Raw genomic sequence first — 121,945 nt, 5'->3', positions numbered from 1 at the left:
TCCAATGCCTTCATTTTACAGATGAGGAAATTGGAGTGATGAAGTAATTTGCTGTTGTCATCTAACTAGTAAAGGCCAGAGGCAGGATTTAAACCTCAGCCTTCTTGATTTTAAGGCCAGCACATTTATCACTATATCTTCAGAAGATTGATGATGACAATGACAATGATGACAATGACTATGATATCTTTATTGTCATTTTTTGATGGAGATAAAATAGAAATGATCTTGAGACCTCTCTTTCTTGCTATTATTCTTTTACATTTTAATATTCTGTGGATTACTGTACAAAGAGGGATAAAATAACTGTTTTTTGTAGTTGTTTTGTAGTTTTGTAGTTGAAGAACAGCATTAGGCTGTAAGCCCATTCATTATCTAGAAACTCACTGTAAACTCACTACTAGGGCAGACAGGATAACAATGAGCCATTGGCTCATTGATCATTTGTTGACATATGGCTGATTGGGTTAATGTGGATATTGCCCAGGGAGGGCCTTTTGATTCTGATTTTGAATTGTAACTCTTATTGTAATCTCATTCTTCTATTTTTTTTTCAACTGGATTCCAGTAGAAATGATCTTGGAACTGGTAACAAATAAATGTTTTTCTAACTAAATAAAAGTACATGAATTTAAGCTCGGCTACTTTAGGCTCAATAAAAGCATCTTGACTGCATTGCCAGTGGCAGACAGGACAACAAAATTATATCATCAAGTTCCCATGTTAATTTATTCTCCTTGGCTAGTTTTGTAGACTTTGAAAGCTTTTCATTCCATGTTGCTTCGCGTTTATGAATATTTTGGATGGCAACACCACATATTGAGACTATTTTCCCCAAGTTTTTAGGAATCAATGGTATGTCTGAGTGATTGTTAGCAATGAGTGTAGCTGTGATAATAATGGAGTTCTAGCATAGTTTTTTGGTTGAATTCATTACCATATTTTGATATCTGTATGGGTATTTTTAAAAAATGATCTTCTGTCTTAGAAACAATAATATGTATTGGTTCTAAGGCAGAAGCTTGGTAAGGGCTAGGCAATGTTGGTTAAATGACTTGCCCAGGTTTACATAGCTAGGAAGTGTCTGAGGTCAGGTTTAAACCCAGGACCTCCCAATCTCTGGGCCTGGCTCTCAATCCACTGAACAACCCAGCTGCCCAGCTTTCCCCCTCTATGGGTATTTCTTATCTATAAAATCTATAAAACATAGCAAACTTCTAATACATAATTCTGGCTACCAGATTAATTTCTTTCCAGGTATTCAGTAGGTACTAAATATTTTTATCTTATGGCTATATGTTGCAATATTTCCACCATTTCCTTGCTTAATCTACTTTGATTTCTTAAGTCCAGGATTCTTAAGTATAATTCTCCAATTTCTGGGGCTGATGAACTGATACTGAAATGCCATCATTAATCGTGCCTCCATTTTCTCAAACAAATCTTCATGGCAGTCATTTATTCAATGCTTCTTTGTCAATATATTTTTGACTGAGTTCATGTGGATGTTGATTATGGAGGACCTTTTGAGTCTACTCTTGGATTTCAGTAATTTCATAGGCTCCATCTATAGAGAAACCAATTTCATTTACAGTCAACAAATCTAGCATGCATTTTCTAACTAGCCTTTCTTATTTGTTTGGTAAACTGATGCATGCATTTTTCCAAAAGAGTATTTCTATGGCTTTTTAACCTATTTACCAACTATACTAAGAGTGAATGTCTGTCAGTCTTCTGCCTCCTTCTTAGATGAGGTAGGACTTATCTCTCTACTGCTGACTTAGTGTAATGAACTGTTTCACTAATTTTGTGTGGGTTTCTTATAGGATATTTTTGGAATACTGTTTATTATTTTACAATTCTGAAAGTGTTCTTTCATTTCTAGTCCTAAATTAAATTTTAATGCTATTTTTTTAAACCTTCTGTCTTAGAATTAATACAGTATATTGGTTTCAAGGCAGAAGAACAATAAGGGCTAGGTAATGGGGTTAAATGACCTGCCCAGGGTTACCCACCTAGGAAATATCTGAGGCCAGATTTGAATCTAGGACTTGCCATCTCTAGGCCTTGGTCTCAATCCACTGAGCCACCTACTAGCTGCTGCTACCCCTACTCTCAAATTAATTTCTAATCCTAAATTCATTTCTTTTTAAAATTAGTTTGTAACCCTAACATTAAATTTGTTTCTAACCCTTTTATTCTTTGCATTGGCGATGATTGTTTTAAATGTGTTCTTCCCATTCAGCTTTGATTTTAGGAGACTAGTAAGTATGTTACGTATTTAGCCACAACTTTTTCTCTTGTTTTACCTAGAGGAGACCACAGATTTTGTAAATAATGCTTTCATTCCTTGTTTTATCTGATCCTCCAAATTCAAACTTGAAGTCTTTTCAGTACAGCTCTGTCTTTCCTTGGTGTATATTATATTTTTTACATTTATCTATTCCAAATGATATTTCAACATAATTGGAGAAAGATCCCGTGAGATAAGGGAATTGCCTAATATATTTTTCAGTTAAACTTTATAGCTTGATATCATACACATAAATCAAATGATTAATAACATGCTTTTGTTTGACTCACTATAACTTAGAAGCCATACTTAGTTCTATTTATGAAGAAATGATAATGAATTTAAGGCTAACATAGAAACAGAGGTTTAATTTACTTCCTTTAAAAATGATATGTCTTATATCAATTGTCCTTATTATGTTGGTGACATTTTGAGTAAAGAACAATTTTCCCTGAATATATCAACTACTCTACTTGGTTCTGTTTGCAACATACGAATGTGCCATGAGTTCCAGACTGAGTCAAAGGTTTTCTGATTATCAATAAAGGCAGTGCATGTTATCCAACCTTTAGGCAACTTTTTCAAGGACAAGCAAATTGATAAGAAGTTGCTTTTTTAAAAATACTCTGAGATGTTTTGGAACACCTCTTTTTCTCATTAGTCAATATGGGATTTTTTGGTATTTATAATTTTTTTTTTTGTGCTTCAAGCTATGAATGCTTAAAAGTACATAAACAAATAAGTAGCTTGTATTGGGATGAACCACTAGTATTCACATTCTTTATAAATCTATATACAAAGACTTCCTTCAAGAAAGGTGAGATCAAGAGAGGAAGCTGGCAAAATTCACCAGGTACTATGAAGCATTTCAGGCAACACTTATGAATCTTTAATGAAGACTCATGGTTTACCCACTTTACCATTCAGTGCCATTTGAATTAAGCATTTCCAGTAGGTGGGTGATGAGTATTTTTTATTTTGTATGATGTACCTTGTTTTCTTGGGTTTACAGAACATGGAGGAGTACCATTTGCTGTCTTTGTGTCTTGCTGCTCATCATGACAATTTCAAGTAATACTACCCAGCAGTTAACCATATGCCTCTCCCTCTATTTTTTAGATTCATAGGAACAATTTTATCACACTGCCTGGGTATTAGACCAATCTAAGGTACTGACAACACCCATCTGGCCTGCATTTCAGGATTCTTCCCAAATTTTGACAGCTATTAGAGTACTCTCAGGGTACTTCAGGTCCCCATTATACATTCCACTGGTTGGTATTCCATTACTTTTCAGTCCTCTCATCCAACCCTTGACCCCATCCCAGGACATGGATAATACATTGATTTTTGAGGGTGTTACTGTTATTATTAATATTCTAATAATAATAATAATTGTTTAGAACAAGGATTGTATAGCAGTGAAAGGACTTCCACTGTGGAAACTCTCTCTACCAATGTAGAAAGGAGACATCTTGATTTACAGACTTAGATACTTGCTTAGGCTACTGGGAAATTAATTTGCTTACTCTTCCAGAGCAAGTATGGGCCAGTAGAGGGTCTTGAATCTGGGTCTTCCTGATTTTAAGACCCACTGATTCTCTGTCACATTCTTATCATCATTATTGTTGTAGCTACTTTTTAAAATAGCAAAACTGGAGTTAGAAGCAAATTCCTTTAGTTCAGTTTTTTTCTATTTTTGTTTTGTTGTTGAGTTCTTTCTGTCCTGTCTCATTCCTCATGATCCCATTTGGAGTTTTCTTGGCAAAGATAATGGAGTGGTTTGCCATGTCCTTTTCCAGCTCATTTTCCAGGTGAAGAAACTGAGGTCAATGGGGTTAAATGACTTGCCCTGGGTCACATAGTTAAGTGTCTGAATTTCAAATTTGGATTCAGGAAGATGAGTCTTCTCCACTCCTGACCTGGTGCTCTATCTATTGTGTCTTGTTTTTGTTCAGTGTTCGATAAAAGATGGAAGGGACACTGATAAATCAGTGGTTTTTCAGGGCCTTAGATCAAGTGAAATAAAATCACATGCCCTCAAGACAGTAGGAGAAAAACAAGTTAAAAACAGTAATTCTAGTTAATTTAAAAGAATTTTTAATTTAAATAATTAATTTAAAAGAAGCAAACATGCCACTTCCATAGATCACTGCTGCTTGTTCTGGCACTTCATGCTTATCATGGCCCCCTTTTCTCACCAAGGCAAATTGTAACAACTCTTTCTTTTAACAGATGACTTTTTTTTGGTGATTTTTATTTTTTGAAAATTTTATTTAATTAGTCAATTTAGAACATTTTTCCTTGGTTACAAAAACCATATTCTTTCCCTCCCCTCCCCTCACTCCCTCCTGCAGCAATTCCACTGGGTTTTACATGTGTCCTTGATCAAAACCTATTTCCATGTTGTTGATGTTTGCACTAGGCTGATCATTTAGAGTCTACATCCCCAATCATATCCCCATCAACCTATGTGATCAAGGAGTTGTTTTTCTTCTGTGTTTCTACTCCCACAGTTTTTCGACTGAATGTGGATAGTGTTCTTTCTTCTAAATCCTTTAGAGTTGTTCTGGATCACTGCATTGCCACTAATGGAGAAGTCCATTACATTTGATTTTACCACAGTGTGTATCTTCTCTCTATATTATGGTCTCTTGGTTCTGTTCCTTTCACTCTGCATCAATTCCTGGAGGTCATTCCAGCTCACATGGAATTTCTCCAGTTCATTATTCCATTCAGCACAATAGTATTCCATCACCAACAGATACCACAATTTGTTCAGCTATTCCCCAATTGAAGGGCATCCCCTCATTTTCCAATGTTTTACCACCACAAAGAGCGCAGCTATGAATATTCTTGTACAAGTCTTTTTTTCTTATTATCTCTTTGGGGTACAAACCCAGGATTTGTGATAGAGGTTTCAAACCCAAGAACTGGAGTTACAGTCTGGGAAATTGCTGGAGCCTTACCCACAATGGGGGAGGGGGCCCCAGGAGAGATTCTGGAATCTTAAGAGAGCAGGAGATTCTGTGGGAGAGGCAGTTTGCTCTCTCAATCCTGAGACAGTCTGAGGAAAAGGTCTGGTCAAGACTTGCTCCTGAGAAAAGACTTACATCTTTTTTTCTGGTGACTGGACACCTTTCTCACCCTTCTGCCCCCTCCCCCAATTCCAAACTGAAGTAGCTTAAGAAGACATAAAGCAGCTGACAAAATCACCTCACAGTTCCTGGTGCCCTGGGACTGAAATGTGCCCAGTGGAGCCAAGACCAGCGCCATCCAAGCCTGAATCTCTTAGGGGCCCAAGGATGCCAAGGCCTGGGTTCCATAACTTGAGGAGGGAGGAAGGGATAACTAGAATAGGGAGACTTTTTCCCCCTCTTTCCTCACAACCCCTCCTGCAGCCATTTCCCTGTGTTATCCCCAATTGATCAGTTAGAGTAAAGTTTGTTGTCTACCCCAACTGATTCTCGTGTGAGTGGAGAAACAGTTCTAGCTTGAGAGGGAGAGTAACTTCTCTCTCTCTGAGGATGGAAGCTCTATATATCATAGTATTAGAGGGAAGTCAAGAGGCAGTTTGGGTGAGCAGACATAACTGAGGGGAGTCTGAAGGGGGGAACTACAGACTCATTCCCCCTCTCCTCTCCCTTGGCTAAGTTAAACAGCAGCTATCTCTCCTGGACCCTGCCTTAAGAGGGGAGGTCTCCAGTCTTTCTCTCTCTTTTTACCAACAGACTAACTCTCTATTACACAGTGTTATGGCTGGATCAAAGGGAAGACAGTCTTTTAGCACTCTTTGGGCATAGATACAAATTGCCCACCAGAATGGTTGGATCAGTTCACAACTCCACCAGCAATGAATTAATGTCCCTACTTTGCCACATCCCCTCCAACATTCATTACTTTCCTTTGCTGTCATATTAGCCAATCTGCTAGATGTGAGGTGATACCTCAGAGTTGTTTTGATTTGCATCTCTCTGATTATGAGATTTAGAACACTTTTTCATGTGCTTATTAATAGTTTTGATTTCTTTATCTGAGAACTGCCTATTCATATCCCTTATCCAGTTATCAATTGGGGAATGGCTTGATTTTTTTGTACAATTGATTTAGCTCCTTATAAATTTGACAAATTAGACCTTTGTCAGAGATTTTTGTTATGAAGATTTTCTCCCAATTTGTTGTTTCCCTTCTGATTTTGGTTGCATTGGTTTTGTTTGTAAAAAAACCTTTTTAATTTAATGTAATAAAAAAAATATTTATTTTACATTTTGTAATTTTTTCTAACTCTTGCTTGGTCTTAAAATCTTTCCTTTCCCAAAGATTTGACATGCATACCATTCTGTGTTCAACTAATTTACTTATAGTTTCCTTCTTTATATTCAGGTCATTCACCCATTCTGAGTTTATCTTAGTGTAGGGTGTGAGATGTTGATCCAAACCCAATTTCTTCTATACTGTGTTCCCAGCAGTTTTTATCAAATAGTGGATTTTTGTCCCAAAAGCTGGGATCTTTGGGCTTATCATAGATTGTCTTGCTAAGGTCACTTAGCCCAAGTCTATTCCACTGGTCCTCCTCTCTGACTCTTAGCCAGTACCATATTGCTTTGATGACCACTGCTTTATAGTATAGCTTTGAGATCACCTTCCTTCACATTTATTTTTCATTATTTCCCTGGACATCCTTGATCTTTTGTTCTTCCAAATGAACTTTGTTATGTTTTTTTTCTAATTCAGTAAAAATGTTTTTTGGTAGTTCAATAGGTATGACACTAAATAAGTAAACAAGTTTGGGTAGGATTGTCATTTTTATTATGTTAGCTCATCCTACCCATGAGCAATTAATGTTTTTCCAATTATTCAGATCTAGTTTTAATTGTGTGGAGAGTGTTTTGTAGTTGTGTTCATACAGTTCTTGTGTCTGTCTCAGCAGATAGATTCCTAAGTATTTTATATTGTCTAGGGTGATTTTAAATGGAAATTCTCTTTCTAATTCTTGCTGCTGAAATGTGTTGGAGATACATAGAAATGCTGATGACGTATGTGGGTTTATTTTGTATCCTGCAACTTTGCTAAAGTTGTTGATTATTTCTACTAGCTTTTTAATTTATTCTCTAGGATTCTTTAAGTAGACCATCATATCATCTGAAAAGAGTGATAGCTTGGTCTCCTCATTGCCTATTTTAATACCTTCAATTTCTTTTTTCTTCTCTAATACCTAATGTTAGGGTTTCTAGTACAATGTTAAATAATAGGGTGATAATGGGCATCTTTGTTTCACTCCTGATCTTATTGGGAAGGCTTCTAGTTTATCCCCATTGCAGATGATGTTTGCTGATATATATCAGCAAAGTTAGATATATACTGTTTATTATTTTTAGGAAAGACCCTTCTATTCCTATGCTTTCTAGTGTTTTCAATAGAAATGAGAGTTGTATTTTGTCAAAGGCTTTTTCTTTATCTATTGAGATAATCATGTGATTTTTGTTGGTGTGCTTGTTGATATGGTCAATTATGTGGATGATTTTCCTAATATTGAACCATCCTTGCATTCCTGGTATAAATCCCACCTGATCATCATAGATAACCCTCATGATCACTTGCTTAAATCTTTTTGCTTGTATCCTATTTAAGATTTTTGTATCTATGTTCATTAAGGAGATTGGTCTATAGTTTTCTTTCTCTGTTTTTGACCTGCCTGGCTTTGGAATCAGTATCATATTTGTGTCATAAAAGGAATTTGGTAGTGTGGAAAGGAAACAAGACTAACAGTTGGTGGGGGAAGGGGAAACTGGGAGTGGCAGTTGGGTCTTGTGACTAGCATTTCCTTCCTGCTGGGAGTGGCAGTTGGGTCTGGTGACTAGCACTTCCTTCCTGCGGGGTTGGTCTTCCTTCCTGATGTTGGAGGAGAGAGGAGCTTATTCATCCCAGTCTGGAGTGGCATGCACTTCTTGGTTCAGCCTGAATACACAGGCTTCTGAAAGTTAGAACTGTTCTTGTTTGCTTTCTGTCTACTGCTAAGATTCTGAATTAGACTAAGCAGAACTGATATAAAGTAGACGGGAGTGGGAGAACCCTCCGCCAGCCTCTGGGCCTGGACTCAACTCTGAAGCTAAGGAAAATACTCCAATCCCAACTGGTTATTAAACTTTATATTATTTGAATTCGCAGTCAGATAAGTGGACTATCTTTTCTGGTCATAGAGGGAGCTGAACTTCAGTTCAGTCATTCCAGGACAAACAGTCCTTATCAGACCCCTCCTGCTTCCTCTCAGCAGGGGGCATCTCTCTCCTTTGCTTCATCGAGCAATATTCCCTCTCTCCCCTTAAAATCCTCTAAACCCTATACAAATCTCCCATTATCCCCTTGTTTTCCAATCCTCCATTTCCTTTCATAATAAATATTACAGTAGAACTCCTTCTTTGCTATTCTATCAAATAGTTTTTATAGTATTGGGATTAGTAGTTCTTTGAATGTTTGATAGAATTCATTTGTGAATCCATCTGGTCTTGGGGATTTTTTCTTAGGGAGTTTTTTAATGATTTATTCAATTTCTTTTTCTAATATGGGGTTAGTTAGGTATTCTATTTCTTCTTCTGTTAATCTAAGCAATTTATATTTTTGTAAATATTTATCCATATCACCTAGATTGCCATATAATTGGACATAATAGCTTTTAATGATTGCCTTGATTTCCTCTTGATTACAGGTGAGATCTCCTTTTTCATCTTTGATACTGTTAATTTGGTTTTCTTCTTTCCATTTCTAAATTAGATTGACTAGTTCTTTGTTTTGTTTTTTCAAAGTACCAGCTTCTAGTCTTATTTATTAAATTAATAATTCTTTGAGTTTCAATTTTAATAATTTTTCCTTTATTTTTTAGGATCTCTAATTTAGTTTTCATCTGAGGATTTTTAATTTGTTCACTTTCTACTTTTTTAATTTGCATGCCCAATTCATTGACCACTGCCCTCTCTAATTTGTTAATATATGAACTCAAGGATATAAATTTCCCCCTAATTACTGCTTTGGCAGCATCCCATAGATTTTGAAAGGATGTCTCATCATTGTCATTTTCTTCATTGAAATGATTAATTGTTTCTATATTTGTTCTTTAACTGATTTTGGAGAATTGCATTATTTAATTTCCAATTAATTTTTTATTTTACTCTCAATCTGCCCTTACTAATGATTATTTTTATTGCATTTGGATCTGAAAAGGTTGCATTTATTTTTTCTGCTCTTTTGCACTTGTTTACAATATTTTTATGCCCTAATATATGGTCAATCTTTGTGAATGTACCATGTGCTGCTGAAAATGTGTGTTCCTTTCTGTCCCTATTTAGTTTTCTCCAATATTTACTAACTCTAACTCTTCTAAGACTTCATTCATTTCTCTTGCCTCTTTATTTATTTTTTGGTTTGATTTAACTAGTTCTGATAGAGGAAGGTTCAGGTCTCCCACTAGTATAGTTTTTCTATCTATTTCATCCTTGAGCTCTGCTAGTTTCTCCTTTAGAAATTTGGATGTTATGCCATTTGGTGCATACATGTTGAGTACTGATATTTCCTCATTGTCTAGACTGCCTTTTATCAGGATGTAATTACTTTCCCTATCTGTTTTGACTAGATATATTTTTTCTTTGGCTTTGTCAGATATTATGATTGGGACTTCTGCCTTTTTCCCCCCTCAGTTGATGCCCAATAGATTTTGCTCCATATGCTTACCTTTACCCTATGTGTGTCTACCTTCCTTATGTGTGTTTCTTATAGACAACATATGGTAGGATTTTGGTTTATAATCCACTCTGCTATTTGCTTCTGTTTTATGGGTGAGTTCATTCCATTCACATTGAGTTAGGATTGCCAGCTGTGTATTTCCCAATATTTTGGTTTCCACTCCTAGACCTGCCCTTTCTTCTTCCACTATTTCCTTCTTTACCAGTGTTTTGTTTTTAATTAGTCCCCCTAATTCCCACCCTTATTTTACTTCCCTTTAACCCCCCCTTCTTATTCCCCTCTTATTTTCTTTATGGTCTTTTTAAACTACCCCACTCCACCCTCTCCCTCCCTTATATTGCTTCCCTCCTCACCAGTCCATTTGTTACTCTTCTACTTCTCTATAGGTCATGAATCAATTCTATGCCCCAATGGATTTGATTGTTTTTCCCTCTTTGAGTTAATTTCAATGCAAGTAAGAATTAAGTATTTCCTGTCTCCAACCTCTTTACCCTTCCAGTGTATTGGTATTTCCTCCCACTCCTGTCATGTGCTTCTTTATGATATATAAATTTACCCCCATTTTGTTTCTTTTCCCATTTCTCTTAGTAGTAACCACTTTTTTTTTTACCTCTAGTTTTATATATCAACACACACACACACATATTTATATCTTGGCATTTCATCCTACACAGTTTGTCACTGTTCCCTCTAAGTGTAATTTTTCCAGCTACCCAGGTGAAAATAGCGATTTTTAAGAGTTACCAATATCATCTTTTCTTGTAGCAATACATATCATTTTAACTTATTGGGTCCCTTAAAAAAGTTTTTGTTTTTCTGCCTTTCATAATTACCTTTTGGTGATTCTCTTGAGTTCTGTGTTTAAGCATAACATTTTCTGTTCAAGTCTGGTCTTTTCTTTATGAATGCTTGGCAGTCTTCCATTTTTTTAAATGACCATACTTTCCCCTGTAAGAATATAGTCAGTTTTGCTGGGTAGTTGATTCTTGGTTGCAGACCTAGTTCCCTTGCTTTCTGGAATGTAATAAATATTCCATGCCTTTTGGTCCTTCACTGTAGATGCAGCTAGATCCTGTGTTATCCTAACTGTAGTTCCATGGTATCTGAATGACTTCTTCTTAGCAGCTTGTAATATTTTTTCTTTGGTCAGTTAGTTCTTGAATTTGGCTATAACATTCCTGGGTGTTGTCAGTTGGGGAATAAGTACAGGAGGTGATCTGTGGATTCTTTTAATCTCCACTTTTCCCTCTTTCTCTAGAATTCTGTGGCAGTTTTCTTGGATAATTTCCTGTAGAATGATGTCTAGGCATTTTCTTTTGTCATGATCTTTTGGTAGTTCAATGATTCTTAATTTGTCTCTCCTAGACCTGTTTTCTAAATCTTCCATTTTGTGGATGAGATGTTTCATATTTTCCTGAATTTTTTTCATTCTTTTGATTTTGTTTTAAAGCTTCCTGTTGCCTTGTGAAGTTGTTTGCTTCTAGTTGTTGGATTCTGGTTTTTAAAGACTGAATTTCATCCCTGGCTTTTTGGTCATTTTTCTCCTTCTGATCTTTCATCTCCTTTACCTCATTTTCAAGCTGATTAATTTTGGCTTTCAAGATACTATTTTCTGTTTCCAGATGATTTATTCTGCTTTTTAAGTTCTTTTCCCAGTTGTCTTCAGCCTCTCTTAATTAATTTAGGATTGTATTTTGAATTCCTTCCAAAGCCTGTGTCCAATTCGCTGGAATTTCTGTGTTTTTGCTTGGTGTTCCTTGATCTTTCTCTGTTTCATTTGCTCTTTGCTCATTGCCTGGATAGAAGCTGTCGATTGTAATTTTTTTTTCCTTTTTCTGGTGTTTACTCATATTTCCCTCTTCTTTCCCCCCTGTATTTGCCTATAGTCTTGCTCCTCTCATTATGTTCTGGAGCTGTGGTTTTGGGCTGTTCTGAACTGAAGGGGCTTCTTCTCTGTTCTGCTGATTGATCAGGTTAGTCAAATCTTTCCAGGTTGACAGCAGAAGCTGAGAAGGAGCTGGAGTTCCCGCCCTGTTGTCAAGGTTGTTTCCTGTAGTTTGTTGTAGCTTTTGTCCTTGGGTCTTAGTCAGCAAGGCTCTCAGATCAGTCTGTGGGGGAGGGGTGTTGGAGCTTGAGCTTCCCTGCCCTCAAAAGGCTTCTTATCTGCTGTATTGATGGGAATGAGGAAGGGTGGAGGAGTTGAACTGCAAAGCTGGATGTGCTCTGAAGCCAAAAACTCCAGAAAGGGGTGGGGTCAAGAAGGAACATCTTGGCTGCAATTGGGCTGCCTGCTCTTAGCTTTTCCTCCAGCTGACTCTAAGCCACCTGTGTTCTATGCCCTGAGACTGGCACAGCTTTGCTGGTAAGGTACTCCCTCTGAACTAGTGCCCTTGCCTGTACAGAGATTCCAGCCACCGCTGGAGGCTTAGTGCTGTAGGTAGGGGAAGGGTCCTGGGATCTTCCTTCTTCCTCCCCTTAAACTCGCATGTTCTAAAGTTCAGGCTTTTGAGGGGGGCATATCTTTTAAGTTGGGTCTAGGAGGAGGGTTCCTTAGCTCTGTCTTGTTGTTAGATTTGGTTTTTAGTCCCCTCAAAGCATTGTGGATTTGATTGGTGAGGAAGGGTTTACGGAGGTCTTAGCTGTTGCTGTCTTTAAGTCGCCATCTTGACTGCCTCCCATACTCTGTCTTAACAGATAATATTTGAGAGAAGACATGCATGCCTGAAAATAATTACCACTATAGCATAGTGGAAGGAGTTCTAGATTCAGTCTGGAAACCCAGGCTGAAATTGGCTTTAGACATTCACTAGCTTCATGACCCTAAGCAAATTGCTCAGTCTTGATTTCCTCATCTATAAAATGGGAAGAACATTTCTTTTCTTCCTTCCTTCCTTTCTGTTTCTCTTGTTTCCTTCCTTCCTCCCTCTCTCTGTTTTTCTCTTTTTTGTCTTTCTGTCTTTCTTCCTTTCTTTCTTTCTTTCTCTCTCTCTCTCTCTCTTTCTCTCTCTCTCTCTCTCTCTCTCTCTCTCTCTCTCTCTCTCTCTCTCTTCTTTCTTTCTTTCTTTCTTTCTTTCTTTCTTTCTTTCTTTCTTTCTTTCTTTCTTTCTTTCTTTCTTTCTTCCTTCCTTCCTTCCTTCCTTCCTTCTTTCCTTCCTTCCTGCCTTCCTGCCTTTCTTCTAGCTTTCCTTCCATCTTAATATCAATTCCAAGTCAGAAGAATGGCAAGAGCTAGGCATTTGGGTTTAAGTAACTTGCCCAGGGTCCCACAGCTAGGATGAGTCTGAGACCTGATTTGAATTGAGGTCCTCTTGACTCCAGGCCTGGTGTGCTATCCACTGTGCTACCTAGCTGTCTGGAGACCGTTCCTTATACTGCCTACCTCACAAGGTGGTTGTAAGGAAAGTGCTTTGCAAACTTTAAAGTGCTCCTTGGATCATCAATATCCATTGTGCTTATGGGTCATACTCCAAGCTTTTCTCCAGTTTGGTAGGACCTGTGGAATCCTGTATCTCTGACCTTTGTGCCTACTTAGTTGCTTAACAATGCTCCTAGATTGATCAGCTTGATTTAAATGCTAGTGAAAGTAAAAAAGCACTTCAAGTAATCCCCCAGAGCTGCAGAAAACTCAGCCTAGGGCAGGGGTTAAAAAATTAGAACCTGAACTCTACTCTTCTTCATCCTTCCATTTCACTAAATTCCAGTCCTCTGCCATACTTTATCTTCTTCTAGAAACAATCCTCTGAGCTGAAATTGGTTTTCTTTGATTCGCCTGACACATTTTTGCCTAGAATTCTCTTTGGGGCAAAAGGATGATCATTCTTGCCAAAAGTTATACTCATGTTGGGGCAAACTTTTTACTGGGTAGTCTGCTTAGAGCAGGTGGACACAAGCCTGCCCAGTATGGATTTCCTTCTGTTGACTTAGAATTCTCCTGGCCTGTGATAATGTTATGCAGTGACATTGGTATTAGGTATTTCTCCAGAATACTTTTGCCATCTTTTCAAGGGTATATGAGCTACTAGAAGGGTATATATACTAAAAGAAAAAATCATTCCACATACATTTATTAAGTGCCTATGTGACAGAAATTATAAACTCGGGTGATTCTGAAGAAGTAGTCAGACTTCATTTTAAAAACTTCAAATCCAGGGGGCAGCTGGGTAGCTCAGTGGATTAAGAGCCAGTCCTAGAGACGGGAGGTCCTAGGTTCAAATCTGGCCTCAGACACTTCCTAGCTGTGTGACCCTGGGCAAGTCACTTGACCCCCATTGCCTAGCCCTTACCACTCTTCTGCCTTGGAGCCAATAGACAGTATTGACTCCAAGATGGAAGGTAAGGGTTAAAAAAAAAACAAAACTTCAAATCCAATCATCTACCTCTCAACAAGAGCAACAAAAGAAGAAAAAACCACTACTGAACAGATTTCACAAAATATTTGAATAGCTGGCTGACAGCAAATATCTACCTAGTTCAAGGGATTTTAATTTTGAATCCACAGGTCTTTCCCTATCCTTGATTTACAAGTCCTTTTATTTTTTCCTCAGTATTGGTTATCTAAAGTTGGGTAATTGGTGGCTCACTGGATAGAGCTAGCACTAGAGTCTAAAAGACTCATTTTCCTGAGTTAAAATTTGGCCTTGAACACTGGCTGTGTGACCCTGGGCAAGTCACTTAACCCTGTTTGCTTCCATTTCCTCAATTGGAAAATGAGCTGGAGAAGAAAATGGAAAGTGACTCCAGTATCTTTTCCAAAAAAACCCCAAATGGGGTCATAATGAGTTAGACATAACTGAAAATGATTGAACAATAATAGTCTATTTGCTGTCAGTCATGCTTTCAAGTATTTACTGTCATCATTAAGTAGACTATGTGATGTTTCTTTACTGATATTCATTCCTGTCTCTTTTTTCGGTTCTGACTTTCCTCTACCCCAACCTCCCCCAAAACTCAGTGCCTGAAAAGTGAGGCTTTCTCAGAGGTTTCTTGAGCTTTCAAAAAATTCCATTTTCCCCAATTACATGTACTAACAATTTTCTACATATCTTTTCCAAAATTACAAGATTCAAATTATCTCTCTCCCTCTCCTCTCTGCCTCCCTCCCCATAGTAAGCAATTTAGTATGGATTATAGCTGTATGATCATGCAAAATATTTCTGTGTTGGTCATTGTTGTGATAGAATACCCATAAAATAAAACAAATAAAAAAGTGAAAAATAATATGCTTTGATCTTCATTTATATTCCAACTGTTCTTTCTCTGGAGGGTAGATAACCTTTTTTTCTTTTATCATAAATCTTTCAGAATTGTCCTGGATCAAATTGCTGAGAATAGTCAAGTCTTTCACAGTTGATCATCAAGCAAGATTGTTGTTACAGTGTACAAAGTTCTATCAGATCTGCTTACTTGATTTTGCATCATTTCATGCATGCTTTCCCAGGTTTTACTAAAATTATCTTGCTCATTATTTGTCATAGTGAAATAATATTCCATCACAGTCATATATGACAATTTATTCAGCCATTCCCCAATCGACAGGCATCTCCTCAATTTCCAGTTCTTTGCCACCACAAAAAGCTGCTATAAATATTTTTGGAAAATAAGTCCTTTTTTATTTAAATTTTTTTTTCCTTTGGGATATACAGACTCAGTAGCTTTACTATTGGATCAAAGGGAATGCAAAGTTTTATAGCTCTTTGGGCAGAGTTCCAAATTGTCTTCTAGAGTGGATCAGTTCATAACTCCACCAGCAATGTATTAGTGTCCCAATTTTGCCACATCCCCTCAAACGTTTATCACTTTACTGCCATATTACCCAAACTGATAGGTGTGAGATGGTACCTTAGAGTCATATTAATTTTCATTTCTCTAATAAATAGTGATTTATTTTTTCATGTGATTATTGATAGCTTTGATTTTTTAAATCTGAAAACTCTATCATATCTTTTGATCATTTGCCTACTGGAGAATGACTTGCATTTTTATAAATTTGACTCAGTTCTCAGTATTTGAGAAATGAGGCTTTTATAAAATCATCCCCCCTCCACTTAGTTTTTGTGGTTTCCCTTGGTTAGATTGGTTTTGTTTGTACAAAACCTTTTGAAATTTAATATAAATGAAAAAATTCATTTTATTTCTCTTAATGTCTATTTCTTGTTTGGTCAGTTTTTTCAGCTTTTTTTTTTTTGTGGATCATGGTCCCCTTTATCATTCTGATGAAGCCTATAGAATTCTAAGAATAATGTTAACAAATTAACAGAATAAATATTATAAAGGAAACCAATGATATTGAAATCTAGTTATAAAAATGTTTGAAAGTATTGCACTAAGTATTTGATATGATTGCATATGTAAATCTTATAACAGATTGCTTGCCTTCTCAAAGAGGAAGGAGAGGTAGAGAATGAGGGAAGGGGGGAAGAAAGGAATTTGGAGAGTTTGGAACTCAAAATTTTTAAAAAATGAATCTTAAAAAATAGTTTTCACATGCAACTGGGGAAAAATAAAATATTATTATGGGAATAATAGGAAAGAAAGAAAAGAATTTTCCTAGATCTCTACCTAGAAACGAAAACACTTCATTACTTTTTAAAGATCTGGGTGAGGATGACTCAGAAACAAAATTAGTTTACAAAGAAAGAGTATGTCTGTGGATTAGGATGTTGTAGACAGGGATCCAAGCCTTTCCAGTTTCCAGAGATCCTTCAGAGTGGGGCTTCGTTTATTTTATTTGATGTGGCATGTATTCTTGGGACATGAGGAACTCTATGTACAAAAACAAATTTCAAAGCCAAGTAGAAATAATGTCCAGCTGGTTGCCTTTTGCAGTTCTCTTTACTCTCTACTGGTGTGGTTGAGAGTTGACTAGATAGTGCAATAAACTGGAAACTAGTAGAAGTTCACACCAATTTGTAGCCTTGAGCACCTTTCCCCTAGCTGGGCTCAAAGAGCTGTCTGTGCTGGAAGGTTAATCTATGGAACTCTATGCTACTGTTTAGTCCTGGGTAAAACCCATGGATGTCAGTGAGATACTAATTTGAGGAGATTTGAAATATTTCAGAGGAATAAGGAGAGCTGGTTTCAACTCTACTACCTGTGTGTCTTTGAGCAAGTCACTTCCCTTCTTTGGACACCATTCTCTTTCTCTATGAAAAGGCTGGATTTGATGGCCATGACTATCCCTCTCAGAGGTAAATCTATGTTCTTATGATCTACAAACTGGCATTGTGAGGTGAGTAGAACTCAACCTCTCATGCTCTAGGCAACACATTAGGCCATCAGTTGCTAGATTTGTAGTCTAAGATCCTGAGTTCAAATTGAGAGTGTCACTTATTCCCTATGTGATCTTGGGCAAGTTTCTTCCACTCTGGGTCTCAGTTTCCTCTTTTGTAATGTGAGGGGAGGGGGCTATACAAGTTGGGTTCCAAGGTCCCTTTTAGCCTCAAATCTGTGGTCCTGTGATCAGTTCTAACCAAAACGATCATGTTTCTAGTTCCCTTTCCATGTCATTCCCTCTTGGGCCTGACACTGGATTAGCTCACAAAGAATTAATTGTGTCTGAGTTTGAGCATGTGTTTTTCCCTAAAGAGAAAGAGAGGGGGAAAAAAACCCAAGTGAGTATTCATTACATGTAATTGAAAGCTAATCATTCTCCCATAGATAACTATTCCCAGCAAAACCCTGGCAAACTGCTTAGAATTGTCCACAGATTTAGCCAGTTCAGAGTATGACATTGAAAAATATTTTCTGGGCATAATTTATTTTGATATATCTTTTTTTGCAAAACTGTTTCAGTGTGGGAGGCCATAAGTGGAAAGAGAGCTAGGCCTAGAGATAGGAGGCCTTAGATTCAAATTTGGCCTGACACTTTCTAGCTGTGTGATCCTGGGCAAGTCACTTTACCTCTATTATTTAGCTTTTGTTGCTCTTCTGCCTTGGATCTATTACACAATATTGATTCTAAGATGGAAGGTAAGGGTTTTTAGTAACAAAACAAAACAAAAACTGTCCCAAATTGGCCATTTCTAATCTGGGGCAGATTTTTTCTGAATAAAATGTGGTCCACTGTGACTTTAAGGAAAGTTATAAAAGGGAAGGGAATATGTTTTTATATAGCACCAATTATGTGCCAGGCACTATGCTGTCATTATCCATATTTTACAATTAAGGAAACTGAGGTAAAAGTTCAGTAACTTGTCCAGATTCTCCTAAGAGTCTGAGGCTGCAGTTGAACTCATCTTTCTGAATTTAGGTTCAAATCTTTATTGTACCACCTAACTGCCCTTATGACATACATGCTCGTGGATAAATAAAGCAAGTACTTACATGTGACCTCTCAAGGATAGCCTTTTCTTAAGCTATTTAGTTAGTCCTATCAATCTCCCCAAATTATCCTCATCATACTTTTTTGATTGTTTATTCCATCTTCCTTCTCTGCTTCCCTAGTAGAATGTAAATTCTTTAAGAATAGAGATTTCTTCCCTCCTTCCCTTTTTCCTTCTTTCCTTCCTTCCATGATTAGTGGATTGAATGCCAGGCTCTGAAGAACTTAGCTTAAAATTGGGTTAAACTCTGACTACTTGAGTGACTCTAGAAAAATGAATTGATTTCTCTTAGCTTTAGTTTCCTCATCTGAAAAACTGAGAATAGTACCTACCTCCAGAATTGTGAGGATAAAATGGATAATATCTGTAAAATATTTCTTAAATCTTTAAACACATCATCATCATTGTTATTGTCAGAGACAATGTCTAGAAATTTGGACTGTAGGTGGTTGGACCTCCCAGATGTAGATGCACAAGAGAACAGGAATAAGAGGTCTCTGGACCCCAAGGCCAGTTATCCTTTCATTATATGGCTACTGCCTTTTGCATGTTCCTGCCACATGTTTGGAACCTTGAGAAATGCTTATTGGATTGATCTGGTGTGACAGCCAGTTACAAATGCCATTTTCCTTTTTATTAGTTAATTAGAGCCAGGTCTGGTGATGAAAATTTTGTAGGTCAACAGACCTGAAGTCAGGAAGACTTATTTATTTTCCTGAGATAAAAACTGACCTCAGATACTTCTTGTGTGACCCTGGGCAAAACATGTAAACCTGTGTGCCTCAGTTTCCTTATCTATAAAATGGAGTAGAAAATGACAAATCACTCCAGTATCTTTGTCAGGAAGACTTATTTATTTTCCTGAGATAAAAACTGACCTCAGACACTTACTACTTATGTGACCCTGGGCAAGATATGTAACCCTGTGTGCCTCAGTTTCCTTATCTATAAAATGGAGTAGAAAATGACAAATTACTCCAGTATCTTTGTCAGCAAAATCCCAAATGGGGGTCTCAAGGGGTTGGGACATGACTGAAACTACTGAACAACATGGTAGCCAACAGGCAAGCTACTTTCCGTCTAGTCTCTTTTCTCCTTTTCCATTTCTGTCTTTCCATATTCTCTGTGATTCACCTTTAAGATTTTATGAGATTGCTCTAGAACTTAAATTAAAAAAAATTAAAATATTCAATGACCATTCTTGATTCCTGATGAATCAATTTTGACATTAACACTAGACAATTTCTCTCTGATCCTTGTGGTTGCATGTTTTGATTTCCTCTGCCCTTTAAGGTTTGTACAATGTCTAGAAATTTCTCCTTAAGATGATTGGAAACCTAGATGTGAATGTACCAAAGAACAGGAATGAGTCTGAAAGGAAGATCAGACATAGCTGGTCTTTGTTCCAACTCAGTGGAAGGAGTGCCCACATCAAATTACAGATCCATCAAATTACACATGCCAATTCTCTTGAATTTTAGGTAGTTTTGTCTCTGGAGTTGATTAGACATGAGTGACTAGATTTGATAGATGTTCTCCGAGGTCCTTCTTCTAATGCTAATATTCCATGATCCTGTGTCTTTAGCAATCCCCAGGGACTTTGACAGGCTTATGAGCATCACAAAAAAATGGGCTCTCCAATCATTATTATGACTTAATGTTACACACATGAGCCTATCCATTTCAAATAATGAAATGCAAAATTAATTTTATTTTTGTTAAAGGCTCTTCTTCCCTTTGCCTTTCCCTTCCTTCCTTTTTCTTAAAAATTAAAAAAAAAAAGGACGTATAAACGTTCTGTATTACCACCGAAAAAATGAGCTGGGTTTCTGCCTCTTGGATGACCAAGTTTGGTAAATCACTAGAACGGGTTCTTACCTTAACGCTAACAAAGAACCTTAGTTTCCCTTTCACAAAAGGGTTGGTTCACTGGCAGTCTGATCTTTCCAGGCTGGCTGATATAACAGGTACTTGAGTATGAAAAGCTTCGAGCCCGGTGAGTCAGAGGGAAAGGGAAAAAGAGGGGGAAGACATGAGCTCACAATAGTGAGGCTGGCACAGGTAAGATGAGAGGAGAGAAGAAGGGAAAGGAGGGACTTTCTCTTTGGACTCCAAGAAGAATGCGCGCGCGCGCCTGAGTGCACGTGCATCTGTACGTCCGCGTGCGTGGTCACGTACGCTCTCCGCTCACCCTAGGCAGAACTGCTCTGTAGAGTAAAGTTAGCGCTAACCACTTATGAAAACAACCCCCGCCTTTCTTTTCCTTCTCTCTGCCAGGAAGTTTTCGCCTCCAAGAGGAAGCCTCACCTTTTCTCGATTCACTTAAAGTGTTAGGTGAGATCACCGGGCTGAACTCATTCAGTTTCATAAACCAGAGCATCAACAAACAAATTTTTTCTCCTACACGACCGTGGGCTTGTGGGTACCCGGCATTCCTGGACCTCAGGTGGAGTATTGAAGTTGGCTCTGAGATAGCTTTCCATTATCTAGGTAGGACAGGGACTCAATCTTTTTTGTGTCCGAGTCCCTTTTGGCAGTGACTGGTGTAACCCTGTAGGCTCCTTAGAATCACCATTTTAAATGCATAAAATATAATGTATAGGCTAAGAAAGGAAGCAATTACATTAAAATAAAGATGTATTCCCCGCCCCCCCCCCCCCCCCCCCCATTCACGTTCACAGAGCCCAGATTAAAAAACTGCTGTCTAGGGGTATTAGCATTTCAGAGCTCATCGTCACCGTGTTCCTTTGTCTATAGCTCGGGCTCTTTCCTAAACTTTGTCAGGATGGCCATCGAGTAACAAAGTAGACTCGGGTGTCCTTTTACCCCTTGGGTCCCTGGCAGCTCCCTGAGGAGGTGGGATGAGAGACTTTAGGCAGTCTCCAGGAAGGAAGTAGAGGAGGTAAAGCCAGTGGGGGAGGTATGTGGCTAAGAATGGGTGCCTGGATAATCCCACAGACTATACAATCAACCTTTGAATAACAGAGAATGGAGTGGTTTGCTGCCTCCCTTCCTGCCTTCCTACTCATTCCTCAGTCTCTTGTAGACTGCCTCCTGGGTCCACCACAGCCACCGAGACAGCTCTTAGAGGTGGTGATGGATGAGTTTTGAATTGCCACATGTCATGATTTTTTCCCATTTCCGGTCTTTCTTGATCTTCTTAACTTTTGTCGGCAGCAGATAAGAAGGGTGTGTAGCCTAACTTTGACTACCTCAGTGATCTCTGGGCAGTAAACTTCATTTTCTTCACCTGTTAAATGAGAGGGGTTGGAGAGGTCATCTCCGAAGTCTTTCTGATCTGTGATCCTATAATTACTCACTCCTTCCATGACTTCCCTAATACTAATTTTGCCTGCATCTCCTCCAAACTCTGACCACTTCTTCATTTCTTTTGGTTGCCCATTATTCCATTTGTTCCCTAGCATGGACATCTCTTCTGAGTCCTTTTCTTTGTCCTCTACAATTACTTCTCTGCTGATCTCATCTGGTTCTAGGGGTTCAGTTATTTCTACAAGTGACCCCCAAATCTATTTAATCCAGTTCTAACCTCTTTCTTAAACTCTACATCTTTACCTCTATTTGTTGGCTGTCTGTCTGGTTCTTCTATTAGCATGTCAAACTCAATATGTTCAAATGCTCTCTGAACCTGCCCCTCTGTCCAACTTTCTAATTAAGGTTCCAAGATTAACTTTCTCTTGAAGGTACTAATAGCCCAACTCATAACCCTAGTCATCCTTGGCCCTTAAACCTTTCCCTCACCTCATTTTGCATTAGCTACTAAGTCTTCTTGAATTTATCTTCACAGCATCTTTCCCAAACATCCTTTGGATTCCACTTTTTGCCTGGACCATTTTTTTTGTTATTTTTTTCCTCCAAATTCTATGTAGAAACAATTTTTTACAATTGTTCTCTGACATTATGTGATTCAGATTCTCTCCAACCCTCTTTAAGGTGGTAAATAGTCGATTATAGGATTTACCAGTGCTATCATGCAATATGTATTTCCACATTCTTCATGGTGAAGACACATATACATACAATAAAAAACTCACAAAGGAACTAAAATGAAAGATGGTGTGCCTTGATCTGCAGTCAGAGTCTAACATTTCTTTTTGTCTGGACTATTATCATTACCTTCTAACTGGTTTTTCTGATTCCACTCATTCATCCTTCATATAACTTTCAAAAGCATGGATAAAGCCACATCACTTGTTTGCTCAAAGACCTTCGAAGAGATCCTTCTTGTCTTTAGGAACAAATACATATTTTTCAGTATGGCATTGTAGACCATCTGCAATCTGACTCCAGACTACTTTTCCAGTCATTTACTATTTCTCCCTTTTGTAATCTATTGTGGTTATTGTTGTCATGACCCTATTTGAGGTTTTCTTGGCAGGGATGCTTTATAAGTATTATCTCATATGACATGCATGACAACCTTATAATATTGATGCTATTATTGCCTTGATTTTACAGTTGAAGAAACTGAGGCAAAGAGAAATTAAGTGACTTGCTTAGGTCACATAGCTAGACTCTATACTTAATAGTCTACTGCACTAATAACATTTCACTTACTATGTGTCAGGCATTGTGCTAAATACTTTGCAATTGTTATTAAATTAAATTAGATGAGAATTTGATTCTCACAATAGCCCTCAGAGATAGGTGCTGCTGTTTTCTCCATTTACACATAAGGAAACCAAGGTAAATAGAGGTTAAGTGATTTGTCCAGTGTCATACAATAATAAGTGTCTGAAACTGTATTTGAACTCAGGTTTTCCTGATTCCAGGCTCAATATTATATCTACCACACTACTAGCTGTCCCTAGAATTGTTGTTGTTCGTCAATTCAATTGTGTCCAACTTTTCACGACCCCATTTAGATATTCTTTTGGTAATGATACTGACGTGTTCTGCCATTTTTGTTTTCTTCAGTTCATTTTACAGATGAGAAAATTGAGGCCAATGGGTTAAGGGACTTGCCCAGGATCATACAGCTAGAAAGTATCTGAGATCAGATTTGAACCCAGGACCTCCTATCTCCAGGCCTGACTCTCTATCCAATGAGACACCTAAATGCCTCTATATTTTTTGTCAATTTCTATGAAGGTAAGGAATGCATTGGGCTAGATCTTCTCTGGACTGTCTGTCTGTCTATCTCTATCTCTTTATCTATATGCCTCTTCTTCTCTGGATGATATCTCCCAGAAGACTAGGTTCCAGACCCACATTTGGGCAGGCAAAAATTCTCACTACACTTTCTAGTCTCAATTTTTTGAGCATGACAGATTGATCAGGGGGCCTGGTCCTACCTCCTCAAGGTTTATGTGGGTAGCTGAAGGATTCCTGTCACCAGGGCTTTAAAAAGGAATGCTGAAAGAAATATTTTTGGAAGAATGATTTGTGTATGTCTGCCTCTAGAGAAAGAACTGATAAACAGATACTAGAGAGATATAATTTTATATATACATATATCTTTTTGTTAAATGATGCCTTCCATAGTGCAGGGAAGAAGGAGTTAATTGGGTATTTAAAAAAATAAACAAATTAAAAAAAAGGAATGCTTGTAAGAAGATGAGGGAGAGAAGGAAATAAAAATGGCATGGCATGTCTCATCTTGTGGAATGTATGGACATTTGAGATTCCCCCACCCCTCCTGACAAACTCAGAACTACATACTGACTTAGATGGCAGTGATGCACCTTTAGGAGGGTTCTTTAAAAAGATGTATGTGTAGGAGGCAGCTAGGTAGCTCAGTGGATAGAATGACAGACCTAGAGAGAAGAGGGCCTGGGTTCAAATCTGGCTTGAGACATTTCCCAGCTGTGTGTCCTTGGGCAAGTCTCTTAATCCCATTTGCCTAGCTGTTACTGCTCTTCTGGCTTGGAACCAATACACAGTATTAATTCTAAGAAGGCAAGAGTTTAAAAAAAATGCATATTCTGGAGGATAGAATGCCAGAATTAGAGTTGGGAAGATCTAGCCTCTGACAATTACTAGCTGGGTGACAACAGACAAAGCATTTCATTACTCTAAGCTTTAGTTTCTTTATCTGTAAAATGCATTGCACAGGGTTATTGTTTACACTTGGATTAATAATGTGTATAAAATGCTTACAAATTTAAAGTGCTGTATTATTTTTAGTTATTAGAAATCAATTATTAGGTATTAGAAGGACATCCAGGCCAATGCCTTCATTTTACTGAAGAAGAAACAGAGGATAAATGACTTCATTGTGAGAAGGAAAGGAGTGTTTATTAAATGTTCACTATTAGGTGCCTTGAAGAAGGTAGATGGCTCAATGGATAGAGTGCTGGGCTTGCAATCAAGAAGACCTGAGTTCAAATTTGGTTTCAAACACTTAATTGCTGTATGACTTTGGGCAACTCACTTAACAGTAGTTGTATGACCTTGGGCAAGTCACTTAATCTCTATTTGCCTTAGGCCATTGGAAGAGGAAACAACAAACCACTGCAGGATCTTTGCCAAAAAAAAAAAATCCCAGACAGGGTCATGAAGGGTTAGACATGATTGAACAACAATGACATTATGTGCCAGGGATTGTGCTGAGCCTTTTACAAATATTATCTCATTTTTTCTTTACCTCACAACAACTCTCAGACATAAGTACTATTATTATTCCTGTTTTACTGCTGAAGAAAGTGAAATAGCTTGACAAATATTATATCATTTGATTTGTAACAAATAGAGCTGTTAGGTAGCTCAATGGATAGAGTGCAGGACCTGGAGTCAGGAAGACTCATCTTTCTGAGTACAAAAACTGTCCTCTGACACTTATAGTTGTTTGACCCTGGACAAGTCACTTTACCATGTTGGTCTCAGTTTCCTCATCTGTAAAATGAGCTGAAGAAGGAAATGAAGAACAACTCCAGTATCTCTGCCAAGAAATTCTAAAAGGGATTATGAAGAACTGAATAATACTAAAAAAATGACTTCACAACAAACTATTATTATCCTCAATTTACAACTGAGGAAGCAGAGGCAGAAATTACGTGACCTGCCCAAGTCTGTGCAGCAACTAAGCATTTGAGGCTGGATTTGAATTCAGCTCTTAAAGTTCAGGCTTGGTGCTCTATCCACTGTGATTCCTAATTGCCCTTTATTGCACTGAATTTCAGCAATGTTCTTTTCTACCTTTTGTGAATGATTTACCTGGTCCCTCTCTCCCCGTAAGGGGATGCTGAAGAGTTAATAAGTCGGTTCCCCAACTGCTTAGATCCTTCTATCTCCCAGAAGCAGCCAGAGTAGCATGGAGAGACTGGACTCCAAGTTGGGGGCCAGAGGAAGTGTTTTGGAGTGATGTCAAAATGAAGCCTGTGTTTTATGTCTCTTGCTTGATGCCTCTGGGTATTACAGTGCTTTCTATTTTAAGTAAATTGTTCTTTTGCAGGAGATGTGGTCATGGGATTCAGTAATGATTGGGCCAGGAAGAGAGAACAACTTAGGGGAATTGGGAGCTTTTTGAGCATTGTTGAGAATAATTTTGATCCCAAAGCTCAAAAGATTTTGGGGGTAGCAATACAGATATGACATATGAACATCCTTATTATCTGGGTCTCAGTTTCCCTATTTTAAAAATAAGTGGGATGGACTAAATGACCTTTGAGGTTCCTTCCAGCTATAGATCTATGACCTTGTAAACCTATTTAAAAATATATATGTGATTTGCATTATGAGCTTAGTTTTTCAAACTACATTTTTCCAAAAATCAACTGTGATAATATTTATAAAACTCAACACAGTGCCTACCACATGGTAGGTAGGTGCTTAATAAATGCTTGTTCCCTGCCTTTCAATTCCATGGAAAATCATTAAACGGATGATAAAGTGGGAAGATCAACATGGCTTCAGCTCTCTGCTACTAATGAGTAGTGTGACTTTGAGAAAATCAACTCGCTTTCTAGGCTTTTTGCTTCATGTCTAAAATGAGGAGTTGGGGCTAAGGTGGCCTCTGAGGTCTCAGCATCTTTGATTCTGTGTTTGACCTTGGGTAAGACACTAACTTTCCTGGACCTCAGTTGCTATCTATAAAATGAGAGCATTGAACTAGATGCCTTCTGAGGTCCCTTCCATCTTAATAGTGATGATCTAGTGTGCAACCTCAGCAGTCTTATATGAGAAACACAAGTTTGCCATGTGTGGTCAGTAGGTAGGAAGGCAGCCTCTCAGAGGTTAGCTGCATCAAACAGCTTGGTCTTGGGTACCAAAGGCCCAGGAAGAGACTGGCTATCTGGGGAGCATGCCCCTTTAACTTGATTGTTTTCATTTGCTCCCATTTCCTCTCCTCTGACAATGGAGCCACTTTCCCACTCAGAGCTGCCCTCTTCTCACTGCCAGTCACCCACCAAACTCTCCCAGTCTCCCCCGATCCACCCTCATTAAGAAGGGGGGCATTGCGTCTCACAGTACTCAATTCCCTATCCTTCTTTCTGATTACAAAAACAATGTGCTCTCTGTCTATTTTTTTTTTTTTTTGGTTCACTTTTAAGTCATGCTCTCATTGGCAGCTTGAAAGAACACTGCTCACTGTCATACAAGGCCCCGATTTATCTCTGGGCTGCCATTTCAAGTGGGGGACTGGTTGTTCAGCTGAGACCCAGCAGGCTGTGGTATATATGAGGTCTTGGAGATCTGACAAGTTGGTTAGCACCATCTGTTAAAACTTTACACTCGTGGGACTAGAAAAACTGAGATGGAGAGGGTTTTTTTTTTTAACTGTAAGGTTTTTTGTTTTTGTTTTTTTAATTCCCAAGAGAACATCTGTGCTGTGATACCTTGTATTCACTTTGCTATAAACAATGTAGTGAGATAACTCATGCTATTTACCTGAGATGGAGCTAGTGTAGTATCTGGGTACATGAATGTATATGTGTAGATCCCTGTCCGTGTGCCTGGTGTGTGGCTTGTGTCATTCAGCACCAAAGGATCCTGTAGTCAGTCTTCTGCCATGGAGAGAGGTTGAATTGTTATGAAGGAGGTGACAGAATCTCCAAGATGTTCTGATGTTAACTTTCATCTGTTCCCACTCTTGGTGTGTGCGTGGGGTGGGATGGAGGAAAGAAAACTCCTGTTAAGAGTCAGACATATTTTGGGTATTTGGATGTGAAATGTGGAGTGAGATGAGCAGACCTTTATACTTCCTTCCAATGAAAACCCAGGATTTGGGCCAAAATTTGCTATTTGCAGTGTCTGGTCCATTTGGCATTTCCAAATGGGGCTTGCCCCAAACATCTTACACATTCCTGGCCTAATGAATAAAGGGGAAGACTGGGATTCAGGAAGACTTGTATTAAAGTCCTTCCCTAGATACATATTGACTGTGAGCTGGGGCAAGTCACCTGTATGGGCCTCAGTTTCCTCATATGTAAAGTGAGGAGGTTGGATTTTAAGATTTTAAAAGCCCCTTCTAGTACTAATTCTATGATTTATTTTTGATTCTCTGAGTGCCAGGCTGATGATTTCTTTCCCAAGAATTCACTGCTCGCCATATTTTTCCTTGAACCTCAGAGCCAGGATTTTGACTGATGTTTCTGGGCATCTTCATGTTGGCATTTCTGTTAGGAGATAACCAGTGGCTTCTCTCTATTTTTACTTTGCCCTCTTGTTCTGATAGATCTGGTCAATTTTTACTTATGATTTCTTGAAAGATCCAAGACTATTTTTTTTGACTATGGCTTTTGACTGTGGCTTTAACAACTATTCAGAATTCCAGTTTGAGTCTGCTTGTAGATGTTCAGTTATCTTTTTTTTTCTGGGTTTGTGTCTTGAGAACACCAGGATTAACAGAATACTTTACTGGCTTGTCTTACAATATCTTGAAATATAGTGTGACAACCTTTTATAAATAATGGTTTTCAAAGAGTACATTGACTCTTAAATGGCCTCTTCCTTGCCTATTTTATAAACCTTTTTTGGGGTTTGTTTTTAAATCCTTACCTTTTTTCCTAAGGCAGAAGAGTGGTAAGGGCTAAGTAAAGAATGTGGGTAAAGTGACTTGCCCAAGGTCACAAAATCTAGGAAGGATCTGAGGTCTAATTTGAACCTAGGACCTCCCATCTCCAGCTACCAAACCACCTAACTGACTCTTGGCCAGTTGTTTTTGATACTAGATATTTTATATTTTCTTCTTTTTTTTTTACTCAATCATTTAATTTCCTTGTAATTTGTCTTCCTGTCTCAAGAAGTCATTGATTTCTGTTTGGTTTGTACTAGTTTTCAGGGATTATAATATATTTAGCAAATTTTACCACTTTCTTCTCTACATTTCATTTTTGGGTTCCACTTATCATTGAACAGTAGTGACCCTCCAAGATACATGTTATAATCAACTTATTCCAAGGAATCTTTGTTTCCCAACCAGGGCAGTATTTTTTTCTCTGTGTCTCTTATTAGGTTAGTTTCCTTGGAATAATTGGGAAGATCTCTTCCATCTTTTGGGTTCAGAAAGATTTAATTGAGAATGTAGCATTTAACTGGCACAGATGACAGATGGAGAAGTAGAGAGGAGAAAGAGAGGGCATACCAGATGTAGGGAACATAATAAGCAAAATCTCAGAGGTGGGGAAGCATGGGTGGTGAGGTAAATTAAGTGCTGGAGCTGAAAGCTGTAGACTTGAGTGCAAATCCATTCTCAAAACATTTACTAGTTGTGTGATCTGGGACAAGTCACTTAAGCTTTCTCAGCCTTAGTTTCCTCATCCGCAAAATGAGGATAATAATATTACCTACCTTCCAAGGTTGTTGTGAGGATCAAATGAGATATTTTCAAAGTGTGTTGCAAATCTGTAATCTATATAAATGAGATTGATGATGATGATGATGATGATGATTTTCCCGGTGTGGTTGGATTATAGAGTACAAAAAGGAGAAAAATGCAAGATAAGATTGGGAAGGTGGTATGGAGTTGGGCTGTGGTTTGAACTCTAGACTAGAATATTTAAATCTTAGAGTTGAAGGGATCTCAAAGTTCATTTAGCCACGCCTCAACTAAAACCAAGAATCCTGCCTACAACATTATGAAGCTGCATAGTAGAGAAACATTGTTGGAATTAAAGTCTGAGGATTTGGGTCTGAACCTTGACTCTCCTACTTATCTGTGTGACCTTGGGTAAGTCATTTAGTCCTCTATGTCTTAGTTTCCTCTTCTGAAAAAATATGTGGGAGTTCAGCTAGCTCTAATCTTTGACTTTGATAAATATTTATCTACTGTTTCTTTGAATCCTTCTATTAATGGTGAGGGCAGTTAGGTGGTACAATGGATAGAGTTCCAGGCCTGGGGTCAGGAAGGTCTTAATTCAAATCCAGCCTCAGATACTATTACATGTGGGACCCTGGACAAGTCGTTTAACCCTGTTTGTCTCAGTCTCCCCATCTGTCAAATGATCTAGAAAAAGAAGTGGCAAACTCCTATACAATCTTTGCCAAGAACACCTTTAAATGGGGTCATGAAGAGTTGAACATGACTGAAAATTAATGGGGAATTCACAACTCATCAAAACAATAAATGTTAGAAGCTCTTTACACCAGGAGTTCCCTTCCCTTAGATCTCCATCACCTCATTTCTCCTTGTTAACATCAAATCCTTCCAGGCTCCCTGGATCCCATTTCATTTTTGAACAGCTCTTATGCTTAGGAAGTTTTTCCGTATGTTAAACTGAAATCTCCCTCCCTGTAGGCGTTTGGGCTTTATTTGGTAGTCAGTGCCTACTGAAATGCCTTCTATTTATATCTACTCTATCTCCCAGGAGGAAGTGGAGCAAAGATAGTTTAAGTGACTTGCCTAAAGTCACACAGGAAGTCAGTGGAGAAGCTAAGCTTTTGACTATCTCCTTTAAAGTCCCAGCCACTAGATAAACTGCTCTCTATCCTTCCTTGTTCTCTTGCTGGGATTGTATTCTTTTGATCTCTGAAATCTAAGGGGGGAAAATCTAATCCCAGAAATCAGTCTAGCCTTTGAACTCCATAGACAGTCTTCCAAATTGATCATATGCTGTGGGGTGGGGGGGAGGAAAGGGGGGGAATTCCCCAGAGCAGAATGAATATAGTTATCAAATCTTTAAAGTCTCAAAGCATGATTTTCTACTGTGAAATCTGAGTCATTGGTCCCATTCCAGTTTCCATGTGAGTGGATGAAAGTGATTTTAATAAGGGCAATGACTTCTAAATGGCATTTTGGTCTTAGAAATTTAGAGTATATTTTGCCTTTTTTATCAAACTTGCCATAGTATTTAACTCAGTGGAAGGACCTGTAGATACCATCCCTGGGAGCTTCCATGTTCTTTTCTTTTAACAGTGGTCCTAAGAAGTGGAACCTTCTGAGATTTTTGCATTATTATCATGAAATCTAAGAAATAAGGTAATTTTGTAGTTTTGTGCCTTCAGTGTGTATTCCAATTCCTCCAAATGCCTCCCTCCCAATCATTGTCATAGGAGACAAATATCTATGTATAGCAGCTTGGATCAGTGAAGGTACAGAGAGAACTCAAAAAGAGTTTTATTGTTTATTTTTATTGTAATTTTCAATTCCCCCTTCCCACAATTTAATTATAGTCTAATTTTTGTCAGACTCTGGGACTGTGGGCTTGTGACAGTTTTTATGTCTAGTTTAGGATTCATATCTTGAATAATCAGTAACATTAAGCCTTATCTTTCTCCCCCTTATCTAGACTTCCTATGACTGTCCTTCCTGTTTTTCAGGACTAAACAGCACATTCATTGTCTTCTCATCTTTTTTCCTTAGACCTGATATCTAAATCATTTGTGAAATCTATTGATTCTTTAAAAAAAAAAAGGCAAAAGCAACAACAAACCAAAGCCAAACAGTTATATTGCTGTCTTTTTTTTCATGCTCAAATAATTTCTTGTTATTTCTCCTTTTCTGAAAGTCCTGTACCCTAGGGTCAGAGGCTAAGCACTGGAAGAGACCTCAGAGGTCATTTAGGTCATCCTACTTTTCCATTTTACAAGTGAGAAAACGTTTGGAGAAATTGTGACTCATCCACATTCTTGTTCACTCTATCAGACACCTCACACTGTAGGATTTAACCCTTTTAGCCCTTCAACTCTCACCTTGGACGTTTCTGACTGCTTGGCCAATGTTTTATGTAAAGCCCATTTTATCAGTTTGGCTCCTTCTCCTTACTCCCCTGCCATAGTTTTGCCAGGTACTTTGCCACCTTTTCTATCTGTATCCCTCCTCCCCTTTCCAGTTTTGGAACCATAATAAAATAAATTCTTTCCTTGCTCCTAGAGATGTTATGTCAACCTATTGTTCCATGGCATCAAAGATGCCAGGGTCTTCTACTGCATCCTGGACCACCATCACCAGTCATTTTGACTTTTATCTTGCCACTGGACTTGGATGACTCTGGAAGAAAAAGTGATGCTGATGAACTTTGCACAACTCTGTCTCATTTAAATCAAGTTCATAAGCAGGTCAAGACATCACCTATCCCTGAACATCAAGATGCCATTGGTCCTCCTCAAAAATGAATTACCACTACCATCCCCACTACCACCCAACAACAAGGACCATGACCACTGCTCCCTTGTGTCTGTTCTTTCTATCCCTGTTAGAATGTAAACTCTACCAGGCCTCAAGTTGGGAGGACCTGGGTTCAAATGTGACCTCAGACACTTCTTAGCTATGTGATTCTGGGCAAGTCACTTAATCCTAATTGCCTGGCCCTTGCAGCTCTTCTATTTTAGAAGTGATACTAAGACAGATGATGTTAAGGGTTTGGAAAAAAAAGGAAGTAAACTCTTTGAGGGCAGGGGCTATCTCTCTTTTTATTTAAATACTTTATTTATTTAAATACTCAACACTTAATACAATGCTTGGCAAATAGCATTAATACTTTTTTATTCATTCATTCATTCAATTGTTAGAACTAGGATTAAAATCCAGATACTCTGATTCCAAATTCAGCACAATTTTATTTTTTAATAATATATCATTTTTCTCCTATTAATTTTTAACAACCTTAAAAAAGTTTTGAGTTCCAAATTTTATCACTTCTTCTGTATTCCTTCCCTTCCTCGCCTGCCTGCTTTTCTCCCCTCCCTGAGATAGTAAGTAATCTGATATAGAATTTATATGTGCAATCATGTAAAAAATCATTCCATATTAGTCATTTTGTGGAAGAGATCTCAAATTTGTGAAAAGAGGGAAGAAAATGAAATATATGTTTCAGTGTGCATTCAGACTCTTATCAGTTCTTTCTCAGAGAGCAGATGGCATTTTTCATCATGAGTCTCCAGAATTGTCTTGGATCACTGCATTGCTGAGAATAACTAGGTCATTCTCAATTGTTCATCAAGAAATATTGATTTCAATGTGTACAATATTCTTCTTGTTTGGCTTACTTCACTTTGCATCAGTTCAAGTAAATCTTTCCAGATTTTTCTGAAATCATCCTACTTGTCATTTCTTCTAGTACAATAGTATTCCATCACTGTTCTATACCACAACTTGTTCAGTCTTTTCCCAATTGATGGACAACTCTTCAATTTCCAATTCTTTGTTACCACAAAAAGAGCTACTATAAACAGTTTTATACAAATTAGTTATCCCTCTTCTTTTTAAAAACCTCTTTAGGACATAGACCTAGTAACAGTATTGATGGATCAAAGAGTATACAGCTTTAGAGTCTTTTGAGCATAGATCCAAATTGTTCTACAGAATGGTTGGATCAGATTACAACACCACCAATAGTGTATTAGTGTCCCAATTTTCCTGAATCCCTTCCAACATTTGTTGTTTTCTTTTTCTATGGTATTAGTCAATCTGATAGGTGTGAGCTATGGTACTTCAGATATATTTTAATTTGCATTTCTCTAATCAAGAATGACTTAGAGCATTTTTTTATATGACTATAAATGACTTTGATTTTTCCATCTGAAAAATGGGTTCATTTTTTTAGCACTCTTAAAAACCTCAGATCATCTCATTTTTACAGGCAAAAGCAATTAACCATAACCAAATGACAAAATGATGGAGTCTGACAGTGCATAGCACATAGTAAGCTTTAATAGTAAGTAAACTTAATAAATATTTGTTGATTGACTGACCGTTAATCATTCCCCAATTGTAATCCTCCTTCTTTCTCTCTTTATTTTTAACACTTACTTTGTCTTAGAATCAATACTAAGTATCTGTTCCAAAGCAGAAGAGTGACAAAGACTAGGCAATTGGGATAAAGTGACTTGCCCAGGATCTCACAGCTTAGGATCTCATAGCTGTCAGATCAAATTTGAACACAGGACCTCCTTGGTTCTCTATATCCAGATCTGGCTCCCTATATCCACTGACCCATCTATTTGCCCCAATGCCCCTTTTCTTTACCATGGGAAAGAAAGTATATTTCTTTTTTTATTCTACAAGCCCAAGATTTTTTTAATTTTTATTTGGTCATTTCCAAACACTATTCATTGGAAACAAAGATCATTTTCTTTTCTTCCCTCCCCCCTCCCACCACCTCTCCCATAGCCCACGCGTGATTCCACTGGGTATCACATGTGTTCTTGATTCAAACCCATTTCCATGTTGTTGCTACTTGCATTAGAGTGTTCATTTAGAGTCTCTACTCAGTCATATCCCCTCCACCCCTGTAGTCAAGCAGCTGCTTTTCATCGGTGTTTTTACTCCCACATTTTATCCTCTGCTTGTGGATAGTGTTTTTTAGATCCCTGCAGATTGTTCAGAGACATTGCATTGCCACTAATGGAGAAGTCCATCACCTTCGATTGTACCACAATGTATCAGTCTCTGTGTACAATGTTTTCCTGGTTCTGCTCCTCTCGCTCTGCATCACTTCCTGGAGGTCGTTCCAGTCTCCATGGAATTCCTCCACTTTATTATTCCTTTTAGCACAATAGTATTCCATCACCAACATAGACCACAATTTGTTCAGCCATTCCCCAATTGAAGGGCATCCCCTCATTTTCCAATTTTTGGCCACCACAAAGAGCACAGCTATGAATATTCTTGTACAAGTCTTTATCCTTATTATCTCTTTGGGATACAAACCCAGTAGTGCTATGGCTGGATCAAAGGGCAGACAGTCTTTTATCACCCTTTGTGCATAGTTCCAAATTGCCCTCCAGAATGGTTGGATCAATTCACAACTCCACCAGCAATGAATTAGTGTCCCTACTTTGCCACATCCCCTCCAGCATTCATTACTTTCCTTTGCTGTTATGTTAGCCAATCTGCTAGGTGTGAAGTGATACCTCAGAGTTGTTTTGATTTGCATCTCTCTGATTATAAGAGATGTAGAGCACTTATTAATAGTTTTGATTTCTTTGGCTGAGAACTGCCTGTTAATGTCCCTTGCCCATTTATCAATTGGAGAATGGCTTGATTTTTTTGTACAATTGATTTAGTTCTTTGTAAATTTGAATAATTAAACCTTTGTCAGAGGTTTTTATGAAGATTGTTTCCCAATTTGTTTCTACCCTTCTGATTTTAGTTACATTGGTTTTGTTTGTACAAAAACTTTTTAATTTGATGTAGTCAAAATTATTTATTTTACATTTTGTGACTCTTTCTAAGTCTTGCTTGGTTTTAAAATCTTTCCCTTCCCAAAGGTCTGACATATATACTCTTCTTTGCTCATCTAATTTACTTATAGTTTCCTTCTTTATGTTCAAGTCATTCACCCATTCTGAATTTATCTTGGTGAAGGGTGTGAGGTGTTGATCCAAACCTAATCTCTCCCACACTGTCTTCCAGTTTACCCAGCACTTTTTATTAAATAATGGATTTTTGTCCCAAAAGCTGGGGTCTTTGGGTTTGTCATAAACTGTCTTGTTGAGATCATTTATGCCAAGTCTATTTATTCCACTGATCATCCTTTCTGTCTCTTAGCCAGTACCAAATTATTTTGATAACCACCGCTTTATAGTATAGTTTGAGATCTGGGACTGCAAGTCCTCCTTCCTTTGCATTTTTTTTTTATGATTTCCCTGGATATCCTTGATCTTTTGTTCTTCCAAATGAACTTAGTTATGGTTTTTTCTAATTCAGTAAAGAAGTTTTTTGATAGTTCAATGGGTATGGCACTAAATAAGTAAATTAATTTGGGTAGGATTGTCATTTTTATTATGTTAGCTCGTCCCACCCATGAGCAATCAATGTTTTTCCAATTGTTTAGATCTAGTTTTAGCTGTGTGGAAAGTGTTTTGTAGTTGTGTTCATATAGTTCCTGTGTTTGTCTCGGCAGATAGATTCCTAAGTATTTTATATTGTCTAGGGAGACAAGCCCAAGATTAATCATTGAAATTCATTTGATTAACTCTTGGTGTTAGTTTCAATTATAGAACTTGAAGTATTTTGTATATTCTCTCTTGATTTTTCTTACTTAACTGTATATAAGTTCAAATAGGCCTCGTGTTTCCCTGAAAGTCTTATATTCATCATTTCTTATGGTAAATTGTGTTCTACTATTCCTGTTTTCACCTCCTCTAGGGTGCCTGACAGAGAACGAATGCTTCATAAATGTTTGTTGACTGACATCTCTACCTGTTGGAACCCCCCTTTTCCTTCAAAATCAAGGCTAAATACCACTTTATCCAAGAAATCTTTTTTCTAATACTGAAAGTGATCTCTTGTCAAATATTTTACTCCACTTAAGTCTCTATTGTCCGTATTATGACGGTTTGCTTTGTGTCATTTTATTTATGTGTTTCTGTCATCTTTTCCTTAAAAGACCTGAAAAGCTCCTTGAGGTCAGGTAGTAGATAGTGTTTGGAATTCCCAGTTCTCAGCACAGTACTTAGTGATCAGGAAATCTTGCATTGAATTTTCAACTTGTTCATGAGCAATTATAGTCCTTGTTGAAATCAAATCATGGTGATTTCCTTCAGAGATCCCATTTATAAAAACAGGGTATAGTTGCTGAATATGCATTTCCTAAATAAAATTCATGTATGTCTTTGATCGCAATAAACTCCTGCCTATTCTGCTGCCAAGTCCCATGGCAAGACACCTTTGTAATGCCATTGTTCACATTCGACTTTCATATCATGTATGTACATCCGGTGATTCTGTTTTCAGTCTCCAAGGAGCCTTGGAGGCTAGATCTCCACATATAGTTTGGCAGCAAATGAAATGTTTTCAGTAGAAATGAAAAAAAAAAATCCTGGTATGTAACCTATCAACTCAAGGAAGAAGCACAGCCTGTTCCAAGGGAGTGGCCTCCAAGCCAGCCAGGAGTTTACTGTGACGTTGGATGTATGACTCAGGCAGAAGGTTTGGATGAGGTTAGGGAAAGGTTTGTTATGTGACACCATGGTAAGGGCAGTGTGAAAAGAAGTAAAAACAAAACACTTCACTTTAGAAGCTTTTGAAACCATCACACCCAGGAACATTCCACACAGAATATAGAGGGAAGTTGAGAGAGCTGGGATATATACACACAACTGAAAAATGGCCGAACAATTGTATGGATATCCATATCCATATCTGTATCCAGATATATATATATATATATATATATATATATATATATATATATATATAGAGAGAGAGAGAGAGAGAGAGAGAGAGAGAGAAAGAGAGAGTGAGAGAGAGAGAGAAAGAGAGAGAGAGCGTGAGCTAGAGCAAAGATGCTTTCTTTGGCTCATGTGTTTTCATCTCACTGGAAAATTCCCCACTTCCTTTTAGAGCTTGCATATTGTTCTCAAATTGTCTCACCCTGAAGTCCACAGGTAAATAATTAATTTAATTAAGTTAGCAAATGCATGATAAGACCAAAGGAATATATCAGCAGCAAAACTCCCATTATTTGTGGCTCAAGTATTTTATCTTCTTCCATCTTTCCCAGAATGGAAGTTTTTGAGTCCAATTTTTTTCTGTACACCTTTGGCTTATTGATAAAGTAGTTGGGAAAGAAGGCAATCACTTCTGTCTACCAATGGAAAAGGACAAGGGATATTCTTATTCACTTAGAGTAGTGACTTTGTGTTGGGCTTTGTTGTTGTTGAGTAGTGTCTGTCTGACTCTTCATGACCCTCTTTGACTTGGAATATTATAGGAAGGTTAACTATTGCACATGACTCTGGCTCTGTCTGTCAGTAGAGCAGGAGCTTTCCACCATCTGACTCCATCTGTCACCTTTTAGGAGCTAGTGAGGTGGCTCAGTAGAGTGCTAGGATTGGAGTCAGTAGGATTTAGGGGATTATTGTCTCCCTAGTTCCAAGATTGAGAAAAAGTATTGAAGGCTAACTATGGAAATTAGTTTCTCCATTTTGTCACCATGTCTATTATTTTCTCCTTTAGAGTTTACACCAATCCTGTGTGTCTACCAGTCAATCTATCCAATCTGAATCTATTCAGTCCTTGGTATTAAGCTTCTAGGGAAGAAAATAAAGGTAAAGTTAGGCCAAAAGCATTAAAATGTCTCAAAAATATTGAAATATCCTTCTGTATATTTGGTAAAAATGACCATATTCTTATGTTGATTTTTACAGATGAAGGGACCATGCCACTAAATAGTGTGGTAGGAGAGCTTATTGGATTTGAAATCAGAGGATTTGGGTTTGAATTCCAAATTGGCTACTTTCTATCAGTGTGCCCTTGACTGAAATAGCCCATTTCTTTTGGTCTCAGTTTCTTCATCCATAAATAAGGATGGTTGTAGGAAAAATGTATATTATACTAAACTTGCTGCCATATTGACTTAGGTTGGTTTTTCCCAGAAAGGTAGAGAAACTGTCCTTCAGACTCAATTGGTCTAGGACATTAAGGCTTGGGTCATGGATTTGGCTTTTGGTGGCTTAATACATAAGATAGCACTTGAACGATAGGGTCTTTTCCCTTAGAACTGACACACGCTTTGAATGGTACACTAGCATGGTGGGCAAAGAGAGTAAAACCATACTCAACTGAATCAATGCTGTATCCTTGCTAAATATTCTTTCCATGATATGGCTATGTACATTCCTTTTTGTCCATTGCTGGATGGTCTAGAGTACCTCCTTTCATTGTAATTTGGAAACCAAAACATGGAACTAGCCCGAGTCAGACCTGGCCTCCCACACTTGACAATAGTCAGTAAGAATAGGTTGTTCTTGTTGAGGTATGGCAATGGTCATGAAGAAGGGGAACCCAGTGTGATTGGTTATCCTGATGGGGAGCCTTCTGGCTTCTGTAATTGTTAGTTATACTTCTAACTATAACTGAGACTGTTAAGTGGCTCTCACTGACCCCATGAAATTAGAAAGTCAATTGTTTATGGCCAGTCAGACAGATGTGAATATGCTGGTTATCTTTATGGCCTGTGCCCTGAAGATGATAAATGTCATAAATGGCTTGTTGAATTTACATAGCATTTATATTTGTGGATGATATTGCTCTTTGGGCCCACCGGTACATCTGGATCCTCACTAATGCCTGGAGTTTTATGTTTCCTAAAAAGGTACTGAATAAAGTTTTTATGACTCTTTTTGTGACATTTGGGAAATCATATGTACTTAGATTTTCTAGGAACTCTTACTGCCATACATGAGGAGAGGTACTTGAAAGGACTGTGGTCAATCCTTCCTAGGAACTCAGAGATCTTTCTGAATTGGAGACATGGAAACATATCCTGGTTTATTTTCTGGGGTTGGGGGGGGTATCAGTTTAAAAGGTGATAGCTTTCCTTTTTATACCTGTAAATCATAATTGTATTTCTTGTCGAGATTTCCAGTGAAGGTTCCCTGCAGTGTGGGCTCTAGCACAGGCTCTGGGTATTCTCCTCAATCTGGCAGAAAAGGTGACCTTTTCCAGATGGCAGCTAGAAAACAAATAATAGCCTAGAAAAGTCTCTTGCCACTTTTTTTTTTTGGTCTTACATCTCTTTCCTTGATCAGGAGTGAGTACTCCTGTGATGCACATTTTGAAGAAGTCAAAAGCTAATTGATTCCTAAGTTGGAGTTGATTAGCTCAGGAAGATTTTTATGTCACCCATAAGTTAACTATTGAGAGAAGGAATCCAAGCTTTGTATTGGCTGGCTAGAACTTTTTGGAGTTGCCTGAGCTGTCATATGTGGTTTTTCCTGACTTCACCAGTCAGGGATAGTGATGCTTTGGGCTCCAGTTTTGGCAGAGGGATGTATAGCTTTAGTACAAGAGTTGGTGGTAGCACCCACACTCTTTGGAATGGTGGCACAATAGGCTACCTGTGGCAACCTTCACCCCAGTCTCCTATCCCAGGGTTGTACTTGACTGATCCACCCTCTCAGTAAAATAAAGGAAGACACATATAGTAACTCAGGCAACTTCTAGGAATTCTGGCCAGCCAGTATAAGACTTGGATTCTTTCAGTCAGGAGGCATACGGCATAGGCAGGCAATGCTCATGCTCTGGCACAGGTGGAATAGCACGTTGAAGCTTCAACCTGGTATAGCAATCCCGTATGGCCAGTGAAAGTACCTAGGCTTTGGCATAGGGCAACAGCAGCATTGTCCCCAGGAGCAACAGTCTTCACTCAGGCTCTGACCTGGATAAGCAATGCTCTGCTCTAGTACCAAGGGGCAAGACTCAGGTCTCATCATAGGGTGGCATCAGACTGCTGCAAAGATCAAAGTCTTCCAAAACAGGTAACAGCAGCATCCATAACTAGGCACAAGAAGATGGTGCTTAACTCTAACATGATGGGTAGTGGCATGGGTCTCAATGGTGGCAGAGTGGACCCTGGCATAGGCAGGTATCCAGGATGGCTCCCTGTAACCCCTTGTAAAGTAATCTGGAAACAATAAGGCCTATCCAGATTATTACCAGCATATTACCCAGTGGTCAGTGGACAATTCCTTTTTAAGACTTGAATGACCAAAGTTGAAATTGTTGGGAGGAGCTGGCTTACTTTTTGACAGTAGGGGAGATATGAAATTGTCTACTCAATTGATGCAAAATAAGGGGATGGAGTGGGGCTCCTTCATCAGAGGTCACTAACCTATATATAAGGATTGCTGAGGGCTATATATTGACAATTTAAAAAATGTAATGTTGTCCATTTTTTATTGTATTTACTTTGTTAAATATCTTCCTATTCACTTAGATCTGCTTCAAGCTGCACTCAGGAATCTTGCAGGGTGGTCTGTTTGGCACTTTTGTTCTAAAAGAGCAGATTTTATATCCCTTCTCCCTATCTAGTATAGCCCATACCAGAGCAGAAATACCTTCTACAACAGCTCTATCAAGAGATTCTCTGTGCTTCTCTTGAAAAACTTCATCGATAACTCTCAATCCAAAGAGATGGGCCATTCCATTTTGGAAAAGTCCTTACTGTTAGGACTTTATTACTGGTAGGTCCTTGTACTGAGCTGAAATGTGCCTCTCTGTAAATCGCCATCAGATCTAATTCTGCCTTCTGAGGACAATTCAAGATCCAAGGAATCCCTCTTCAGCACAAAGCCAGTCAGATCACTGAAGGCAGCAATCAGATTCTCCCCAGCCTTCTTTTCTCTGGGTTAAACATCCCTCAGATGGTGTTCCAATAGCTTGGCCTCCAGTCTTCTCACCATTCTGGCTACCTTTTTCTGGGCACACTCCACCTTATCCAGATATTTCTTAAAATGTAGCATCCTGAACTTCCTGAAATACACCGCTTCCATGGTGGAGACCATCATTACTTGCTGTTCCTTTGCCTCCAACAAATGGGTGCAACCCAGAACCTGCTTCAAGGATGTAGGGATACTGTAGGCAGCATACATAGGAATTTTAGTTCAGCTTTTGTCTTACCCAGGATTTTTTTCTAAGCCATTATAAACTGTAAAATAATGCATTTCCCCCCTTTTGTCCTTGGCTCCTAAAGTAGTTTAAAATCAATCATTAAACATTTTTCAAGATTGTGGCTTTTCATGTTTTGTTTATTTCATTATTTTTTTTCCTTTGGAATCAATGGCAAGCATATTTTTAGGGAAAATATGTGTTATGTAGAATTATTTATGAATGTGGGGACCCCAAGAGGAGGTAAACACAAACAGTTAAGTTGAAGAAGAATAAGACAAAATGGCAAACAGAGTACCTTCAGGGAGCCAAAGCTTGCTGAACACCTGCCTCCATGTCCCTAAAGACTTTTTTTGGCTCAGAGATGAGCCCAAAGTACAGAAGGAAAATTCTAGTTATTCATCTTGTTCTAACAGAGATTTTGTACAAAGGATAAAATCCCAAAATGCTACTTCTTGCTTCAATGAGTGTGCCAGTTTTTGGGTGCCTGGCCTATTTCTCTTCAGATTGTTATTTCCATTCTTCTTGGGCAAATTTTTTCAATACCACTCCTAACTTGTTTAGTCCTTTCCTATCACCACCACCATTACTACTATTGCTATTACTATGAATGACTACTACTATATCTCAAACTTTTGGGTCTTAGTATCCATTTTTACTCTTAAAAGTTATTGAGGCCCCCAAAAAGCTTTTGTTCATGTGGGTTTCAGGTATTGATATTTAGCATATTAGAAATGAAAATATCTTAGTATTATTCTGAAAATCATTTTGTACTCATGAACCACGTGAATGAGTCTCAAGGATCCCCAAAAGAAAGCTCACCAAGATATTGGAAGGATAAGATGAAATCATGCATATGAAAGAACATTGGAGATAATGGCACTGTATAATTGGGAGATAGTGAGTAATCAACATTTATGTCTCATGTATATCCCTGGACCACAGTTTGAAAGTCTTTGCTTGATTGCTTTCTTTTTAATGTGCCCCACCCCCAAAAAAACAAAAACAGAAACAGGCAAAATCCTTACCTTCTATCTTAGAATCAATACTAAATATCAGTTCTAAGGCAGAAGAGTGGTAAGAGCTAGGCAATGGTGTAAAAGTGATTTACCTAGGGTCATACAACTAGGAAGTATCTGAGGTGAGATTTGAACTCATAACCTTCCATCCCCAGGTCTGGTTCTTTTTCCACTAAGCCACCTGACTGCCACTTTCCATGCTAAATTCTATATCATACTATGATAGTATGCTCCTTGAAACTTGTTAAACTATTTCCCTTTTTATATTAGAATCTTTCCAAAGGCCCATCACCTTCCTGAGAGAGGCAGTGCTCCATTAAGCTAGAATAAGAAACCAGCTACTCTATCAGTCAAAAAGTATTAATTAAGCACTTAATTTATATCAGGCAGAGTGCTAAGTACTGGGAGATACAAAGAAAGTCAAATAAAATAGTACCTGCCTTCAGAGACTTATGTTCTTTTTATTTAAAGCAGAAGAGCAATAAGGGCAAAGCAATTGAGGTTAAGTGACTTTCCCAGGGTCACATAGCTAGGAGGTGTCTGAGGACAGATTTGAACCCAGGACCTTCTAATTCTAGACTTGGCTGTCTAGCCACTGAGGCACTCAGCTACCCCAAGGAGCTTATATTCTAATGGAGGAGATGACATGTAAATAACTAGGAACCTATGTGACAGAGACAGCATAAATGGCAGGTTGTCTCAAAAAGCAAGGCTAAATTAGCAGCTAGAGCAACCAACTTTCCTGCAGAAGGAGGCATGTGAGCAAAGAAAGAGAAATACATCCTATTTCCTTGGTGCCATTATCTCCAATGTGTGTGCATAGGCATGGCATAATATAATGGGGAAAGGGGAGAATGGAAATGGAGACTCTTCCTTTTAAAGCAGGGACAGAGTGAGAGGAGGTGTTGGTTAGCCAGAGGAGAGAAAGAGGATGGATTTTGTCTTTTCCCCTCAGCCCTCTCTGACTAGACCCCATTCACTATGGCTGCCTTCAACTCCTATTAGCAGGCTCTCTGAGATCTTTGTTGGAAGAGGCTGCAGGTGGTAAGCCTCTTTCTTCTGGGGAGAGAGAAACCTCTTCTCCTCCCCCCTCAATTCAGGCTGTCTTCTAATAAAGCTGGAGTCAGTTCTGGGTCCTAATGACCGAGTTTATTCAAGGGAAGCAGGAAAGGGACAGGGCTGATGAGTGGTAAAGATTGAGATTCAGGAGGGAAAGAGAGAGAGGGGGTCCCTATCTAATTAGCACCCTTCCCCTCAAAGTTAGGTAGCTTAGGTCTGATAATGGGCTCAGAGAGTAGAGAAACCCTGGTTTCTTGGCTGGTACAGCAAGTGTCCCCGAGTTCCGGGTTCAAAAGGAGTTGTAGAGGTCTTCTTTGTGGACTGCTTGTCTCTCAAAGGCCTTGTCCACTGGCTGGAGTTGAGGATCTGGGATCAGGAATTCAGGGAGAGAAAGATCACTAGATCACTGACTTTGAGATTCAGTCAGAGTCCAAAAAAAATCTCTGCCCAGGTACTCTCCACCAGGAGTTCATTTCAACTGCCTGGATCAGCTTTTTCTCTCCCTCCAGGGTTCCAAGTTCCTTTTTGCCCATCCCCTCCTCACTGCTTGCAGGATTCTTGCAGCTCTTCCCGGCTTATTCCCGAAGTTTCCAGATTTCTCTCTCTTACAATGGTCTCATGCTATCCTTCTAGTATCTTAGCCAGTTTCTTCTTGGGGGTCTCTGAGACCCTTTCAAGTGGTACACAAGTTCAAAACTATTTTCAGAACAATACTAAGAGGCTTAGGTGGGGAAGGAGAGCCTTTCAGGGATGAGTTTAGACTTGGATCCAAGTGTCACCTTTGCCATACATACCCCAACTCTATGACTGTCTGCAAATTGTCTCATCTTTCCAAGCAGTCAGATTACAGTAGAATGCAAGTTTCCTGAGGACAGGACTGCCCTGGGGTTTTGATTTTTATTGTTTTGGTAGCCTTATTACCTCATACAATGCCCTGCAAATGGCAACTGTTTCGTAAATGCTTGTGAAACCAAAGCAAATGCGTAGCTAGATATTTCATGATGCTTTCAGAGGAAGATTATGATCCATTCTCATTAATTATGAATTAGTTTTGTTTGGATTGGAACAGCTTTCCTCTCACTTTGGTGTGCTTTTGTTGTGATAGAGTGGCTCTACTGGGGCTGGCTTTGATAATTAGATCTTTTTTCCCCTTCCATTTGAGCCCTTAGATGGGATATTCATGGGACACATTTCTAAATGTAACCTTGATTATTTAATCCATCCTATTTATATGGTGCCATTATCTCTAAAATGCTTTTATATGCATGATCTCATCTTATTCTTCCAGTATCCTAGTGAGTTTTCTCTGCTTGGGGTCAGGCTTATTTGGTCCTGGCAATATGTTTTAGGCTCTTATCTGCTTAGCTGCTGACACAACTGGAGCTTTATAAACAAGACGACTAAATAGAATTCATAAATTGCCCCCAAGGTGATTTTGCTGTCAGTGGATGCCTTTTCATGGGCATCCACTCTGTGAAGTTTTGGGTTAATTGGGGGGCATGATCCATTGTGAGGAATAATGTGTGTATGTGTGTGTGTGTGTGTGTATGTATATGTAGTGGAAGGATGTAGAATGTGAAGGCACATGAGCATTATCCCTCTCTCAAATTAACCATAACTTTGGTTGGAAGAACATACATAAGCAGAGGAAAAGTTAAATGACAATATATGAGAATCCCAAGGCAACATGTAGGTAGATTGAGTGCTAGACTTTGGAGTCAGAAGATAGGAGTTCAAATATTGCCTTAGATAATACCAAATGATCATAGAAAAATAACAACGTAACTGATGTCTGCCTTAGTTTCCACATCTGTAAAATGAGGATAATAATAGCAACTACCTGTCAAGTTTGTGAGGATCAAACCCAGATAATATATTCACAAGATAACTCTTTGCAAACTTTAAAGCATTATATAAATGATAGCTATTGTTATAGTACTATTTTTGGGGAGGACTAGATATGTGATTTCATAAATATAGGGAAGTTTTTATAAGGAAACTCCTTTTTATCAAAGCAGAGTCCCAATTTCTCTGCAATTTATATTCTCAGAGTTGCCTAGGACATTGATGGATTAAGTGACTTGTACAAGGTCACACATTTAGCATGTATCAGAGGTGGGACTTGAACTCAGGCTCTTCTTGACTCTGAGGCTAGCATTCTACCCACAAAATCATGGCTCTTTCTCAACAATATGACCCTAATGATTGTGAAATGAGTGTCTAGGTAATGCTATAGATTCAAAGGCTCAAGAGAGCAACAAAGGTTGGAGTAGTTTTGGAAAGTTAATCTGGAGTGTATGAACTCTCAAGAAGTACACAGACATATTTCAGCAGGTCTGTGAACTTGGGTAGAAAAAAATCAAGTTTATTTTCATCTCTTTCCCCCAAACAGCATTTCCTTCCATTATTTAAAAACAAAATTCTGAGAAGGCATTCTTAAGCTTCAATGGACTGCCTAAGGGGTCCATGACTAACCAAATTAAGATGCTCTGTAGTAGGAGGTAGCTGTGTGAACCTTAGGGAAATCACTCAACCTCTTTATGTCTCAGTTTCCCCATCTTTATAAGGAAGGAATGCTATGGCTTCCAAGGTCCCATCTTAGTTTTAAATCTATGATTTTATGGCTCAAGTAGTACCTTGAAGATGGACAAGATTTGTATAGATAGAGAGGTAGGGGTGAGAATAAAGTGGGAGAATAAAGTATGAGTAAAGGTACAAAAGAAAGAATTCCAGGCTATCCCATCCCAATCCAATCTGGTCATAGGCAATGATGAATAAAAATGACAAAAAATTCTCATAATCTCTAAATGTATACATATTGAAATGATGAATAATTTAGAACAGATTGAGTTATTGTTTATTGGTAACCCCTCATTTTATCTTTCTCATTATACTTTGGGGGGGTACTTATTTAACTGAGTTACTGGTCATTTGGATCCTCCACCTTGATTTTCTGATTTTTCAGAAGGTGATCTATTGCTAGCCAATTTCTACTGGCACCAGACTGGGATAAATGTCAGTAGCCTAGTCTCATCAGGAATGGACATGTTACATGCTGGCATGATAGTTATCTTAACATTGGAGAAATTGTCTTTTGGAAGATGAATTATATGTATCCTGTGTATCTCAAAAGTATAGAGCTAATGTTCTTGCATGGAAATTATAGCAATGCAAATGTCAACTCAGTAAAAAAAAAGTCCATAAATGGAATGGATTTTCTTATAAATTACTTAACTCGTCATTGGAAGTGATAGAGCAAGAGCTGGCTGGCCAATTAACTATGGAATTTATTATAAAGGTTGTAGGCAATAGTCACCGAGGATGGAAAGTCATGATTCAGCTGGGAACTGCATGGGGAAATATATGTACAATGGGGAAATCACAGATCCATTTGTCTTTAGAGGTTTTAGAAGGGTGATTAGATTCAATCTCTGATTCAGTTCAGATTTTCTTATATTCTATTAGAATTGGGAAAGCAGCTGGGGGAAGTAGGAGAGTTCTCAGTGGTAAGTCAGGAAAGGTAACTCAGTGCCAATTTTTTAATCCCATAGCCCAGTGATGGTGAACCTATGCCACAAGTGCCAAAGATAGCACACAGAGTACTCTCTGTGAGCACCTGCCTCTCCTCTTCCCTCACTCCCAGAGTTCATTACTAGAAAGGCAGAGGGACTTGTGCAGAGCTGCTTCCCTCCCCCTCTTCACTGTACCTGATGATATTTTTTCACACCATCAGCCCTTCTGCTAAGCAGCCCAATGGGAGCACACAGTGGGTTAGGTGGGTGGCTCATAGGCATCAGAGCTGAAGGGGAGTAGAGCACTTGGACCACTCCTCTCTACCTCTCTCCACTTGCTGAGGATATTTTTCATTTCACCTACTTCCCTGCCCAGCAGCCCAATGGGAGTGCTTTTTACATCTGTGTAGGGTAAGGGAATGCAGGGTGTTCCCAGCATTGGGTGTGTGTGTGTGTGTGTGTGTAAGGGCATAGCACTTGGTCTAGGGGGTGGGGAATGGCACTTAGTTTTGGTGGGGTGAGGTGGAGGTAGGGCCTGGCACTCCATCTCTAAAAGGTTTGCCATCACTTGCATACCCATCTAAATGTGATTTTTAGAAGAATTTTTTTTTCAATTTGTTAATTTATTTAGTCAATTTAGAACATTATTCCTTGGTTACAAGAATTATATTATTTCCCTCCCTCCCCTTCCCCAACCCTTCCTGCAGCTGACCCGGAATTTCATTGGGTATTATATGTGTCCTCGATCAAAGCCTATTTCCATGTTGGTGTTTACTTTAGGATGTTTATTTAGAGTCTACATCCCTAACCATATCCCCTTGAACCCATGTATTGAAGCAGTTGTTTTTTCTTCTGTGTTTCTCTTCCCACAGTTTTTCCTCTGAATGTGGATAGTGTTTTTTCTTGTAGATCGCGCCAAGTTGTTCAGGATCACTGCATTGCCACTAAAAAAGTCCATTACATTCGATTGTACCTCAGTGTATTGGTCTCTGTGTACAATGTTCTCCTGGTTCTGTTCCTTTCATTCTGCATCACTCCTTGGAGATTGTTCCAGTTCCCATGGAATTCCTCCACTTTATTATTCCTTTGAGCACAATACTATTCTATCACCAACATATACCACAATTTGTTCAGCCATTTCCCAATTGAAGGGCATCCCCTCATTTTCCAACTTTTTTGCCAACACAAAGAGTGCAGCTAGTACAAGTCCTTTTCCTTATTATCTCTTTGGGGTACAAACCCAGCAGTGCTATGGCTGGATCAAAAGATAGGCAGTATTTTAGCACCCTTTGGGCATAGTAATTGCCCTCCAGAATGGTTGGATTAATTCACAACTCCACCAGCAATGAATTAATATCCCAACTTTGTCACATCCCCTCCAGCATTCATTACTTTCCCTTGCTGTCATGTTAGTCAATCTGCTAGATGTTTTGATTTGCATTTCTCTGATTATAAGAGATTTAGAACACTTTTTTCATGTGCTTATTAATAGTTTTGATTTCTTTAATTGAAAATTGCCTATTCATGTCCCTTGCCCATTTATCAATTGGAGAATGGCTTGATTTTTTGTACAATTGGTTTAGCTCTTTATAAATTTGAGCAATAGACCTTTGTCAGAGGTTTTTGTTATGAAGATTGTTACCCAATTGGTTGTTTCCCTTCTAATGTTGGTTGTATTGGTTTTGTTTGTACAAAAACTTTTTAAATTTGATGTAATCAAAATTATTGATTTTACATTTTATGATTTTTTTCTAGCTCTTGCTTGGTTTTAAAATCTTTCCTTTCCCAAAGATCTGACATGTATACTCTTCTGTATTCACCTAATTTGCTTATAGTTTCCTTCTTTATATTCAGGTCATTCACCCATTCTGAGTTTATCTTGGTGTAGGGTGTGAGGTGTTGATCCAAACCTAATCTCTCCCATAATGTCTTCTAATTTTCCCAGCAGTTTTTATCAAATAGTGGATTTTTGTCCCAAAAGCTGGGATTTTTGGGCTTATCATAGACTGTCTTGCTGAGGTCACTTACCCCAAGTCTATTCCATTGATCCTCATTTCTGTCTCTTAGCCAGTACCAAATTGTTTTGATGACCATTGCTTAATAGTATAGTTTGAGATGTGGTACTTTCATGATTTCCCTGGACATCCTTGATCTTTTGTTCTTCTATATGAACTTTGTTATGGTTTTCTCTAATTCAGTAAAAAAGTTTTTTGGTAGTTCAATGGGTATGGCACTGAATAAGTAAATGAGTTTGGGTAGGATTGCAATTTTTATTATGTTAGCTCATCCTACTGTAAAGGTGAAAATCACCTTTAAAGGTTGTTAAAATATTAATTTATGGTCACCAGGGAATTCAGCTATGTAATTCCCTAAATGAAACACTCAAGTCCGAACAGAGTTTATGGTGGTTTAATCACAATGGGAGTAAGAAAAGGGGAGAAGGAGAGAAGGAGAGAGGAGAAAAGGGAAAGGGGTTAACTCAACCTCTGGCTAAGCCAGAGGGAGATTAGGCCCAAAGGGCAAGGTGTGAGTGAATTCCAGAGGCTGTTCCTTACCTCACTTCCTGTGCCTCACAAGTGCCAATGGTGGCTTAAGCTTGGCTTAGGACAGCCCAGGTGGGCAGTTAGTTATTTCTGATTTGTCATTGACTAGCACATGCCAGTGTAGTGTGGGTGTGCACAATTTTGGGTGCTAGACCAAGCAAGATGGAGATTTTAAAATTCACACTACCCAAGAGCAATCAATGTTTTTCCAATCATGTAGATCTAGTTTTAATTGTGTGGAGAGTGTTTTGTAGTTGTGTTCATACAATTCTTGTGTTTGTCTTGGCAGATAGATTCCTAACTATTTTATATTGTCTAGGGTGATTTTAAATGGAATTTTTCTTTCTAATTCCTTCTGCTGAAATGTGTTGGAGATATATAAAAATGCTGATGACTTGTATGGGTTTATTTTTGTATCCTGCCACTTTGCTAAAGTTGTTGATTATTTCCACTAGCTTTTTGATTGATTCTCTAGGACCTTTTAAGTAGACCATCATATCATCCGCAAAGAGTGATAGCTTGGTCTCCTCATTGCCTATTTTAATACCTTCAATTTTTTTTCTTCTCTAATAGCTATTGCTAGTGTTTCTAGTACAATGTTAAATAATAGAGGTGATAATGGGCATACTTGTTTAACTCCTGATCTTATTGGGAAGGCTTCTAGTTTATCCCCATTGCAGATGATATTTGCTGATGGTTTTAGATATATACTGTTTATTATTTTTAGGCCCTTCTATTCCTATGCTTTCCAGTGTTTTCAATAGGAATGGGTATTGTGTTTTGTCAAAGGCTTTTTCTTTATCTATTGAGATAATCATGTGATTTTTGTCAGTTTGCTTGTTAATATGGTCAATTATGTGGATGGTTTTACTAATACTGAACTATCCTTGCTTTCCTGGTATGAATTCTACCTGGTCATAGTGAATAACCCTTGGGATCACTTGCTGGAGTCTTTTTGCTAGTATCCTATTTGAGATTTTTGCATCTATATTCATTAAGGAGATTGGTCTATAGTTTTCTTTCTCTGTTTTTGACCTGCCTGGCTTTGGAATCAGTACCATATTTGTGTCATAAAAGGAGTTTGGCAGAAATAGTTTGTATAATATTGGGATTAGCTGTTCTTTGAATGTTTGATAGAATTCATTTGTGAATCCATCTGGACCTGGGGATTTTTTCTTAGGGAGTTCTTTGATGGCTTGTTCAATTTCTTTTTCTGATATGGGGTTGTTTAGATAATCTATTTCTTCCTCTGTTAGTCTAAGCAATTTATATTTTTGTAAATATTCATCCATATCACCTAGATTGCCATGTTTGTTGCCATATAATTGGGCATAAAAGTTTTTAATGATAGCCTTAATTTCCTCTTCATTAGAGGTGAGGTCTCCCTTTTCATCTTAGATATTATCAATTTGGTTTTCTTCTTTCCTTTTTTAAATTAGATTGGCCAGTTCTTTGTCTATTTTATTTGTTTTTTTTTTCAAAGTACCAGCTTCTAGTCTTATTTATTAAATCAATAGCTCTTTGACTTTCAATTTTATTAATTTCTCCTTTAGTTTTTAGTATCTCTAATTTAGTCTTCATCTGAGGATTTTTAATTTGTTCACTTTCTAGTTTTTCAATTTGCATGCCCAATTCATTGACCTCTGTCCTCTCTAATTTGTTAATATATGAACTCAAGGATATAAATTTCCCCCTGAGTACTGCTTTGGCTGCATCCCATAGGCTTTGAAAGGATGTCTCATCATTGTCATTTTCTTCAATGAAATTATTGTTTCTATGATTTGTTCTTTAATTGATTTTGGAGAATTAATTTTTTATTTGCCTCTCCATATACTCTTACTAATTATTATTTTCATTGTATTGTGATCTGAGAAGGTTGCATTTATTATTTCTGCCCTTTTGCACTTGTTTGCAATATTTTTATGCCCTAATATATGGTCAGTCTTTGTGAATGTACCATGTGCTGCTGAAAAGAAGGTGTATTTCTTTTTGGCCCTATTTATTTTTCTCCACATATCTACTAACTCTAATTTTTCTAAGATTTCATTCACTTCTCTTATGTCTTTCTTGTTTATTTTTTGGTTTGATTTATCTAGTTCAGATAGGGGAAGGTTCAGATCTCCCACTAGTATAGTTTTTCTATCTATTTCATCCTTGAGCTCCACCAGTTTCTCCTTTAGAAATTTGGATGTAATGCCATTTGGTGCATACATGTTGAGCACTTATATTTCCTCATTATCTATACTGCCTTTTATCAGGATGTAATTACCTTCCCTATCCCTTTTAATCATATCTATTTTTACTTTGGCTTTGTCAGATATCACGATTGAGACTCCTGCCTTCTTTTTATCAGTTGATGCCCAATAGATTTGGCTCCATCCTCTTACTTTCACCCTATGTGTATCTACCTTCCTCATGTGTGTTTCTTGTAGACAGCATATGGTAGGGTTTTGGATTCTAATCCACTCTGCTATTTGCTTGTGTTTTATGGGTGAATTCATTCCATTCACATTCAGAGTTATGATTACCAGCTGTGTATTTCCCAGAGTTTTGATTTCTACTCCTAGTCCTCCCTTTTCTTCTTTCACTATTTTCTTCTACAACAATGTTTTGTTTTTAATCAGTTCTCCTACTTCCCACCCTTATTTTACTTCCCTTTCTACCCCCTCCCTTCTTATTCTCCCCTAATTTTCTTTACAGTCCTTTTAAACTACTCCCCCCCAACCCTCACCCTCCCTTGTACTGTATCCCTCCCCAACTGTCTGTTTGTTACCCTTCTACTTCCCTATAAGGCACAAATCAATTCTATGCCCTAATGGATTGGATTGTTTTTCTCTCTTTGGGTCAATTTCAACGCGTACGAGTTGAGTATTTCCTATCTCCAACCTCTTTACCCTTCCAATGTATTGATGTTCTCTACCCTTCTGCCATATGCTTCTTTGTGACATATAAATGTACTCCCTTCAGTTTCTTTTCTCATTTCTTTTAGTATTAACCTCTTTTTTTAGCTCTAGTTGTGTATATATATATATATACACACACATATAGATGTATTTATGCATCCATATATCTATATACATAGTTATGTCTTGTCATTTCATCCTATACAGTTTGTCACTGTTCCCTCTAAGTGTACTTCTTCTAGCTGCCCAGGTGATAATAACAATTTTTAAGAGTTACCAATGACCTCTTTTCTTATAGGGATGCATATCATTTTAACTTATTGGGTCTCTTAAAAAAGTTTTTTTTTTAATTTTTTTTCTTTTTCCCTCTTTTTTAATTACCTTTTGATGATTCTCTTGAATTCTGTGCTTGGGCATCAAATTTTCTGTTCAGGTCTGTTCTTTTCTTTACAAATGTTTAGAATTCTTCTATTTTGTTAAATGACCATACTTTCCCCTGTAAGAATATAGTCAGTTTTGCTGGGTAGTTGATTCTTGGTTGTAGACCTAGTTCCCTTGCTTTCTGGAATGTAATATTCTATGCCTTTCGGTCCTTCAGTGTAGATGCAGCCAGGTCCTATGTTATCCTCACTGTGGTTCCATGGTATCTGAATGACTTCCTCTTAGCAGCTTGTAATATTTTTTCTTTGGTCAGGTAGTTCTTAAATTTGGGTATAACATTCCTGGGTATTGTCAGTTGGGGATTAAGTACAGGAGGTGATCTGTGGATTCTTTTAATTTCCGCTATTCTCTCTTTCTCTAGAATGCTGGGGAGGTTTTCTTGGATAATTTCCTGTAGTATGATGTCCAGGCTTTTTCTTTTGTCATGGTCTTCTGGTAGACTAATGATTCTTAATCTGTCTCTCCTGGAATGATTTTCTACATCTTATGTTTTGTGAATGAGATGCTTCCTATTTTCCTCAATCTTTTCATTCTTTAGATTTTGTTTTATAGTGTCCTGCTGCCTTGTGAGGTCACTTGATTCTAGTTGTTGTATTCTGGTTCTTAAAGACTGGATTTCATCCCTGGCTTTTTGGTCATCCTTCTCCTTTTGGTCTGATTTTCTTTGGAGGTCATCTTTCATCTTCTTTACCCCCTCTTTCATCTCCTTTGCCTCATCTTTTATCTTCTTTGCCTCATCTTTCATCTCCTTTGCCTTATTTTCAAGCTGCTTGATTTTGACTTTCAAGACACTATTTTCTCGTTTTAGTTCAAGTGCCTCTGTTTCCAGATGACTTAACAGTTTTTAAGTTCTTTTCCCAATTGTCTTCAGCCTCTTTTAATTGTGTTTTTAATTGTATTTTTAATTGTATTTTGAGTTCTTCCAAAGCCTGTGTCCAATTCTCTGAGCTTTCTGTTTTATTGCTTGGTGTTCCCTCCTCCTCTGTTCCATTTGCTCTTTGTTCATTGCTGTTATAGAAGTTATCAATTGTAATTTATTTTTTCTTTTTCTGTTGTTTGCTCATATTACTCCTTCTTTACTCCCTGCAGTTGTCCGTGCTCTTGTTCCTCTCTTTTTTTTTCCTTTTTGGTTTTGGGCTTTTCTGTCAGTCTTCCCTCTTGGAGTTTTGTCAGCAAGTTTCTCAGTGCAGTTTGTATGGGAGGGGTATTGGAGGTTTTGCTTCCCTGTCCTCTGGAGGCTTTGATTGGATTAAAGTCCAGTAGTCTGTGGGGTAGGGGTGTTGGAGCTTGAGCTTCCCTGCTCTCTGAAGACTTTTGATGGGATTAAGTCCAGTGGTGTTGGGCTGGATGTGCCCTGAGGCCAAAACCTCCTGGAAGAGGGGAGCAATATGAAGGGTCTCTGCTGCTACAATTAGGCTGCCCACTCTGTACTCCTTCTCTATCTCCTTTTCCACCACCTATGTTCGACGCTCTGAGTCTGGCACAGCTTTGCCCGCAAGGTACTCCCTCCAGACCAGCACCTTTGCCTGCCCAGAGGTTCCAGCTGCTGCACACTAGGTGGGAGGTGCAGGTCCTGGGACCTTCCTTCTCCCTTCCCCTTAAACCTGAGTGTTCTTGAATTCTGGCTTTTGGGGGGCATACCTTTTAAATTGAGTCCAGCAGGAGGGTTCCTTGGCTCTGTCTTGTTGTTAGGTTTGATTTTTAGTCCCCTGGGAGCATTTAGTTTGTAATTGGTAAGGAAGGGTTTTCAGATGTCTGAACTTTCGCTGCCTCTACCCTGCCATCTTGACTCTGCCTTCCTCCAGAACATATTCTTTATGTGCATCAATGCCATTTATTAATAAAAATCTATCCAAATATGTATGGGAGCAGACTAAAAATGGACTCCTTGGAATAATAATGATCTTATTCAACTCTAGTTTTCTATGAATATACATATATCAATACAATGTATTGACTCTAAGGCAGAAGAGTGGTAAGGGCTAGGCAATGGGAATTACTGGCAAGTGTCTGAGGCCAGATTTGAACCCTGATCTTCCTGTCTCCAGGCCTGGCTCTCTATTCAGTGAGTCATCTACTGCCCCTTCTATGAATATATATTTTGATACTGTTTTTTTTTTTTGTGTAATTTTTCCAAGTCCCAAATCCTTGAATTGACATAATACAAGTTAAAATCAAGGATAAGAAAAATTAAACAATAACATAATGGCCACAGAAACTTAAGAATCTATCTTGACGTAACATAATATAACATAGATGTGTTTGTATCTATATGTATACATATATATGTACATAGAGATACCATGAATGGCAGTCCATTACTAAAACTATACTTCAATTCTTGAATTGTTTTCAGCTTGGCAACATCTGCCAAAGCTTGTATATGTTGTTGGGAAAACCTTTGATACAAAAGCCACCAAAATGAGCTCAGTGTCATATTAATGTTAAAGAAGGAAGATTTTGACCTATTTTTAGGAAACAGATTCAAGCATCTCACACAGTACCACTTGCATGCCACCTAACACAGTGCATGACAAACAGTAAGCAATTAATAAGTGATCTTTCTCACCTACCTATCTATATGTAGAAATCTTAGAGATTTTAATTTGTTACAGTAAATTTCTTGTAAACTCAATAAATGACAACGGTATGATTTGGTTTCCAGAAAATCTAGGTGTTTAAGATGTATGTTTGCTTTAATTTAATTAGGATTAAATTTTAAAGTATTATTCCTGAAGCCACAAACTGATGAGCTTGCTATTGATTTCAGACAAAATTTTTGACTAGATCCAAGGTATTAATAGATGATTGTGAGGACTTGCAAAGAGAAATAGTGATTATAAGGAGCTAGTTTGGGTTCTTGAGGGTTTGGGAGTAAAAAGATTCCAGAAGATTTTGTAAAAAATGCTCAGGGATTTTAAACAAGCCCAAGGATAAATCATGCCAGGCTAATGCCATTTCCTGTTCTGACTCAGTTCCTAGAATACTAGATTAGTAGGCTGTTGTAAATGTGCCAATATGTATATAGGTTTTAAGTTTGTTAACTAGCACGTATTATTATTATTTCCTAATTATTCAGAAGAAGAAATCTACTAGGAATGACACTATGATAATGGGTGTATATCTGTAAAAATATGATTTCAGAAAGAATTTGATAAAGATTCCCATGATAACTTTTTGGATGAGCTAGAGAGATGTGGGCTAGATGACAACTATAGTTAGATGCCTCTGGACCTGTTTGACTCACTCAAACCAAAGATTGTTGCTTAATGGGTCGATCCAAGTCTGCTAGTGTTCTCTAATGTGAGGGCTTTTTTTGTTCAATTCTTTCATAAGTGAGTCAGATAAAAATATGGTTGGAAGGTATATAAAATTTGTAGGCACCATAAATCTAGTTGAAATTTATTATGTAGTAGTAGTCTCTTGGTAACCGAGGATGACGATTGTCTTTGTGTGTTTTCATCTATGATAGATGAGTGTGCACAAAGACACTTGTGCGTGAAGGAGATTTAAGTGGAAGAGTCGATGCACAGAGACAGTCCCACTCTCTCGTCATTGGAAGCCTGGGTCCAGTGGCACGAAAAGTCATTACACCTGGAGACTTCCTCAGCTGCATTGGATTTAAACAAAACTTCCTTATTTATTTCCTTTGTTATAAGGAGTTTTCTTTATTTCACTCTGTCTTTTTTTTTATATAAAAACCCTTACCTTCCGTCTTGGAGTCAATATTGTGTATTGGCTCCAAGGCAGAAGAGTGGTAAGGGCTAGGCAATGGGGGTCAAGTGACTTGCCCAGGGTCACACAGCTAGGAAGTGGCTGAGGCCGGATTTGAACTAGGACCTCCTGTCTCTAGGCCTGGCTCTCAATCCACTGAGCTACCCAGCTGCCCCCCCCCCCCCTCTGTCTCTTTAAGAGCAGAATTTTTATGTTAGAGGGAGTTACTTAATCTACTCTGTTGTTTTAAGAGAGTAACAGATAGATTGACCCTCCTTGTCTTTAAGAGACTGACTATGAGAGGAAAAAAAAATCAGTTAAGAGAGGTCCTTCTCTCTGGTTTCTGAGAGAGCAAGGGCTGCATCAGTGTCTCTCTGCCAAGAGGATCTGACAGTTACTTCTGACAGTTTGATTTCATATATTGGTTTAAGGAGGTTGGAGAAGATAAAGACTTATTTTATTAGTTTATTAGATAGATAGAGAATTTAATCTTAGATAGAGAAAGTAGGTAAGATAGGCCTGCTTTGTCAGGCAAGAAGATCCTTAAATTTAGGAGTTTTTAGAACTTTTAGTAACCTCTCCTCTGTAATAAATAAGTGTTGCTGGTTTACCAAACTGATCTATGCAATTTTTATCAAACTCCCACCAATGGTTTTTTTTTTTACTATTTCTTTTTTTCATTTTATTTGGTCAATTTCAAACATTATTCCTTGGTTACAAAAATCATATTCTATTCCTCCCACTCCTTCCCCCTTCCCATTGCTGACACGCAATTCCACTGTGTATTACATGTGTCCTTGATCAGAACCTATTTCTATGTTGTTGATGTTTGCACTAGGATATTCCTTTAGGGTCTGTATCTCCAATCATATCCCCCTCGACACATATAATCACGCAGTTGCTTTTCTTGGGTGTTTTTATTCCCACAGTTTTTCCTCTGAATGTGGATAGTGTTTTTTCTCATAGATCCTTCCAAGTTGTTCAGGATCCCTACATTGCCACTAATGAAGAAGTCCATTACATTCGATTGTACCACAGTGTTTCAATCTCTGTGTACAATGTTTTCCTGGTTCTGCTCCTTTCACTCTGCATCAATTCCTCGAGGTTGTTCTAGTCCCCATGGAATTCCTCCACTTTATTATTCCTTTGAGCACAATAGGATTCCATCACCAACAGATACCACAGTTTGTTTAGCCATTCCCCAACTGAAGGGCATCCCCTGATTTTCCTTTTTTTTTTCCACCACAAAGAATGCAGCTATAAATATTCTTGTGTGAGTTTTTTTTTCCCTTATTATCTCTTTGGGGTACAAACCCAGCAGTGCTATGGCTGGATCAAAGGGCAGACAGACTTTTAGCACCCTTTGGGCATAGTTCCAAATTGCCCTCCAGAATGGTTGGATCAATTCACAACTCCACCAGCAATGCATTAATGTCCTGACTTTGCCACATCTCCTCCAGCATCCATTACTTTCCTTTGCTGTCATGTTGGACAATCTGCTAGGTGTAAGGTGATACCTCAGAGTTCTTTTGATTTGCATCTCTCTGATTATTAGAGATTTAGAACACTTTTTCATGTGCTTATTAATAGTTTTGATTTCTTTAACTGAAAATTGCCTATTCATGTCCCTTGCCCATTTATCAATTGGAGAATGGCTTGATTTTTTGTATAATTATTTAGCTCTTTGTAAATTTGAGTAACTAGACCTTAGTCAGAGGTTTTTCCCACCAGTGTTTTAACCTATAAGAACTTGAAGAAACAGTGACTTCAGCTGACAGTACTGCCTCTCTGCATACTACTCAGTATTCTATGATGCCTTCATAGAGGGCTTCTTAATCTTTTTTATTATTTATTTATTTATTTTTGGTGGCATAGACCCCTTTGAGTAATAAGACTGGTGAAGCCTATGATTGAGTCATGCTTTTAAATAAAACACAAAGAACTTCAAAGGAGACTAATTATATTGAAGTATAGCTATCAAAATATTGAAAAAAAGTTCGTGATATAGAGCTAAAAACCTATGTTTTGGTGGATGATTTCATCATTTGCTGGAGTAGGAAGGTAAAAGAAAATAATGAAAAAATATATAAAAATTTAAAAAGTCACCAACTCACAGGTGACAGTACTGAAAAACACTACAACAATAATAACAACAAAATACCATTAAAATATATTTTCCATTCTGAGTTTTTATAAAATAGAATAGTGATATTTAATGAAAAGCATTAGTTGATAGGTAGACATTTAAAAAAAATTGGTCCTTTTGGTTCATACATTTAGACATTCTCTCTACTCATGCCATCCGCCTACCAGTTTAACTTTTGAAATATTCTTATTTCTCCCCATGTAGCTATTTTAATTTTTACTTGAAGTTGCACATATAGATGTTTTAAAGCTAAGGTACCATTCTTCTGTGAAACATGACTTAAATAAAAATTCTTCATGGTGTTTTCACTGAGGCATTACACTAGGTTATGGTGGTCACACTGAATTTCCCACATCAAATACAGTAAAACAAGCTTTACTGGTGCATTGGGGAAACGTCATGGCTTGGAGTAATCAAGTGGGAAGTTTAGAATACTCACTTTTCTAATCACTGAGGTTAATGAAATTGCAGTCTTCAAGATAATGTTACCATGCAGACAGACCTGGGCCAAATGGTCATGGGTAGTTCACAAATGGAATTACTATTGGGCAAAGGGAAGTTCCAGTTGATTGTGATCTGGCCCATTGCAATGCTACAATGATCAGATGTTTTAAATTTACTAGGATTATGTTTGGTCCAATGGCTTTCTTGAGTGGACATAATTAAAATTAAAACCAGGCACAAGGAAATTAATTTATGATTCTTTAACTACATCTTCTAACAAACTTCCCCCACATGTACCATAAAGTATGGTTGGCCAGATCCATTGGAAGCTGGAGAAAGAGATGGGATGTAAATGACTTAGATTCTAGATATTGTTATTGCTGTTATTCTGGTTTAGCCAAAACCTGTGATTTAATTATTTAATTGGTGGAAGGAAATTCCTGGGGTGAAAAAAGAAACTGTGATGCAGTTCAAAAAGCTTTTAGTCTTAGAGATTGCTCAGACCACTAAGAGTTGAAGTAACTTGGCCATGGTAACACAGCTAGGATTGGTTGAAGGTGAGACTTAAATCCAAATCTTGGTGATGCCAAGACCAGCACTCTGAACTATGCGATGCTGCCTCTAATGAATAATTTCATGTGTTAGAGGTGAGAGTAAAGCTTGAGGACTCAGGAAGTAATGGTAAATGGTGATTGCTCTGTATACCTCAAGATTTTCTCAGAATCCATCTAACTTTAAAGAAAAAAATTTTTAATTAAAGAAATTAAACCCTTACCTTCTGTCTTAGAATCACCAATAATTATGTGCACTAAGGCAGAACAGCTTACCTCTAGGCAATTGGAGTTAAGTGACTTGCCCAGGGTCACATAGCTAGGAGGTGTTTGAGGGCAGATTTGAACCTAGAATCTCTTGTTTCTAGGACTGGCTCTCTATCCACTGAACAACCTAACTGACCCTGAATTTCTAATATATTATCAAGTATTAGAGTGATAAAGACTCATCTTATTTTTGACATTTTTATAGTAATATATACATACAGACACTGAGCTGTTGTTTGGTATGGAAATAGACACTGAGAAGCAATTGTGTCTACTTGGAAGTCTATGCCAAAAGATCCTAGAAAAGAAACTCTTAGGAAAACATTTATGTATGTATGTATGTATGTATGCATGTATGTATGTATGCATGTATATATTTTGCTTATCCTTGACAAGATTTCCTATAACCTCAAGTTTAAGACTCAACCATCTCAAACCAGGCAGTCAACTAATCAACTAATCAGTTAACAAATAGTTATTTCCTAAGAGTTTATTTATTCTTTGCCAGGCTCCCTGCCAGGTTTTGGGGATACAAAGAAAAGACAAAAACATTCCTTGCTCTATAGGTGTTTACATTCTAAGAATGGAGACAGCATCATAAAAATTGGTACATATATGATAAATGCAGAGTAGATGGAAAACAGTGTTAGAGGGGAGAAATGAACAGATGCCTGTAATGCTGTGGTACTGTGGAAAAAGGACAGGTGTAGAGTTGAAGGATGTAGGTTCAAATCCACACTTGTGTAACTTTGGAAAAGTCATTTAACTTCCCTTGGCTCTCAACCGTAAAAGGGATTCAGACTAGATGTCCTCTGAGGTCTCTGCTACCTTTAAAGATATGCTCCTATGACTTCCAATCAGAGGAAATACAATGGATAGCAGCCAGTTTGGAGAATTCTAATTTGTTTTGGAAAAGAAGTTTTGAACAAAGGTCAATTCAAAGCTGTTTCTCAAAGGACAGTTGGAATGCCTCCTTCCAATGAAAATCCATTTATCTAATTGCATTTTCCTTGGTTTCAAGACAAGGCATGTATTGCTTCATGAGAATTGAAGAAGTTTATGCAACCTGACATCCACCTCCAGTTTAACTTCTGGATTTCACCATTGTCAGTGCATGTTGAGGGTGAACAGTCAACTTTGTGTTGAATTACAATAGACAGCTCTGTTGAATTGCCATCACTGAACAACTTATGCTAAGATACTTCAAGAAACTTGTGACCACATCAGTGGAAGTATTCTCTCCAAAGATTCAAATTGTAAACCATCTATGCTATTTCAATTTGAGGAGCTCATGGAGTCCATATTTTCCCAGAGGTTTTTCCTTGACCAGGTCCAACTAACATTCTATGAATCTTTCTCTAGTTCCTTTTCTTTAGTTCCTAATGGAACCCATGGACTATTAGGTTGATAGGCAAGAAGATAGAAAAAAGAAAGATTAAAGAGAGATAATAGATAGATGGATGGATAAATGGATAGTTGGATGAATAAATAGATAATATTGATTGATTGATAGATGTATAGATAGATGAGCTATTAAATGTTTAAAAATCAGCTCTCCAAAAACAAGTATATGACATTTTTAAGTTTAATCTACATCATTAGCATTTTCTCCACCATTTTCTAGACAATCCACAGGATAATAAACCAAGCTCTGATTTGTTCTGTTTGCCAGTTTGATATATATAACATATACATATATATATGTGTGTGTGTGTGCTCAAACTGAAAGTCACATTAGTTTGTAAACTCCTTGAGTACAGAGACTATCTCTTTTGTATCCTCTGTGCATAATACTGGGTCTAACACATAGTAGCTGCTTAATAAGTGTTTATTGAAAGATTAATTGATTTAACAATTTGCTTTCATGAAACTGGTCAATCTGATCCCCCCAGATTAGATGATTAATAGATACATACATACACAAGCTTACATACATTGATATAACGATTAATTGATACATAGATAGAGCTTTTACTAAGTACTTTGTGCTGGGTGCTATTCTAAGTGTTAGGTATACAAATACATACAAACAAGACAGTTCCTACCTTCAAGGATCTTTTATTCTAATGGAAAAAGATAGCACATAAAGGGAAATGAGAAATCAAGAGTGGAGGGAAAGGTATGAGCTTAGGAAGCCTTTCTCCACTCCATGTGGATTGAAGGAGGTTGTCTAGGAATTATAGAAGTCCAGAGGATGAGTCAGGTAAGGAGTAAAGAGAAAATGTCTGGGACCCAGAGATGTCATGGAGCCAGCTTTAACTTGCTCATAAGAGCTGATTCTTATATTTTTATGTGAGCATTTGCCCTTCAGAAATTGGTAAAAGCTACAAATCATTGATTTATTGTTTTGTTGATTATCTAATCTTGAGAAAGTGATGGAGAAAATGTTAATACTGTAGATTAAATTTAAAAGTTTCCACACATAGATTTTAAAAAAAATAAAAACCTTACCTTCCACCTTTGAATCAATACTGTGTATTGGTTCTAAGGCAGAAGAGTAGTAAGGGCTAGGCAATTGGGTTAAGTGACTTGCCCAGGGTCACACAGCTAGGAAGTGTCTGAATTCAGATTTGAACCTAGGACCTCCCATCTCTAGGCCTGGCTCTCAATCCACTGAGCTACTCAGCTTTCCTCTATAGATTTTTATTTTCAAAGAATTTAGTGTTAAGCATTTATCAGCATACCCCTGCTGAGACCCCTTCTGAAGTGATAGTCCCATTTGGGGAGTCTCTAATTAGGAGAGTGGGGTCTTATAGTCAAAGTTTCTCTAGGATGTGAAGATGATTGGTGAAGAGGTAGAAAAGTCCAAAGAGTGAGTTGGGTAGAGAGTTATCATTGGTTTTCATTTCCAATTGACTGGTCTACCATATTTTCTAGTCATATATTTCTTTGATAATATTCTTTTTTCCTCTGAGCTTATTTAAATGTAATATTTTCTCAATTATATGTAAAAAAATTTAATATTCTTTAAAATTTTTTTGAGTTCTCAATTCTCTCCCTTCTTTCCCTCTCCTTCAGATGGCAAGCAATTTGATACAGATTATAATTGTATAGTCATGCAAAATATTTCCATATCAGTCATATTGTGAAAGAAAACACAAACCAAAAAAGACTCCAAGAGAAATCAGAAAAGTAAAAAAACATGCCTCAATCTGCATTCAGATTCTATAAGTTCTTTTTCTGAAGGTGGATAGCATTTTTCATCATATCTATCCTTTGAAATTGCCTGAGATAATTGTATTGCTGAGAATAGCTAAGTCATTCACAGTTGATCATTGTATAATTTTGCTGTTACTATATACATTGTTATCCCAGTTTTCCTCATGTTACTTTGCATCAGTAGATATAAGCCTTTCGAGGCTTTTCTGAGAGTATCCTGCACATTTTTTGTAGCACGATAATATTCCATTACAACTGTATACCATAACTGGTTCAGCTATTTCCCAATTGATGGGCAGCCCTTCAATATCCAATTCTTTGTTACCACAAAAGAGCTACTAATCTTGTTTTGTTTTTGATTGGTTATCTGTCACAGCCCACTCACAACCACCATGTATATCTCCTCATTGTCTTTTGAGAGATTGTGGTATTCTATGACTCAAAGACATACAACATCATTGGAAAAGTATGGTTGTTAAAAAGATGGGTCTTTGTTTCAGACAGCTTGGGGTTATTAAAAGTAATTTCCCAAGGGAAATCCCATTTATTTTCCTCCTCTGACTCAATTTCTAACAATTTAAGAGTGTTTTGAAATAAAATGGGATACCCTACATGATCAAGAATGTTTTTTAGCTTATTTCTTCTTCAGAGACTGTGGAGGAAACAAAATATCTTTCTAGTATCAAATAAACCTCAGTGATGGTGTGTTCCACCAAATATATGTACACGCATATAAACACAAACACACAAGTTCCTCTCCTCTCCTCACCCTGTGCCTCACACCCCCTCCAGCTTTTTCTGTCTTTTTCGCTTGATTTTCTCAAGATTAGGTATGTAAACATGGAATTGCCCATAATATAGAAATTCAGTGACTTGTCTAAGTAATGATTCTTTTCTTACTTTAATGATATTACTGAGATAATGTGGTATAATAAATAGAAATCTGGTCATAGAGCCAGAAAAATTTGCCTCTGACATATACAGGCTATATGTACCCTGGACAAGTCACATAACTTCTCACTGAAGTTTCATAGAAAGAACTGACCTGCCTTGGTAGAAGTAATTCCATCATCTAGGAGTTCCTTATACTAATGAAGTCACAGGTCCAGTTTCCATCTTAAGACCTAGGAGTTCTTAACCTGTCATTCATGGACTACCAAGTAGTCTGAGGATAGAATCCAATGGGTCCATGAATTTGAATGGGAAAATTACATTTTGATTCCAGTATAATTGTTTTCCTTTGTAATCTTATGTATTTCATTTCATACATTTAAAACATTCTGTTAAAGGTCCACAAGCTCCATTAGATTTCCAGACTCTCTGTTCTGGTCTATTCTAGACTAACATGATATTGGTATGCTACTTTAAAAATGTCATAGACTTAATATGAAAAATTTGGAACTTCAACTTAGAAGGATCAAGGCCCTATTGACTCATTGTCTGTGCACAATATTAAGGAATTTCTCAAAGTCTATCTTGTTGCACAATTTTTTATGTCTAGTACTTTACTGACTAGATTATAAGCTCTTTATATGTAGGGCAATAGTTATATACTTCTTCATAGTAGTGTTAGGCACACAATAAACATTCATTAAATGCTTTCTTTGTGATTCTTCTTTTTCTGAGAAGTATAGCCTTCCTCTCAAGTGAAATCCAGAGATTTATCAAGTAGACCAGCCATATGCCCATCATCATGAAGGGTGCTATGTAGGGAGAGGTGGGGTTTACAAAGACTTCTATAAAGTAGAGTACAACCCCCCAAAGTTTATATAACCCCTATGAGGAAACAAGGTCCAAAATATGTGAGAAGTTTTATTACAGTGTGAGTCAAACAGTAAGAATGCAAGGGTTGTCACAGGCAAGAATTTTCAACTGGGTGGTGTAGACAGGGAAAGCTACATGTCTAGAGAAAGTACATATTGTGGAATAGAATGTTCTGGTTTCATGGAAGAAGAGGGACTTAAATGGGAATAGGAAAGGAGAGGGTTTTTAATAATAATAGTTGATTTTTATATAATAGTATGTATATGTATAATACATATATAATACATGTGCAATGTACACATAGCTCTATTTTGAGAAATTATGGAACTCCTATTAGTTTTATACTACAGGCATTATCATTACATTGTACCTTTAAGGAAACCGAGGTTCAGAGACTTGTGTTAATTGATTACACAGATAACCAGGATCTGAATCCAGTTTTTCTTCTTCTCTAGGAGCAGCATTCTATCTACTATAACACATTGCCTCTAGTGAGCACTTGCTGTAGAAAAGTACCCATAATGTATACAGGGTAGTTCATATAGATCATAGATTTAGAACTTTATCATATGATAGTGATTGATTCCTAGGAAGAGGTCCTGAATAATTGCAAATCTGCCTTTGGAAGAACTCAATTTTAGATTAGTCTTGCTTATAAGGAAAAAATGTACTCTTCAAAGACAGAGTTAGAAGATGGTATATGGGATTTTTCCAATGGAATTGTATAAAAGGTTGGATTTTCATGGTGTGAATGCTCAAAAATTAGGGCAGAAGAAAGGAAGAACCCATGGTTTTACTCAAGGAGAAGTTTAGGGGCTGGAAGTACACATGGCTGCCTTCCCTTGTATTCCATCTCAGGACTCTGGGAAATTATTTTTTTTTCTCTTCTGGTGATTGCTCTTACCAGGGGAGTCATCCCTTGATTCCTAATTTAGTTTATTTATGGTGATATTCAACTTGACCAGAATAAATTCGAGTGGAAATACATGGGTAGTGAATGCCATGTCTTCCCCTCCAGCTGCCACATGATACTTGGGGGCTTGGGCTGCTTAAAGAAGGAAGAAGAGATGAATGAGCCTGAGCTACATGGATGAAAGTGGTCAACACATTGACTATATCTGAGAATGCGGCTCATTCTATGTTTCTAGTTTATCCTCTCTCCTAAATATTATTTAAAAAGGGGGTAAAAACCAGGTAGGGAGATAATTCAGTTTTTGGAATGCTTTTATAGAATGCAAAAGGGAAAATAGATATTAGAACTTCCATATTATTTTATTACTTATTTAATTTACTGCATTGCCCAGGTTGGATAATCAAAGACTCAGGGAATATAATGCCCTATTATTGCAAAGTAGCTGAAGAAAATGATACCTGTTATAGTTAGAAATCCTGACCAATTAGTTAATCTGGCCTCAGATATTTACTAGCTGTGTGACTTGAGGCAGATCACTTAATCTGTTTGTCTCAGTTTCCTCATCTGTAAAATGGAGATAATAAAAACAACCTTGTAGAGTTGTTGTGAGGATCAAGTGAGATAATAATTGTAAAGTGCTTAGCATAGTACTTGGCACAAAGTAAGTGCTATATAAATGTTAGCTATGATGATGATGTTGTTGTTGATAAGACTGGGGTATTAATAAGTCAAATACTGATATAATAGAGGATTCTAAGGAATAAAAGAAAAGCAAAGGGGCCGCTAGATGGTTCAGTAAATAGGGAGCCAGGCATGAAGACAGGAGATCCTGGATTCAAAGTTGGCCTCAGACACTTCCTAACTGTGACCCTGAGCAAGTCATTTAACCCCAGTTGCCTTGCCCTTACCACTCTTCTGCCTTAAAACCAATTTTTTTTTAAAAACAAAAACTTTCAGGATTTTCTTTTGTATTTGATTTTTACAAAGACTTCTTATCAAATCTTTGCTTTCACACAAAAGAATATCCATATTAATATTTAATAAACCATGTAATTAATATTTGTACACAACCAAAACTTTCAAATGCATAAATGTTTCTCGATACAGTAAGCTCTCTGTTGAATATATTGAGTATTGATTCTAAGACAGAAGGTAAGAGTTTGAAAAATAAAGGAAAGGAAAGGAAAGAGAATGTGGGGATAAACAGAAGCAATTCACAATTATGTCCCTACATGATAATCCCTGCCTGACATTCAATATGGCCTCCCTCATAAGAATGTAAACTTTTTTGAAGGCATAGACTGGTTTTCATTATCTTTATTTCTCCTATACTTAGAAGAAGTTGAGATCCCCTGAAGTTCTGATTCTTCAACCTGTGCAATGCAAAACATTAAAGTCAGCTGTAAAACTGTACAATAGTTCTCATATTTACTGTAAACTTGTCGGATAGGATTGCTTGAGCTTTGACTTGGACTGAGTTCATGTATTATTTTAATGATTGCCTTCTTTGATTTTCCCCTGGTCAGTGACAATTCTAAATTCTGTTTTCTAAATCTTGTCCATTTGCCTGCTTTCCATTGAGTCTCTGGAAGGGCATGTATCTTGTTGCTTGTGTGATCTTGGTTCAGTTATTTCTCATGGCAGAAATTCAATGTTCTCATCTGTAAAATGAAAGGGTTAGATTTCTAAAGTCCCTTCCATCTCTAGATCTATGATCCTGGATCTTCTGAGCTCCTTTTGTTCTTTTTTCCACAAACCAGTCCTTTACTAGTTTGAGTATAATAGCTCTCTCTGTGGCTAGCTCAGGTTTACATATCAATCTGTGGCTCCAAACTTCTTTTCCCTCAAGAGGAAAGAACAGTTGATAATGACCTGTTTGCTGGGGCTGAGTCAGGTCCCATTGGCCCAAGGACCCACAGTTTCTTCAGAGCCCACGCAGTGGTCCTGTCACAGCTGTAGCTGCCTGCCCCTCCTCCTAATTACTACATTCCCTCCCTCACAGGATATGACTTTCCCTTTCTCCCACTCCAAGGGGTTATGCAAGAAATGGGCAGGCTTCTCTCCAAGGGATCCTTAGAAGAATGAAGTGCAGATTGAAGAATGTGGTGCTATCTTGGAACATTAAAAAAATGAGACAGGTTGACTCTTGCCTTGCCCCCAGCCAAGAACTTTAGGGGATATGAGATCTGATCTCATCTAACCACTGCCTTGGAGTGACTCTGAACAAGTCATTTAGCCTCTCTGTGATTCAATTTCCTCATCTGTAAAATAGCAGATTGTGAAATAGCATGGTTGGATTACGTGTGTGATGGCTGGGGTAGTGTTGTGATGCCTGGCATTAGAAGTGCATAAAGGAAGGAGCCCTGGCTGGGAATCAGGAGAGCAGGATACCAGATCTGTTCCTACCAATGGCTTCAAGGCTTTGGGGGAAGAATTAAACTAGAGAGAAAGAGTAACGATCTAGGTTCCCATCACACATTTTTATCAAACCTCAGTGTCATCCACCAACCAGTTAGGATCATGTCTTTTCTTTTCTTGACTGTTTTAGGCTACAGAGTAGAATTACATGGCCAGCAAGTGTCTGAGGCTGGATTTGAACTCTGGAAGATGATTCTTTCTGATTCCAGGAACAGCGCTCCATCCATTGTGCCACCTAGCTGCCCACAATGACAAAAACAAATAGAGTGTATGAGAAAGAAGAGAAGGGAGAGACTCTTCCCTGTTATTTCCAATTACCAGAAGAGGACACAAAAACCTAAGAGTTGTTATGCTATTCAATAACAATATTGTTTATGTAGTTTAGTAATTATCTCATTGACTTTTTTTTTAACCTTTACCTTCTGTCTTAGAAATTATACTAAATATTGAGAGCCAGGCCTAGAGAGGAGAGGTCCTGGATTCAAATATTGCCTCATACTCTTCTCAAATGTGTGATCTTGGGTAAGTCACTTAATCCCTATTTCCTAGCCCTTACTTCTCTTTTGCCTTGGAACCAATACATGATATTGATTCTAAAATGGAAGGTAAGGATTGATACTAAGTATTGATTCCAAGGCAGAAGAATGGTAAGGGCTAAGCAATTAGATTAAGTGACTTGCCCAGGGTCAGACAACACAGAAGTGTCTGAGGCTAGATTTGTACCCAGGACTTCCCACTCTAGGCTTGGTGCTCTTTCCACTGAGCTACTTGCCTGACCCCATTCCATTGACCTTTAAAGTTAGAAATATGTCCCAAATCACTTATTGAATCATTGTTTTATAAGGAAATTTATCTCACTTTATAAGCTTTTAAGATTCTTGGTCAAGGCCTAGTCATCTGGTCCAGCTCTTTTTTTTTTTATGGTTGAGGAAACTCCTTGAACCATTTTATTTTCAGCAAGTATAATTGTTGGGGAGTGAAAAAACACAATTGAGGATGTGCAGAAGTTATTTTATTTTACTTTTGTCAGTTTCCCAAACTTTGAAATGAGAAGCACAAATACACTCTCTTGTCCACTGCCAGTATTTTTTTAATTTAATTTTTTTTTTTGGTCTAACATCACACAATTTGATGACATGCCAGTAATTTGTCACACTAGAAAGTCAAATATCTGCTATAAGTAGACTGGGGATAGGATTTGACCTCGGGATAGTGACCTCCAACATGAGGAAACTCCCTTTACCAGTTTAGGTCAATGCCTCCTCTGCAATTGATAGTCTAAGAAAGCTGCCTAGATCAGTGGTATCAGACTTAAATAAAAATGAGGACCTATCTAACTTAACTGTACATCAGGATTTCTTTCAGACCATGATTCCATGTGTGCAAAATGTTACTCACTTGAGAGTCCTGGTTTTAAGCTCTGGCAAAATGACCATTGAGAGATGATATATTCAGAGTACTAATAAATAATCTATATTTTATTGATAATTTAGAAAAGACATTGACTTGCAGAGGCCACAGAGGAAGGATTTTGTTAAGTCAAATGAGCTTGGCATTTCAGGAGAATGGTAGGTTTGTTATTCTCATTCATGGCCAGTCATTCTGTTGCTTGAAGGCTAAGATTTCCTTTTGCTTTAATCTCTATCAACAATATGATTATGGGTTGAGTACCATGTTTGCAAATCACAAGAATGTAAGGCTAAGTATAAGGAAGTAATGCCGCATATATAGTGCTGTCCAAAAATGGAAAGAAAAGGCTCTCCCACAAAGTGGTTTTCCTGTCCCTGGAGAGGTTCAAACAATCACCAAATTTGCCATTCTGTTTCTTGTCTGTGTTTCATTCACACTAGTCATTCCGAGTCCTTGGAATACATCCCTCCTCATCTCAGTGTTTCAGGGTCCTTATCATCTTTCTAGGCTCACCTGCCATGATGACCTTCCTCTACCCCTCTCATTTCTGGTGTTCTCTCCTTCCTCAAGTATTCTTAGAGTATTTTGTTGAATAGCTTCTCTGCTGCCTTCAATCTCTATCTTGTATTATACTTATCTGTGTCTATATGATCATAGATCTAGAATAAGAAGGGGCTTCAGAGGTCATTTAGTCCAAACTCTTGATTTTACAGATGAGGAAAGCAAATGATTGAATGATTTTCCCAAGTCCACAGAAGTGGGAATGCTACAGGCAAGATTGGAACCCAGATCCTGGCTCCAAAGTTAGCCAGTGTTCTTTCCATTATACTACCTTCTTACCTATGTTCTATCATCATCATCTCCCACTAGAATGGATGCTCTCTGAAGGCAAGAACTGTTTTGTTTTCCTTCTTATAACTTCACTATCTAGCATAATACCTTGTTCATAGTAGAATTGATATACAACCATTATGAGAAATCTCAAGGAATAGCTAAATGACTTCCCAAGATCACATAGCTAGTAAGCATCAGGGGTCAGCTCTGAGCCTTTAACTGTGTACTGAGGTCTCTTTCCAGGGTTCCATCTTGCCTCTTCTAGGTGCTTGAGAAGTGGGAATGAAATAAGTGAGAATGATAAATGGAAATTGACTTCTTGCTTTACAGAGCTTATCCTTTGGGCAAAGGTTAATTTTCATATCATCTGAAGTCTCTTTCAACCTGAAGCTTCTCAGATTCCATGAAGATGTTCTGAATGTTTTGAATGCCATTAACTTCCAGGTTGTCTTGTCCTTCTTTGCAGAACTGCCATTAGTTATGCTAACACACCTCATCCCCTCTGGCCTCAAAAACATTTAGGGCTAAATAATTGAAGAGGATTTGTAAGACTGCAGAAAAGTTTAAGGAACATGAATATTGACTTCTTTGGCATATTGCTCCTATTAGGCACATTTCCTTTTTGACCTTAAGACTTCCGAGCCAGTATGAATATTTAACATCTTGGGAACAATTCGAATAATTTTAGTTTGTTCTGACATTAAAAATGCAGCAGAAGAGGAAAGAGCTTTTCTAATAGCATACAGGCTCTGAGGTGGACAAATATCACTTTCCTGTCCAGTTACAGGAGCCCAGAGTCCTATCCTAAGAAACTATGGCTATCATCTCCACTGAAGTGAGACAGTCTTAGGGCTGACTATCTGGTATGTGTCCCACCGTTAGTCATTGTTCAGGTAAGCAGCTTCCTTTCCCCTACCACTACTACTTGATTCTGTTGGGAAAGGAGAGTTGGTGAATGGTACTCAAACAGGAATACCTCTCATCTAAATTAGGGAAGCTCTATTTGTTGTTAGCATGTGGGTGCTGATGAGATATGCCTTGAAAGTGCTTTCTAAGGTGGGCAGGGAGTGAAAAGACAAACAAAACACCCATCACTTCTCTGTCTGCCTGTGCACAAATAAAGACTAGAGTTATCTCTGAACCATTAAGTGGGGATTCTGGCACTTCTAGATCTTGCCAGAGTTCCCTTCTTGACTGACAAAACAAATAGGCAGTTGCTGGAGACTTGGCATGCTGAATACATGTGAAAATACCCTGATATTTAGCCCTGAGGCTGGTGAGGACAGATGGAGGGGAGCTCAAATTGATAAGGGACTGACAAAGCCAGATAGGGGTTGTTGGCACCTTGCAACTGTTTATAACTGGAGTCCAAGAATTGCTGAGAGTCAGTGCGAGGGGATGTTCCCTTGGTGTTTTGATGTATTTGGCAGTGATACAATTGATGTTGCAAGAAAGGAAATTGTCTCTAGACAAAAATGTCTTTCAGATTGGCGTGGGTCCAGAATTGCAATGTGAACAGGGAAGTGCAGGCACACCCCAAAACATCCTTGGTTGAGTTGCAGGTGTTGTGCAAAACCAAGTGGGATGACTGAATATTTTATTAGCTACATATTAAGTATATTTTGGCAGGTACTTTGACAGTTGTCTTCTATGTAATTCTGGTAGATGAGTATCGAAAACAAACTTTCACAGTCTTAGAGCATCATGGGACTTTTCTAGAAGAAGGTATTGTATCTGCTGGAGTCTTGTTGGAAATGCTGAAATAAAGAAAATGGAATGTGTTCCTGTAATGGTAAGCTTGGTAGTGAATCAGTATAAAGTCTGAGAATGAAGAGAACCAAATTATAGTTGGAAGATGAGAGGGTTGGAGATAGGCAACACAAACACAGAAAGGATCCTGGGAATTATTATAGCCTATAGGTTCCTCGAACACATCAGTGAAAGTGTGCTGCTGTGGCCACAGAGCCCAAATAGATATGTTTTCGTAATTGGCAGACTAGTATTAAGGAATAGAGGTCATACCTTGTGATCAGTATCTTGCAGAAACAGGTTGTAGGACCCTTGAAAAGTCACTTCAACTCTCAATACCCCAGGCAACTTTCTAAAAATATAGTTTGCTAACAATTACTGATGTGAATTGGTAGAGTTTCCGTACCCTAGGGATAGGAGCCAGATGTGTGATTTCAGGATTGTAGGGAACACCTGGAAGAGAAAATTCTTTCTATTAAAGCTGGTTGGCACCTTCTTTGAAAACTTATAGTCGTAGAAAGTTGCCTAGAGCTGTGTTATCAAACTCAAACCGCTCATGTGGGTTATATATTGATTACCCCACCCCCCAGATTAACATTATCTGTGTTGTATTTTAATTTCTTTTGTTAAACTTATCCCAATGATATTTTCAATCTGGTTTGGTGCACACTGGATTTTTGCAGAGACTTGAAGCTTAACAGAGTTTGATACCTCTGGCCAAGACCATGGGGAGATGATGACTTACCTAGGTCACAAAGCCAGAGTGTGTTAGAGGCAGGACTTGGACTTAGGTCTTCCTGACCTTGAGAACAGTTTTCTATCCACTATGTCAAGACTCTACATATCCACATCCAAATCTTCATCTATGCCCATCATATACATATACACACATATACATATAGACTTACATATGTATATATACCTTAACATACACACATTGTATGCATATTTAGATATTGTTCATCCTTTGAAGAGGACCAATGACATTACAGGATGATGTTGACTTGCTTGTGAATTGGATTTAAAAGTGAGGCTGAATTGCACTAAATAACCAACCTCATTCTCTCTTCCAGAGTCATTGAAGTCCCATAGCAAGACAAAAGTCAAGATGACTGAAGATGATGGCCTGGGATACAATGAATGACTTTGTTATCTTTGATGTTTGCCCAAGCTCTAAGGGCTCTACAGCACCTTCTTCAGCAACCTTCATGGCCTTCGGAACAAATAATTCTCACCTGCCCTTTTCACAATTTTTTCCCCGGTCTTGACTGATCTTTATTGAGCACTGTAGATGTGTATATATGATGAAGAGAAGAATAGAGAAGTATGATGCATACAAATATAAAATGTACTGGGGCCATGTCGGTTTGAGAATAGCCTGGTCTGTGGCACACATGGAGCTCTTGGGGGAACCCCACACAGCAAGTGCAAATGTCCCCATCTGGACAGGTGCTTTCTTTCTCTTTCTGTTGAGAGGAGAAACAAGAGGAACAGAAAAAGACATGGTGCAGAAGGAATATTGTTGATATGGTCCATTAGTTCTTAGGGGCTGATCCTGGGTCCTTGGTGGCAGGACCTGTATCTTATAGTAAGATACTAATTGCTAGGGTACCTTGGCATTCGCAAGGACTGCTGGGGCAATTGTAAATCTTGAAATCTCTCAGACTTGTAAATGTTAAAAATTTCCCCATTGGGGAATTCTTAATTGGAACAAATTCCCTACTGAGAAACATTCCCCATTTTGATGTGAGAACTCGCCAGGATCAGAAATGGGAGGACCTCTACTCCAACTATACTTAAGACTGCTTTAGGGGAGAAAACTCCTTGCTATGGGAGGACCCCTACTCTACCCGTACTTAAGACTGCTTTAGGAGAGAAAACTCCTTGCTAAACAATGAAAGTACTTGGACCCATGCTTATATAAGGCAAGGAATTCTTTGAGCCAGGCCTGTTTTTAGAATTGATACAATGGGATGCTAGGTACCTAAAAGGGTCGGGCAAGTTTTCTCTTGATGAGATTAGTTGACTCAGCTGTGTTTTCTCTAGTTCAGACTTACTGAGGAGATTGGTCAACACAGCAGCATTTTTTCTGATTCAGACTTACTGAGGAGATTGGTCGACTTAGCAGGAATTTAGATGGGCAGTCCTTTGGAAAGCGTCTACAGTGATTGGTAGATGTAGGGACTTATGGGAGGTGACATGGAAGAAAAACCCCTATATAAGAAAAAGCAGAATCTCTTGAGAATATATCCTTTTGGAGAAATCCTTTTGGAGAATCTCTGATGAGGATCGCTTGGGAAGAATCTCTCGAGAGAGGCTCTGGAGAAGGGAAGCTCTTGGAGGACAATCTCTAAGGAGGTCTCGCTGGAGCTCTCTTTGGTGAAGTCAGCTGAGATGGAGCTGGCCTGGTGTCACTAGAATCCTTATTTAGGCAGACCTTGTGGTGAGTGTTAAAAGACTGACTGACTGATTCTCTCTCTTAAGACTCAGGTCTAGGCCATATTGGCTTGAGGCCCTTCATAATTATTCCTTTCCTACTCTTTCTCTCTTTCTCTAATTCCTCATTATATTGTTAATTAAAAATCTCTATAAAACCCAGTTGACTTGGGTATTTGAATAATTGGGAATATTTCCCTGGCGACCACCTTATATTTGATTTAAAACCAAGACACTGTAGTGAAACATATTTTCTGCGGTCAAATTTACTCACCCTCTCTTATATCTATCACAATTTATATCTTCCACTATTTTAATCACTACAGTTTAAGACCTCAACCATTTTAAATCTCACACAATGGCTCCTGATTCTGAAACTTGGTGGAGAGGCACAATTTGGACAATGCTCATACTCATCCAACTCTTCCATGGCTATGAATTTAGCACCCCCAACATGTGGCAAGCATGAGGTCAGGAACACAATCTCTTTTATATCCTTCAGATGCTTGAGGTAGGCATTCCCTCTTGTGCTACAATGGATTTGAGCTACCCCAACTTGTGTTAGCTCATTTGCTAATATGGCTTTACCAGAGTATGACCACTGCATGTGCTACAATTTCTTGGAACCATAGATAAGAGTTTACCTAATACATACATTCATGGTTATTATTAGGAAGAGAATTGAAAGTAAGGCAAGAAGCATCGTCTTGACTGTGTTCAAATTTCATGATTTGGAATAACTGAATAAGTTCTCTGTAGTTGCTACATTTAATCCTGATCACCTCACCTAAGGAGTTAATAAAATAAAAAATAAAATATATGGAATGCTTTTTATGGTTCTGGACATCCCAGATTAAGACAAAAATATTGGGAAGTGGAAAAGTCCAGGAAAGAACAAATGAAATGATAAAGGAAAGAGATCTTCTAAATGGAATAATTCTAAAAAAGGAAAGGGGGCAGATTCTATAGGAAGAATGGATGATTTCAGAGAGCATATGATAAAAATATCTAAACTGAAGGTGTCAGAAAAGTAATTTTGGATATGAGGGCATGTTTATACATTTTAGGATATTAGTTTAAGGGAGGATTTCAGCTTGGGTTTAGTTTTGGGAACATAGTATAAAACTTGTTAAATGAAACTCTTGTGTAACTTAAAGGGGCCTGGCAGTGGCTGTTAGGGGCATAATTGGAAGTGAAAAGAATTTACTTACTCTAGAATAAATATCAAGCAGGCCTAGGAGTGGTTCCAGAAATACTTTGATTTGGGGCATTCTTTTATGCTGGCTAGATGAAGCTGTGGGTCTGAATAATGAAATGACTGAAAGAACCTCTTGGCATTGTCAAACTCACAAAAGGGGGGGGGGACACCCTTTCACACAAAGAAGCATCAGTAGCCAAAGTTAGTTCCAGGAGATGGCAAAAATTTAGCAGAAAAGAAAAGAAGCCTAATAGCAGATGACTGATGGCAACAGTTCCTCAGGAGGAAAAAACAAACAAACAAACACAATTATATAAACTAAAAAACCCAGAAGCTTTGGTAGTGGAGTGGAGCAGCAGGATGATTGGCAGTTGGGAGATTAAGCCTGTGTAGCCATGAGATGTGTTACTGCTGAGATACACCATAGGAGCAAGATTTGTTCAGGCAGAGTTCCCTCTCTCTGGAAACAAGGGAAATCTATGGGAGATTTTATGTCTGTATATGGGAGACTTCTGTGTTTTTTTTTCAAACTTTCCTATTATTTCTAATTCAATGTCTTTTGTTTTCAATTTGTATGTCATTAGGATTAGTCTGGTATGCAATAATACATCTCTTGGGGCTCTGATCTTTTTAAATATGAATAGATGTTTCCACCCAAGGTAGCAGAACCTGAGTGCCCTTGAGGAAAGGTGAACAACCTGAGGTGGCCTTGAGTAAAAAAAGGTAGTTTTAGAGAAAATTAAAAACCTTTATACTACTTGGTATCAAACTTCTGAAACTCATTACCCTAAGAGATGAGAAAAGACAAAAATATTAGATGGTTTCAAGAAGGGGTTTTAGTTAATTCTTAGATGATAGATTCACACAAAAAATAACTTAGAATTGGCCATGCTAGGGCTTAATGACTCTGTGCTCCTTTTGTGTTCCTTTTGATGATTTCAATGATAAATGGATAATTTATGATCTATGAACACTCCAAGAAATGGTTGGGAACTGAAAAAAAATTAATGACTATGATTTTCTTATGATTAAGACAACTAAAATATTTGTTTTTGAAAAATAAAGCATTTAGTAATTTTAAGTGTATTTCCCTAATATCTAGCATGATGCCTTGCAGATAGTAGGCACAAAGGAATTGTTTGCCAAGTTTATTTGAATGAAATTGTGCAGTAATGACCAAAAATATCACCAAATGGAGTAAACCATCAACTTTAAGAACAAAATCTAAAACAGAATTCACAATTTAATAATTCCTTTCATCAGTTAGCTGTAATGCTGTATTTAGGCATACATTATATACGGATAGAGAGATGACCTGGGACTGGGAAAGATGAGTTTAAAAGCTATCTTTGACACAGATTGGCTATGTGATTAGGGAAATCACGTAACTTCTTAGTACATCAGGCTACTCCTTAAGACTATATCCTTCCAAGAAGGTACCAATTTGCACCCAGGGGTGAGGGAGTTCCCTCATCTGCTAGTTTCATGTTCTATTGAAATCATAGGTTCAGTACCAGTTTCTATTCCTTTTTTCACAAAATAATTTATATAAATTGGATGCCAGTGAGCCCATATTTGAGGGTTCAATGCATTGAGGAGCCAGTTAACTTGACTTACTTCCTCATAAATGGAAACCATCTCTCTTTGACCTGACATTGAAAGGACTATTTAGTTTGATTCCAACTTAGTTTTCCAACCTTATTTCATATTACTTCCATTCATATACTATAAGTTCTGGTCATGGTGGTCAATTAACAATTCATTGGCTCTTGTCTTAGGACATTTGCCATCACCCCTACCTAGAAAATGCCAGTCCTGTCATTTCTGCATGTTTATAACAACAATAAAACCATTTTCTTCCCTCAGGACCAAATTCATGGCCACCATTGCTGTGAAGCTTCTACAGTCCTCCAGCTGAAAATGATTCCCACCCCTACCCAAGTTTTCTTAGACATTTTGTCTGAATCTCTTCTTTTTCCTTATTATTGTGGTTGTTCAGTTATTTTTTCAGTCCTGTCTGATTCTTCATGACCTCATTTGGAGTTTTCTTCTCAAAGATATTGGAAGGGTTTGCTACCACTTCTTTCCCTAGCTTGTCTTACAAATGAGGAAACTGAGGCAAATAGCGTTAAGTGACTTACCCAAGGTCATACAGCTAGTGTCTGAGGCCATATTTGAATTCGGAAAGATGAGTCTTCCTGACTTCAGGCTTGGCGCTCTATCTACTGTGCCACCTAGTTGTCCCTTGGTTCTTGTATAAATGTTTGAAGTCTTGAGCTCCATATGTTTAATGAATATAAGCCATGACACATCTTGGGAAAGGAATATCAGTATATGTGTTCTAAGGATAATGCAAAGTTCAAATATGAATGAAAACATTGTGCTGTGTAATTAGCTAGTGACATTATATTTATATAACATTTCTCCCTCTTCTTCATTTTGGAATCTCTACTCATCCTTTAGAGCCCAACTCTAATGCTAGTTCCTCCCCCACATCTCACAACACTTTACACCTTTTTAATGCATTTATCATTCTATTATCTTGCAGTATAATTAATTGGGCATATGGCATATCTCTTTCACCAGGCTGAACATTCCAGGAGGGCTATGATCATATCTCATGTAGACTTTGCATCTCTTTTCCCGACACCTAATTAAGATGGCACTTAGTATTCATTTATTGAATTGACCATTGAACTCCCCAGAAGCAAAACCTGCATAGATCACACCCAGAAATTGCCTGGAGGAGTATAGGTAAGGCAGGATGTTTGTTTAACTTCCTCTGCTTAAAACTTACCTTCAATTCACTCTAACATCAGCTTTGTAATTTCTGACAGGTGCCTTACTCTCCTCAAAACTTCGTTATGGAAGGCTTCAAAGTATTAAATTCTCTCACACATATACTCTTTTTGAGAATGAGTCAGACATATACCTTAATATCATGTACTGCCAACTAGTTACAAGAATCTTGGCATTTTAGATCCAGAATGAATCTTAGAGTTCATCTAATAACACACGAGGTCTACCTGATTTGCCTAACCACTCAATTTAATTAATTTTGACTCAATTCAATTAACATTTATATGCCTTCTGTGTGCTGGGCATGATTTCAGATACAAGATGCACAGACAAAAAAGCGAAAAACAACAGACAGTCCCTGTCCTCAAGGAACTTATATGAGGGGTGGGGTAGCAAAACATACATAGATGAATAAATTTAAACATATGGAAAGTAAATTAAAAGTAACTGGGTTGATGGTAGGAGTGGGAAGGCAGAAGTAACTCCAGGAATTAGGGAAGATCTCACAGAGCTGAGATGAGACTTGAAAGGAATTAGGGATTCTAAGTGAGGAGATTAGGAAGTAAAGCATTATAGGTTTGGGGGAAGAGCAGCATAGCCTTTGCAAATATATGAAGAAGAGAGATGGGGGCAGTTAGGTGGCTCAGTAGTTTGAGAGCCAGACTCAGAGAGAGGAGGTCCTGTGTTCAAATCTAGTCTCAGACACCTTCTACCTGTGAGACTCTGGGCAAGTCACTTAACTCCTAATGCCTACTCCTTACTGTCGTTCTGCCTTGGAACAGTATTGATTCTAGACTGGAAGGTAAAGTTTTTCTTTTTTTAATAAAAGGGAGATGGACCTTCATTTAAGTTTAATTGGAGTGAGGTGTGCATAATGGGGAGCTTTTTTTTTGGTAACAAAAAGCATTTGTTTAACTCCTACTATATGTAGAGTGGGTCAGGTAGATGTCGCAGTGGAGTGCCTGAACCTGGGAACAGGAAGACTCCTCTTCCTGAGTTCAATTCTGGCCTTGGATACTTAAATAACTATATGACCTGGGCAAGTCACTTAACCCTGTGTGCCTCAGTTTCCTTACCTATAAAATGATCTGAAGCAGGGAATGTCAAATCCACTGTAGTATCTTTGCCAAAAAAACCCAAAATGGGGTCACAAAGAATTGGATATGACTGAGAAATGACTAAACAAAAATGTGTAGAGAACTGTTTTTGGCTAGAAAGTTTAGATAATTCAAAGTCTTTACCGTAAAAAGAACTCCAAGTCTAATAAGGAGATTAGATATCAACTAACTTTATTCCTGGAAGATCCTTGAAGAAGTGCTATTTGAGTGGGACTTTAACAGACGGGCAATCAATTAAAACAGGTTAAGAGGGACAGACAGACAGAGGCAGACAGAGCAGAGAGACAGAAAATGAGAGAGAGAGAGAGAGAGAGAGAGAGAGAGAGAGAGAGAGAGAGAGAGAAAGAGAGAGAGAGCGAGAGAGAGAGAGAGAGAGAGAGAGAGAGAGAGAGCAAGAGAGAGGGAGAGGGAGAGGGAGAGGGAGAGGGAGAGGGAGAGGGAGGGAGAGAGAGCACATCTGGTAAAAAGAACAGCATGAACAAAAGCACCAAAGTAGGAAAGTAAAAGGTGGTAAAGTTTTAGTGGACAAATAATTGCTCTGGATGTGCAGAGTGCCCAAGGTGACCAACAGTAACTAAGGAAGGTAGGAAGGTACAAATTGGCAGAAGGTACAAATTGAATCTAAGGAAGAAGGTTTGGAAATTTACTCTGGAGGCAATAAGGTAGTCACAGAATTTTTTTTCCTCAGAGGAACTATGTGACTAGCTCTATGGCTAAGAACATCATTTTGGCAGCAGTAGGAAGGATAGGTTGGAAGAATGTTGCGAATAGAGGAGGGAAGTTGTAGCAGCAATCCAAGCACATAGTAACAAAGGCTTGTATTAGAGGGATGGCAGTGGAAAGAGAGAGAGAAATATGGATTTGAAAAAAATTTCAGAAACGGAATTGACAATATCTCATATAGGATTTTTTCCACTACACTGAGTTTCTTCCCCTAATATTCCACAATAAGAGAATGCTCAATATTTATCCAGTGGGTTGGCCAGTATCCAATAATCAGTGTAAGACAAAGCACAGGAAATTCCCCCACTTCATATCTGTGCATTATAATTTATAAGTTAAAAGAAATTATGATTAAAATTGAGAACTTATTAAATTGATGGTGTGGACACTTTAAGGGTCATTGAGGCCAATTCTCTTATTTTTACAGAGGAGGAATCTGAGACCCAAAGAAGTTTCTTGCCCCCAAAGTTCCCTAAGTAATAAATGATAGAGGTGGGATTCAGTTCCATGCTTTCTAATTCTAAAACCAACACTATTTTCATTGCCCCACATTGCAGTCTTTTGTTTTCTGAGTCTATACCAAAGATTATTCCAACCATGACAGATGTTCTTTAGGATTCCTCTTATTAAATCCCATATATCCTGTAAATTATTTTTTTATATGGTAATTATAGCATTGGATTCGGGACCAAACAATAGAGTTTGAGTCTTGACTCTCTAATGAGTGTGACCTTGGGAAAGCCATGTAACCTCTGTAAACCTCAGTTACCCCATGTGCAAAATTAGAGGGTTGGAGTAACTAGTCTTTAAATGCCATGTTCCTAGATTCTAAGGTTATAGTGATGTTCTAGGTCGAGAAATTGTTTTTCATATACTGTACTAATGCCTGTAAATTGGGGAGAATTACTGTGTATTCCTTTGGATCTGGATCAGAGATACCATCCAGTCAGTTGCTTTTCACATTTTCTTTGTCCTTAGGAATCCCAAGGAATATCTTCCTTTTAAACAAAATTTGGTCAATAAATGAAGGGGACAAGGGCTCTTTTCCTGTGTATGTGTTCCCCATGATGTAGGTATAGGGAGGAGTGTGTAGGTTGATGGAATTAGCTATCACCAATTAAAGAGGACATGGGATGTTTAAGGGAGGAACAGTATAATGAGCTTCTAAAAATCTATTTATTAAGCTGCCTGGCCCAGCCTTGGTCCTCCCCACTCCCAAGAGAGCCATGGACCCCTATATGACTTTATGAGTTATCATGCTGGCCTAACCAGTAAACCTGATATAATTGATAAACTTATATTATTACCCCCAAATCAGTCTCTCAAGGTAATTTTAGTCATAGCAGTGTCAAATTCAGATGAAAACGGGGATCACTCAACTATACATAAGGATTACTGCAGGCCTCATTTCAACTTAAAAAAACCACACGTGTTCATATATTTCTTTTATAAAGAGCCATCAGTACATAAAATCCGATAGGAACTCCATATTTTATTGTTTTGGGCCTTACTTGGGAGTATTGTGAGCAGCATGGCACCTTTACTCTTTTAAAAAATAATATTTTATTTTTTCCCAATTATATGTAAAAACTATCTTTAAATTATTTTTTAATTTTGAATTCCAAATTCTCTCCTCTCAATCAGGGCAGAAACCATAAGCATATATATTTATACATATATGCACACAAATATATGTATATAGATATATATGCACAAACAATATTGAGTGAGGAAGGCAGCATGGTAGAGTGGATAGAGAGCTGTCCTTGGAACTTGGATTTAATAATGGCTAGGCATTTAGTAAGCAGATTGGCAGGTAGCCCAGTGGATAGAGTGCTGGGCCTAGAATCAAGAAGATCTTAATTTAGTTCCAGCTCTAGACTAAATGTGTGATCCTGTGAAAATCGCTTTACCCCTGTTTGCCTCAGTTTCCTCATCTGTAAAATGAGCTGGAAAAGGAAATGGCAAATTATCTCAATATCTTTGCAAAGAAAATATCAAATGGTGTCAAGAAAAGTTGGACTAACTGACCAAAAGAAATATTAAGGTTTGCAAAGTGCTTTTTTATTATCTCATTTTATTATGCCAATACCACCAGGAGATAGATGGTATTTTTATCCCTATTTTATAGTTGAGGAAACTGAGCTAGGGAAAAGGTCAGAGATTTGTCCATTGTCACATTGCTAGTAATTATCTGAATCTGGATTTGAACTCAGGTCTTTGAGGACTAGTTCTCTAGAGACTGAACCAACTCTTGGCTTGATTTTTGAATTCTTTTGTCATATACTGTCTGTGTAACTTTGGCTGGGCAAATCACTGAAATTCCCAGTTCTTAGGGAGGCCTTTAAAACTAAATGGCAGAGAAAGTGCTGACCTGTGTTGGTAGAAGGAGCTCCATACTGATGAAATCACAGGTTCAGTCCCTACCTTTTCTTTATATAAAGGGTTCTTTTTTTTAAACATATTTTAAATTTTTTTCCCCATTCTACTAATACTATTTATTTCCCCAAATTAACTATAAAACAATTTAAGACATTTAAAAAGATGTTGAGTTCCAAATTTTCTCCCTTCATTCTTTTCCTTCCCCATCCCTCAGGCAATAAGAAATCTGTATACCAGGTGTTCTTAACATGTGTGATGGACTCTTTTGGCAGCCTGGCAAAACTATGAAGCCCTTTTTAAAATAATGCATTTAAATGCAACAAAGGAAATCATCTAAACCAAACAGATTTACAGATAGTTATCAAAATATTAAAAACCCCCCAACCACATAAATAAGCTGGGTCAAGAATCCCTGCCACACAAAATATAGACATAAATGCGAGTCCTACTCTTTGAGCTAGTAGTGTTTCCAGTGTTGGATTTCTAATTTGAGCTGATCAAAAAAGGCAAATGAGAGAGGAAGTTTAAATGAGGGTAGGGTGTGAGAAACTTAGAGAAAGATAATAATGAGAAGAATAAGAGGAAGCTTGAAGTAGCCAGTTCTGCAGTATCACTGTGCCTTCTTACATGATAAAAATGCATATTGAGGAACTGAAATTAGAATTCTTGGTAACCTTGGGAACAGGCACTGTTATTGCTCAATTGTTGTAAAAAAAAAATCCTGGAATTTCTGTGAAATGGAAGTGGCAATGGCCACCACTCTAGCTTCTGAGTCCAAGCATGGTACAGAACCTTCTCTCAAATGTCTCAGGGATGAAATGTGATGAGCTGCAGGGACCTGGCACTCCCCAATGTGCCTCCTTTTAAATATGTCCAAGCTCTTTGGAGATATTTCCATGCTTCAGGTTTTTTAATATTCTTCATTCGAATGGGACATGTCCAGGGTTTTCTTATGTGTCCATAACTTTCAATTTCCTGCTGCGGCAACAATCTTCCCTATTTAGAAACTTTTCATGAGCTGGTCCTTTGGAAAAAAAAAATGCCTAGTGAGGATGTAATTATACTAGTCTCTGGGTACCCAGGCTAATTTTAGAAGGAGGGTGGAGGAGTCAGAGGCAGAGCCATCTTTCTAAAGAGTGTGCTCTGTTGTAGTTGAAGATTTGCCGAGTTTCTTTGTGTCAAGGCTATGAGAGAATTTTCAGAATGGACTGTTAGAATCCTGTTCCATTTTATAATCAGTAGAATTCTCTGGGGCTGAGGAATTTGAGCATATAGAAATTATTTGTAGAAACAGAGAGTCCTAGCATTGTAAGAAACCTTTGAGGCTGCCTAGTTCACCATACTAATTCAGGAGTCTCTTCTATAATATTTTGATTTTGTTTAAGTAATAGAGAGCTCCCTAAGAGGCAGCATAGGAGTAATGTTGTTGTTATTGAGTTGTTTTTCAGTCCTGTCTGATTTTTTGTAACCCCATTTGGAGTGTTCTTGGCAAAGATACTAGAGCGGTTTACCCTTTTATTCTCCAGCTCATTCTACAGACGAGGAAACCAAGGCAAGCAGTTAAGTGACTTGCCCAGGGTCACACAGCTAGTAAGTATCTGAGGCTGTACTTAGAAGGATAAACCTTCCTGATTCCAGGCACAGCACTCCAACCCCTGTATTGCCTACCTGCCCCCATTCAGTGTTAAGAAGAATAAATTTGGAGTCAAAGGGTTAAAATTTCATCCTTATTTCTATCTGCATGATCCCTTGAAGACTAACTCTGTGCCTCATTTCCTTTATCTGTAAAATGGGGGATTGACTAGATGGCCTCTAAGATCCCTTCTAGTTCTAAATCTACATACCTTCTGAGGCAAAGGAAGGACAAAAAGACAAACATTTATTAAGTGCTTACTATGTGCCAGTCACTGTCCCATTAGATTGTGAGCTCTTGCTAATTGATTGTGAACTTCTTGAAGGCAGGGAGGTCTTTTGCCTCTTTTTCTGCATTTCCAGTGCTTGACACAGTGCCTGGCTCAAAAGAGATGCTTGATAAATGTTTTTTTTTTATTTCTTGCTTGCTTATGGACTTTACAAATATTATTTCACCTGATCTTCAGGATCATTATCTATATTATCCTCATTTTTATAGTTGAGGAATTTGAGGTTGTCAGAGGTTAAGTGACTTGCCATGGGGCACATAGCTCTTAAGTGTCAGAGGCTGGATTTGAATGCAGGTCTTCCTGACTTCAGGACTGGTACCAATTAGCTGTCATTCACTTTTTTGGATAAGGCAGCTAGAAGGTGTAGGGGATATTGTGCTGGGCCTGGAGTCAGAAAGACTCCTCTTCCTGAGTTCAAATCCAACCTCAGACACTTACTAGCTATGTGACCCTGAGCAAGTCACTTAAGTCTGTTTAACTCAGTTTCCTCATCTGTAAAATGAGCTGGTGAAAGAAATGGCAAACCACTTTAGTATGTTTGCAAGAAAAGTCCAAAGGGGCCATACAGAGTCAGATATGATTAAATACTTCTTTTGGGATAGCTCTTACTGCCAGGGAGTTCTTCCTCATATTGATTTGAAATGTACCTTTCTGTAATTATGTATGTAACCATTCTCCCATTGGTCATGGTTCTATTCTCCGGAGCCATATTCAAGGGCAGCTTTGATATTCCCTTAAGATTTCTCTCTTTCAGCCTAAATTTTTTTCTTCAGTTCAAGGTATTTTGTCCCACGTTAGAGAAGGATGACTTCTGAAGATCTTTAAAAATGGAAAATCCATTTAATATACCATTAAGGACTTTTAAAAGTTGGTCTTTTGAATATTTTCAACATGGAGATGAAATGTCCACACTCCATCTTGAATGCTCCCACTTGGAACTTGTTTTATAAGTGAAACGAAAGATTCTAGTCAAAGTCTAGAAAATGGATTCTTGCTTACCAAAGTCAGTTCTGGTCAGCCCAAAGACTCCGGCTCTGGAGAGGAAAGCAGTGAGATACTTGGGGATAGAATTCAATGAGATACTCATGCATGAAATGCAATGAAAAGGACAAAGGATGAAAAGTGTTTCATTACTAAGGTTAAGAAGAAAATGAATTCAAACAGAACACCATTTTCCTCTGCCTCTGTATTCGCTGAAGCAGTTGGCAACAGTAGGTCAGAAAGGCGTTCCCACGGTGCAGTGGGAGTTGTGTGAAACCCTCGTGAACATGAAAATCCCATAGGCTGAACCTTTTATGCCTCAGAGGGTAAGGAGCCCTGACCTCCTAGGACAGGCCCCTTGTCCTCTTATAGCAAAGTCAGTCTAGTTTACACAAAAGATACTCGCCCAGCACACTAACTTTGAAATGGGATGGAAAGGAGACTTGAAAGATTTAGGTGCCATGGATCAGTTGGGGAAATAGATTTTCAAAATATATTTTTCAACAAAAATGATCAGGGCAAACTAATCAAGTCACCTAACCCCCTTTGCTAGCCCTTGTCCTTCTGTCTTAGAGTTGTTACTAAGACAAAGAGTAAGAATTTTTAAAAAAGAAAGAAAAAGGAGAGCCATCGGTAGCAAGTAAATACATGCATGTTCGAATCATGCAGCTCTTTCCCTAATTGAAGGGAAGAAAGATGAAACTGTTCATTTTTAAACAACGTGGCAGGTTTCTTCGTTTTCTCTTTTTGTACATATCTTTTGTGCACCCAGATATTTGTTTTACTATGAAAACTACTTAAAAAAGAATTTGAATTTGAAACTATTTAATCAGAGCTGCAAAATAGATTTTTACTTCAACCTGAACGAGTCAATAGACTTCTCTTCCAACAATGGCAGGGAAAAAGAAAGTTAGAAAATATATTATTGATTTAAGCAATATGATTTATGCACTGTGATTTCATTTTCTTTTTAGCCTGGATCTGTGATTTCATTGGCATAGGCAGTCTTGAATGAGGAAACTCTATTGCTTCACAATGCATGAGCCATGTACTCTTCTTCCTTCCCTATCTTGCCTCCTTGTTGAAACAACTGCACTCTGGAATCCCTTAGTCCCCTGTTCCATCCCTGATTATACTTTGCCAAATACCAACCCCAAATTATTCATGCCATCCAAATCTTTCAGTCCTATTCATGTGTCTCTGAATGGAGCTAGGGGAAATAATGAAACTGGAGCAAGTTTATCTACTTCAAATCTATATTCATTCATCTCAATTGGGCCCTCACTGAAGTCAGGCTATCATTTTCTTCCTTTCTAATTGATTTGTTATTCTACTCTCTATAGTGGTTGTGGAATTCTTTCACCTCTCCCCTCAAGACTCCTTTAGTTCACCTTCCCTGAGGCACCCACTTCAGAGTCATTGAAGGTATTAGAGCCATCCACAGAGAGCTCTCCCTTCTCCTCTTGCTTCAACCACATCACTCAAAGGTTCCCTCCTACCTTCTCCAGAAGACAGTTCCTGCTATCATCTTTATTCTCTTTCCTATTTTGGGTCTCATTATCAGCTGGCTTTTTCTCTGATACTTATACGCCTGTCCTTTACTCCTTCAGTTGTACCTGCCTTTTTGTGATCTCATTTGGGGTTTTCTGGACAAAGATACTGGAGTGGTTTGGCATTTCATTCTCTAACTCATTTTACAGATAAGGAAACTGAGGCAAATAGGGTTAAGTGTCTACAGCCAGATTTGAACTCAGAAAGATGAGTCTTCCTGACTTCAGGCTCCAAACTTTATCCACTGTGCCACCTACATGACCCAATAATATTATTAGCTAGCATTTATATAGAACTTAAAGGTTTATGAAGATTAAATGTGTCATTTGATCCTCATAATAACTCTGGAAGATAAATGCTACAGCTATCTCCATTTTGAAGATGAGAAAACTGAGGCAGAAGAAATCGAGTATTTATCCAGGATCACCTAGCTAGTATGTGTTAAATTTGAACTCAGGTCTTTCTAACTACAAGTTCTGTACTCTGTGCACTTCACTTTGTAGTTGTCTAATCACAATAATTCCGAGTATCTGTAATTTTGTAGAAAGAGGTTATCTTTCTATTGAACTTACTATTTTAAAAAATCTCAACCAGTCTAAATTGAGGACATTTAATACTGAAGATGTATTTTCCCTTAGTCCCTTGAAGAGCAAATAAGTTGTGTTAAGACAATATTCCCATAGCTTTTATTGTCTTCCCCAGAGCTCGATAGCCATTATACTGATTCTTAAAAACCCTTACCTTCTGTTTTAGTAGTGATACTAAATATAAACTCAATGGCAGAAGAGTGGCAAAGGCTGGAGAATTGGGATCAAGTAACTGCTTAAGACCACATAGCTAGGAAATGAGGTGAATTTGAACCCAGGACCTTCTGTCTCCTGGCATGACACTCTGTCCACTCAACATCTAGCTGTCACAAGGTTGGATGCTAAAGCAAACAATGATAATAACTGACATTTATAACTCTTTATACATGCCATCCCATTTGATCCTCATAATACCCGTACACAAATTCTATGATGCCCATTTTTTCAGTTGAGGAAACCAACTCAGAGCAGTTGAAGCTATTCTTAAGCATCTCTCTAACTGTATAAATGGCCTTTGAGAATTTTCATGGCTGAAAAATCCAGTCCTCTGAAATCAATATGGTAATGAACCTATTGGAATTGGATGGACTGGTCTACTTGGACTCTACTTGAAGCTCCTTCATCTTGGTAAGACTAGCAGAAGCTTCGTATCCAATGGCATAGCCTTCAGTAACCCGGAAACCCAAAGAAGCATTGGAGCAGGGCTTCAGCAGAGGTCACAGTGTAATGTAGAAGAGAGCCAAGACTAAAAACATTAATAAATTCACCTACACACATTGAATGGGAGAGAGGGAAAGCACACTGGATTTGACATGAGAAGATGTAGTGGAAGGCATGTCGTGGAAGCTTAATGATTTATTGATTGGGTGTGACTTTGGACAAGTCACAACTTCCTTAGGCTTTGGTCTTTTCCTCTATAAAGCAAGACTATCCCAACTCAAAATTGCATGTGTGTAATGTCGATTTTTTATTAATTAATTCAACAGCAGCTTTTTTCAAAGTACATATAATTGAAAGCAAGTGCTATTATTTATCTGGTTAACCAGAATTCCTCCTTAACATCAGTATCCCTTTATCTATAATGCAGAGTTTTAGAGAGTTGCCTGAAATTCAGAGTTTAAATAAATGACTTACTTATAATTACACAGTTAGAGGTCAAATGTAAGGAGCTGAACTGAGATCTGACTGCAAGTCCAATACTTTATTCACTGTATCATCCTATCTTTGTTATCAAAGAGTTCTAGGTTAGAGGTGTCAAACACACTAAACCCGCTTAAAATATAATTAGAAAATATTTAACCAAATAAATAAAAATAAAATAAAAACATTTTTGTTGTTCAGTTGTGTCCAACTCTTTTTGATGCCATTTGGAGTTTTCTTGGCAAAGATACTGGATTAGTTTGCCATTTCCTTCTCCATCTCATTTTACAGTTGAAGATACCGAGACAAACAAGGTTAAGGGACTTGCCCAGGGTCACATAGCTAGTAAGTGTCTGAGGCTAGAATTGAACTAATAAAGGTGAGTTTCCCTGATCCTAAGCCCAGTGCTCTATTCACTACACCACTAGTTGCTTCTCACAACAAAATATAGTTAATGTTAATATGAGGTTTTCTAAGTTAATAAGTTCCTGCAGAGATACTTCAGTAAATGTTGGTGGCCCATGTTTCTATTTGAATTTAATATCGCTGTTATAGAGAATTTAAATAATTGATACCCAAATGTATTTAATAAAGCTGTATAGTTTCATGCCTGATAAAACTTCTATTTCATGGATTTTGGTCAAGGGAATTCTTTGCATCAGAGATCTATGGTCATAGCCCTAGACTGTTGGAGCTGGAAGTGGCCTTGGGATTGTGGAATTTGGGGAGACTACTATCTTTAGAAGTATTCTGTTCAAGCAAGTATAATGCCTAGGAAGTTATCATTCTCCCAATCAAGAACAATTTTTCTGCTCTGCTAAAAATACTGATGGGTAGATAGGCTTTTGGGTGTGTGAAGAAGATGCCTTAGATAGGTATGGCCAATGTTTTTGCCTAAAAATTTTCCTTGGGGTATCTTAAGGAGAAACATAATGTCTGAAGGTAAAGTTGGAGGTGATTAGATTGTTGGTCAGTGATGCAGAGGATAGAGTAGGATTGAGTACTGGGCCTGAAGTCAGGAAGACTCATCTTCCTGAGTTCAAATCTGGCTTCAGACATTTCCTAGTTGTGTGGCTCTGGGCAAGTCACTTAACCCTGTTGGTCTCATTTCCTTAATTGCAAAATAAGCTGGAAAAGGAAATGGCAAACCACTCTAGTATCTTTGCCAAGGAAACCCCAAATCAGATCACAAAGAGTCAGACATCACTGAAATAGCCGGACAACAAGAAGATGGCTAGTGTTTTCTTATTGACAAAATATTGTGATATTTTGAAAATTAATTTTTATTGTTGTTAAACTATCCATACCTGTTTTTCTAAATTTATAATGTAAATATAGCTATGTATGTAGAGATGAATTTGTAGAGTTTTATAGTATTTTACCTACCATATGCAGGCACCAGAGGCAGAGAAGAATCATATCTTATGTTACATATTACCATCTGCTCCTAATAGCAAGATTCTCTATCTTGGAGTTTGAGTGTGAGATCCTGAATCACACATAGAATTGTGCCTTTCATTCATTCTCAGTCTTTGGTTAAGATATCTTCTTCCTATATATTATTTCAGGCATCTCCTGAATAGAGATGAAAGTAGAGATTTAGCTCCCACTTTTGTGCCCCTAGAAAAGCCAGGCTAAATTCACAACATTCTCTGGAAGAGTACTTGGGATATGCTGGAGCCAGCTCTAACCAGCTTGTTTAGTTTTCCCTGTCAGTATTTATACATTGGAAACTGGCAAAGGCTACAAATAAGGGCTTGATATATTGCTTTGTTGACTATCTAGACTTAAGGAAGTGATGGAAAGGATATATATTTTTTTAATTTTATAGTATTTTATTTGATCATTTCCATGCATTTTTCATTAAAGACAAAGATCATTTTCTTTTCCTCCCTCCCACCCCCCGTGGCCGACGCGTGATTCCACTGGTATCATATGTGTTCTTTAACTTTTCACAGAGCTGGTTGTTTTATCAGCATACCTCTCGTCATGACTCCTTTAAAACCCTTAGTTCTAAGACCTCTACCATGTGTTTACTTTGACCAAGCACACAGATGACCCAATTGTTACTCTATGCAAATGCATATTTGGTTTGGCCTGAGCAGGCACAATTTTAATAATCTGCTAAAAATATTGATGGATAGATAGACTTTTTGATATGTGAAGTAGATGCCTTAGCAGTGAGGTGGCTCAGTGAATAGAGTGCCAGGTCTGAAGTCAGGAGGACCTGAGTTCAAATATGGCCTCAGATACTTCCTAGTTGTAGATTTGCCTGGGCCAGTCACTTAACCCCATCTGTGTAGCCCTTTCTACTAGTCTGCCTCTGAATGAACAGTATCCATTCTAAGGCAGAAGGTGAGGGTTTTTAAAAAAAGAATGATAGCTTGAGAGGATGGCAAGACCAAATGAAAATTTGGGGGCAGCTAGGTGGCTCAGTGGATTACAATTTATCCTAAATCTAAGCATCTTATTTTACTGATAAAAGGAATTAAGTCCAGGGAAGTTAGGTGACTTGTTAAAGGGTCACAGAGCCTAAGAAAACAGCAGAGTTGAGACTAGAACTCAGGTCCTCTGATTCCAAATTCAGTGCTCTTTCTACTGGTCTGATGGTTTGTTTTGTTTTAATCTGTTGGTCAAAACTGTATCTCCATGTGTATCTTGCCTCTTTCATTCAATAAACATTTATTACAAAAAAAAGGCAGGAAATGGGAGATTCTGGGTTCAAATGTGGCCACAGACACTTCCTAGCTGTTGTAAAAGAGGAGGCAAATCATGAGAGAAAATAGAGGGCGATTTCTCTCCTCTCTTACTGATGGAGAGGGGTAAACAGGGTTTAACTCACTGGATGAAGGTGTTTCTCCAGTGAGGGACTGAAGGGAAATATGGAGGCAAAAGGCAGGAGGAAAGCTGAAAGTCTGTGGAGAGATGACTGTGTCTCTCCTTCCCCAAGATTAGCTGATCTCACAGAAAGAAAGAGAAGGAATCTGTCTACTTCTCTTCCCTTGAACGTGGGCTCAAACTGCTGGGAGGATGTGCAATCCCAGACAGCCCCTTTCAGGGCTAAGGTCTTTGTTGTGAGACCCTTCTCTATAACCCCAGTGACAAGCTGGCTCCTTGCATGTCCCAGATGAAACAAAGGTGTCACTTTTTGATCTTGTGCCACCCCGCGCAACCTCTATCTTTCAAGAAACTCTAACCAAGCTTTAACTGACAGTAACTGAAATGCATTTTGAAAGGGATGGGGAATAAAGGCAGGAGAGATCAGAAAGCAGGATGGAAGGACCAGGAGAGCCCTAACAATTGAAGTGGACAGATGTTTGAAATCCAAGATCCTTGGCTGGAGACTTGGTGCCCCAAAGCCAAACACCCTGTTCCTTATCTCTTAACTTTACACTCTCCTAAGCTAATATCTTTATTATTTAACCAGGGAGGGGAAAAGACCCAAATGAGAGGGCAGATTGGCCCCTGCCTCAGAGTCCAACAGACTCTTGGTCAGTCTTGAGTTGCAGGGGTCTAATGGCGAGGGGTTGTGGAGGATTTTCTATCAGGAGACAGGCATATAGCAAGGTGGAAATCAGGATCCTTGTCCTTCTAGCTTCAGGAATATCTCTCAGACCCTCAGGAAGCACTCCTAGCAGTCTCCTTCCCAGACTGGAAATCCAGTCATTCGCTCCGGAATTCTCTCAGCCTCCAGTTCCTTTTCCGAGAATCTTCCTTGCTCATTCTCCCTTCCTCCTCAGCCAGCTGCTCCCTCTCAGACTAGCTGCTCATTCAACAGCAGGGTCTCTTTTGTTACATTACACTGTGTGACCCTGGACAAGTCACTTAACCCCGGTTGCCTAGCCCTTACTACTCTTTGGCCATGGACCCAATACATAGCATTGATTCTAAGATAGAAGGTCAAGGTTATTGCAAAATAAAAGAAGATGCCTTAATAGCACTGTTTTTAGCAGATCATTAAATTGTGCCTAAATAAGGTAAACCAAACACACATTTATACAGAGAATGATATGACAATTCAGAACAGAAGATACTCAAGCAAACAGCACGCCAGAGAAAAAACCGAGAAAAGGTCTATGCACACCTCCCCTGTACAGATATGGGATCCATTCTCCCACAGGTCACCAGCACACGATTGGGGAATGACAGGTATATAGAACAAGTATAACTTGGACACATGTGGAGGGAACACACATGAGGGCTCTGTGTGTCCAGAGCATATGGGTGATTCATTTCCCTTAGGATCTCAGCACCCTCATACTGGGGAGATCCTGCAGTGATGCCACCTGCTTTATGTCAGATCTCACTTTTGGGTGCTCTCTGTTGGCCACTGGCTCCTCAACTTCTCTTTAGGGCGACCTGTTAGTCTTTGCTGCCAGGCGCCATTGTTGTATTTACTTCATTTTTGAAGAGGTCCTGCATCTCATGGGGTGATGTCTTGACTTAGTTGAATTGGATTTAAGTGAGGCAGAGTTTTGCACAAAGTTGTCAGCCTTACTGTCTCTTCCAAGTCCAATGGCAGGACAGGAAATGGGATGCCTGGTGATAGCCCAGAAAGCACCTTGGCTTCTCTGATGTCTGACCAAGCCCAAGTGCTCCATGGTGCCTGCTTCAGCTGCCTTCAGGACCATTGGAACAACTTGTTCTCATCTTCCCATTCCTCCAGGGAAAGCTGTAATCTGCTTGGGGCAGACATTCCTCTAGTCCAGCAGTGGGTTTGGGAGCTGTCCGTTATCCTCAACCTGGTTTAGCCCCTCTGGGGACAGGGTTTTACTAAGGCCACTGCACATGCTTCAGCTTCTTGGTGAGAGTTGGGTGAAAGAGGGACATCACAAGTGGATGAACAATCCTGAAAGGTCTCCAGAGGAACACCCCATGTCCCCACAAAACTAAAGAGTCTCCCCCACACCAGGGCAGGCTGATGGTCTCTGTTTATATTGGAGGCACCCCTGAACAGAGAACCAAGCAAACGCAGGAGAATGCCCCAAATTGTGATAACATTTCTTCTTTTGACTGCTTTTCTCGAGGTCCTTGGGTCCTGATAATAGTCTGAAGTAGAGTTCTAAATTTCCAAATGGGATGGTTTCAACCCTACCTTTATACTTTATACCTTAAAACCCTATTAAGTCCTGTGAGGCTGTATCCCCTAAAATCATTTTAGGGGTTTCCATCAAACCCCCTCCCCATACCTAAAAAACCCCAATCATAACAGCTAAAATCTAAATCATGAGGAGGTTGGTGCCATGGGTTTCACTTCAATCCCAAACTCCACCAGAATGTTTCACCTACAGTCCTGGAAACTTTGCTTAAGTCAGGTACTAGCAGTATAACCTGGCCAAACCACTTAACTTCTGTCAGCCTCAGTTTCCTTATCTGTAAAACCAAGTTAATAAAAGAACCTACTTCACAGAGTTGTAAAGACTAAATGAGATAATATATAAGTACTTTGCATAATTTAAAGTGCTATATAAATGCCATAGTAATAATAATATGTAATATTATATAGCTATGGAATACAATGCTCATGTTCTATAATTATGTGTATATACATATATTACATATACATAAATAATTATGTTATATAAAATAGAAAACGATATAATAGGAAACATAGTAATATAATCATGATAACAAATAATTATTAGAAATAAAGCTAGTTCATGAAACTGGCAATGTCCATATTCTTACTGTCATTTTGCACATTAATATTCACAATGAAATCATTTCATCTTTTTGCTTTATATTCTAGCTAGTCCAAATCTATGGTTTCCCTATAAAAGTAATTATTTTTTTATTTAAACATTTTAAAAAATCTTTACCTTCTGTCTTAGAATTGATACTAAGTATTGGTTCCAAGGTAGAAGAGGAACAAGGGCTAGGCAATGGGGGTTAAGTGACTTGCCCAGGGTCATGCATCTAGGAAATGTCTGAGCTCAGATTTGAACCAAGGATATCCCATCTCTAGGACTGGCTCTCAATCCCCTGAGCCACCCAGCTGCTCTGTTATTATTATTATTATTATTATTGTTTTTTTTTTTAAATTTTATAGTATTTTATTTGATCATTTCCATGCATTATTTATTAAAGACAAAGATCATTTTCTTTTCCTCCCTCCCACCCCCTGTAGCCGACACGTGATTCCACTGGGTATCACATGTGTTCTTGATTCGAACCCATTGCCATGTTGTTAATATTTGCATTAGAGTGTTCGTTTAGAGTCTCTCCTCTGTCATGTCCCCTCAGCCACTGTAGTCAGGCAGTTGCTTTTCATCGGTGTTTCTACTCCCACAGTTTATCCTCTGCTTATGCATAGTGTTTTTTCTCCTAGATCCCTGCAAATTGTTCAGGGACATTACACCGCCACTAATGGAGAAGTCCATTACGTTCGATTATACCACAGTGTATTAGTCTCTGTGAACAATGTTCTCCTGGTTCTGCTCCTCTCGCTCTGCATCACTTCCTGGAGGTTGTTCCAGTCTCCATGGAACTCCTCCACTTTATTATTCCTTTTTGCACAATAGTATTCCATCACCAAAATATACCACAATTTGTTCAGCCATTCCCCAATTGATGGGCATCCCCTCATTTTCCAATTTTTGGCCACCACAAAGAGCGCAGCTATGAATATTCTTGTACATGTCTTTGGGGTACAGACCCAGCAGTGCTATGGCTGGGTCAAAGGGTAGACATTCTTTTATTGCCCTTTGGGCATAGTTCCAAATTGCCCTCCAGAATGGCTGGATCAGTTCACAACTCCACCAGCAATGAATTAATGTCCCTACTTTGCCACATCCCCTCCAGCATTCATTACTTTTCATAGCTGTCATATTAGCCAATCTGCTAGGTGTGAGGTGATACCTCAGAGTTGTTTTGATTTGCATCTCTCTGATTATAAGAGATGTAGAACACTTCTTCATGTGCTTATTAATAGTTTTGATTTCTTTATCTGAGAACTGCCTATCCATGTCCCTTGCCCATTTATCAATTGGAGAATGGCTTGATTTTTTGTACAATTGATTTAGCTCTTTATAAATTTGAGTAATTAAACCTTTGTCAGAGGTTTTTATGAAGATTTTTTCCCAATTTGTTGTTTTCCTTCTGATTTTAGTTACATTGGTTTTGTTTGTACAAAAGCCTTTTAATTTGATGTAGTCGAAATTATTTATTTTACATTTTGTGATTCTTTCTATGTCTTGCTTGGTTTTAAAGTCTTTCCCCTCCCAAAGGTCTGACATGTATACTATTCTGTGTTTACCCAATTTATTTATGGTTTCCTTCTTTATGTTTAAGTCACTCACCCATTTTGAATTTATCTTGGTGTATGGTGTGAGGTGTTGATCTATTCCTAGTCTCTCCCACACTGTCTTCCAATTTTCCCAGCAGTTTTTGTCAAATAGTGGATTTTTGTCCCAAGACCTGGGATCTTTGGGTTTATCGTATAGTGTCTGGCTGAGGTCACTTGCCCCCAGTCTATTCCACTGATCCTCCTTTTTGTCTCTTAGCCAGTACCAAAGTGTTTTGATGACTGCTGCTTTGTAATATAGTTTGAGGTCTGGGACTGCAAGGCCCCCCTCATTTGTGTTTTTTTTTTCATTATTTCCCTGGATATCCTTGATCTTTTGTTATTCCAAATGAACTTTGTTATGGTTTTTTCCAAATCAGTAAAGAAATATTTTGGGAGTTCCATGGGTATGGCACTAAATAGATAAATAAGTTTGGGTAGGATGGTCATTTTTATTATATTGGCTCATCCTAACCATGAGCAGTTAATGTTTTTCCAATTCCTCAAGTCTAGTTTTAGTTGTGTGGCGAGTGTTTTGTAGTTGTGTTCATATAGTTCCTGTGTTTGTCTTGGGAGGTAGATTCCTAGGTATTTTATTTTGTCTAAGGTGATTTTGAATGGGATTTCTCTTTCTATTTTTTGCTGCTGAGCTATATTGGAGATATATAGAAAAGCTGATGGCTTATGTGGGTTTATTTTGTATCCTGCAACTTTGCTAAAGTTGTTGATTATTTCAATTAGCTTTTTGGTTGAATCTCTAGGATTCTTTAAGTAGACCATCATGTCATCTGCAAAGAGTGATAACTTGGTCTCCTCCTTGCCTATTTTGATGCCTTCAATTTCTTTTTCTTCTCTAATTGCTACTGCTAGTGTTTCTAGTACAATGTCAAATAGTAGAGGTGATAATGGGCATCCTTGTTTCACTCCTGATCTTATTGGGAATGCATCTAGTTTATCCCCATTGCAAATGATATTAGCTGATGGTTTTAGATATATACTGTTTATTATTTTTAGGAATGACCCTTCTATTCCTATGCTTTCTAGTGTTTTTAATAGGAATGGGTGTTGTATTTTATCAAAGGCTTTTTCTGCGTCTATTGAGATAATCATGTGGTTCTTGTTGATTTGCTTGTTGATGTGGTCAATTATGTGGATGGTTTTCCTAATGTTGAACCAGCCCTGCAACCCTGGTATAAATCCTACTTGATCATGGTGGATGACCCTTCTGATCACTTGCTGGAGTCTTTTTGCTAGTATCCTATTTAAGATTTTTGCATCTATATTCATTAGGGAGATTGGTCTATAGTTTTCTTTCTCTGTTTTTGACCTGCCTGGTTTTGGAATCAGTACCATGTTTGTGTCATAAAAGGAGTTTGGTAGAACTCCCTCTTTGCTTATTATGTCAAATAGTTTGTATAGTATTGGGATTAACTGTTCTCTGAATGTTTGATAGAATTCACTGTTGAATCCATCAGGCCCTGGGGATTTTTTCTTAGGAAGTTCTTTGATGGCCTGTTGGATTTCATTTTCTGATATGGGATTATTTAAGAATTCTATTTCCTCTTCTGTTAGTCTAGGCAGTTTGTATTTTTGTATATATTCATCCATATCACTTAAATTGGTATATTTATTGCCATATAATTGGGCAAAGTAATTTTTAATAATTGCCTTAATTTCCTCTTCATTGGAGGTGATGTCCCCCTTTTCATCTTTGATGCTGTTAATTTACTTTTCTTCCTTCCTTTTTTTAATTAGATTGACCAGTACTTTGCCTATTTTTTTGTTTTTTCAAAGTACCAGATTCTTGTCTTATTTATTAAATCAATAGTTCTATCACTTTCAATTTTATTAATTTCTCCCTTAATTTTTAGGATTTCAAGTTTGGTTTTCTGCTGGGGGTTTTTAATTTGGTCACTTTTGAGTTTTTTTATTTGCATTTCCAATTGATTGATCTCTACTCTCCCTAGTTTGTTAATATATGCACTCAGGGATATGAATTTACCCCTGATTACCGCTTTGGCTGCATCCCAAAAGGTTTGAAAGGATGTCTCGCCATTGTCATTTTCCTCGATGAAATTATTAATTGTTTCTATGATTTTTTCTCTAACTAAACGATTTTGGAGTATCATATTGTTTAGTTTCCAATTAGTTTTTGATTTGGTTTTCCATGTACCATTACTGATCATTATTTTTATTGCCTTGTGGTCTGAAAAGGCTGCATTTATTATTTCTGCTTTTCTGCATTTGTGTGCTATGTTTCTGTGACCTAATGTATGGTCAATCTTTGTGAATGTGCCATGTGGTGCTGAGAAGAAGGTGTATTCCTTTTTATCCCTATTTATTTTTCTCCATATGTCTATTAATTCTAATTTTTCTAAGATTTCATTCACTTCTTTTGCCTCTTTCTTATTTATTTTTTGATTTGATTTATCTAAATTTGATAGTGGTTGGTTCAAGTCTCCCACTAATATGGTTTTACTGTCTATTTCTTCCTTCAATTCTCCTAGTTTCTCCATTAGAAATTTGGGTGCTATATTATTTGGTGCATATATGTTGATTAGTGATATTTCCTCATTATCTAAAGTCCCTTTTAACAAAATATAATTACCTTCCCTATCCCTTTTGATCAGGTCTATTTTTGCTTTGGCTTTGTCAGATGTCATGATTGGAATTCCTGCCTTCTTTCTGTCAGTTGAGGCCTGGAAGGTCTTACTCCATCCTTTAATTCTGACCTTGTGGGCGTCTACCCGCCTCATGTGTGTTTCTTGGAGACAACATATGGTAGGGTTTTGGATTCTAATCCATTCTTCTATTTGTCTACGTTTTATGGGTGAGTTCATCCCATTCATGTTCAATGTTATGACTGTCACTTGTGGACTCCCTGGCATTTTGATATCCTTCCCTAATTCTAACCTTTCTTCTTCAGCTCTACCTTTTAGTCCAGTGATTTACTTTAAATCAGTCCCCCTTGTATTTCCCTTTCTACCCCCCTCCCTTCTTATTCCCTCCCTTATTTTCCCCTGTAGTCTTTTTAAAAATTCCCCCCCACTCTCTCCCTCCCTTGTACTGCTTCCCTCCCCACCAGTCTGTTTTTTACCCTTCTAGTCCCCTATAGGGCGCAAATCTATTCTCTTCTGCAATGGATTGGATTGTTCTTCCCTCTTTGGGTCAGTTTCAAAGTACATAAGAGTTGAGTATTTCCTATCTCCAACCTCTTTACCCTTCCAGTGTATCGATGTTCTCCCCCCTCCCGCCATGAGCTTCTTTGTGACATATAAATTTACCCCCATTTGTTTCTTTTCCCATTTCTTTTAGTCATAACCTATTTTCTTTTTTAGCTTTAGTCATGTATATATATATATATATATATATACACATACACATGTATATGCTGTTATGCATGCATATATCTATATACCTATTTATGTCTTGTCCTTTCATCCTATACAGTTTGTCACTGTTCCCTCTGAGTGTAGTTCTTCTAGCTGCTTAGGTGATAGCAACAGTTTTTAAGAGTTGCCAATGACCTCTTTTCTTATAGGGATACATATCATTTTAACTTATTGAGTCTCTTAAAAAAAACCTTTTTTGTTTTCCCCCTCTTTTTTAATTACCTTTTGATGATTCTCTTGAGTTCTGTGCTTGGACTTCAAATTTTCTGTTCAGGTCTGGTCTTTTATTCATGAATGCTTGGGACTCTTCTGTTGTGTTAAATGACCATACTTTCCCCTGTAAGAATATAGTCAGTTTTGATGGGTATTTTATTCTTGGCTGTAGGCCTAGTTCCCTTGCTTTCCGGAATATCATATTCCATGCTTTTCGGTCCTTCAGTGTGGATGCAGACAGATCCTGTGTTATCCTCACCATGTTTCCATGGTATCTGAATGGTTTCTTCTTGGCAGCTTGTAATACCTGTTCTTTCATCTGATTGTTTTTGAATTTGGCTATAACATTTCTTGGTGTTGTCAGTTGGGGATTAAATACAGGGGGTGATCTGTGGATTCTTTCAATCTCCACTTTCCCCTCTTGTTCTAGGATTTCGGGACAGTTTTCCTGGATAATTTCCTCTAGTATTATGTCCAGGCTTTTTCTTTTGTCATGATATTCTGGTAGTCCAATTATTCTTAAATTGTCTCTTCTTGAATGATTTTCTAAATCGTCTGTTTTGTGAAAGAGATGCTTCACATTTTCCTCAATTTTTTCATTCTTTTTGTTTTGTTTTATAGTGTCCTGCTGCCTTGTGAGATCACTTGATTCTAGTTGTTTTACTCTGGTTCTTAAAGATTCGATTTCATCTTTGGCTTTTTGGTCATCTTTTTCCTTCTGGTCTGAGTTTCTTTGAAGATCGTCTTTCATCCTCTTTATCTCGTCTTTCATTTTCTTTGCCTCATCTTTCATCTCCTTTGCTTCATTTTCCAGCTGGATGATTTTGGCTTTCAGGACACTATTTTCTTGTTTTAGTTCAAGTGCCTCTATTTCCAGATGACTTATCTTAATTTTTAAGTTCTTTTCCCAATTGTCTTCAGCCTCTCTTAGTTGTGTTTTGAGGTCTTCCACAGCCTGTATCCAATTCGCTGGGATTTCTGGTTTATTGTTTGCTGATCTCTCCCCCTCTGTTCCATTTGGTGAGTAGTAGCTGTCTATTGTAGTTTATTTCTTCTGTTTCTGTTGTTTGTTCAAATTCACCCCTTCTTCCCTCCCCGTATTTGTCTGTGCTCTTGTTCCTCTCATTTTTTTTTTTGTTTTTTAGGGACTTCTATCAGTCTCCCCTCTTGGAGCTTTAACAGAGGATCTCTTGGTGTAATCTCTGAGGGAGGGTTGTTGGGGGTTTGAGCTTTCCTGTCCTCTGGAGGCTTTTGATTGGCTTAAAGTCCAGCAGTCAATGAGGATGGATGGGGAGCCTGGGCTTCCCTGTGTTCTGGAGACTTTTGATGGGATTGAGTTCAGCTTAGTTAGGCTGGGTTTACTCTGAGTTTTAAACTTCCTGGACAGCTGGAGCAGATATGGAGGATCTCTAAAGCTTTGGCCAGGCTGCCAGGTCTATGCTCCTTCTAGGCTGCCATCTTGACTTTGCCTCTAGGTTTCTGTTTTTTCAGAAGACCCAGCTCCCTAAGGGGGGAGGGGTTGTGGCTTGCCTGGACTCTGATGGCTCCTGATGGGATTAGGTTCAGGTTGTGTGGGCCTAATGATCCCGGAGCCAAAAAAAAAAAGGAAGAAAAAGAAAAGCAGCAACCTCTTCTTCCACAGTCTGTGTTGAATGTCCGGAAACTGGCCCGGGTTACTTTCAAGGTAAGCTCTTCGGAGCAACCGCTTTGCCAGCCCTGAGTTTTCTGTCCTTTCAGTAGCTCTGAGGGCTCCTGATGGGATTGGGTTCATCTGGTGCCCTAAAGCTGGTGCCCTTGAGACTCAGATGGAAGGACCCAGCCAGGGGGCCACAGGCTTCCCCCTTCTCTCTATGTTTCCCTGCCGTCTGTGTTGGGCGCCCCGGAGACTGGCTCAGGCTGCTTTCAAGGTGAGTCCTTAGAGCCCTGAGGTTCCTGCTGCTGCTGTGGGCTCAGCACTGTGGGTTGGGGGGGATGGGTCCTGGGACCTTCTTTCTGTCTACCCCTTAGATCCGAGTGATCTAGGGTTCTGGCTTTTGGGGGGCCGTACCTTTTGATCCAGGTCCAGGAGGAGGTTTCCCTAGGTCTATCCTGTTGTTCAGCTTGAATTTCGGTGGCCTAGGAGCACTCTGTTTGCGATCGGTAAGTAAGGGTTTCTGAGGTCTGAACTTTCGCTGCTTCTACACTGCCATCTTGACTGGAAGTCAATCTCCCTGTTATTATTATTTTTAAAGGGTTAATCAAGGAGAATTTGTCCCTGGAAAATATTCTGAAGTGTTCTGGTAGGTCCTGGAAGGTCTATAAAAAAAAGATAGGCTTATGTGAGATCATAAAAGAATGTTAAAGCAAATGATGACAGTATTCTGGGATAGAAAAACCCACCATTTGTATGCAGTTCTCATCTTTGACTTGCTGTTCTACTATCTGAAGACCTGGTGCCCAAATGTTTCATGCTTATTCAGCAATAAGAGGTTGTGAAACAAAAAATGAGTCCAGAAAAAAAAGACCAATACAACTGAGTCTTGGTGAGTAAAGGAAGGAAGACAAATGACTTGAGATTGCAGGGTGATGACACTCCCCAGTGTTACTCAACAGTAAGATCTGACAAACACCATTAGAAAAAGGAAACATTTTGGCAGAGTCAGCCACCCCCAACATCCCTCCTCAAAACCCAGTTAAGAAATCCCCACTGATAGATGAGTTATTTCCTCTTTTTGCCCCATGAGTATAATGAGAAAAGAATGGGCCCTCAAGCTAAAATATTAATATTAAGAAACACTGGCATGGATAATATGGGGAATAGCACAAAGAGATACAAAAAGGCCAAGAAATATGTAGGACTTTTAGATGCCCTATATTTAGTCTTTGGGTACTCTTTATAAATATATTATATTATATTATATTATATTATATTATATTATATTATATTATATTATATTATATTATATTATATTATATTATATATTTAAGCCAACTTTTAAAAAAGTGATGAATTCATAATTCTTCTCTCTCTCTTTGGCATCCTCTTCTGTCTCCATGTGCTTCTGGTGTGTTCCAGTGTCTTTCCTCCTCTTACCCATTTCTCCAGTAAAACCAGAACATGAGAATAGCACCTTCCTAGATCCCCTGGAATTCATCCTAGTTACCATCCATGCCCTTTTTTTCATTTGTTTATATGATAAGCATTTATTAAGTGCTTACCATTTGCAGAGCAGAGAAGATACAAAGACAAAACAGTCATAGGATCAGAGATTTAGACCCAGAAAGGACCCCAGAGGCCATCTATCCCAATTGTCTCATTTTACAGTTGAAGAAACTGAGAGCCAGTGAGGTTAAGTGATTTGATTAGACAAGGTCACACAGGCAGAAAAGGGGGATTTGGGAGTTTAAGCCCTGCAGGATCTCTGATTCCTGAGCCATTGAGATTTCCATTGCTACTAAATGCCTCCTTAGCTGAAGAATGTAGGGATGTTTGGTCTAGAAAAGAGAGGGGAATACGTAACAGATATTTATATTCTATCAGCAGGAAAGAAAATGTCCACAGATAAATAAGTAAAATGAGTTGATGGAGACAAGTTCAGATAGAGAAGTAGTAGATGGTAGGTAGATAAAAGATAGGTAGGTCGATAGACAGATAGACAAGCAGATAGCTAGGATATCGATAGGTAGGTAGATTGGAGGTAAGTAGGTGGAAAGTCAATAAACAAGTTAGGGAACTTGGATGACTTCCAGAGATATTAGAGGACAGAAGAGCCTGGTATGCTATGGTTCATGGAGTCACAAAGAATTGGAAACAATTGAATGACTGAATAATAGCAATGCCACTATGGAACAGGCACTAGACTAAACTCTGGGGGTACAAAGAAAAGTAAAAGTTATTCCCTGTTCTCAAGAAGCTCACAGTCTAATGGGAGAGATAACATGCAAACGAGTATGTACAAACAAGCTCTAGACAGGATAAATTGGAAATAATCAATAATGAGAGAGGGTACTAGAATTCAGGCAATTCAGCAAAAGTTTCCTGTAGAAGATGGGACTTGGAAGGAAGCTAGGGAAGCCATTAGGTAGAGATGAGGGAGTAGAGCATCCCAGATGTGTGTGTGTGTGTGTGGGTGGGGGCAGTCAGAGAAAATGTCCAGAGAAAGGAATGTTTTGTGAGAAGAACAAGAAGAAGGACAATATCACTCAATGAAACAGCACCTAGGATTATGGTGGGGTGGTGGTGATAGAAGGGATTAAAAAAAAACTGGAAATGTAGGGGGTGTGGCAAGTTCTGAAGAACTTTAAAGGCTAAGCAGATTTTATAATTGATCCTTGAGTCAATAGAGTCACTGGAATTTACTGGGTAGGGGGTTAACTAGTTCAGAAATTTGCTATGGGAAGATCACTTTGATAACTGATTGGGGGACATGGGGAGAGACTTGTGGTGAGAGAATAAGCAGTCTAGGTGTTAAGTGAGTTAAGACCAGGGTTGTGGCAACTTCAGAGTAGAGTAGGGGGTGTATAGGAGAGGTGTTATTTTTTTTAATTATTATTTTTTTAAATAAACCCTTACCTTCCATCTTGGAGCCAGTACTGTGTATTGGTTCCAAGGCAGAAGAGTGGCAAGGGCTAGGCAATGGGGGTTAAGTGACTTGCCCAGGGTCACACAGCTGGGAAGTGTCTGAGGCCAGATTTGAACCTAGGACCTTCTGTCTCTATGCTTGGCTCTCAATCCACTGAGCTACCCAGCTGCCCCCATAGGAGAGATATTATAAAGGTAAAAGTGGCAGGCCTTGGCAAGAGATTAGCTATTGGGGGAAACAGTAAGAGTTGAGACTGACACCTTGGTTTTCAGTCTATGTGACTGGGAAGATTACCCTCAACAGTAATAGGGAAGTAAGGAAGAGGCAGAAGTTTTGGGGGAAATACAATGAAAACAGCAAAGGATAGGTTGAATTCAAGATGTCCAGTGGACAGTTGGGATGAGACTGGAGATTGGCAAAGACGTTAGGACTAGATAAGTAGTTCTGACAATCATCAACATAGAGATGATCATGAAATTCATGGGAGCTGACAAGATCCCCAAATGAAATAGGAGTGAAGAAAAGTGCCCAATGGGATACCAGACTTGTCTCCCTGGACTTGGGAGGTCAGCAGGTCTAACCCTCTTATTTTTCAATGAGGAAAATGAAGGTCACAGAAGTTGACTTGTTTGAAGGAGGGACCTACGCTTCCTTATCTATAAAATGAGAGGGTTGGGGTTGGGTTAGCTGAATTTCTCAATGGTAAGGACTGTTTCACTTTGGTCTTTGTATCCCCAGTGCCATGCACAGTGCTTGGCACATAACAACAGGTGCTTAAAGAATTCTTCTTAATTGACTGATTTTAAGAATTAAGAATTAAGAATAAGAATTGTAGAGGGGTAGATTCTCTGGCCAACTATGCCAAATGTAAGGGGGCAGATCAATTCTGTGCCAGTTATGCCAATTATAGGGTAGCATACCCTCTGAGAGAATACTGAGATACCAAAGAAATAGGGACCCATGCCAGCTTGGTTATTAATAGGTTTTATTAGGATTCATTAGGTTAATTGGGAAACTTTTTCATGAGAGGCAGTCCTTTGCAGCAGCAGGTCAAAGTAGCAGGGTAGATCTCCACATCAACTCCAGGCCAAGTCAGATATTACATAGAAACAGAAGAAAGAAGGCATAAATTTGGTGATGTGCAAGTTTTCCTAAGGCATAGTTGGAGATTCTTTTACTGTTTACTTTTACTAATGGTAGTTTACATTTTCTGCGGAGTCATAAGCCATGGTCTCACTCTGGCTACCATTGTACATCCTTCCATCCCTCAATCTATGAACCTATAATGGCAATAAACAGACAAATAAATGAAAAAGATCAAAAGCTTGATGCATTATGGAAATGTTAGGGTGATGGGGACCATTTATTGTCATTTCTGTTTTGGTGCTGGCACAGAGATTAGATTAGTTGTCCTTTTGCCTAGGTTTAAAAATAACTCTCCTTATTCATAAGAATATTTGGGTACTGCCCTATGTAGTAGTATAACCCTGAAATCTTTGCTCCTTGGGAAGCTAAGACGGATGGGTCACTTGCATGTGCGGCTTCTGAACTTCATCATATTAAGTCGATTAGGTGTCAGTGTACTAAGTCTGGCCTCAAGAAGATGAGCCTCTCGAATTGGTGAAGGGGGACCAGGATGTCTAAGTACCCCAGTGCAGAAATGGAGCAATTCAAAGCTTCACTGCTCCTCTGTGGAGGGATCAGGCTCATGAGCAGCTGTTGCATTTCCAACCTGGGCAAGATGGGTAGACTCAGGCTTAAAGAATGAACAAACAAAAAAAACCCACGAGTATTTGAATACAAAGATCAGAAAACTTCTTGCCAGTGTGACAAAGCAGATTTCCTTTAAGTGACAGAAGAACCTCTGGGCAGGAAGCAACTAAATCCTTATGTAGTAGGCAGGATTAAACCAGTCCTCTGCCTTTGTTGATTATTTATGCAGCTTAACCTGATTTTTTGTGTGTTTGAAGCACAGAGGCAAACAATTCTTTGTGTTGGAAGGCACCACTGACACTGGATTGATACTAACTTTCTTATATGCCATGGACTGGCTGTTAGAACTGGGGTCAGAAGGAAGAGAAATTGTGCATGTAGTGAGGCTCTCATTGGCACTAACTTCCCCTTTCTGCATTCTTTTTCAGTTTCTCTTCCCTCCAACCCCAACTCCCCACCTCCAGGTGCCCAGTGTTCTCCTGCTGCCCTAGATCTCTCTGGGGCAAAGAGGAAAATGTTCTTTTAACGAATTCATAGTGAGATGAGGGTGATTTAAATGCTATCTTATTCAAGGGCTTCTGAATTTATAATGGAAACTTTCAAAAGGGGAAATTTTGAAACTCTCTGGAACGTTTATATGAACAGATGCAGAGTGAATGAAAGAACCATGGACCAATATACACACTACCAATTATAGTATAACGACAAACAACTTCGAAAGACCTAAGAATTCTGATTAATGCAATGATCAACCATTCTTCTCTGAGTTCTATTCCTGACTGTGGGCTTTATCTACCTTGCCACAGCTGTCATCATGCCCTGAGAGCTTACTTGTTGCCTAGACTTCTCACCCTGGAACTTCACTCTACCCCTCAGAGATTCCACTTTAAGGAGGATATTCAGGCTAGTCATGCTTCTAGACTCCACTCCTATTACTCTGGAATTTCTCTACTATGTTCTCTACCCTAGATCTCTCTCTGATCCCCATTCCACCACATTTCAGCTTCTTTTTTATGTGCTAACTTCTCTCATTAGAATGGAAGCTCCTAGAGGGCAGGGACTGCTTATATGTTTGCAGTCTTTTCTGATTGTATTTGAGCCTCTAGAACTTATTGTGCCTGACACTTCATAAAACACTTAATGTTTGTTGACTTGACTAACCAAGACTCCAAAGGATCTTTGATGAAGAATACCACTTTTTTAAACATGGCAAATGTGGGAATTTGTTTGTCTTGGCTATGTATATTTATCCCTAGAGTTTTGTCTTTTTTCTTTTTCAGTAGAGGTAGGGTGGTGAAGTGGGAAAGGAAGAAATAACTTTGTTTCTTGAAAAAAGATAATATTTACTATAAAAATAGGATAATACTTGAGACAAAAGAATGACTTTCAAAGAATGGATGGTGAAGACCCTATGGGGACATACCTTGCAAAGTTCAGGGAAGTGCTGATGTTTAACTTGGGGTAGAGAAGACTGAGGGTAGGGGCAGGGGAATGAAAGTACTCTTCATGTATTCACAACCAGTATTTGAAGGGCTATCCTACAGAAGAAGGATTGGATTTGTCCTATTTTCTCTCAGAAGGCAGAATTAAGAGCAAAGGGGAGAAGTTTCAGAGATTCAGATTTAGGATCAATGAAAGGAAAAGTCTCCAAACAGTAAGGATTTCCCATAAGAAAAATGGGCTTCCCTTTGTTGGAAGACTTCACACAGAGCTTGGATGAGCAATGTGACCAACCCAAGAATCCAAGACTCTTGCTAAATGCTGGGGAAATAAAGATAAATGGCATCAACAACTAAAAAATAATTAAAAAAACAGTGCCTGGTCTCAAAGGGTTTATGTTCTACTTGGTGGTGATGATTGTGGTGGTAGTGTTTTGTGTATGTGAAATAAGCAAATAGATAATTTAAGAAAGAGGGTCAAAAAGCCAATAACTTGGAGAACATGAAAGAGTTCCTTCGTATGAGTTGAATTTTGAAAGAAACTAGTGATTATTAGAGGTATAGAGGTAAGGTGTGATTATATTCCAAGCATGTAGGGCAGCCAGCGATATGGATTTTGGATAAGCAATTTTATAAAGTCATCCCTGAAGCATCAACACACAGACATACAAACAAGTCCAAACCGCACAACAACCACCTTATTTCCAGGTCTCATGACTCACCAGGCTGACATTCCCAACATATCTATATTCTTTGCAGCATGCTTGAAATAGATATGGGGGTAGCAGGAAGTAACTGGGGTCAACAGCTCAGGACCTAAGCTCATAGATATAATTAGCATTAAAATGAACATATTACCAATAATACCATTCCTTCTCTCCTTTTTGGGGTTGACCATCTGTTGGCATATTGTGGGGGGGGGGGATTCTTTGTCAGAAATGGATAGGCTTAGGTGATATCTAAGGTACTCCAACATTGAGATTCTGGAATTCTGTACATTTTAGATTCTAGGAGAGGAGATGAGGGGAGGACATTTTCTTGGGTTTCTGGGAGTGGAGTTTTCTTGCACCTCCAATATATTATGTGGATGGTTACAAATACAAATATACTGTGTGGACAGCTACCTGCCTAAGTGAGTAAAGTGGCACAATGAAAAAAGAGCATCAAATTTGGAGTCTCAAGACTAGAGTTCAAGTCTCCATTGTGTCTCTTTTCTTGTTGCAAGTTGTTATCTTCTCAGAAGCTCAGTTTCCTCATATGTGAAGGAAGGTTAGATTAGATCACCTCTAAGCATCTCAAACTGTAATAAAATAATAGCTAGCACTCCTCCAGTGATTTAAAATGTGCAAAGAACTTCACAATCTATCTACTTTGATCCTCCCAGCAATTCCTTGTAAAGTAGGCAGAATTATATTTTTGTTTTACAGATGGCAAAACAGAGGCTCAAAGATATTAAGTGACTTGGATAGGGTCACACAGCTTTTTAGTATCTGAGTCAGGATTTGAACACAAGTTTCTTGACATCAAGCTGTGCTCTCTATCTAGTACATCATTTGCATGACTTCCTAATTCTTTTCCATGTTAAACTGGTCCTAGGAAGGACACCATTGTGCTTATCTGGGCATACACTGAATTTCAGTCAAGCCTTCTAACTACGTGGTTATCCATTGGAAGCACAAAACATAGGATTAAGTACTGATGGAGACCACCTTTCCTTTGATGAATGTTCTTTCATTAGCCATGGATATAGCTGGGGAAACGAAGCCATCTGGGTACTTCAATTTAATCAATGCAAATGTAGGATTTAAAATGAAAAGCCCACACCTCTAATTACTCAGTGAAGTAACCACAGCTGTGTATAAATATCAGCTTATGCATGATACACCATGTGCTGGTGCCATATTGCTTTCCTGTGAAATTAACATACACCCATGGTGATTCAATGAATCTGAGATGTCCTTCTTGAGGACAACTATGCTGTATATTAAACAAAAGATTATTAAATGTCTGTTTTCTGTGGAGCACTGTTCTAGTCTCTCCAAGCCTACCCCCAACTCAATTCTCCCTATTTTGCTCAGGCTACACTCCAAATGTTTTCTTGCTCAAATCAAGCATACCAGGGTTGCCCAAGGCCTCAGACTCTAGTTCCAACAATTAGGATCATTTCCTCTACCCTCATGACAAGTCTCAAAGATTCTGCTATGGTTCCCAAGCTCCATGTCCCAAGCTCACCAACATTGATGCTTCTACTCCGACTCCTTGAGGGCCCAGGCCCTGAACTCCTTCTCACCACAACTTTCAGGCACTGACTTTTCTTCCTCAGATCACAGACTACAGCCAGGACTCCCAAACCACCAATTGACATACTCCAGCTGGGAGGTTATTTCCTGACAATTCTAATAACTCCTTGTAAGACTGGAAACACCGGTCTCCCCTGCAGCTGTCCCTAAAATGAAGGGGTAAACCTTTTTTGACAATGGACACCCTTCTTTCTTCCTCTCAGTTTAATAGCTTCCCAATTCCTGACAGATATGATATATATATGTGTGTATATGTATAATATAACACAAAATGATACATAATAAATGAGAAGAATAAATTAATCAGTCTCTTTTTACAAGGGTTCAGATCCCCCCCAAATATTTCATTGAGACTTTTTACAATCTTTAAAGTTAGCTGGGCCATCGTATGGAGGGAATGGTCTATCGTAGGTGTTCTTAACTGGGGTCCTTAAACTTTATTTAAAAAATGCACTTGATAATTTCACTATAACTGGTTTTCTTTGTACTTCTCTGAATTTTATTTTATACATGTAAAAACATGATTCTGAGAAGAGGTATCAACAGTCTGCCAAAGAGGTCCACAACACAAAATAGGTTAATATTCCCTGGTCTGCAGAGAGCTCTTTTCTCTTACTTAGGTTATAATTATAGCTAAGAATGGTTTGTATTATTTTCTCTAAAATGTATTATCATAACTTTCACCCATTGACTTGTTCCTGCCACTTTTATGCCTGTGATTATATGATTTTCCTGCAGCTTCTTTTATTAAGATCTTCCTAAGTTCCAGTACCGAGTTAGTCAGCTAATAAACAGTTATTAAAGGCTAGGCACTCTGCTAAGTATTGAGGTTACAAAGAAAAACAAAACACAGTGTCTGTTCTCAAGGAACTCACAATTTAATAGGGGAGACAACTTGCAAACAATTATGTGCAAACGAGATATATATGGGATAAACGGAAAATAACCAACTGAGGGAAGACATTGTATGTGCTACGAGAAAGCAAAAGACAGAAAAAACAAAACAGTTTCAAAAACTGTTCCTGGCCCCAGTGAACTCACAGTTGAATGGGGAGACAACATGCAAAATAAGCAGGAAAAATTGGAAGTAATCTGAGAGGGAAGATGCTAGATTTGTTGTTGGTTGTTGTCCTTTATATCGGAAAGGACCAAAATGACATTCCCGAGGATGCTGTTTGCCTCTTTCGTAAATCAGACCGAAGGGAAGCAGAGCTGCACCAAGTTTTCAGACTCTCTCTCTCTTCCAGAGTCATCCAAGTCCAGTGACAAGACAAACGTTAAGATGACTGATGCTGGCTCAGGATGCAGCGGCTGATCTTGGCTTCTTTGATGCCTAATCAAGCTCTAGGCACTCCAGAATGTCTGCTCCAACCACTTTCATGGTTGTTGGAACTAATTATTCTGATCTGCCCATTCTGCTGAGGGAAGTCTTCAGGGTAGACATATCTATCCAACTCATTGACAGATTGCGTATCTGTTGGTTATCCCCAACATGGTTTAAGTCACTGGCACAGCAGTTTGGAGTGTGGCTACTGTTCATGCTACAGCTTCTTGGAGCCATAGGTGGGAACTGGGGGCAGGTAGACACCAAAGGAGGAAAGCAGTACTGAAAAGGGGTCAGCATGCCCTCATGCCAGAAGTCTTAGTCTTCCCGGAACTCCCCAAACAACTCATTGTAGGACTGGAAGCCCCTGAATCCTCTGAAGTTGTCCCTACAATGAAAAAAATCTTTTGAGAGGGAACACATTAACATTAAGGGGAAAGGAAGCTGGAGAAGGGGGAATGATTAGTGAAAATACTAAGAGGTAGGAGATGGAATATGATGTGCCAGGAATAACAAGGAAGTCAGTGTCACTGAATCATAGAATATATGGAGAGGAGTAAAGTGTGAGAAGATGGGAAATATAAGGGGAGGTGGTGGGTATGAAGGGATTGAAAGACTCAATAAAGATGATCATATCTGGTACTAGAGGTAATAGGGAGCCACTGGAGTTTGTAGAAAAGGATCTGTGTATGTGTGTGTATGTACTATTTATATGTATGTGGTAAGTGATATAGTTAAACTTACTATATCATTTTAATGGCTGAATGGAGGAAGAAATGAAGTGGGGAGAGACTTGAGTCAGAAAATGAAGATAGAGAGGAAAAATCAGATCAGAAATTTGAGGAATGGGGACAGCTGGGTGGCTCAGTGGATTGAGAGCCAGGTCTATAGATGGGAAGTCCTGGGTTCAAATTTGACCTCAGATACTTCCTAGCCGTGTGCCCCTGGGCAAGTCACTTAATCCCCATTCCCTAGCCCTCACCACTCTTTTGCTTTAGAACCAATACACAGTATTGATTCTAAGATGGAAAGTAAGGATTTAAAAAAATTGAGGAACAGCAATATTAAGGGGTTGAGGAAAAAAGAAAACTAGAGAAATGGAAAGATTGGTAAAGTGGGTAGGGGGAGGAGATTATATTCAGGAATAGGGGCTTGATCAATCATTAATCAACCAACAATCATTTTTAAAAGCTCCTGACAAATGCCTACCAGTTCTGTGCTAGTCACTGGGAGTATACTGAGGAAAACAAAAGGGTCTCTGCCCTGACGAAGGTTACATTTTATGGTGTAAGTTTCTGACGTCATGGACCCCTTTGGCAAGCCTTGGGACCCTTTCTCAGAATAATGCTTTTCGTCTACATTCATAAGGGAAGGAAATGCTAAATTTCAGTTCAAGGTTAATTATTTTCATATATATTTTCCCCATCCAAGTACAGGATTTCCTGAAATCCATCTGGGGACACTGTGGCATCTGTAGACTCTAGGTTAAGAACACTTGTTCTACAGTGTCAAAAACTGAGGGAAGATCAGGAGGAATGAAAAAGATAATTGAATGGAGAACAAAAATGTCATTGGTGTTCTTTGAGCAACCAATTTCATTAGAGCGGTAGAGAGAGAAACCAGGTGCAGGATGGCTCAGTGTGAGAAGGTATGGATAATGAGAAAATGGAGGCATGAAGTGTAGACGTTTTGGTTATAAAGATGTGCAGTGAAGAAAGGGAAGAGAGAGGTGGGAATGGCCATCTATTATTAATGAAAAAAAATTGGGGGGTGGGAGTAAGTCTATCTGTAGGTGCACAAAAAAAAGCAAGTAGGAAGAAACTGAAGATGCTTGAGCTAGATGGAATGATGTCTAAAAGGGTATAGGACCATTAATACAGATAGAGGAAGAAATCACATGCAAAAAATGCCATTCTGAATTTGACTAATTAGGAAGGACTCTTCCTTACAGAAATGATGGAAACATAGAAATGACTGTTCCATGCATGGATTCATGATAGAAAAAATTTAAAAACCTTATATGTACCCTGAAATTTTAGAGAATTGATCTCAAAAGTTTTGGAGGAAGGACCTGAAATGAATGTGGATCCAGAAGTCAGGGGTAACTAGGGAACACAGTGGATAGGGTACCAGGCCTGGAGTTGGGAAGAACTGGGTTCAACTTTGGCCTCAGATACTTCCTAATTATGTGACTCTGTCAAGTCACTTAACTCTGTTTGCCTAGCCCTTGCCCTTCTGTCTTAGAGTTGTTTTTAAGACAGAAAGTAAAGGTTTCAATTTTTTAAAAAGAAATTCGATGAAGAAAATCATCCTAGCAGTGGGGTAAAAATCTTATGAATGGAATTCTGAAAACACAAACAGAAATAACTCATAGATGAAGAAAAGAATGAGTTGCCATCAACTTGGTCTGAGAAAAGACTCATGTAGAAGAAAGAAGAAAGGGCTGGTAGGGATTGTGACTTCATTGTTATAGAGAATTTTCTCTGCTGATGAAGGTCACTACCTTCTTGGAAACTTTTAATCTTAGAAAGCTGCCTGGAGAGCATTGATAATAATTATAGCTATTATTTATATGGTGCCAAGTATATCAGGCACTGTGCCAAGCACATCACAATTGTCTCATTTGATCCTCACAATAAACCCAGAAGAAAGTACTGCTTTTATCTCCATTTTACAATTGAAGAAACTGGGGCAAATAGGTTTTTAGTGATTTGCCCAGGGTTATTCACGGAAGAGATAGAAATAGAAATGAGTTTAAGTGAAGCTGAAGTTGGTTTTGCAGAGGCTAGCACGGGCACATGCTAGGAACTCTAGAGAAAGGATTCTGGAATGTGGTGAGAGAGGAAGAAGAGGCTTTTAAGGTGCAATGGTCAACTGCACTCTTTTCCTGTCATGAAGCCTGAGAGGAAGGAGCTGCTTCTCACTGCTGAGCCTGTCTAACCCAGCCTGTTGGTGAGAGAAGGGAAATCTTTTGAATTCCTTTGGGAGTACCTTTTATCACAGAAGAAACACACTTAAAGAAGATCTTTAAACTATCAACCCTGACTAAGAAGAAGCTTTATCCAGACTCCATTGCCCTGTGAGGACTGAGATGTTCATCTCAGACCCAGTCCAGCCAGGGTGAACTCAGTCATCTTGAGTTCATCCTAATCCATCTTGGAAAAACCAATAACATCCATATAAACTGACAAAGGAGGATTTTAGTGTCAGGTAGCATAGAGAGGGTTGGGAATGTTTAGTCAGAAGCAGGGAGCATTAGGGAACATCAAGATCATGAAGACTCCATCTCTCAATGGACTTAGGTGGAAGAGGGAAGTAAGAAATCTTAGAGATTAGGGTATCCTTGTTCCTAAATCCTCCCTCCTTACCCTTTTGTTTAACTAATAAATCTGTTATTGTTACATCAAGAAATTTTGGAAGACTGGTTTGCGCTCTGGTCCTAGTGTGGTAAAGTCAAATCTACCTTACTTCACTAAAGGGGACTGAGGCATCCCTTGGTGGGTAATAGCATCTGCACACCTCAGTTTACACAAATATTTCAGCACTAAGTGTCTGAGCAGGATTTGAACTTCCAGACTTAGAGCTCTATCCTGTGTACCACCTAGAAGTTAAACAACTTGTCTAGTGTCACATGGCCATTATATGTCATGGGACAGGACTTGAATTCAGGTCTTCTTGGTGACAGGGTTGGCTTCCTATCTACTATATTATACTGGGAGAACAAGTGCCAAAGGTGATATGACCCTTAAAGAACAGTGTACTTAAGACGTGCCGTAACTTAGAATAAGCTATATATGATGTTGAATATGAAGGATAACAAAAAGGACTTTAAAAAGCTATGCTAGGATGTTTATTCAAATTGCCATTTTTACTTGATGTTAGTTCTCTTCAGAATAAAAATAAAATTTATTTTAAGACATTTAAAAATGATATTGGGGAATCAACTAGGTGGCTCAGTGGATAGAGAGTCTGTCCTGGGTTCAATCTTACCTCAGATACTTTTCTTCCTTCCTTCCTTCCTTCCTTCCTTCCTTCCTTCCTTCCTTCCTTCCTTCCTTCCTTCCTTCCTTCCTTCCTTCCTTCCTTCCTTCCTTCCTTCCTTCCTTCCTTCCTTCCTTTCTTCCTTTCTTCCTTTCTTCCTTTCTTCCTTTCTTTCTCTTTCTTTCTTTCTTTCTTTCTTTCTTTCTTTCTTTCTTTCTTTCTTTCTTTTTCTTTCTTTCTTTTTCTTTCTTTCTTTCTTTCTTTCTTTCTTTCTTTCTTTCTTTCTTTCTTTCTTTCTTTCTTTCTTTCTTTCTTTCTTTCTTTCTTTCTTTCTTTCTTTCTTTCTTTCTTTCTTTCTTTCTTTCTTTCTTTCTTTCTTTCTTTCTTTCTTTCTTTCTTTCTTTCTTTCTTTCTTTCTTTCTTTCTTTTTCTTCCAAAATGCCTAGTTAGTGCTAACCACTCTTATGACTTAGAATGAATTCTTAGATTTGATTCAAAGATGGAAGATAAGGATTAAAAAACATAGACAAAGACAAGCAAAACTATATTTTTATTGTTGATGATCAAAAAAGGAATAGGACTACTGTTGAGAGTGAATGGGACAATGATAATGGACAGCAGGGAGAATGTCCAACTATTCACCTTTCCTTTCCCTTCTCTTCATTAAACTGAGAAAGACAGAACAAAAAAGGTTAACAGAGAGTGGGAATACAAAAAAAACTGTAATTGAGAGGACCATATATTCACTTTCAATGAATTCACATCATGAGATCCTATTGATTGACAGATGTAATTGCTCTGATTGCTTTGTGATCTTAGAAAGATTGTAGAGAATAGGAGTGAGATCAGTAATGATACAGGATGATAATAAGTTGGGTTATGGAGCCACCTCAAACTTGCTAAAGAGGACCCACTGTTAAATTTTCAGTGTGAGCATTTGCACCTGAAAAATTGACAAATACTAGAAACCAGGGCTTGATTTATTGCTTTGTTAATTGTCTAGACTTAAAAAAGTGAAAGAGAAAATGTGAATAATAAAAGTGGGAATTTAAAATTATTGCTGCATATATATTTGGGGAAGAGGGAGGAGGGAGAGCTAGAACACATCTAAGTTTGTCCTAAACATGGGTACACAGAAGCCATAAGCCTCTTAAGTTTTAGTAAATGTTTGTTGGCTGCTTCCCAAGGCATCCCATCCCACTTTTAAGTTTTAGAAAGTTCTCCCTTATACTAAAGCTTAAATTTGCCTCTTTGAAACATCTACCTATCATCCTTAGCTCTGTCCTCTGGAACCCAACATGGAAAGGAACTGAACTTGTGATGTCATTAATATAAGGAACTCCTGAATGAGGAAACTCCCTCTATCAATAAAGTTTAGCACTTTTTTCCTGCAAATTGTAGTCTTAGAGAATAGTTTAGGATATTGAAAGGTTAGGCAACTTGGCCAAGGTCACATAGGGTGTGATAGAAGTAGGATGTGAACCCAGGTCTCCCTGGCTTCAAGTGTAGCTGTTCATCCATTATTACCTCAACAAATTAAGTAGCATGACTTGAATATTTTTTTATGTAATATACCAGCCTTTCAAATACTTAAAGATTGCTATCATGTTTGTCCTAAGTCTTTTCTTGCCATTTGGACTTTCAAATAGTGCAGGGAATATGAAGAAAAATTTAAAAAATCTGCCTTCAAGAAGCTTACAATATAATGGAAACAATATGCACACCCATATACAAACAGGATGCATACAAGATAAATTAAAGATAATTAATAGAGGAAAGGCACTAAAGTAATAGAGAACTGGGGAAGACTTCTTATAGGAGGTAGGACTTCAGCTGATTCTTGAAGATAGAGAAAGAAAAGGAATGGAAAGGGATAGAGTTTCAGGACTGAGGGATAGTACTTCCAAGTTCCTAAAGTCAAGAGGATGGTTTCACCAGATTTCAGAGTCAATGGATTCCTTTCCCCGAAGGTCTTCAAACAAAGCATCTTTTGGATGTATGATATAAGAAATGTTTATTTAGTTATTGGTTGGATTAGACGATCTCTAAGATTCCTTCTTGCTTTGAGATCCTATGTAAGTCATTTAGTACGTGCTTATTTTAATGATGCTTCTATAACCATTACCATTATACTCTGAGTGAAACTAGCATAATCTTCATGAACTAATCATAATTTTGGAGAAAGACACTTCCCACACATTCAATGTCATCCAGCCTGGGATGTGAAGCTTGCATACTAAAGCATTGACCTCATATATAAGAACATGGTCATATTCTTAAACAGCATCATCTTCAGAGTGCAAGGACCAGTAATAACAGTTGTGATTTTTGGCCAAAATGGAGAGGAAAAATAAATTGGAAAATGGAGAACTCATGGACACACACCTAGAAGGAAGAAAATGTCCAACAGGATATGTCAATGGGTCAGGAACACTTAAGATCATTATGTAAAGTACATAGTATTGATTCTAAGAGAAAAGGTAAGGGTTTTAAGGGAAAATATATATTTTAACCATATTGCAGAATAAATTTGATCCTATGCATTTTCTCTTTTGTATTTGAAAGCATTCTGAGAATGAGTTCATAAGCTTTACTGAACTGCTTAAGGAGTCCATCACACACATGTGCATGCACACACACAGATTAAGAATCATTGCTTTAGATAGATAGAATGATGAGAGATAGATAGATAGATAGAGAGATGATAGATAAATAAAGCATTATTAAGTGAAAGTAATCTATTGCTAGGCACTCGGGTAGATTGCCAATTCCTTGAGGACTTACTCATCTTTTTATCTCTCCCAACTAGTAATATATTGCATATAGTAAGTAATAGTATTTGTGGAATGAATGAACCTATGGAAGGATAAATGTCCCAGAGATAGGTAATAAAAATCAGGATAATTGGTAAGGGACAGAAAACAGGGCTGACTTTTTAGAAATGCTTTATCTTACAAAAAAAAGAGAGCAGAAGTCAAATGTGGTAGATGGTTTATTTAACTGGAATATGATTTAGTGAGCACAAGTACCCATCAGGATGATGATACTTTTGTAAGACAATTGGTAAATTTATACAAGACATGTCAGTGGTCCCTAAGGGGTTCTATAATGCTCCAAGGTAAGGAATAGTATTGTCTACTACAATTAATGCAGCTTAATCATTCTATTAGGCATAGAATCAGAGGAAAGAGTTTCTGGAAATAATTTGTTTGTTTAATTGATTCATAAGCTGGGAAACAATACCAGCTAAATGAAAAGGATGGATGGGCTGTTTCCTGAAAGTGAATGCAATAGTCATTGCATTAGTTCTCAGTTCTTCCCAAGAATCAGGGAATTTAATCACCATTTTTGCTTTTATTGTTTTATGAGTTGAAGAGAAGAGTAGTAAGAATTATAGATTCATAGATTGAAAGGTAGAAGGGACTTTAATAACCATCAAGTTCAATAGATGAAGAAATTGGGGACCAGAGAGGCTCTAAGAGATCAAGCTAGGGTTTTAGGGAGATTTTGAACTTCAGTCATTGTGACTCTACCACTTTGCTGACTCAGGAGATTAATGTAAGAATGATTATTGACTTTTAGTTAATGAGGACCGTATTTCTGTTGCCTAGACCATTTCTGATGGTCAACTTCAGACTATTTGCATAATTATTTGCTTTTTCCAATTATTCTTAATAAAATTTTAATCTCCTTGCCATGAAGTAGGTTCTGAGATTCCTTTCTTGACTATTGGTTGTACATAGACTGAAAATTAATTTTAATATTAACTAAATCAAGAAAGTACATAGCTACAGGAAATAATCTGGTGCACAAATAGAATTGATGTTTCAATTATCTATCAATTATTAACCAGAGCCTTCCATTATGGCAAAGTGTTTTTTCTTGTTGTTTTGGTTTATGTTTTATTTTTCAAATTACATGTAAAAACAATTAATATTTTTTTCCAAAACTTTGAGTTCTAAATTCATTTTCTTCCTTCCTTCCTTCCTTCCTCCCTCCCTCCCTCCCTTTCTTCCTTTTCCATTCTGAGAAGGCAAGCAATATCATATGTTATATATGTGCAATCATGCAAAAAATATTTCTATATTAGTCATGTTATGAGAGAAACTCAGAATAAAAGAAATTAAACAAGAAAAATGAAGAAAGCAAAAAAAAGTATGCATTGGTCTGCATTCTGACTACATAATTTCTTTCTTCGGAAATGGGTAGCATTTTTCACATTACGTTCTTCAGAATTGTCTTGCATCATTGTCTTGAACAGAGTTGCTAAGCTTTTCAGAGGTGATCATTGCATGATATTTGTTCCTGTGTACATTTTTCTCCCAGTTTCCGCTCATTTCACTTTATTTTAATTCATATAAGTCTTTTCAGGTTTTTCAGAAAGCAACCTATTCGTTATTTCTTATAGCAAAATAGTATTTCATCTACCACTACTAGTTCAGTCACTCCCCAATTGATGGCTATCTCTCCAATTTCCAACTCTTTGACTCCACAAAAAGAGCTACTCTAAATATTTTTGTACATATAGATCCTCCTCCTTGTTTTTTTTTTTTATTTTTTAATCTCTTTGGGATACATGCTTAGTAGTGGTATTGCTGGATCAATGGTTATGCACAGTTGGGCATAGTTCAAAATCTCTCTCTATAATGGCTCAATCAGGGGGCAACTGGGTTGCTCAGTGGATGGAGAGCCAGGTCTAGAGACAGGAGGTCCTGGTTTCAAATCTGGTCTCAGACACTTCCTAGCTGTGTAACCCTGGGCAAGTCACTTGACACTCATTGCCTAGCACTTACTGCTCTTCTGCCTTAGAACCAATACATAGTATTGATTCCACGACAGAAAATAAGGGTTTAAAAAAACCAGAAAAATTAGAATGGTTCAGTCAGCTCATAATTCCACCAACAGTGCATTAGTGTTTTCCACTAATTTGTCCATATCCTTTCCAACATTTATCATGTGAAACCTTAGAAATGTTAGAAACCTTAGAAATGTTTTTATTTGCATTTCTCTAATCTAAAGGGATTTAGAGAATTTTGTCATATGACTTTAGACAGATTTGATTACTTTATCTGAGAGCAGCAGCCTGTTCATATCCTTTGGTCTTTTATCATTAGTGATGACTCATATTCTTATAAATTTGACTCAGTTATTTCTGTGTTTGAAAAATGAGATCTTTATAGAAAATTTTGTATTCGTAAATTGTAAAATCCTCCCTTCCTTCTAATTTTGGCTTCATTGGTTTTGTTTTGTTTGATCAAAACCTTTAAATTAAATATAATCAAAATTATCCATTTTATATCCCATAATACTCTCCATCTCCTATTTCATCATAAATTCTTCCATTATCCATAGTTCTGGCTGATAAACTATTTCATGATCCCCTAATTTGCTTATAGTATCACCCTTTATGTCTAAATCAGTGATGGTAAACCTTTTAGAGACCAAGTGAGCAAACTGTAACCCTCACACAGCATGTGAGCCCCCTGCCTTGCCCAGGGGAAGGGAGGGAGGGTTAGGGTTAGGGGAAGGAGGAGCACTCCCAATAGGCTTCTGGGCAGCAGGGTGGATGATGTGAGAAATGTCCTCAGGTATGTGATATGTGTGGAGAGCATTCTTCTCCAGCATTCTCCAGCATATGTGCCATAGGTTTATGGGTCTATATCATGTACCTCTTTTGACCTTGTCTTGGTATATGGTGTAAGATGGGTCTATCCTAGTTTCTGTCAAACCGTTTTCCGGTTTTCCAAGTACTTTTTGTCAAATAGTGAGTTTTTCACCATAGCAAAGAGTTGAAAGGAGTTTGGCCTGAAAATTAATGTTGGTCATTTTATAGAGCTAGAAAAAAATAATAACAAAATTCACTTGGAAGAACAAAAGGCCAAGAAATTCGAAGGGATCAGTGAAAAAAGGTGAAGGAAGGTGTTTTAGAGTACCAGATTTCAAACCGTAGTATAAGGTGGTAATCATCTAAACAATCTGGTACTGGTTATGAAATAAGTGATGGGCCATTTGAATAGATTAGGTACATAATTCACAGGAGTAAATGGCCACCATAATTTAGTGTTGGACAAACCCAAAGATCCAAGATTTGGGGACAAGAATTCACCAGTGGAATGGGAGCTTTTTTAGAGCTCTGGGAGTTGGTGGGTAGGAAGAGTTCCATCCCTCTGACCTGATGTCAAATAATTAAAAGTACATTTCTGAAGACTGACCAAAGGGTGAATCATATGTAACGTAATCTCTCCCTCAGTATCTTAGTTCACCACAGTAAGTAATTATGCTTTGTAAGAATACAATGATGGGCCTGAAGGGATTGTAAAGATAAGAAATAGATCAACCATAGCATAAGGTAGGGTGAGCTGAGGACCAAACTATGTAAGCTTCCCCCACTGGCAAAGCAAAGTGGTTATGATTTCAACACCTTTGTTGTGTTCCAAGTCTTTTCTGAGAAAGCATCTGGTGATGACATTGGCATCTTAATAGGTGAAAGTGGTTTTGTTATATGGCATTGGTGGTTTTCAATTTGGGACCACCACAAGAGCTATCATACTCCCCTAGGAATCTGCCTTAGTCACTTAGAATATTCTGGAAAGGACATTTTGGGAAGGACACTGACAACAAAATAATAATGATTGTCTATATTTATAAAGCATTTAAGTTTGCAATGTGCTTTATATATTTGCATGACCTCATTTGGGTTGTGAGGTAGACAGTGAAATTATTATTCTACCCACTTTGGGCTGGTATCCAGAGACAATCAGGATGGTAAGGGGACTGGAAGCTACCATATAAGGATTAGTTGAAGAAACTGGAATAGTTGGTTGACTTGAAATTTACTGGAATTGAGAGTTAACATGATGTGATAGACGGAGTACTGGACTTGGACTCAGGGAAACCTGGGTTTGAATCTTGTCTTAGACATTTAATAGCTGAGTGATATTTGGCAAGTCACTTACCTTCTAGGGACTTTAGT

The 121,945-nt window shown here is 38.2% G+C and overlaps 1 long non-coding RNA gene across 1 annotated transcript; it reads left to right on the top strand.

Moving 5' to 3' along the window:
- The first annotated feature begins 20,552 nt into the window (after nt 1-20,552).
- Nucleotides 20,553-77,007, top strand: LOC130454499 (uncharacterized). The gene is made up of 3 exons (XR_008912100.1): nt 20,553-20,797; nt 23,287-23,460; nt 73,003-77,007. It is a non-coding gene; the product is annotated as an uncharacterized LOC130454499 (long non-coding RNA).
- Nucleotides 77,008-121,945: the final 44,938 nt, after the last annotated feature.

The sequence above is a fragment of the Monodelphis domestica genome, chromosome 5 (genome assembly GCF_027887165.1).
Source record: "Monodelphis domestica isolate mMonDom1 chromosome 5, mMonDom1.pri, whole genome shotgun sequence".
Lineage (NCBI taxonomy): Eukaryota > Metazoa > Chordata > Mammalia > Didelphimorphia > Didelphidae > Monodelphis > Monodelphis domestica.
This window is presented reverse-complemented; position numbering and strand designations above follow the sequence as displayed.